Genomic DNA, 144,179 nt, shown 5'->3' with positions numbered 1-144,179 from the left:
TTTTGTCCACCCCCTGTATGTATAAGTATGACCAGCGATCCTAAGATCTGTGCACTGGGAATCATCTATGAGAATGACAGACTCCATTATAATTTAACGGTTCCATCGGTCAACATTTGAATGCATTGTAAGTTTATAATGGAAGCCAAGATAACAATGTGAACAGAGCCAAAACCTAAATGTGAAAAATCATAGAAGGCGGCCATACTTACTGATATACTGATACAGAATACAAGGACAGGTATAGACACTACATACCTCAGCTTGCAGGTTCCTATATGGAGGAGCATTACACAGGTGCAATATACTGATGAACCACCCGTCACACACCGAACACATATACGAGGGAGCGGCTGCTTAGCATTATACTTGCACACAGATAGGGCATACAAAGGGTGTCAAGTCCCACTGATATGTGATACCATGCAGGCTTACAACCTATTAATGACCCCACATACGATTCAGCCCGTTGGGTTGCCCTGCACCTCAAAAGTGAGTCACACTGGACCGACAACCCTGTCTCCCCCAGCAATAGACTGCTTGCTGCAAAAATAGGGAAACATACAAGGTATTGATTAATATTTTGGCCAAAATATGCTAACTCAGAATCCACGTCCAGCATCCTCGTTCTCTTGCGAGTCCCTACACTAATATTTCAAACAGATCACTGAAAAAGGACATATCAATTCAGAAATCCCAGAGGCAGCCATATTGTACTTATTGAGCAAGATTCTCCTCCATATAGCAGTTTGGCTATCTGCATGCTGAGGGACGTTGTGCCTATACCTGCCCTTGTATTTTGTATCAGCAAATCAGTAAGTATGGCTGCCCTCTGGGATTTTTGCATTGTAACATAGTATGTAAGGCCGAATGAAGACATTGTCCATCTAGTCCAGCCTGTCTATCCTACTGTGTTGATCCAGAGGAAGGCAAAAAACCCCAAGGCCAGAAGCCAATTAGCCCTTTTGGGGGAAAAATTCCTTCCCGACTCCCTAATGGCAATCAGACTGTTCCCTGGATCAACCCCTAATAGTTCCTACCTTCCTATATACCAGGATTGACACTTAAAGGGGTTGTCCCGCGGCAGCAAGTGGGTCTATACACTTCTGTATGGCCATATTAATGCACTTTGTAATATACATTGTGCATTAATTATGAGCCATACAGAAGTTATAAAAAGTTTTATACTTACCTGCTCCGTTGCTGGCGTCCTCGTCTCCATGGTTTCGGACTAATTTTCGGCCTCCGATGGCCAAATTAGCTGCGCTTGCGCAGTCCGGGTCTTCTGCTTTCTTCAATGGAGCCTCTCGTGCAGGATGCCGTCTCCGTGTAGCTCCGCCCCGTCACGTGCCGATTCCAGCCAATCAGGAGGCTGGAATCGGCAATGGACCGCACAGAAGAGCTGCGGTCCACGGAGGAAGAGGATCCCGGCGGCCATCTTCACCGGTAAGTATAGAAGTCACCGGAGCGCGGGGATTAAGGTAAGCGCTCCGGTAAGCTTTCTTTAGGTCCCTGCATCGGGGTTGTCTCGCGCCGAACGGGGGGGGGGTTGAAAAAAAAAAAAACCCGTTTCGGCGCGGGACAACCCCTTTAACCTAATATTTATATCCTGTAATATCCTTCTCCAGAAAGACATCAAGTCCCCTTTTAAACTCCTCTATGGATTTTGCCATCACCACTTCCTCCGGTAGAGAGTTCCACAGTCTAACTGCTCTTACAGTAAAGAACCCCTTTCTGTGTTGGTGATGAAACCTACTTTCCTCTAATCGTAGCGGATGTCCTCTTGTTACCGCCGTGGTCCTGGGTGTAAACAGATCGCAGGAGAGATCCTTGTATCGTCCCCTCATGTACTTATACATGGTTATTTGATCGCCTCTTAACCTTCTTTTTTCAGGAGTAAATAGTCCCAATTTGGATAGCCTCTCTGGGTTTTCCAGTCCCGTCATTCCATGTATTAGTTTAGTTGCCCTTCTTTGAATCCCCTCAAGCACTGTGACATCTTTCCTGAGCAGCGGTGTCCAGAACTGTACGCAGTATTCCATGTGAGGCCTGACAAGTGCCTTATATAATGGAAGGATAATGTTCTCGTCCTTCGCCCCTATACCTCTTTTAATGCACCCCAAGACTTTATTTGCCTTTGCAGCAGCTAACTGGCATTGGTTACTCCAGTTTAGTCTATTATCCACTAATACCCCCAGATCCTTTTCCATATCACTTTTCCCTAATGGTATCCCAGTAAGTGAATATTTGTGACATCCGTTTCTCCTGCCCATGTGCATAACCTTACATTTTTCAACATTGAACTTCATTTGCCATTTTTCTGCCCAAGCCCCCGGTTTATCTAGGTCCGTTTGTAGCCGCACATTGTCCTCTGTTGCATTAATTATATTGTATAATTTTGTGTCATCTGCAAATATTGATATTTTGCTGTGCAGCCCCTCTATCAGGTCATTGATAAATATGTTGAACAGAGTGGGGCCTAATACTGAACCCTGTGGCACCCCGCTAGCGACTGTGGTCCAATCAGAGTACGAACCATTTATTACCACCCTCTGCTTTCTATCGTTGAGCCAATTTTTTACCCACTTACACACGTTTTCGCCCAGTCCGAGCTGTCTCATTTTGTATATTAGCCTATTATGTGGCACGGTGTCAAAGGCTTTAGAGAAGTCCAGATATACAAGATCAATAGATTCTCCCTGGTCCAGCTTAGAGCTTACTTCATCGTAGAAACTGATCAGATTTGTCTGACATGAGCGACCCTTCATGAATCCATGCTGGTGAGGAGTTATTCCCTTAATTTCCTTGAGGTACTCATCAATGGCGTCTCTCAGAATCCCCTCGAAAATTTTTCCCGTTACTGAAGTGAGACTTACTGGCCTGTAGTTACCAGGCTCACTTTTGCTCCCTTTTTTGTAAATTGGAACCACGTTGGCAATGCGCCAATCCAATGGTACTACTCCGGTCTTGATAGTGTCTAGAAATATTAGGTATAGCGGCCTAGCTATCTCGTCACTTAGTTCCTTTAGTATCCTTGGGTGTAATCCATCTGGGCCCCGCGATTTATCAACTTTAGTTTTCTTTAGACGCTTCCGCACCTCCTCCTGCGTTAGGTATGAGATATTTTGTCCTTTTTCTGTGATTTCTTTCAAACCTAAATTTCGGCCACTTTAGAATGTGCAGCAAGTGTTGCAAGTTGTTAACTTTTCCACAGTTTTGTCAATGCACACTTATGTATAACATAATAGTTATATAATGCCAGTATATTTACCAGTAAATCGGTAAGTATGGCCGGTCTCTTTTTGCATTGATATGTCCTTTATCTGGGATTTGTTTCAAACCTAAATATAGAGTACTTTATAATGTGCAGCACGTATTGCAACTTGTTAACTTTTCAACTTTTGTACAGTTTTATCAACGCACAATTTCCATTATGCACTTATATATAATGGCAGCAGATTTAACAGTAAATCGGTAAGTATGGCCGCTCTCTATGATTTTTGCATTGATATGTCCTTTTCCTGTGATTTGTTTCAAACCTTAATATCAACCACTTTAGAATGTGCAGCACGTGTTGCAACTTGTTAACTTTTCAACGGTTCCACAGTTTTGTCAATGCACAATTTCCATTGTGCACTTATGTATAACATATTAGTTATATAATGACAACATATTTCTGTCACCTAAAATACACCAGTGTTATATAATGATTCATGGTCGGTGGGGTCTCTGTTACAGATTTTGGCATTGGGGCCCAAGACACCTCTGGGTGCACCACTTCTTCTATGGCACGCCATTACTATGCTGGAGAACATGATCGTCCATCCGTGTTTCCAGTGACCCCCCTTTCATAGAACATGTTTATGAGTACAGGGTGTTACAGAGTTGAGAGTACAATTCTTTCCTTACAGACCCCGAGGTTAATTTTCTGAATGAAAGGTACAAGAAGGATTTGACAAAGGGTCATTGCTAATGAAAGCCTTGCTGAGTACAGAACATCGTGCCGAGTACCTGGGAGATTCTAGGGACGAGCGGAGGAGGAAACTTCTCGTCACCCGGAACCTGACGGGAATGCAGGTTTGTATTTAAATCGAGCCCATGATATTATTAGAGGGGTTTTTGCATAGTTGATGATATGATCCAAGTCTGGAAAATGCCTGCGGAAATGTCAGCCGGGACTATTTCATGGCGCTGGCTTTACATTCCAAATTACCATTATTATTTACTTAGCATTTCATGATTCACTAGTATCGAAAAATGCAGGCAGCAAACATGCCACCAGAAGACATAACGTATAGTCTTACTTCACAAATAACATAGAATTACATCAATGATTTGTGCCAAAAATTGGCAATATCTTCAATTAGTCTGGCGCAATTTATGACTGCCTTTAGCCACACCCCTTATTCTGCAAAACTGTATTGGATAATAAGGCATACAGTATAAGATGAACGCCATGGGGCAAATTTACTAGGTTCGACGCACCGAAGGCCCCGGTCTGCACAAAATTGCGCATGGAAATGCGTTATTTCGTGAGGTTAAATGATGCCACCTAGGCCTAATCGGTCAGCTGACCTACTAACTGAGTCAGCTGTGAAGTAGGCTGGCATGCGAGTTTACAGGGTTACATGATGCCACTTGGGCTTATAGGTCAGCTGACCCACTAAGTGGGCTGGCCCAACTACTCAAACATGGCGCTTCTGGGACCGCGCCGATGTGAGCTGTCCCGGTAGTACAATAAAGTACAGTAACATGTGCACAATAGCCCATGATCGTGCGCCCTGAATAGCGCATATATGCCTCACAATAGTAAGTGTATATGCGCTTACACCCATGTTTGGCCGCCCTAATGGTAAGTCCACACCTCACCTTTGCTCCACTGAAATGGGTGAAATCCATGGGGAAAGTCCAAAATAGAAATTGACATTTGCGGATTGCAATATCCACACCAGATGTAAACTTCTGGGTGGAAAAAGTTTGCAGCACGTGGATGGTCTCATCTACTCGCCTGAACATCATCTAAACCCTCAAAGTTTGGTGGGATGACCATCTAATGTGTGTGGGGTCTCACTACTCTCCCCTGATGGCAGATGTGTTGGGGGAAAGAAGGATCAGACATGTACAGTACTTGGAACATGCCTGATCTAGAACATCAGATGAACCGAGCGTCTATGTATAGTGGGGGGGGGGAGAAATCTAGCGTGTATGGCCATCTAAGGCTGGGCTCACACAGGGCAGAAATTACGTGGAAACTTCACGGAGTGTCCACAGCGGGACCACACGGAAATTCCACAGGATTTCCGCAGCTTAAAGTCCCAAGACATTTGGCGCTGGTTTTGAAAGCGGCTTATTCGGCTGTGGCCTTCTCTCCCCATAGAGAGCCTATAGCGTAAACGGCGATACAATTGACATCCCACGGCTTTTAACCCTGTGTGGCATGTCTGTTTGAGCATGGCTTGGCAGCAACGGACAGTCCACGGCGTGTGGACGAGATTTTTTGCCAATCTCATCCATTTTGCTGCTTAGTCTCAGGCTTAAGATTGCAAGCGGAAATTCCGTGCGGAAAATCTGCACTGAAATTCTGCGTCAATTCCACCCCATGTGAACCCAGCCTAAAAAGGCTGACCACCTGTTTGTCCATCTCATGGCCAGGGCAGAGTTGTAGCCACTAAAAGTACACAATGAAGATTTCTCTTCAATGACAGCAAGCAGAGGTCTAGAAAAGCAGGTGAAATAGACATAGAAAGTATATTGGAAAGTTGTTCAACTTTTTGTTACATAATAACTAAGTTTAATGTTGTGAACCTGTAAGAGCATCCGTGTATGACAGAACAGAGAGTCCCGTCCCAGAACAGTCTGTCCCCACTGTATGCATTATATAAGCACGTCGCTTCATTCTCTGCACTGCTTGTGGACGTGCACGTATATATGTATCCATCCATAGTACATGGGTCCTGCTGAGTGATGGGCGTCTACCGGCAGCTGCTGCTCAGGAAGGGCAGACCGGGGCTCAGGGAGACAGATCTCGGACAGATGGAGTTTCCTGTATTGTAGTGGGAGACGCCAGTCTTGGCCGAGGAGGAGGTGGGGGGGCAGACTGTATATAGAGATACTCCTGTATATGTCACCTTTAGTATTGTATGTTCCAAAATACGGAAAGCCTTGCAATAATGCGCTAATGGGAGGTCAGCGGGGGCAGCCGGCTCATTGTAAGAAGACGATCCTACAAGACTCTCACTTATCCTAGGATGGGAAGCCCAGGGGGGGCCGGACGCCCCTATGGAGGGAAGGTCACTTATTACAAGAATACTGGCATCCTCAGGAAGGAGCTGTACTCATTAATACAAGCAGGGCTCTCCAGGCACACGGGGGGCTCTGACCGAGGGGGCCATTCTGCAACTTCACGCAATATCCAGTGCAGTAAGAATGTTATGATCTTATGTGATATATTGTATTTTGGGTCATTTAGGGCAGGCTCACATGAGCGTAATTTAATAGCGTATTACACGTGCGATATACATGCGCCTAATACACGGTGAATGGAGCCAGTCAAGTACGATGTTTATCATTGATCCCTTCACACTTGTGTATATATACTGCGTCTAATACTTGCGTAACAAAGAACACAGCATGTTCTATCTGAGGGCTCCTTCACACGACCGTATGCGTTTATACGTTTGCCCGTACGCACCGTATATTCGCATGAATTCATTTTTGACACGATCGACTCCTGATCTTAATTGGCGTATTTAAAGCCATTCACACGGGATGCTACTGCATGTATGTAACAAAAACCACACTGAAGGGTTGCAAGCAAAGATCGCACTATAATGTTCAGAATGACTAACAATGCCTTATTAGGGCGAACTGTCTTCTTTTCTCAGTGTTGTGCGCAGGTAACTACCCCCCCATCCCTTTTTACCTGCTGCCATAGAAGTCTATGGAAGCTTGCTGCATAACATGGCGAAAGATAGGGCAAAACCTATGCTTTCACACGCCGTATAGGGCAGTGCGAGGCGATGTGAGGTGCATACAAGTGCAAGGCCATCAGAAGTTTACCCATTGAAACAATGGGAAACACCCCACGATCCTCTACTTCCCTGAAGTGAGGCAAGGAGGCTTTCACACAGAAACGCTTTGCAGTCGCAGGGAAAGGCATGCTGGACCAGGTTTTTACTTGCGTTCTCCTTTTTTTTTTTCCATTCCTTTTTTATTGGTTTTTACAATTTTAATAGAGTGTCAACGCCGCTCCCATTTTTCTTGTAAGTTCAGAGGTCTTCTGATGAAGGAGGGACACCAAGCCCACCCCGTACCGGAGCACGTGGTAAATATTTGGGTGCTTTGGAATAAGAGAAAGCACGTCATGTTCTCATTTTTTCCCCTGTATTTCTAGGAAGCAATGTCATCCTCTGATGAAGATGATGGTCCGCAGGCCCAGTTTTTCCCCTGAGGGTTTAAACAGATGGGCATGATTTCCTTCCATTATGCGGCCATGATAATCAAGACCGCATAATGGGACAAAACAAAACCATTGATTTGAATGATCTCGTTTTCGCTAACGGATTGTCGCCTGTTAATACTACATGCGGCAAAGATAGGGCAGGATCTATCTTCTCCTTTTTTTTCCTTCAAACTCACACGCACTAGCACAGAGTTGGAAAAGTCCAAGAAAAAAAAAGAAAGACCCCGGTTGAAGTGCAACCACACTCCATAGCACCAAGCATAGTTGTGCTCACACGTATTTGTTTAAGCCCAGAGTCAAAGTCAGATAGAAGAAGAAAGGGAAAAAAAGCGCCAGAGAAAAAAAAGTGATGGGTCCCTCTTTTTTTTTAAAAAAAGGAGGAAAAAGGATGGTTTTGGTATAAAACACCATAATATCTCACCTCAATGTGGACCTAGTTCTGTATTGAAGAAAATATCCTCTCTTCACAAGAGGAGAGCCGCTGGAAATAGCTCAGGGATCCATCAAGGGAACCCCCATATGAAAGGCAAAGAGATTTTTCATTAAGTAAAAATTCTTTCCTGCGCTCACAGAACCTTTTAATAGCACAATGTGAATATTCCTTCAAAAGAAGGAGACTTACTTTGGAGGAGGGGGCTATGATTTCCAATATTCCCCCTCCTGATTCCCACAGGTCTTAATGACTGCCAAAGATGAATCTTCCAGTCCAGAGTTTTCTCCTTTTAAATTTATTAAAATTCAGCCAGACGGTGGTGTAACACGTCAACCCAATAGTGGTATGACAAATCTACCAAACGATCAGATACCAACGCGTTTCGGTACACTCTGTACCCTTATCAAGTTATACAAACAATAAAACATAAACAATTTATATAGAGAAGTTTTACCTTCCACACCTTGATGTTGATGATTCCAAATCCCCTTGAGGGGGGTGGTGGGTCATCGGCACATTTTCATCGTCATGCGCTGCGACTCTGATAAGCCTGACGTCCGACGTCATCCCGTTTGGATGCACGTCACTCCGTCGTGTAATCCTCACACAACAGAACCAAAGGCACAACGGACGCCTTGCTGATGATGGATGAGCAGATAAAGTATTACATTCTTCCAAAATTCTGACTCCGTGGATGGAGGAGCAACTGATGCCTAAACAGATGCTGGAGTGCTATATGACATTCATCAGCTGTCAGGATTTGAACCCAAGAGCTCCTGTACTCCACATGGTAGCTCTACCTGCTGAGCTATCCAGCCCTTTGTATAGCTCCCCTGCATGACTTTGTCCTTGTTTCCTGCTCCTGATCCAGTCTCCTGTTTGGCTTCATCCTGTTCTCCCAGATTGGACGTCCTATAAAAGCTGGCCCGTCCTCTTCCTCAAGCTCCACCACTGACCTGCTTCTCTGTACTGCAACTGATACTACCCGTTTACCGACCTCTGGCTTTCCCTGACTACACTACCTGCCTGCTCCTCTTGTACTGCGAACCGATACTATCCATGTACTGACCTCTGGCTTGACCTGACCACGCTGTGCCTGCATTAGTTACAATACTAAGGCTCCAAACCGGACTGTTACATCAACACAATACCATCAATTCTGCACAGACCCCATCCCAAAGCTACCCACCTTCCCAATCCCAGACACCTTTCCCAGTGCAGCCACCCCCTGTATTCACAAACTCCATCCTATCAGCAGTCGCCACCCATCCCAGGAAAGCAGACAGGAGCCATCATATTCCCAAACACCTTCTCAGTTGCCGCAACAAACCTTTTCCCAGTCTAACTTCACACCAGCACCATACAATCCTCCTCACATACCTCAAGGCAAATCAAATCTACCGATCCGCTCTCAGTCTACCACTCAGTCCTTCACCTCCTCTACTCCTCCTGTCCCTCTTCATGTCTTTCCTCCTACATGTTTCAAAATACCTACTCCTTCAATGGCCCCCCTAGTCATTCACAACCTCTACTCCTTCTGATGTCTTTCCTCCCCCTACATCTTTCGAACACCTACATCTATATCCCTCGCCCCTTTCCACTCCACCCCATCTTTCACCTATGTTGACGGAAAAATTCAAAAGTCATGGCTCCTGGAATGCGACGATGAAAAAAAAAGAGAAATGATTGGCCATTAATGCGTTAATAGGCTTCGTCAATAAAGGGTTAAATACAATGTGATATTCTGTTTCTCTTTGAATATTCTAGTTATTATTAAGTGCTTTTGTCGTTAGTACAAAAAGTTTTCAAAAAATAGAGCATACTGATCTCTGCTTAGTCCCCCCTGAAGTACAACTCTTGGTCCCAGTGTCGGCTTCTGAATAGACGTCCCAGCGGAAGGCATCGGGACCGTGTGAGCCGCTTAGCTGCACTTCAGGGGTCCAAACACAGGACAGTATGCTCCAATTTTTCAGTTTACAGCGGTTTGGAAAGTTTCCACAATAATAACACCCCTTTAATTTTGCTTGGCCTTTTGAGCAGATCTGGCAGCTGCTCAGGCAACCTGGAGAGCAGTTTTTTGGGCTGTTACCCAGGTCGCCTATACAGCTGTGCCAGATGTGCGTGGATAGTCAAGCAGAATGTAGGCGCGCACTATTGCTTTCCTCTGAAAGAAAGGGGAAAAAACATAATGTGCACATTTTAGAAATATTTAAGTACCATTCACCCATAAAATAAAGGATTGAGCTCTAGTTTATAAATTGAAACATAAATAATAATTTTTAGTTAAACCTGAAAACACTACAGAAAAATTTCTATTGGTACCTAAATAGAGCTGAACAACTACTATTTTATTCAAGAAATAACAGCAGTGAACTTCAATTAACTAAAGCAGGTATATAAATCTTGTTATTTGCATAGCACCAACTTATTCTGCAGCGCTTTCAGGTAATTTATTTATTACCCCCCACCAAGCTGGGTATTTATTTTACCGAACACAGAAGCATAGAAGACTGAGTCAATCTTCAGCTGGCTACCTGAACCATGTGGGGACTGAACTCGCAGGTCATGATTGAGAGCTTAGGACTGCATTTCTGCTGCCATAACACTCTGAGCCTCCTGCACAGGTACTGGTACTGTGCATGGCAAAGTATATTAAGTACTGGTACTGTGTATGGCAAAAAAAAAGTTACAATGCAGAAATGTTCAAATCGTGCCATCCTGCCAATCCACCCAACCTGCATTGGACAAGAAAAATTCTCCAAAATTGTCTCTCATGTGCATTACAGCTATGGTAGACCTTGGACCAGATTGGTCAATGCTACTCCAAGTCCTTAACTTGACTATGAATTGCCAGTGGCTCCATGGAATGAATAAAATCGAGTAGGACAATGCAAACCTTTACAACATCATCAACCGCATCCAGTTTCTGCTGGATTGGCCTTGAAAAAAAGTCTGCCGTTTTCCCCTCAGTATTCCAAAAGCACACTTGTCTAGCCATCTCGCTCGTGTGAGATGATAATTGAAAACTCTTTTAATTCAGGTCCCGATTGGAATATGGCTTCAGCAAGTTCCCACACATCTGGAATGCCTCATCGCAAACCAAAACCAAAGGCATTGGAGGTCCATGTGTTCCAGGACATAGGCAAGATGCTGGCACTCCAAAATCTCCGAAGTAGAGTCTCCGTCCCATTGCGGAGTGCTGGAATGCTCTGCAGTCATTTGAGCAGCCATACGTCCCAATGCCCACACCCACAAATCGGTACTGGACATTTGCAATTGCCATTAGAATGACGGAAAAGTATTTTGTGTGATTGTAGAATTCCGATCCACTTCTGGCAGGTTTCTGGATTCGGATGTTCTTGTCATCCAATACACTTTGGAAATTGCACAACTTCCAAAAATTTGTCTGCAATCTGGTTCCACTACTCAGTTGGAGAATGTGGAATAAATTCTTCCCACTGCAAACCCCACAAAGCCTGGCAGGTATCCCGCACAGTATATGAGATAGTTGACTTGTCCAGCCTGATTTGGTAGTGCAGTCAGCTGAAGCTTTCTCCACTTGCCAGAAACCTACATTGAAAAACATAAATAAATCCCCTATAACTATATTGTTAAATAAACAAAAATAGGTGTAAAAATACAAAAAAACATTAAATGTAAAATTAAACTACCCCATTCAGAGCAATAAAAAGATTACACCGGGGAACAATTTTGAACAACTTTTTTCTTGACCTCAGTTTTTGGCATTTCCTAGCCCGTCATTTGAAAAAATAAAAGCCGGTGTGTTGGATGGCCCACAAATTCAGCAACTCCTCAAAGATGAACATTTCATCAGGACAATGTCAGAACTCCAAAAGAACGCCTGGTTATCAATTAAAGATATTGTCAAGGACTTTCTTAGAAATAAGCGAGCAAAGAATTACTTCAAAATTGTCCAAAAACTCATGTACGGCTGTGGACATGAGGCCTTAGAACCAGTTCTTGGCCATGTTCACTAAATGCCTAGCACTTGCCAGCGTCACTCCGAGAGATTTTGGCACACACTTCTTCCACATAGGCTCGGCTACCGCAGCCTGCAGGACAGGTCTGTTAAAAGCTGGAGCTATGTGACGTCAGACGCCAGGAGCAGTGGCACGAGACGGAGGCACGAGCGGGGGGCTGAAGGGGACAGCGGAGCAGCTCAGCAGCCGATACCGGCGCCGAAGCAGGTGCGGGGGCAGCAAGGAGAGACCGGAGCGCAGTAGCCGGCGCCAAGAGGCCACCAGGAGTCCAGCGCCAGCAGCAGCGGAGGGGACCAGAACGGAGCAGCTGAGACAGGAGGGCAGAGTGAGCGGCCGCCGGGACGTCACCAGGAGGAGCGGAGGAGTGGAGGAGCTGATAAGTATCTTCTGTGTGTGTGTGTGAGCTAAGTGTGTGTTTTCTGTGTATCTGGTTAGTTGTGTCTTCTGTGTGTGTGTGTGTGTGTCTGGGGGTCTAAGTGTTTGTGAGGGGAAAAAAAAAATAAATTTGTGACCAGTTGCACATAAGTGTCAGCGGGTAAGAGGTTGCGCGAGTGCGGCAGCGTGTGAGTGGTTGCACAGAGGCAGCACCGTGTGAGCGGTTGCAGCAGCGTGTGAGCAGTTGAGCGGTTGCAGCAGCGTGTGAGGGGTTGCAGCAGCGGGTGAGCGATTGCAGCAGCAAGTCAGCGGTTGCAGCAGCGGGTCAGCGGCTGCAGCAGCGGGTCAGCGGTTGAGCGGTTGCTGCAGCGTGTGAGCGGAGTGTGAACAAGTCTATCTTCACTACTTCCACAAGTAAATTGTAGATCCCCATTAGGATGAGCTCCATGTCTGGCAATGTCATCCAGTGTGCTACTTGTGCAATGTATGCGGTCCTTGATCAGCCGATCGAGGGTGCATACTGTTGCGCAAGATGCGTGCACGTCGAACATTTAGAAGCCCAAATTCTGGATCTAAATCAGCAACTGGCAACACTGAGAGCCATTGACAACATGGAAAGGAGTTTGGTGCTCACTGAGCAGACACTCGCTGGGGTAGAGGCGGGGGCGGACGGTAGTACGGAAATGCAGGGGGAGCAGGCAGTCAGCTGGGTGTCAGATAGAAGGAGGCGTAGAGGGAATAGATCCAGGGAGGTTGGTCCTGAACTGGCACAACCCAACATGTCTGCAATGTTGGCAGATGAGGGCGATGCCATTACAGAGCCAGCACCGCTGCAGCACGAGAAGCCCTCTGAACGCCAGGGGGATGACTGCTCCAGTGAGACGGGGACGGGGAGTGCAGGGCAGGCTAGACAGGTTCTAGTGGTGGGGGACTCAATTATTAGGGGGACAGAGAGGGCAATCTGCCATAAAGACCGGGATCGTCGAACGGTGTGTTGTCTGCCTGGAGCTCGAGTTCGACACATCGCGGATCGGATTGACAGATTACTGGGAGGGGCTGGTGAGGATCCAGCGGTCATGGTGCACGTTGGCACCAATGAACAAGTTAGAGGTCAATGGAGGGCCCTCAAAAATGATTTCAGGGACTTAGGGTCCAAGCTCAGGGCAAGGACCTCCAGGGTAGTTTTCTCGGAAATACTACCTGTACCTAAAGCCACGCTAGAAAGGCAGCAGGATCTTAGGGAGGTAAACAAGTGGCTCCGGAGTTGGTGTAAGAAGGAGGGATTTGGGTTCCTGGAGAACTGGGCTGACTTTGCTGTCGGCTACAGGCTCTACCGTAGGGACGGGCTGCATCTTAATGGGGAAAGTGCAGCTGTGCTGGGGGATAAGATGGCTAGAAGGCTGGAGGAGTGTTTAAACTAGGGACTGGGGGGGAGGGTAAAATGAGAAATAGTGGGGTAGCCAGTGTAACTAGTGATCTGGGTCCAAGCAAAGGGAATGGGGGTCGAACAGGGGGTGGGGTTAGTACAGTTAGAACTGACAGATCAGCCATAAGTACGAATAGCAACAAAACGAATTTAAAAAACAAAAAAAATGATATAAATTGTATGACCACGAATGCAAGAAGTCTGACCGGTAAAGTGGGTGAGCTTGAAGCGAGAATGACTGATGAAAACTATGATATAGTCGGAATTACGGAAACATGGCTTGATGATAAGTGCGATTGGGCGGTGAATTTGCAGGGGTACAATCTCTTCAGAAGAGACCGAAGGAACCAGAAAGGGGGAGGGGTATGTCTGTACGTCAAATCGAACTTGAAGCTGAGGCTACGGGAGGATATAGGGGTAGGAGACGAACAGGTGGAATCTCTGTGGGTAGAAATACAGGGAGGAAAAAATAACAAAATCTTGATAGGGGTCTTCTATAGACCACCAAAAGCAACAGAAGAAACTGAAAACTTACTACTAAGGCAGATAGAAGAGGTGTCAAAGCGCAACGAAGTAATTATCATGGGGGACTTTAATTATCCAGATATAACATGGGAGAAGGAAACCTGCAAATCTCACAGGGGGGATAAGTTCTTGAGAGTAATTAAAGACAATTACCTGAACCAACTTGTGCAGGAACCAACAAGAGGGAGGGCCATTCTGGACCTAGTACTAACCAACAAACCGGAACGTATAAAGGGGGTGCAGGTTGAGGGGCACTTGGGGAACAGTGACCACAATATAATCAACTTCCAGCTGTCAATCAATAGGAAGCCTTACCAAGGAGCGACAAAGAAACTAAACTTTAGTAAAGCAAAATTTGATCAGCTCAGAATTACTATCGGTAACATTAATTGGGACAACATCCTCAAAAATAGCAGTACAGAGGACAAATGGGAAAAGTTTAAAAGGATCCTAATCACCTCAGGTGAGCAGTTCATTCCCTTTAAAAATAAAAGAAACTCAACTAAAAGGAAACCAATGTGGCTCGACAAGACGGTACGAGGGGCAATAAACGAAAAGAAGAAAGCGTTCAAACTACTAAAGCAACAAGGCAGCGAAGAAGCGCTAAAACCATACAGGGAAAAAAACAAAATATGCAAAGATAAGATCAAAACTGTCAAGGAGGAGGCGAAAAGACTGATCGCCAAAGAGAGCAAAAACAACCCGAAGCTATTTTTCAACTATATCAACAGCAAAAGGATTTGCAGGGAGAGCGCTGGCCCTTTAAAAAACAATGCAGGAGAAATCATTGATGATGACGAAGGGAAAGCAAATCTACTAAACAGTTTCTTCTCAGGTGTATTCACAAACGAAAAGGAAATGCCACACGAGATACAGGGGAATAAAACGAACCCCTCACAAAATATCTCATACCTAACGCAGGAGGAGGTGCGGAAGCGTCTAAAGAAAACTAAAATTGATAAATCGCCGGGCCCAGATGGATTACACCCAAGGATACTAAGGGAACTAAGTGACGAGATAGCTAGGCCGCTATACCTAATATTTCTGGACACTATCAAGACCAGTGTAGTACCATTGGATTGGAGCATTGCCAACGTGGTTCCAATTTACAAAAAAGGGAGCAAAAGTGAGCCTGGTAACTACAGGCCAGTAAGTCTCACTTCAGTAACGGGAAAAATTTTCGAGGGCATTCTGAGAGACGCCATCGATGAGTACCTTAAGGAGAATAAGAGAATAACTCCTAACCAGCATGGATTCATGAAGGGTCGCTCATGTCAGACAAATCTGATCAGTTTCTACGATGAAGTAAGCTCTAGGCTGGACCAGGGAGAATCTATTGATCTTGTATATCTGGACTTCTCTAAAGCCTTTGACACCGTGCCACATAATAGGCTAATATACAAAATGAGGCAGCTCGGACTGGGCGAAAACGTGTGTAAGTGGGTAAAAAATTGGCTCAACGATAGAAAGCAGAGGGTGGTAATAAATGGTTCATACTCTGATTGGACCACAGTACCGCTAGCGGGGTGCCACAGGGTTCAGTATTAGGCCCCACTCTGTTCAACATATTTATCAATGACCTGATAGAGGGACTGCACAGCAAAATATCAATATTTGCAGATGACACAAAATTATACAATATAATTAATGGAATGGAGGACAATGTGTGGCTACAAATGGACCTAGATAAGCTGGGGGCTTGGGCAGGAAAATGGCAAATGAAGTTCAATGTTGAAAAATGTAAGACTATGCACATGGGCAGGAGGAACGGATGTCACAAATATTCACTTAATGGGGTACCGCTGGGGAAAAGTGATATGGAAAAGGATCTGGGGGTATTAGTGGATAATAGACTAAACTGGAGTAACCAATGCCAGTCAGCTGCTGCAAAGGCAAATAAAGTCTTAGGGTGCATTAAAAGAGGTATAGGGGCGAAGGACGAGAACATTATCCTTCCATTATATAAGGCACTTGTCAGGCCTCACATGGAATACTGCGTACAATTCTGGTCACCGGTGCTCAGGAAAGATGTCACAGTGCTTGAGGGGGTTCAAAGAAGGGCAACTAAACTAATACATGGAATGACGGGACTGGAATACCCAGAGAGGCTATCCAAATTGGGACTATTTACTCTTGAAAAAAGAAGGTTAAGAGGCGACCAAATAACCATGTATAAGTACATGAGGGGACAATACAAGGATCTCTCCCAGGATCTGTTTACACCCAGGACTGTGACGGTAACAAGAGGACATCCGCTACGATTAGAGGAAAGCAGGTTTCATCACCAACATAGAAGGGGATTCTTTACTGTAAGAGCAGTGAGACTGTGGAACTCTCTACCGGAGGAAGTGGTGATGGCAAAATCTATAGAGGAGTTTAAAAGGGGACTTGATGTCTTTCTGGAGAAGAAGGATATTACAGGATATAAATCTTAGGTTAAGTGTCAATCCGGGTATATAGAAAGGTAGGAACTATTAGGGGTTGATCCAGGGAACAATCTGATTGCCATTAGGGAGTCGGGAAGGAATTTTTTCCCCAAAAGGGCTAATTGGCTTCTGCTCTTGGGGTTTTTTGCCTTCCTCTGGATCAACACAGTAGGATAGACAGGCTGGACTAGATGGACATTGTCTTCATTCAGCCTTACATACTATGTTATATGCGCATTGGTCACTGGCGTTCTGCAGGATATATTCAGCCCTATTTGTTATGAGTTGGTTGTGTTCTTTTTAGTCTACTTGATGGTTTTCTTTGCCTTATAGGTCCTGCCAGGCCAGCTCTGTGGTTCATTCTTACATGTTTTAGGCAGCTGGAATGCAGACTGGGATGCCGCACCCTGGGTTTTGAGAATATCAATGTTTTTTGGAGGGGCATTCGGGGCCTGAGGTGGGGTCAAGTACTGCTGGAGGTTGTTGAAATTAACCGTGGAGTCACCTTAAAGTGTTTTCCAGCACTTCTCAGGATAGGTCTTCATAATAAGATCAGTGGAATCTGCAACTCATGATCCACGGTAATCAGTTGCCAAAGAGGCTATAGCCCTCGAAAGAGCTCCACTGTCGGCTCACTGTATACTAGGCACAGTGCCGTACATTGTATAGTGGATGTGCTTGGTATCACAATTCAGTCCCATTCACTTGAAGCTCTCAGGCCATGTGACTGATGAAAGTGATGTGTCAGGACTCAAACCCAGGAGCATCTGTACTCCAGGAGGCAGCTGTGCCTGCTGAGCTATCCAGCCTTTTGTATAGCTCCCCTTGACCTTGTCTGTGTTTCCTGCTCCTGATCCAGTTTCCTAATTAGCTCCACCCTGTTCTGCAAGATTGGACCTCCTATAAAAGACTGACCAGTCCCCTTCCTGGTACTCACCCAATCAGTTAGCTGATTGGCAGGGGTCACTAGCTGCGGACCCCCACCAATCAGATAATGATGATTTTTCCTAAGGATAGGTCATTAATACTCTAGTCACAGAAAACACCCTTTAAGATTGCTGTGCTCACCCGATCGGTACTAGCCCATTTGTGTTGTAATCGGGCAAGGTTGGGGCTCCAGAGCTCCTGCCCCAGCTGTAATTCTTAGGCATAGCACAAAGAACTGAACCTACGGACTCTTGCACTAAAATAGCAATTCCATCCACTTCCATAGAGTTGAGCTGCAATACCACCCACAACCGCTAGACAGGTGGGGTGCTGTTTTTGGAGGAAATCAGCTATGTTTTTCTAATCTCGTACACCCCTTTAATACAATATGAAGGAATCTTGGACTTACTTGTACCAAGAAAGTTTTACCCTTTAATGTGGACAGAATATTCTACTCAGATGCATCCAGTATCTTGAGTGTTGGACATCATTTTCTGTATTTCTGTGTCCTTCTACTTTCTCTTCCGATCACATTACGCATTACATACCAGAGAGTAGAAGAATTAATGTGATGGAATTTTACTATTACCGATAAATAGAATTTACCCACATGAAGGACCCCATCTAGCACGTATCCCAATGCAGTGATGGCTTTCAAGTCCCATCATTACACTCAATTCCCTGCACTGTCTTTCCTAGAATTTCACCCCCTTTCAGGACTTTGTATCTGTTCCAGTCACGTAGTTCGTGTCCTATTCCTACTCTTCCAGGATCTTTGCTGTCCTGACTTGGAAGGAAATAATATGGTAATGATAGACTCGGAGGGGCTACATCTGACACAAGTAGTCTGGTTTGAGCAGGCCTGGCAATCAGAGGCAATGCTGGCAATATATCAGTGCAGAACACATTATCTATTACGTGTTACATATAAACAGTTTCCTAGACATAATAATACAATATTGGCAGGAGGACAAACTTTCAACCCGTTAGGCTGCCTGTCCATGGGCGCGGCCGATACCGCCGCCCAGGAGCAGGAGCCGGCAGACGGATCTCCGCTGTCAGCCTATCTGACAGATAGGCTCACCGCGGAGAATCGCGGCAAATTGCAGCATGCAATTGCTGTTCGTGAGCTGAGAATCGCAATGATTCTCCACTCATGGACAGGGGGGAAGCGATTGCTATGGAGAGCGTTTACTGCATTCCCCTCGGCCGGATTATCGCCGCGGGGAACGCAATTTAAACCCGCCCGTGGACAGGCAGCCTTATTTGGGGTTGCAGGATCCCTTAATGTAACACTAGTGCTGAGAGAACAGAAGTGCACAGGGATGCCCCTCCTACAGAGGTATTAAGTATTAAAGGGATATTACTGCACTTTTATATTGATGACATATCTTTGGATAGTTCATCCATCTCAGATCAGTAGGGGGTCACATGTTTAGCCCCTTAAAGGACCCGGCCTATTTTGGCCATAAGGGTGCGAAATTTTGGGGGGATTTTCATCTCCACTTTTCAAAAGCCATAGCTTTTAAAAAATTTTCTTCATTGGCTTTATTGTTTTTTTTTTTGTTTTTTTTTGAACAATCTCTTTTATTCGTTTTCAATTCAAAAGAGAAAAACAACCCATCTTTTGGTAGGCATGAAAAAATGATGCCAGCAAGTCACGCAGGACTCCAAGAAAGTTGAATAAGCTAACAGCTAACATGGTACACGGCTACATGAAAAAGGCCAATAGTAGCAAGACCAAATGTAAGCGTTTTACTAGTTCATAATGTAGACCTGGTGGGTATACGACCTTGTATGATGTGTTATGGCAGAGGATGTATCCAGAAGCATATTAAAGATCCGATGTAGTGAGGATGTGTAACAAAGAAGAAAACAAAAAGATTAGCCACACTAAAGAAAACATTGACGAGATGACAATTTGTGAAATTGAGACAGTAAAGCCCCATTGACACTGAAGCATGATCGCTCACAATCGCTCAAAAAACAGTTTGAGGCTGCGTTCACACGAACGTATATCGGCTTGGTTTTCACGCCGAGCCGATATACGTTGTCCTCGGGTGCAGGGGGGGAGGATAGAAGAGCCAGGGCCAGGAACTGAGGCTCCCGCCCCCTCTCTGCCTCCTCTCCGCCCCTCTGCACTATTTGCAATGGGGAGAGGCGGGACGGGGCGGGGCTAATTCCCGGACTTTAGCCCCGCCCCCGTTCCGCCTCCTCTCATTGCAAATAGTGCAGAGGGGCGGAGAGGAGGCAGAGAGGGGGGCGGGAGCTCAGTTCCTGCACTTGGCTCTTCCATCCTCCCCCCCCTGCACACGAGAACAACGTATATCGGCTCGGCGTGAAAACCGAGCCGATATACGTTTGTTGTGACTTCACCCTGAGTGACAGTTTTGAGCGATCATTTTTGCAAAAACTCTTAAGTAGTTAATTAGCTACTAAAGAGTTAAATGAAGGCGTTCTCTGAGCTTTCAGCTGGTATCCCGCTGAGAAGTCCGAGTGGGATACCAGCTGAAAGTATGCTATCCGCGTCGCCCGCTTAGAAAATCAGCATGCGGCGTTGATAAGAGTCATCGTGATTTCTAGCTTGCTAAAAACCAGCAATGAACGAATAGTGCACGATGGCAGCGCGTTAGGACGCAACGGTTATCGCTCAAAAGATGGCTTTTAGGCGAATTTTGAGCAATAATCGTTGTGTCTAAATGGGCCTTAAGGCATCTATGAGGTAGACAGGGTTAGATTTAGAAAAAACCTGAGATCAAAATACAAGTCGTAGATTGTTATTGTGGAACATATGAATAATAGATCCATAGATTCCAGGTAGTAAGGAAATTCTTCCTGGTCCCCGTCCCTTTATCTCTCCAAAATAGGGGGATGATAAGTATAGCAGCTGACAAAAGTATTCTGGGGAGGGGCTTCATTGTTTTTTGAGTGTCAGATTGTAGTTTTTATTGGTACCACTTATGGGTGTACAGTGATCCCTCGCTTTATCGCGGTTCAATGATTGCAGCTTCAGTGCATCGCGGAATTTAGATAAACCATATAAAATTCTGTTTTTGCAGAGTTTTTCGCTATATCATGGAATTTGGCGATACATATAGGAAATACAGTAGCCACTAGCGCTTGCCAACGTGAGATTGTACACAGCATACTATTGGCTGATGGAATGTGCTCTGTATCCTGGGCGCTGATTGGCTCACTGATCGTAGCATCGGTCTGTTTGTTCACTTTGCGATTGTTTGGCAGTTCATCCGACAGATTAAATTGTGTAAATATAATGCTGCTACTTTGCGGATTTTCACATATCGCGGGGGTCTCCGGAATGTAACCCCCGCGACAGACGAGGGATCACTGTATAGAAAGTATTATAAAACGTTTATACATTTTTTTTGGAGGTCAGGGAGAGAAAACACATCAATTCTGCCATAGTTTTTTTTTACAGCATTAGGGCTTATTCACATAAGCGTATATAGGCCAGGTTTACACGCCCCGGCCGATATACGCTGCCCCTCTGATGCATTGGTTTACAATGCATCAGTGCACAGGAGCGTATCTCTGCAGCGTAAAAGCACTCTTGTCGGCAGCAACGGCAGCAGCATTGACTCCTATGGGAGCCAATGACAGCTGCAGGAGAAGGGAGGTGTGAGGGAGTTTAGCAGGGTGACTGCTAAACTCCATCCCCTTTCTGTTCTCCGCCCCTTGCTGCTGTTTGCAATGGGAGGGACAGGGGGCAGAGACATTGCAAACAGCAGCAAGGGCCAGAGAGGGGTAGAAGCTCAGCACACTAGCTCCTGACCCATCCCACCTCCTCCCCTTGCAGACAGCCGACGAGGGGGAAGGAAGGAGTGTCTCCCCCGCCTTATGGCGTATACTCCACCCCATGCATCACACAGTAGTGTATATCGGTCACCCGTTTTCACGTGTGTGAATAACCCCGTAATCATGCAGCACAAATTACATGATATATATTTATTTTCTTTGCGGGCTGGTACAATACCAAAATTATTACTTTTTCTTAAGTTTTTGCACAATAAAACCCGTTTTCTGGAAATTTACGTTGTTTCATTTAAAGTCCCATGACTGTTTTATTTTTTTTTGGACATAGCTCCGTGAGGGCTTATTTTGTGCCTGACGAGCTGTAATTTTATGTACTTTTATTGCATTTTTTTGGAAGGCAAAATAAACAAAATAAGCATTTTGCCTCCGTTATTTAGTTCTTTTCTTAACAGTTTTTGCCATGCAGGATAAATAATGTGTTCGATTTATTGTACAGGTCGTTATGGATGCAATAATACCAAATATGGGGCTTTTTTAAATAAGTTTTTTTAAATACAAACAGAAGAGTGGGCAAATTTTTCCTATTTTTTAAGCTTTTTTTTTTTAAAGTTTCTATAGGACTCCGTCCTTTAGTCCTCTTAGACTGGTGACGGAGCCATCGAAGATTTGTAGCTGGTTTCTGGCCATATTGATTCCAGAGATGGCGGCAAACTGAACTAGACCCAGCTACTAGAGATGAGCAAACGTACTCGGTAAGGCCGATTTCGCAATCGAGCACCGCGATTTTCGAGTACTTCACTACTCGGGTGAAAAGTACTCTGGGGCGCTGTGTGGCGGGGGGTAGCAGCGCGGAACAGGTGGGAGCTCTCTCTCTCTCCCTCAACCCCCCGCTCACCCACAGCGCCCCCGAGTACTTTTCACCCGAGTAGTGAAGTACTCGAAAATCGCGATGCTCGATTGCGAAATCGGCCTTACCGAGTACGTTCGCTCATCTCTACCAGCTACACAAAGACCACAGAGGCCACGCAGGTAGATGACAAATCCCGGAGGGGATTGCTTGCACATGAACTGTTTTTTTTTCCAACAAACAAACTCTAAATGCAGTCTTTGACCCTGATAATACAGGATAGAAGTAGTCAGATGGGGAATGGAGGAACAAGTCTTTCACTTATATGTATTAACCTTTTTGAGTCTAGTCTTACTGGTAAGGACTAAGTCACTTTTCAGTGATTTTTACTTGAGAGCTTTCACTGGGAGGGCCAATAGTCAGAGGATAACTGCTCTTGCACTCATGAAGCATCTCAGATGAAACTCCTGTCACCACACCTGTCAGCAGCTCCCCTCTGTTCTTCAGTTCTTGGCCCCTCTTAAAGGCACAGTACCAACATAGGATAACATTAACAGGATCATTATAAGATTGTTAGGCTCTGTTCACAGCTACATTTGCCAGTACTGTTGGGGTTTTTGGTGGTCTTTCTAGGATCTTTGATGGAAAGAAAAATGCTGTCTGCCGCACCATCACCATTATTCCATCAAAAATATTAGAAAAGAAGACCTAAAAGGAACCCATTATTGACTTACTGAGATATATACAGGTGACATAAGAAGTTGGAGTTTTGTATGTTTGGCCCCAAATGATTTGGAGACCTTGTCTCTTGGCTAAAACTGTTACAAATACTCTTTAGAGCCATTAATATGGCAATGCCATGTATATGAACCGGGTGTGGATTAGGCACATTGTGCTTCGCAGCATGGTGGCTCTCTATGGCAGTGTATTCTCCCAGGAAGCTCACAGAAGTGTATATAATCTCTCTGCTAAAATTAGGGAATTCAAGCCAGATGACAGGATCTTGTTACTGGTCCCTGGTGTTGAGAGCAAGTTCTTGGCTTAATGGCAGGGACTTTTTGAAGTTCTGGAATAAGTTGGGGGATGTGAAATTACAGAGTACATCAGCTAGGCAAAAGAAAACAGATGCAAATCGTCCAAGAGGGAGTCGTTAACATTTTTTTTCTCCTTCAGTTCCTGAAATGGAGTTCGATAAGTTGACAATTGCTGATTCCTTGTCCAGTTTCCTAAAGCAGGAGAGAAAAAAAGTTTTTGCAGCACAATAAGGACATATTTTCTAGTTTGCCAGGTTGCACTAATGCTATGGAACATGATTTACTGAGCTGTCATGTTTATAGTTTTTTTGTATTGCGTTCCATACTGTGAAACTGTTTTTGTGGTCTGGCTCTTTAAGTGGGAATGAGAACAATGGAGGAGGGCAGAGAGTGATTTTTGGCACGGGAAAGAGTGGAAGAAAGTAGAGATGAGTTGTATCATTAGGGAGTAACTCCTGGGAGCAACACTGTGGTGCGTAAGCCAGAGACAAACTGGTCCTCTGGACCACGGTTAATCGAGAAAGAAACAAACAGACATTGCAGAGAAACCGGGTTGCCTGGGGACACATACATGCCGACTACTTTGTTCTCACCCTGCAACGGCTCCCGAGCACATGGACAAGGAAAAGCCTGAGATTGCTGTGTTACAAACCGTGCCTGTTTATTTCTTGATATTAAACCGTCAAAGTTGGTTAACACCATGACACCCTCGTCTTTCTATGAGTCCTACCCCAGGACTCTCTGATGCACCCCATCCTGACTCCCAAGGTTAAGTCAGCCTTGTTCCTGACTCAAAGGGTGAGAGCTAGGCTTGGTCTTTGCTTTCTCTAATGTTAACATTACTGTAATACTTTAACACCTCCTTTTTAAGAGCGCAGAGGCCAAGTGTACTGGAAGTGTTTGGTTCTAGGTGCGCAATCTCTGACCAGAAACCGGAAAGAGTGGTTCTTCCTCGGGACTGAGCGAGGTAACGCTCAAGAGGAGGTGTCCAGCTGACTGGGCCACAAGCTACAAAGTTGTGTAGACAGCCTGTCTTGATAGCACCAGATTTTTCTACAGAATTTCTCATACATGTTTCAGGAATTTAATGGAGGAGAGCATCCAATTATGTACCTAAGCAGAAATGTCAACTGGTATGAAGAAAAACTACTCTATATGTAGAATGAGTAAGTCTGGCAGTAAAGTGGGTGCTGGAGTCCCTGAGATATTACCTGCTAGGCAGAAAGTTCAGGCTGAACTCAGGCCATGCTCAATTGAAGTGAATGAGTCGGAAGAAGTGAAATAATGCTAGGGTAACAGGTCAGTTCCCGGTGTTGTAGGACTTTGACTTTATCGTGGAACATAGGCCAGGTAAATTACATGTAAATGCTGATTGCCTGTTAAGGGTCCACTGTTTGGCTGAAAATACCAGACCCGCGATTTTGAGTTCCTTGTGTTAAAGCCTGACCTGAAGGACATTTAGTTTCTGATTTAGTGACTGAAGCCTATGACAGAGTTCAACAATCAGTCGCTGAGCTCTCTCATTGGCTGTAGCAGCCTATGATGTCCCATACACAGGCTGCTGCAGCCTGTAAACATTACATTAGCGAGGAGATGTGGAGCCGCCGCAGGGGGACTTGCATGGAGAGCTCTGTATGAGTTGTTTGTTATTTTACAGCATAGGAAACATGATTTTACAAGAAAGATTTAAGTCAGACAATCCATTTAAGAAAAGTCTACATTGGTTGGTGTCTGTGAACTGGGACGGCCACAGAAGGCTAGAACAAAGAAGGCTTTTGATGCTATTCCAGACTATATGTTCTTGGGGAACAGCCTTCATATCCTGCTTGACTGAAAAGATCTAACACGAAAACAAACTTTCGACTATAGCCTAAGGGAAGCATGAATGCGACAGCAATTCCAAATGCCCAGTGTTTCCCAATGCCACACAAATTACATTGTAATTGAATTCTTTTTTGTTCACAGACAGATATGTGGTAATGTCTGGATGCCTGACTGCTTCCCTTACAGAAAACTAAGGATCGTAGACCTGAAGTCCGACTTCTAGGAGTTATGTAAGAATCATGTTGCAACAAAGGCAGGATACGGTTGTCGCTTTTCCATGATTGCGGACCCGGTAACCCTTAAAGGGGTTGTCCCGCGATAGCAAGTGGTGTTAAGTACTTCTGTATGGCCATATTAATGCACTTTGTAATATACATCATGCATTAAATATTGGCCATACAGAAGTTATACACTTACCCTCTCTGGTGCTGGTGTCCCCGTCTCCATGGCGCCGACCAAAGCTGCCTTCTCCCTGGATAAGACGCGCTTGCGCTGTCTGCCCTCTTCTGTCCGGCTCCAGCGTGCTCGCGCCGCAGAGGTCTTCTGCGCATGCCAGAGCGGCCCCTTCAGCGCAAGAGCGTCTAATCCAGGGAGAAGGCAGCTTTGGTCGGCGCCATGGAGACAGGGACGCCAGCACCGGAGGGGGTAAGTGTATAACTTCTGTATGGCCTATATTTAATGCACGATGTATATTACAAAGTGCATTAATATGGCCATACAGAAGTGCTGAACCCCACTTGCTATCGCGGGACAACCCCTTTAAGTTTCAGTGATATAGTAAGAAATTCTATATATGGAAGAAAATAAATCTTCTTCCTACCTGTTATACAGGGGTTAATATAAGAGAAATTGGGGCTATATCTTGAGGGCTCCCAATTAATTATAGGCATTAGTCTACTCCACTGGGTAGGTGCAGACATTACAGTCAATGGACTTTATTTTTGTCATATGGACCTTTCAGCAAAATAATGCCCATGTCATATGAATCAAAGTAGTATCCGATCAGTGATGACTGCATGTGACAAGAACACCAGACAGAACCTGATAGGATATAATAAGAGACATAACCAGGATTTGAATCAGAACTGGAGCTGCAGTAGAGTAGCCAAAATATGTAACTAGGCATCCAGAATTAGTAGGCAACGAACTAAGAACCACAGTAAAAGATGGAGGAGCAGGTTCTTTAATTCAACCACAAGGAACAAAGAAAGGCAAAAAGTATATAAAACGTATGGTCAAAGTAGTGCACCAGTGTCAGAATCAGCGGATGTGGACCTGCAGTGCCATACGCAGGTTTGACTTTAGACCAAATGTAGTGGTGACACCTAAAGAATCCCAGTCTTCAGCCTTTCACTACACCAGTCAGGATCAGGGTTTCCCTGCGGGGTCCTCAGGCTGTTACATTAGAAATAGTCACAGTTATGTGGCTGCTGACAAAACTACAAATGCCAGGGCACACAGAGTAGATTCAGCATAGTACAAACTGGCCATGAGTCGGGGCAGATAGGAGAATGGTCAATAAAGCAAGCAGAGGTCAGGAGTGGAGAATGCAGAGTAGTCAGAATTACAACGTCAGCTGGACAAAAAGACCAAAATCATAGGCACCTTCCTAAGGGGGAAGAAGCTTAGTATAACCCGAGGTGCTCTGGGACTGGAGGAGCACAGATATACAGAACACTCTGGTCCCTCAAGACTAAGGGTGTATGCCCTTCGGGGAGCAGAGAGAGACTCATAAAAGACTGGAACACAGTGCCTGCCACTTACAAGACGAGAGTGCACACCACCACCCACAGAGGGGACAGGTGAGGAAAGATCTCAATAGTGTCCGTCACTCATAAAAAACAGAATACTAGAGAATCCTCAGATGGGCCCTGGATGTGGCACAATATTGGCTCCAAAGATCCAGGAGTAGACAACAATATTTGCATCCGATCTTGGACCAATCACTTGTAACTAGGGTCTATTTTTCATGGAAGGATTCACAGATAACCTATTAGATCTTAATGATGACTAGGAAGGAATAAAGCCTATTCTCAAATACATACCCCAGACTCTAGAAAACGGTGGATAATTCCTTTGATTTTTAACAAAACCTTTAAAGGAGTTTTCCAATTTATTACTTCTTTTATATATTTTGGAACCCCAAACCCAAAATTATAGAAAAGTAATATACTTACCACTTACCATGGTGCTGGATTGTCAGTTGGGTGCTCCGGCGCCATGGCATCTGACCAGAAGGCCTGGCAACGCTCCATAAACCTATCAAATGGGCTTCAAAAACAGAAGCTCTTAGCCCGGTTTATGGGATGTTACTGATGATGTGCATCATGTCCGGCCTCCCATTCACTGCATCAATTATATGCAATCATTTACAAACCAGTGTTCAATATTGAAATATTTCTTTGCATACAATGTTTCTCAACAGATTTTGTCAGCATACTTTTTGGAGAGAATATAATTTTCGTGGGGGGGGGGGGGGGGGCACATACTTTTTAAGAAGTGAGTTGTTGCCAATATTCCTTGCCTTGTATATATAGAGGATATGTCCTGTGTGTATAATTATAACAAGGATTACAATGTAATAAGTGGACGTGCACATCTTCTGTAGAGGAGGAGGGTGGTCCTTGACTCTATTTCCTCTGGTGGTTCCAAGGAACCTCAGTCTGACACTATAAGCCCTTTGATCCTCTTGTAGGGGCCTGACTCTTCATGAAGGTTGAGTTCCCAGAAACCAACAAGTAATAACTAAACAAGCAAACTAATGAAAAAAAAACAAGAACTTAAGTTTTTCTCATCTCCGTTGTCTGTAACGATGTTATGGTCTCATAAACAAGTCAGTAAAGCTCTGTCAATAGAGAGAGGGTTTCATTACAAATAAACGGCATAATCCGGTAAGTATTCCACATGGGACATAGGGGCGAAGCAGTTACTGAAACCAGATGAAGGGAAACCCTACGTAAATGCAGATAGTTTCACTTTGATATTCTGGGTCTTATCATATTTGCTGACCCTCCGGTATTGTTCCCAGAGGAGTAGGCGAGTCGTCTTCTAAGTAGATAACTAGTTAAGAAGTCTTCTTCAAATCTGGTGGAGAGAAGTCAGCAGTGGGAGACGGTGACTTGTGGGCAGCCGCTTGTTGGCTATTCACAGGTCATTCATGCAGAGATTAGAGACATTGGAGAAAAGTATTTTTAAACTGGCCGGCTAACACTATTTTGGGGGAACTCAGGGTGGCATTATTAATTGGGGCACAGTGGTTGGCAGTGATTATGTGGCCACTATAGCTGATTCTGCTATCTTAGTAGTTAAAATGAGTTTACAGGAATTAAAAAAAATATGTAATGAAATAGAAAAATAAGCCATACTCATCTCCTCAAATGGAGACTGTTCCTGCACATGAGTACTGGTACTCGCTGCAGTGGTCATGTGCCGTTCACGGTATACGGTATACATGATGTCTCAACCAATCGCAGGCTTCAGTGGTCACATGCTGTTCATGGCGGCATCACCACTGAAAGGCACATGACCACCACAGCTTTTTTCTGAGATTGGAGAGGTGGGTACCAGTGTCGGGGGAGGGGGGGGGGTTAAGACGGTGAATATAACTTATTTTTCTATTTTATTGCATTCCCAGCCATTATATATTTGTTTGTCCAGAACCCCCCCCCCCCCCCCCCCCCCCCCGAGAGATGTTATACAAGTTGTAGTTCCTTTGTAAAATCTGTTCCCCATGTACTAACATAACAAATAGGCATATACTCACCTCTCCCACGCCACGAGTCCAGGTCTCCCTTCTGATGTCACATTTACAGGCTGCCCCAGCCTGTGAACGGGATATCAAAGATGCTGCAGCCAATGATGCAGCTCAGTGATCCTCGCCCCTTTGCCCATCAATGGCAGTTATTGGGCCATGGCAGATGCCCATTTTACTTAGCAGCAATAGGGAAAATTCGGAGCCAGTAATGGACCTGGGATTGGGAAGGCAAGTGGTCATGTGACCATAGATAAGGGTTTGAAATGGGGCATATGCAGTTGTCTTTGCCAGACTATCTTCTCCAGAAGATTTGGAAGTTGCCACCACCCAAAGTCCCTTCTTTTCTTCATACTTGATTAGTATTTTGTGCGTAAAGCATGTTTTATAAGCCTGTTATTTTTGTAGTTATCTCTCTGGGAAATATCTAACCTTGACACAGTCATAGTGAATTATTCTGCACAACATGCAGTCTAGGGAAACCAGGCACAGCCTAAAGCTATGAGCCATTACAGCACTAAAAAGACATACCCCATTAATACTTTCTGGGAAGCCACAAACATCACCGCATTTCATGATCACTTCCACATGGTGACATTCACTCTATAGACCGGCCATAGTGAACCGCTATGATGCACACAGATGCAATGAAAATTATCATTATTTCCTCTATAAAAAAACCTTTTATGGGAATGGGACATTTTCTCGCTCAACTATTATTAGCACAAACACCTAAAAGTTGACCAATATCCGGGAATGACGTGGGAAGAAAGTATCCATCATTATCGCTTGGGATGGAAATAGCTGCAGGTTACACAAAGTATATAAACTACAACTGTGAGAAATGAGGTTAATAGACGGAAGTCTAAACGATGGACATGTATATACAACGAGTCCGGAGGGGACGTGAAGCGCCATTCATAATCCAGGATCATCCAAACTCTGTGAAATGTCACCTCCTTTGTATCATTCTTAGTATATAAGACTGTAGACTGAAAGAAGTGACATTATAAATATGGCCGAGTGATATACTATTACATTATTGTATGTTATACGATGAACATAATAAAATCTTTAAAAAATGCCGAATTAGGCGGGCTTCACACGGACGTACTTGCGTGCAGAAAAAAGAGAACCCATTAATTTCAATGGGTTTGTTCATATTTCTGTATTTTATGTACGCATTTTGTTCACACACACACAAAAAAAAGAACAAAAAAAGCTCTATTTTTCTGCATATTTGCGCACTAAAGGTCCCTATAGAAGTCAATGTGGGCACACAATACGCAAGGGGATACATGAAACACTGAGTAAGGGCTTATTCAGACCGGCGCATATTAGTCGGGTATTCACGCCCAGCCGATATACGCTGCCCCTCTCTGCAAGGCGAGGAGGCAGGCCTGGCTGGAAGCTACTGCACTGAGCCCCCGCCCCCTCTCCACCCCTCACCACTATTTGCAGTGGGAGGGGCGTAACTTAGCTCTGCCGCCATGCCGCCCGTCCCATTGCAAACAGTGGAGAGGAGCGGAGAGGGGGCGGGGCTTCAGTGCAGTAGAGAGGCAGCGTATATCGGCCAGGCGTGAAAACCTGACCGATATACGCCGGTCTGAATAAGCACTAATGCCTCTGAAAAAGAACACATCTGGAACTCATTACAGCTAATTAGCCACTTCAATTGGTGCGTCTTTGTTTGCCGCATGCAACTGAACAGGCCTTGCGGGCGCAAAAATTACAGTAAGATATGCCGATGCGCCTGCAAAATATCATCGCTCATTCCGCAAAAGTGCAGCGCTCAAGCATGCACAAATACGCTATTGCTCATGTGAAGTAGGGCTTACTCGAAGGGGCCCAAGCAAAAAAATTGAGACTAATGACGAAAAATCAGCTTCTGAAACTGCCGTCAATCACTGGATAAAGTTGTGAGCAGTTATACTTCTGACCACTGAGAAATATAATATTACATGGTGGTGTATGGGCGTCCATGTAATGTATGAACGGAGTCTACCAAAGGAGGAAACACTGATACTAAACAACTCTCCACTATGGCTGGCTCACTATGGGGGTCCTGAACCTTGAACCCTCCCCTATGACATCCATATAAATTCTTGTACATGTACATTAACATATGAAATGCATTTGACCAGATCCGGGTCCATCTCACCATACTACTTGCATGCTCTGCCTCTATAGTAAGTCCATGCTTGTATCCACTTATGCCTCTACTATGACACTACTGAGTTAATGATACACAACTACTATGTGATTTCGACCGTGTTAAAATCCTTCTTTATGGCCTTACACCCAATGATTTTCTCTTTGTGCTGGCTTAGCTGAAATTATAAGGACTCATACTGCAAGTACCGTCATTGTAATGAAACAACATGTTCTGCTTTTTATTAGAATATGTAAAAAGTCTGTCCCCCGGAGCTCCGTTTATCCTTTGTTAGAAATGTACCAGTGAGACACTGTGGGAGCCGTCCTGGAACATTCTCTGCACTGGGCCCCAGGCTACAATCCAAATGCTCCTACTTTACAAACTCTGCGGAAAACATCTCAACAGTCTCTTTATCATCTTCTGTTTTCACTCTGCTATCCGGCATCTGAAGTATGTTGTATTAATCACGGGCATAACTATATGGGATGCAGAGCTTGTGGATGTACCCTTACTCCAGAGATTAAAGGGACCCAAATATCTAGTTGGGGGCCCTATTACATATTTGGCAATAGAGCCTAGAAGCTTCAAGTTACACCTCTCTTATGCAGTGGCCGGAAGCTGTGGTGTGAATGTATGTGACTGACTGTTGTGGATGAGTCCTGTGTGTGTGTCCCTTTAACTGCGTGAGTGACGTGGTTGGAAGACTTGGGTAGTTGAGGGGCGTAGAGTAACGGGTCTCCTGCCACTACAAAAAGAAGAAAAGCAATTTAAGAAGCCTGAGAACCAAGTAGAAAACTTGAGTGAATGCTGTTAATGAGTCAGGAGTGCATACCACATGGACGGTCTATCAAATAACTGAGACTGAAGACTGGAGTTTGGAGGGAAGAGTGTATTCTAGAAAGCCTGTAATATTGAAGGTGTGGCAGAAAACTGAATATCTGTAAAGAAGATTTGTTATGTTCGCACTACTTGTTGGAGAATCCAAGCTGAAAAGTTGGGAGTAAAGTACAACTGTACATCTCCGTTTGAGTTCCTGAAAAACTTATTATTAGACTGTAGACTCTTTATTTCATGCCGTGTGAATAGTGGCCTAAAAGAGGTGCTGGCATCACGTGATATTCAGATTCTTCAATACTATGTTTACGTACTGCAAGCAACTGGGCTAAGCCAAGCTGGGGTTGCCGATGGGAGGGATCGCGGAGCCACCCGTGACATTTCACCTGGTTTCCTCGTGGTCGCCCCTGTCACAGCGGGCCTCCTGCTCGGGTCACCGCACTTATAGTATGGTTGAACATAACATACTAGAATTGCTTCAAAAATTGCGCCAGATTGCAGAGAATTGTGCCAAAATTTTGGTGCAATTTTTGACGTAAACCAAGTCAACTAATAGGTGGTCTAAACTTAGACTAGAGAGTCTTAAAAGTCAACAGATTTCACATTGAGGGATACATCTGGTGCATTTTAAGACTGCTTATTATTAATTTGCACTTTTAGACAGTATTAGTAAACAAGCCCCAATGTGTGTCCAAGTCAGGCCGGGGTAACCGGATTCTGCATGCGGGAGGCCTGCAGTGGATTCTGGCTGTGAGCGCGGCCGGCGACCTTGTGTACCTTCTTTTCCTGTATCGCGGATAACCGTGTCGGCTTGCCGTCGGTCATGCGCTATACATTTTTTTTAAATTAAAAGGCTTGCATTTGTTGTGCAATCGCTTAGTGATAGCGTGAGTACCCACGGGCCAAATGCAATGTTAATTGCGTATGGGCTGCGGGTCAGACGACCTGCATTGACTTCAACGGAGTCCATCCGTGTGGAGTCCGCAGCAAAATAGAGCATGCTGCGATTTTTCCTCTACTCGTGGAATACTCAATTTGTATCCACGATGTAAGTGAAGAAGAGAATTTACATGCTTTCGATGGCCGGGTTTTGCTGCAGATCTTCCGCACAGACGCCGATTGCAGACTCCGCAATTGGGGGAGGACCGTCACCTTCTACCGATGCTGGTGAGAGGCGATATACAAGACAGTGTGGAGGAGGACCGTCACCTTCTACTGATGCTGGTGAGAGGCGATATACAAGACAGTGTGGAGGAGGACCGTCACCTTCTACCAATCCTGGTGAGAGGCGATATACAAGACAGTGTGGGGGAGGACCATCACCTTCTACCGATGCTGGTGAGAGGCGATATACAAGACAGTGTGGAGGAGGACCGTCACCTTCTACTGATGCTGGTGAGAGGCGATATACAAGACAGTGTGAAGGAGGACTGTCACCTTCTACCGATCCTGGTGAGAGGCGATATACAAGACAGTGTGGAGGAGGACCGTCACCTTCCACTGATCCTGGTGAGAGGCGATATACAAGACAGTGTGGAGGAGGACCGTCACCTTCTACTGATCCTGGTGAGAGGTGATATACAAGACAGTGTGGAGGAGGACCGTCACCTTCTACTGATCCTGGTGAGAGGTGATATACAAGACAGTGTGGAGGAGGACCGTCACCTTCTACTGATCCTGGTGAGAGGCGATATACAAGACAGTGTGAAGGAGGACCGTCACCTTCTACCGATCCTGGTGAGAGGCGATATACAAGACAGTGTGGAGGAGGACCGTCACCTTCTACCGATCCTGGTGAGAGGCGATATACAAGACAGTGTGCAGGAGGATTGTCACCTTCGACCGCTCCTAGTGAGAGGCACACCAACTCTCCCCTACTGTTTTACAAAAGTTGATATTGGTCTGGTAAAGTTATATTGGTCAGATGTCTGCGTTGTGTTTTCTTCTGTTATAGGAAGTTGTCACAGCGGCGGCGGGATCCATGCCAGTTATGCAAAGACCCGAAGACCCACAAGTCCACTGTCTGCAATTGTTGGCATTTTCAGATGGGTGATGTTCTGAGTTCACTTATGTCTCGTGATGGAGCAGAAGGCCTTCATTGGTAATGGTATGGCACTATGCTGTTGTAAAATTCAATAAAAGCTGTGGCCAATCCCACCTTGGCCTGTGCCTTTTGTTATGGCAGCACGGATTATGTGTTATGTTATATTTAAGGTGGGAGTTCGACAGGAGTAGCTCAAAGGTATTAAGCTATATCACATGCCGTCGTGGATGATCCTTGAGACAGTTTTCAATCTAATTACAAATTATACTTTCTAAACCTGTAGACCTTAATTTACCTATTAGGCATCTATAAGGCTCTTCAGTCAAATGTCTTTCTGAAATCTCATAACACTGTATCCATTGCCAATTTCTTTGTGCAGGCTTCTAGTTACCTCTTTATAAAAACAAATCAAGTTAGTTTGACAACTTCTGTTCTTTAACTTCAATGCTTATATAAAGCAAGTCGACCTTCACGTTGTATTAAAATGCTTACAAGGAATGGAAAATGTCTCTTTCCAGCAGGTATAGAGCCACAAACTCATGACTTGTTGACCCATGCTAGAATGAAAACTAGAGCTTAAAAGGCAATAAATGGATTAAGGCCAAATATTCCCTTCTGTGGCAATAGCCAATGGAGTCAAAGTCCAAGGATGATGCAATGGGAAATGACCTAGAGTTGATCGCATCACATCCTGTGGTTGTGTAGGATTAGAAAAATATGGCTGCTTTCCTCCAAAAACAGCAGCATACCTGTTTATGGTCTATGTCTGATATTGCAGATCATTCAATTAATTATCTTAACTTTCCAAGAAGTCAACATAAAGTATAATAGCTTGATATGTGGCAGATCACAATATGAGTGGTCCTTGTCCTTTCTATCACTCATCAGTAGTCCACCACACAGCATGGAGCTCTTGGCCTACAGTTGCCCCATACATGGCCTTCATTGTGCTTGTAGGTATGTACAGAAAAATATCTTGCACTCCATAAAAGCAAATGTAAGAATGCAAACAATGTCCTTGAGGAATACAAAGAAAAGTGCCAATTTAATATACAACATGGACTATAAAATATTGATAATTTAATGGTCACAGTATATGGTACTTTGTCTTTGGATAACTGATATAAATGCAGGTAAAAGTTCATCCATAAAGCTGAACACTTGCTCCTCAAGGAACACGCAGGAGACTTAAGACCATGGTGCAACCAATGAATCCCGGTCTTCTAGGCAGTAAAGGTGAAGATCTAATCAAAGTTCAACCCAAACTAGTTTTCCAGTGTGGGCAGAATTATCCTTTAATTTCACCCTCCGGGCCTGGACAAACAAAGATGGCTGAACCGCTTCTCTGATTACCTGATGCACGCTGTGTATTGGTATACAATAGTAGTCTAAGACACTACATGCTGCTCGGACTGGTCAGCACTGCTCATGGGGGCAGCACTGGCTAAGCAAAGCAGGTGTAGTGTCTTAAGACTAATGATGTATACCAAAGCACAATGTGCATCAGGCAGTCAGAGAAGCCGGTGTGGCCATCTTTGTTTGTCCAGGCCCGAAAGGTCACTTTAATGTTGCTAGATATACTATATATACACATATAGTGTGAGATATGGTGCTATCTGGTAAAAACAGATCCACCATTGATTGTGAGCCCCTTTGAAAGAAGAGAATCATGGAAGAGAATGACATCAATGGTCCCCTGGAGTACCGTGCCTGAGCACTCCCTCCTTGCTGGTATCACGGACACTCTTCAAGAAGATCATAGCTTGTGACCCACCAGTACCCCTCTCCTGCTGGTCTTGCCCTTGTTTCTCCTCCTGGTTCTTCTTCATCCTGGCCCGGACACTGGCTGCATTGACATATTTAGAGACTATGCGGATATGGAGGGAGCGGATCTGTGTGAGTGCAGAGATGCACTGATTGAAAGTTGACAGGAGAGTTGGATCCTCAGATCTGACTATGTACTCAGACAAGCTGGGCGCTCCTTTAACCCATTTAATAAAATTACTGTGAGCCGGAGGCATGTAACTACGCATCGCCAGAAGAAAGTTAGCTGCAGGAGAATAAAAAGAACATAGGACATTTAGAAAGGTTTCTGCCACTTTTTCCAGGTGCTTCTAAAATATATATGTAATGATAAAAATGCAAAAAACAGAATATAGAATAAATTTTAAAATAAAAACATGTTTAAGTGGGTTAAACTTTATGATGTCCCTTACAGTACACTGATGTCCCTCCCAAGACAGCTCAGTAGTGTTTCTGCACATGTATTGTATGTAAATGATTTGTCATGCTGTGTACATAATGATTTTAGATTGCAGATTATTTGGACAGTTGGGCTCAGCAGCACCGAGCAGTGTTGCTGTAGTTGGCTGCAGAAATTATACTGCATGGAGGTCAGTGTTTGTCCAGGAAGAACCTGATCCTGAGCTGGAGATGTGCATGATGCCAGTGCACCGCTCAACCATGCTGTTGGGAGGAGCAGTTAGGAGGAGATAAAATGTAGAGGTTTGGTTCCAATATGGGGAGTGCAGATGGTCTACATGTGGTACCCCGTGGAACAGGGGCTTGACCTAGAGTTGGGCCTGAAGCCCATTCATCTGGAAGACTGTAAGCCTATGTAGGCTTGGTCATTGGTAGTAGACTGGAGTCTGGTGCGACATGCAAAATTGGAGAGTTATCGGTGGGCTGGAGGCCAGAAAGTATAACATACGGCCTAAAGAGACAATGCATGGAAGTTCACCTAGTTAACTTGGCGAGTCTCTGGAGGGGGGAGGTTCGGCTGCTTCACTGAGCGAGGCATGAAAGGATGTCACTGGAGTGGAAAGTGAGCTAACACAGCTGGGTCACACAGGGCAGAATTTCCGTGCGGAATGTCCGCGCCGCAATTCTGCCCGCGGCTCATAATCCCAGGATTAGCCAGCAAATCTCGTCCACACGCTGCGGCCAAGCCGCACAAAAACTGACATGCATCGCGGAATTGAATTCCGCAGCATTAAAATTATTTTCCGCAGCGGCCTCTCTCCTCTCTCCTCTCTATGGGGAGAGAAAGCTGCAGCGGAATGTCGCCACAAAACAGCTCCAAAACCCGCGGCTAAAGGCCATGGGTTTTGAGGCTGTGCTTTTCCAGCGGAATTCTCACGTTTTTTTGGTGCTGCCATTCCGCGGGAATTCCGCTGACATTTCGTGCTGTGTGACCTCAGCCTAATATATCAGCTTGATAGTCTGGGGCAAGGAAAAGGGCAAGAGAAGAGGGTTGTTCAGGCTGCTACAAAACTGGTAAAGGCGTAGAGTGTATTATCAGCCTAGGTGTGGTTAGCTCTGGAAGAGTAAGCTTGGGTTGCAGAAAAGGCAGCAATCCCAGGGGTTGGAGGGGAGAGGGGACATTTTTAATCATAGAAGCTGGCTTGATAGGCACAAGTCGGGAACTGTAGCGGGGAATACCTGGAAGCTTGAGGTGTGGTGAGGTACAGCGGACTAAATTAAATTATTAGTGGATCTGCTGTTACAGAGTGGGTAGTACAGTCTAAGAAGGTTTATGGGAAGTAACATAGTCCTGGGGGCGAGTCCTTGCAAAGCTAACAGGGACTTAGCATGTGACACACTTATGAATGAAAATTTGCCTTGCAATACCAAGCCAGGACACTGCAGTGAGAATAGAGCTGTCTGCTTCCTGGAAAAAATTGTCTCAGTGGATTAACGCAGTGGCCTGACAAACAGCTGATTAACAAGGGTCTCGAGCAACGGACCCCCGGCAATCTATTGTTGTTACTTATCCTGAGGATAGTCTATTAATAGTTTACAAATTGACAACTTCTTTAATTTTTATGCTCTGTTAGGGTGGATTCAGACGACCGTATATCGGCTCGGTTTTCACGCCGAGCCGATATACGGTGTCCTTGTCTGCAGGGGGGAGGATGGAAGAGCCAGGAGCAGGAACTTAGCTCCCGCCCCCTCTCTGCCCCTTGCCACTATTTACAATAGGAGGGGGCAAGATGGGGCGGAGCTAAGTCTCAGTGCTTAGCTCCACCCCGTCTCGCCCCTCGCATTGCAAATAGTGGCGAAGGGCGGGGAAGGGGCGGGACCTCAGTTCCTGCTCCTAGCTCTTCCATCCTCCCCCCCTGCAGACAAGGACACCGTATATCGGCTCGGCTTGAAAACCGAGCCGATATACGGTCGTCTGAATCCACCCTTAAGCTGTATTCTGCAATGTTAAGCATCAGCACTAACTTGTGTGACTTAAGTATTATGATTTTGTGCCACTTTCAAGTATTACAAACATCAAGTTTTCTGCACATTGTATGTGAAGGAAAGTAAAGTTAAATTGTTTTAACTGAATTTGATCGGCCATTGACTTCTCTTAAAGAGGAACCACTTGAGAAACTCAACATTACATGTGTAAGAAAACAGTGCTGTCCCCGGACTTACCACTTTGAGGTTTGTGCTGAATTCCCAACAGTTCATCCAAAACATGGTACACCGAGCTTTGAGCAGCACTCCCCCCTGAGAAATAGAGGGGTTTGTCTGATACACCTTCATATAGTAGACCTTCTGGCATGTTTGGGTTATCCTTCCAGCTGCATGTTAAAAGTAAAATATTAAATCCATACCTTATCATCCAATATCATGAATTCCGTATAAAATAAATGTATACAATATTACGAAAGGATACAATAGATTGGAATGTCTGTGTTACTTTCTCCCCCAGAGACACATGCTGTATGTCAGCCATAGCCAATCATGTCAGCAGAGTTCTCCTGTTACTATTTAGTTGAGACTATGAATGAACTGGAGCTACCAGATGACTGGGCAAGAAGAGGTTGGGAGGCAAATCCTGTCCCAGCTGGTGGAGTAAACTGTGTAGGAAGTATGGCTTCAACTGCAAGGTCTAAGTACTGTTACATGGCTATAGGCAGTGCTACTATTCCCTATTCAATGCTCCCTATAGCTGGTCATGTACTGAAGAAGTTATAAAGTCATATGAAATGTTATAGGATGCAATAGTCTTTTGCATTTTGCTTTAAAAGTGATGAACCGGTCATATGCCACAGACAGTGCTTAGGCTGCAGCAGTGGTGTCTAGGAAAGAGGTTTTAGCCTTGACAGGAAGGTGGGAGGTGGTGTGCAGCAGTATATGTGGCGAGGCAGTTCAGTTAGAGCCTAGATTAGGGATTCCCAATGGTGGTACCACTGGTGTGCTGAGGCTCACAGGCTGGTAATGACTCAGCCTGGGTTTCCCAGGCAGCTCCCGCCGGGATATGCTCCGACCCCTGTGTAATGGCCGATGCTCGTAATTACGGGCGCAGCTCTCATTGAAATCAGTGGGGCCCCAGTCTGCAATTACAAGCACAGTTCCTAGTTGATTTCGATGAGAGCTGCACTTGCAATTACAAGTGCTGGCCACTCCACAGGGGTCAGAGCAGTGTATCCCAGCGGGCGCTGCTTGGAAAACTCTTTTAGGCTGGGTCCACATAGGGGGGTTTGCCACCAAATTTCCGTGCTGACCCTCCGTACGGAAAATCCGTGTCATTTATGGTAGCAGCAAAGTGGATGAGACTTTTAATATTCTGCCCACAAGCTGTGGAAAAAATCTGCACAAAACCCACGTGGAAATTGACCTGGTGTGTGGAATTTAATTCAGCAGAATATCATTTGTATCGCCTTTTCCGCTGCAGAATTCACCTCTTCTCAATGAGGGGGTGAATACCACACAAAAATATCCCAAGGCTAAAAAAAATGTTGAAGAACACTGGCCTAGATACTGGAGCAGACAGAGTGTAGTACCAAAACCACAGTAGGGCAGATTGCATGGCACCAGTGCAAACATCTTCTTAAGATCACGGCCAACAGCTGAGCCAGTAACAAAATGGGTAAGCTACCAGAGTCTATGGTCGTGAACCAAGTCAGAGCATGGCAGCATCAGAGTTGCTGAACACATCAGACAATCGATACCTACAGATAATATGGCACTTGGAGAGGAAGACCACAGGGAGAGGGGAAGGAGACAAACTCCCTGAGGGGCATTGTGAACTTTGAGTTATAGCATTTGGAACTGTTACCTTGTGGTCGATTGCAGCTATCTTTTAGAGACTGCTAAAAGCATGGAGACTGTCCACATTAGTCCCAGCATTCCTCTTGTTACTATTGTTAGCACTGTTTCTAAGACAAAACAGCTGTGTGAGCATACTGTTCTTGTAACGGTTAAAGTAGATTTGCCATCTTCAGTAAAGCAGCAGATATCTGCATAGTTGGTTCTACACTGTTTGTCACTGTCCATTTCCACCTTATAAATCTTCTATGTAAATGTTTGATAGTATGTTTGATAGTATGTTTGATAGTATGTTTGATAGTATGTTTGATAGTATGTTTGATAGTATGATTGATAGTATGTTTGATAGTATGTTTCTACTAACCTGTTGAGTCAAATTGCATTCCAATGTAAATGTGCTGTATATTGATTTTTTTTTGCAAGTAATCCTGTGTATATGTTTGCAATGTTAATGATTGGTGCTAGATGCCTCTGTAGCACCATAACCTATAAATAAAGGCTGTAAGCCAAAAGGGAGTTAAGTATGGTGGCGGAGGCAACAGGGCAAGCAGTGATCTCCTGTGCTCAAGACTTCATTCACACGAGCGTTTTATTGCGGCAATTTTTTCGCGATAAAGCACTGATCGAAAATTGCGACCATCTGATGTATTGGATACCAATGCACTTGTTCAGATGGATGATTTTCCGTTATGTAAAATCGGCTTGTACCCTGGCCAGAAAAGATAGGTCTGGACCTATGGGAGCCTATGAGAGCCGCCGGAAAAGTGAGGTGGGAGGGACTTCAACAGCGTCTTTGCTAAACTCCCTCCACCTTCCCCTCCACTCTCTGCCCCCTAGCCAGCTGCTGGCAAAGGGAGGGGGCGAGGTGGGAGATTAGCACACTAGCTCCAGCCCCCTCTCTTTGCCAATAGCCAGCAAAGGGCGGAGAGGGGGAGGGAAGGGGAAGGGAGTTAAGTAAAGCTAAACTCTCTCTCCCCGCCCGATGGTATCCCATGCTTTGGCATATACACGCCGCAGCCAGGCCATATGAACGGGCGACAAAATGGGAGATGCAGCTGTAGCTTGGTCACAGCTGCCTCTCATTCATGCAGTTTTCAGCCACGCTGCAGCTGTGACCGGGCAGCCGAAAATCACAGCACCCGTGCAAAGGAGCCCGTAGAGTGAGAGAAACTAGGTCTGAGGTGTCACGGCTATGTATGCGGATCCGCTGTGCCTCAAAACTGATTTGACTTGGGGCCTGATACAGGGGCAGCACCTGGGGTTCGCTACTTTTCATCCTTCTACCCCACTGATTGGGATCTGGTCCTTGCTACGGGCTTCCCTAGACCCTTATGCTAGAAATGGTCTCAGTTAAGAGGCAGCCGTTACACTTGGTACTGCATTACAGAAAACCTGACCGAGGGCACAGACAGAACATAGTCATAGAACGAAGCCAGGCCCAGGACAGGTGGAATACTTTGGCAATAAAGTTCAGAGTAAGGCCTTAGTCAGACGGCGTTTTTTCGCGCGATTTGCGGATCGCATGGCGGATGCGCATCCGCAAATCGCGTGACCGGTGCCCGAAAATCGCCCGAAAATCTGCTCCTAGCCGCGTTTCATTAGAAACGGGCCGGAGCTGTCCAGCGCATTGCATTCAATGGAGCCAGCAATACAGCCCGCTCCATTGAAAGCAATGCGCTGCGGGCGAGTGTGGGATGAATTGTCGGGAAGGGCTTAAATATATAAGCCCTTCCCTGCAATTTATCCAGAAAAGTGTTAAAATAAAAAATATATATATACTTACCTGCTCCCGGCAGCCGGAGTCCCGCGCGGCCGGCCTGCAGTGGGTGTGAAGGGGGTGTGAGTCAGACCTGCCCCCTGATCGGCTCGCTGAACTCCGGCTGCCGGGAGGCATATTAACACTAATCGCTTCAGTTATGCACGCTGCCGATTCCAGCCAATGAGGTGGCAGGAAACGGCACCACGTGACTACACAGCGTGCACGCGCATTGTCTTCAGCAGCCATGCACTACACAGTACAGTTAAGCAGACGTGCACTACACACTACACTTAAGCAACACGGGGTTAGGTTTAGGGTTACAGTTTAGGGTTAGGTTTAGGGTTAGGTTTAGGGTTAGGTGTAGGGTTAGTTTGAGCGTTTAGGGTTAGGTTTAGGGTTAGTGTTTAGGGTTAGGTTTAGGGTTAGGGTTTAGGGTTAGGTTTAGCTAGCCCTAACCCTAAACCTAACCCTAACCCTAACCCCGTGTTGCTTAAGTGTAGTGTGTAGTGCACGTCTGCTTAACTGTACTGTGTAATGCACGGCTGCTGAAGGCAATGCGCGTGCACGCTGTGTAGTCACGTGGTGCCGATTCCAGCCACCTCATTGGCTGGAATCGGCAGCGTGCATAACTGAAGCGATTAGTGTTAATATGCTGCCGGGAGCAGGTGAGTATATATATATATTTTTTATTTTAACACATTTCTGGATGAATTGCAGGGAAGGGCTTATATATTTAAGCCCTTCCTGACAATTCATCCCGCGCACGCCGGCAGCCCATTGCTTTCAATGGAGTCGGCTGTATTGCCGCTCCATTGAATTCAATGGGCAAACATCGTTCTTCTCTGTTACAGCTGTGGCAGAGAAGAATGATTTGTCTTCTATATGTTCTCAATGGGGTCGGCGCTGCTGCCGCCGGCCCCATTGAGCGCATATAGAGAAGAGAACAGGAATCGCAGATCGCAGATAGGTGCGATCTGCGATTTCTGTTCTATAATTTATCGGACGAGCGCATAAAAAGCGCTCATGTGTCCGATACCATTGCAAAGCAATGGTTTTATAAAATCGCCGGACGCATGCGCAAATCGCGGCAAAAAACACCCGTCTGACTAAGGCCTAAGGGTGACTACCCACTACAGTTCTTTTTCACTGCGAAATTTGCAGTGCTTTTTTCTCCAAGGGTCTATGGGACTTGTTAATGTTAAAATCGCATTGCGCAAAATCGCGTTTTTCCCTCTAAATTGCGATTTTGCCGCGATGCAGTTTTAACATTAGAAAGCCCCATAGACACCTGGGGAAAAAAACGCTGCAAATTCACAAACACTAGTGGGTAGTCACCCTGAGGGTCAAGCAGCAGGCAAGTAAAAGTGTTGTCAAGTAACGAGCCGAGGTCAAGATTGGAGAGGTTAGGAGAGCTGAGGGGTTTAGACATGGATCACATACCAGAAGATGAGACAGAAAAATACTTGCACCATTACATAGTATAGAGACTGATTGCTCAGTCACATGGTAATGGGTGGAGTAGCCCTGGATCTGTTAGGATCGTTTGGGGACTGGAAAACTGGGTGCATGTGTGGGCCCTTTAAGAGGTAGAGCAGGCACATGTGTGCACACTCTTTGGGGACCAGGAAACTGACAGGGGATGCAGTGTCTGTCACAGACAACATGGGGGCCACGGCACTGGCCACACCTGACAGCAGTAGGATGTAGGTGATGCCGCCGGTCATAGGATGTGGGGTGGGGTTCCCAAAAAAGAACAGGAGAGACTTCTGCGAGTGACGTGGCAGCTGAGAGATGTCATATTCGTGAACTGAAAGCAGTAACCACTAGTTCAGCCCTGTGAGAATACTGACAGATGATGAATAGAGATGAGCGAGCGTACTTGTTTAGGGCGATTTCGCAATCGAGCAGCGCTTTTTTCGAGTAACTGACTACTCGGACGAAAAGATTCGGGGGGCGCAGTAGAAATAGCAAAAGTTGAACTATGTGCTGTGTTTTAAGTTGAAGTTGATAGTAGTATTCTGTCCCAAATGAAGTTCAAGTCGCAAATGTCAGCCATCTTGAGTGTAACTTGACTATTAGGCCTCATCAAAAACTGTACAAACGTTCTGCAACCGTTATATCGCTCTTCTGTTCAAGAGACGGTGTCCACCAGTATGAGTAACCATTAAGCATTATAATCATTACGCTTGTGTATCATTTAAAGGGACAGTAAAAAAAAAAAATTTAAAACACAATATTGTGGGGGGGGGGGGGGGGCGGAGCTACCTGATGCGGGAGTAAGTCGCCTTTGAGACGCGCTCCGGCGACCGCGGCTTCCTCAAGGCTTCACAGGCAGATCCAGCGGCACAGAAAGACACCATGGGGCGCAGGAGACCCCAGAGCACCTCGGGGCGAGCCCCGGAACATAACTCAGGCAGTTTGGAGCCGTTCCTGAGACCGCAAGCAGAGGCGGCCGGCGCACGAGGAAAAATCAAGATGGCGCCGGCGGGGGTCCGGCGCGTCCCAGCAGCAGCAGCGGGCAGAGGGAGAGAGCCGCAGAGACGGACGACCCGGAGGACAGCACAAGCGGCCAGTCCAGGGACCTCAGACCCACAAACTGCTCACAGTCTCCAGGAGGATCGCAAAGCAGGTCAGACAAAAATCACCCTGACACAGCAACACCACAGGCCGGGTCACAGCACTCCCCACCAGGCACACAAACAGCAGCGGGGGAGGGGCGGCCCATAAAAGACACAGAAGAACCAGCAGCATCTCAAGACCCCTGCAGCCCCCCAGGCTCCCCCTATTCACCACCCCCAGGGGCAAACATAAGGGGCCCACGCCAGTACCCTCCAACAGACCCACACCGCGAAGAGGAGCAATGGGATTGGCGCGCACACCTGCGTGCACTCCCCACCAAAAGAGATCTGGACGAATCTCTATATAAGCTAGAACAATCCCACAAAAGAGACATTACAGGTCTGCAAAAAGATATACTACATGTAGGCCAACGCCTAGGGGAAGTGGAAGAAATACAGGAAAAGCTAATAGACACTGTCGACTCGCACAGAAAGGTCATCCAAGCACAGTCGGCCCAAATTGCAGAGTTGTTTCTTCACGTAGACGACCTTGAAAACCGCCATAGGCGGAACAATTTGCGCATAAGAGGCCTAGACGAAAGGGTCGAACAAAACCAACTCGCCACCTGGGCACAAAAATTCTTCAACGACTTGCTGAAACGCCCACCAGAAGACCTTATAGAGATAGACAGAATTCACCGCACCCTGGGCCCGCGCTCCGCAGACCCCGCAAGGCCGCGAGATGTAGTGTGCAGAGTGCACTTCTTTCAGGAGAAAGAGCAGATAATGAGATGCGCTAGAGAAGCCGGAAACCTATGCTACAAAGGGTCCCCCATTCTCATCTTACAGGATCTTTCCCGCCGTACACTTCAACAAAGAAGAGCACTAAAACCACTACTGACGGCGCTGAAAGACAAAGATATTCTATATCAGTGGGGCTACCCCTTCCAACTGCAGGCACGCAAAGGGAACAAAAGAGCAACCTTCAGGTCCCTGGGGGATCTGCCCAACTTCCTGCACACATTCGAACTTCCGATGATTGACTTACCGGACTGGTCCAGAAGCGTGGGGACGCTGGCACCCGCTGTGGGCTCCCCATGGCAAAGAGCCGGCGACAAAACCAAACGCTGACGATCCAGACCCTCTCTCCTGATATGCCGACCAAATGTCATGAGACTAACGCAAACGCAAGCAGATGTTCCCGCTTGCCCACCCGCTCCAGAGATCCGCTGAGACATCACTAACGCACCCGAGAGTGGTGCTACTAAGCTATAGCCTTAAAATGTTATGCTGTTTAACTGTTTTATTTGTTCTAGCCGCGGCCGTAACGGGGCGCAGCTCCGGTGCCAGGTTTCGTTCGTTCCCCAGCAGAGGGTGCAGCCCGGGCGCTGCCACGTAAGGTGTTTTCCTTAAACTGCACTGAGGAAAGTTTGATGGGGACTCACCCCATATATGTTATCTTTCTCCTGTCTGTTTCTGTGCTGTCCTTTCACCCCCTCTTCCCACCCTTCCCACTTGCGCCTCCCCCCCCCCACACCCCAAGATTGGTCACCTAGCACCCCAAAACACGCTCACTCAATTACCAAAGAAATGGCCAACATAACAGTCTGCACCTACAACGTTAAAGGCCTGAACACCCCAGGGAAAAGAAGTCAAGTCCTGTATCACTTACACAAGAAAAGAATAATGGTAGCCATGCTGCAGGAGACCCACTTTAAAGCTGACAACATTCCACGCTTTTCCTCTAAATTCTACACCACGTGGGTCCACAGCCCGCACCCAACAAAAAAGGCAAGGGGGGTCTCGGTGGCACTACATAAGTCCTTCCAACATGTAATGATCGATCAACTGGTCGACCCACAGGGCCGCTATATCTTCTTAAAACTAGAGGTCATGAATTCAATAATCTCATTTGCTAACATCTATTTTCCCAATCAGGACCAGGTCTCCTTCGGGCGGTCAACTCTGAGAAAACTGGCTGACTTCGCCGATGGCTCTGACGTGATCCTGGGTGGCGACCTCAATCTGGTAATGGACCCGGGAGTAGACTCGTCGGTCGGTAAGTCCCCCATCTCCCACACAGCACGTCGTACATTCAAAAAAGAACTAGATAGGCTGAGGCTGGTGGACCTGTGGAGGATTTTGCACCCCGGGGTCAGGGACTATAGCTTCCACTCGGCGGTGCATAACAGCTACAGCCGAATAGACCATCTTTTTATATCCCACAGACTGCTGGACCATAGCCCCTCGTGCTCCATAGGCCCCTTCCTATGGTCAGACCACGCCCCTATCTATGGGGGTCTCTCTAGAATGGGAGGACCTCCCAAAACATTTCAGTGGAAACTCAATGACAACTTGCTTAACGACGCTGTCTGTGCCGGAGACATCAAAAAAACAATAGAGACGTTCGCGGAGACACACAGGGAAGACCACACAGGCCCCCCCATTAAATGGGAGGCCCTGAAGTGCGTCCTACGAGGCGTCTTTATCTCCCATGGATCCCGCTTAAAAAAAGACAGGTCAGCAAAATTGAAAAGACTCTTAGAAGAATTACAGACAAAAGAGAGACTAAACAAAGGTAGACCCACAGAGAACACGAAAGTGGAAATTTCCACAATACGTCAACAAATCCTCTCGATACTTGATCAAAAGACACTAGGATTTAGAGACAGGATGCGCAGATGTGCGTTCGAGTATGGAGACAAATGTGGGAAATGGCTTTCAAAGACTCTACACCCTAAGGCCCCCCTAACCTATATCCCAAAAATACAAAAGCGACAGGGAGGAATAGCCCACTCAACCACCGAAATTCTCGAGACCTTTCGCGAATATTACAGCAGCCTATATAACATAGAGAGAGACTCCGCTCAGACCCCGAGGGACAGTGAAGTCGAGGAATACCTAGATAGCCACGCTCCTGGACCTGTAGATCCAGAAGCGTCCGCGGAAATGGAGGAGGACTTCTCTCCCACAGAGGTCTCAGCCCTCATTAAAGAACTAAAAGTAGGCAAGAGCCCGGGCCCGGACGGACTGACCCCAAAATTCTATAAACTATTCAAAAACGAATTAGCCCCGTTGCTGACCAACTCCTTCAACGCAATAAACAGAGGCTGCCCCTTCCCGACTCAGGCCCTGCAGGCACACCTGGTCGTAATACCCAAACCAGGGAAAGACGCTACGGAGTGTGGTAATTACAGACCTATCTCACTCCTAAACGTAGACGTTAAACTCTTCGCTAAGTCAATCGCCACCCGACTTCAGCCATACATCCCGAAACTAATACATAGAGACCAGGTGGGGTTTGTCCCGGGAAGAGAGGGGAGGGACAATATAATAAAAACCATGTCACTGATCTCACGGGCCCGACAAGAGAGGTCCCCATTGGGACTCATGGCGGTCGATGCCGAAAAGGCCTTCGACAGGGTCGGATGGAGGTTCTTAGAGGGCACATTGAGGAAAGTGGGACTGGGGCCCCGCATGAGGGAGTGGATAATGGCGTTATACGGGAACCCCTCGGCGAGGATCAGAATCAACGGCGCCCTCTCAGATAGTATCCTCATACGAAATGGAACGCGACAGGGCTGCCCGCTGTCCCCTTTTTTATACATATTGACGATGGAGTCCCTGGCTAACTCCATAAGAAAAAACGATGCCATAAGAGGGGTAAAACTAGGACAGAGGGAGCTTAAACTCTCTTTATTCGCGGACGATCTCCTGCTATATCTATCGTGCCCGAGAATAGGGATTCCGGTCCTACTGCAAGAATTTGACAAATTTAGTGCGATTAGTAACTTCAAAATTAACCTGCAAAAAACCGAAATGCTAAATATCTCCCTCCCAAGAGAGGAAGCACACTCCCTACAGGAACTTTTCCCACTCAAATGGCAATCGAAATCCCTCAAATACTTGGGAATACAACTGCCAGAAGACCCCGCAAACGTGTACGACCTAAACTTTAAACCCTTCTTAACAAATTTAGAGAGAGACCTGGGGAAATGGAGTCCCCTCTTCCTATCCTGGGCGGGAAGGGTGAACGCAGTCAAAATGGATGTCCTACCAAGGTTCCTTTACATATGCCAAGCATTCCCCATAAAACTGCACAGACCCTATTTTAAGCATATCCGCTCCCTGATAACAAAATTCATCTGGCGAGGCCGTAGTCCCAGACTAAAATACAGAACCCTAACAAGAGACAAACCCAAGGGAGGCCTGGGCCTCCCAGACTTTTCACTGTATTATAAAGCTAACATAGCGAATTGCGTGCTAAACCTGCTCAGGAACCGGAGCTCCAAGCTCTGGGTCGAACTGGAATACGACCTAGATGCCAAGCAGACTCAGGGAATATTCTGGGTCCCGCAGACCTTGACCAGGCGCCTTCCAGCAGTGTCCCCACTGCTGAACCAGCTAACAAGAGCCTGGTCGGGCTTTGCAAGGAATACAGAACTGATCTCAGTTCCAGGCCCCCTCACACCTCTACTAGCTAACCCCCAATTTGAGGCCTTCCTACACCGAAAAACCCTAGCGACCACGTCAATAAACCCCGCGCCACGACTGAGAGACGTGATGACAGGAGACAAATTGAAACCACTGACGGAACTATTTGAGGGACGCATCGTTCCCCCAGGGACGTGGCTGGAATACTTCCAGCTAAGGAGCGCAATAGATACCCTGAGTCCCGAGCCCCGGGGAGCAGAAGACCCCACTGACTTTGAGAAACTGTGCATGTCCACAGCCCCCATCAGCCACCCAATTTCAGTGCTTTACAAGATGATGCTGGACAGGGAGATGGGGGACGGTCCCCCAGACTTCGCCCGCGCGTGGGAAGAGGAATTGCAAAGGCAGTTGCAGCCGACTGAATGGGTCAAAGCTTTTGCTCTGACACACAAGGGGTCGGTATACTCCAGACTCCAAGAACTAAATTTTAAAATAATCTCTCGCTGGTACAGAACCCCAGCCAGGCTGCACAAAATGCTCCCACAACTCAGCCCAGCGTGCTGGAGATGCCCAAACTCTATCGGAGACATGTCCCACATTTGGTGGAACTGCCCGCCGATAGCTTCCTTGTGGAAAGACGTGGTTAGTCTTTACAACAAATTGAGTGGCGAAGACGTGCAACCCAATCTTGAGATGGGGGTACTGTCTATACTCCCGGGCTCCATATCCAGAGCAAAGAAAAGCCTCTTGCGCTTTTTTGTACAAGCGGTCAGACAGATTATACCGAGGTTCTGGCGGTCCGATGCCGCTCCCTCCAGGACACATTGGGTTGAAGCCATCGATGAACTAGCCAGATATGAGGAGATGAGAGCAAGCGAATTAATGAAAATAGAAGCTTATTTCGCGCTCTGGCGCCCCTGGCTGGAGTTTAGATCCACCACTGAGGCCACAGAGTGGGTAACCCGAGGCTCGCTACCTCCCCAAACCCCCAGAGGGCTCGCCCCTTCTCTCACTTGATCCCTAGAACGGGGAGCCACCTGGCCGACACTAGAGAAAGAGGGTCTGTTGCACCAAGCGAAGAAACAGGGAGGCCAGCACACCGAGACCCCCCAACGCCAACAAACCCAAACAACAAGATAGCCAAACAAGAAAGGTATGGTGACCCGCCCTACCCCCCCCTCCACCCCCCCCCTATCCTTCTCCTCTCTCTCTTTCTCTCTGACCGTTGTCCCCCCTTCCTTGAAGTCCATGTTGTTGTTGTACCAGAACATAAGCTTGAATTTAGAAAATTATTGTTATTTTAAAACTAAGGACAAATCGACTTACCTCGCCTGACAGGTGAGAGAGGGGCGATTTAAGCAAAAGTTCCTATTTCAAAATGCACTGAAATTGATGTGTAATGATTGCATATGCCCTGTTCATACTAAAATACTATATGTCCTAATAAAAACTTATTGAACCAAAAACACAATATTGTGCATTGTAATCTTTTTTTTTTTTCAATTTCTGGAAAAGCCCCTTTAAATTAGACATATAAGCAAATAAGTGGATTGGCAGTGTGGTTAAGTGGTTTGGCAGCAGAAGAACCATGATACTCCCCACCTCAGTCTGCATGATTACTCCAACTGTTGTAGCAATACAGTGGAAAACTAGGTGCATGTGGAAAACCACCTTTAGGCCTCATGTCCACGGGGAAAATAAGATCCGCTGCAGATTCTCCATGTAGAATCTGCAGCGGGTCCCTCCTGCCCCGCGGACATGAGCGCCGAAAATAAGAATTTAAAAGCATTTACCTATCCGGCGCGGGCGGGGAAGGTCAGCTGTTCCTCACGGCCGGATCTTCTTTTTCGGCCGGCGGATGAATTCCTCACGCCGGCGGCACGTCGCCGGCACGTCGTCGACGTGCCGCGCGCATGCGCCGGGCACATCCGCCGAGCCGAAGCAAGGAAGATGCGGCCGTGAGGAAGAGGAGACCTTCCCGGTCCGCTACGGATGGTAAATACTTTAAATTCCTATTTTAGGTCTCTCGCGGATCCGGACGGCTTCCATAGGCTTCAATAGAAGCCCGCGGGAGCCGTCCCCGCGGGAGACCCGCACGAAAATGGAGCATGGTCCAGATTTTTCCATGCTCCATTTTTTTTAAAATCCCTTTTATTGATGATCCGCGGGTATTTATCTACCCGCGGGTGGTCAATGCATCCCTATGGGATGCGGATCCGCATGCGGGAGATCCGCTGCGGATCTTAAATCATATTTTGCCCGTGGACATGAGCCCTAAGGGCGCATTCAGACGACCGATATACGGCGTCTCTCTCTGCAGGGGGAGGAGGCTGAAAGAGCCAGGAGCAGTGCTCTGAGCTCCCGCCCCCTCTCTGCCTCCTCTCCGTCCCTCTGCAGTATTTATTTGCAATGACAGGAGGCGGGGGCGTGGCTAAGTTCCGTGAATTAGCTCTGCCCCCATCCCGCCTCTCCTCATTGAAAATAGTGCAGGGGGGTGGAGAGGAGGCAGAGAGGGGGCGGGAGCTCAAAGCACTGCTCCTGGCTCTTCCAGCCTCCTACCCCTGCAGAGAGGGGCGACGTATATCGGCCGGCGTGAATACCCAGCCAATATACGGTCGTCTGAATGTGCCCTTAATGCAATATTTCATAGTAAATTCCTTTAAATGCTGTATGCTACTAACTGGCCTGTGTCTGTTTTCATCCTTCCCAGTCTGCAAACATGTTGAACTCTGAGAATAAACTCATCATTGTGCAAAATCTTACTATTTTCTTATCTAGCTAGTATCTATGGTCTGACTTCTAGGAAAAAAAAATACTCCAAACTAAAAAGTGGAAAAAACAAACAAACAACTGGTCGAAAAATCACAGCGTGGACTCCAATGGGGCCTGATATTTATTTTTGGCCTTCTACATACCAAGAGTTTCTTCTGAGGTTACATTTATTTTTACGTCCCTTGGGAATATTTAGGAAGTGTCTAAAAATAATAACATTTTCTGGGGAGCTTGAGAATTGGAGGAGGTAGCTAAAATTAAATTTTACGAAAAAAGTTGGAAATTTAACCAGTTAAGGACCAGCCATTTTTTTTTGTTTTCTCGTTTCCTTTGTTCAAGAGCCATAATGTTTTAATTTTTCTATCAACTTATGAGGACTTCGGCTTTTGGGGAATAAGTTGTATTCTTTTAATGGTATGCAGCATATGATGTACTGAGAAATGTATAAACATTTTTAAAGGGTACAGAAATGGATACACAATAGAACCACTGTTTTTGCTTTGTTTTTATGCTGTTCGGGATACATTGCAATAACAATCACTTTATTCTGTGGGTCAGTAGGATTACAGCAATACCAATTCATGTTCTACAGCTTTAGTGTGGATTCAGACGACTGTATATCAGCTTCGTTTTCACGCCGAGCCGATATACGGTGTCCTTGTCTGCAGGGGGGGAGGATGGAAGAGCCAGGAGCAGGAACTTAGCTCCGCCCCCATCTCGTCCCCTCCTATTGCAAATAGTGGCAAGGGGCGGAGAGGGGGAGGGAGTTCAGTTCCTGCTCCTGGCTCTTCCTTCTTCCCCCACCCCTGCAGACAAGGACACCGTATATCAGCTCGGCGTGAAAACCGAGCCGATATACGGTCGTCTCAATACACCCTTAAAAAAAGTAAAAGAAAACTCCTTTGTGTTACCAAATTCTCACACCGATAACTTTTTTTTATCTTTCCATGCATCAGCGCGTGTTTTATTTGCAGGGTGAACTATAGCTTTTATTGGTACCTTTTTAATGATTTTTTAGTCAGTTTTTTGTGTAAAATGTGGTGCCCAAAAAACTGATTCTAGCATTGTGATTTTTTTCATGACATTTACCATGTGGGATACATAACGCAATGTTTCAGACTTTTGTCAACCCAACGGTACATAGTATACTCACTTTTCTCTTTATATTTCAAAATATGAAAAATGGGAAAAGGTTTTTTTTTTCCAAAATGTAATATTTTTTTACTCTTTATTTAAAGGGGTTGTCCCATCTCAGAAAGTTATCTCATATCCACATGACAGGGGATTACTTGCTGATCTGTGGGAGTTCAACCATTGGGATGCCAACAGATCCAGATATATCACCCACAGTGTACCCTGAAATGTTGACAATTTTCATTTCAGTGGGAACTGCCAGAGGCAGCGGAGTTTAAGCGCTCAGCAATCTCCAGGGGTCCCATTCACTTCCTCTGGATTGCTAGGGGTCCCAGCAGTCAGACCCCCACTGATCAGCGAGTTATCCCCCCCGGTGTATTATATGTGGTTGGAATAAATTGGATTGCATGAAAGATTGTAAGGTCAGAAGTCAATGACTCAAGAAAAGTCGAGGTTCCATAAAAGTCCTGGAGTTTTGAATATAAATTCTTAAGCTTTGTGCTCTCTAGTTAAATATCCCATAAAATCTAATTACATTAGGAAAAAGACTGAATCACACCACACATAAATCTCACATTACGGTGGAGACAATTCCTGGGTACGAGAAAGCATATTGTAAAACCTAACCGCAGTGACTATTACAGATAATTACCATTAAATGAATTAGTGTGGTGGGATTATGGCCTCCAAGCCGTATAGGGAAGGCTTGGAGACCACAATCTTAAAGGCCCATTTACACGCAAAGATAATTGTTCAAAAGATAGGTTTTGAGCTATTATTTTGCATAAACTGCTAATAAACACTAATGTCCATTTGCAGCTTGTCACCTTCATTTGCATGTAAATGAGCCTCCAGGACCTGTATACAGAGAACCGCAGATGGTCTGTTCTCTGCATTCAGCTCCTTTGTTCTGCCACAGGCTTTCTGCTGAATACAATGTAATCAACACTCCAATGGAGAATACAACACCATGGACAGCAAACACAGCATGCGGTCTGTGTTATCTCCTCTCCAGCTGAAAGATGGATTTTATGCTTACTTAAAAATCATTGTTTAGCCGAAGAGTGAAAGATGGGAGCATTTACACACAACGATTATCGCTCAAACAATGGCTTTTGAGCGAATTTTGAGCGATAATTGTTGCATATAAATGGGCCTTTAGACTGCAGGATGGTTAAAGGGTAAAATTATGTCCCCCTCTCTTGACTGGTTATTTGTTGTATATAATGTGTTGTTTCAATTGCATGTATGCCATGATTAAAAGCGGTCGCACTGGAAACACGTTGGCTTTGGAGTAACTGATGCCCGTCAAGGCTGTTTTAAGGATCTTGCAATAAAGTTAATATCTACCAAGCTGGTGGTGGATTTCACAAGATCATCATGCAAGAGCTGACCTATAATCACTAGTTATATGGAATGATTTGTCAATGAGGAATTGCACTGGAAAATCCCACATTTTACCAGGAAGTCGAGAAATTCCATTTATAGTACTAGAGGGAAGACTAGATAGAGTTCAATACTCAGGATGGGGAATAGTTGAGATTCTAAGAAACAATGGATGGAATTCTTGCATATTTTCACAGCTAAAAACTATGTTTAAAAAAGATAAGAGGAGAACTCGAAAACAGGAAAAGAAACAGAAAGAAAAGATGAAATCTGCCATTCAAAGATTTCCTCCCATAGAGCTTGTTCACACCTCTCTATGGCCTCCTTCCAGGAATTCCATCTGAATTTCTGTTTAAAATCCAAACAATGGCACTGCTGGATGGCACTTCATTTGGCTATTAATTAAAATTGGTGAAATGGAGACCATTAGGTCTCCATTTGGGTTTCCATTAGTTTCCAGTATTTTATACCGGGAAGAATAGTGCAGTTCTTTCTGGCACAAAATGTCAGAATTAGAGATGAGCGAGTATACTCGCTAAAGGCAATTGCTCGAGCGAGCATTACCCTTAGCGAGTACCTGCCTGCTCGAGACTGCAGGTTCGGGTGCCGGCGCAGGGGAGCAGTGAGTAGCGGCAGTCAGCAGGAGGGAGCGGGGGGGGGAGAGAGGAAGAGAGAAATCTCCCCTCCGTTCCGCTCCGCTCTCCCCCGCAGCTCCCTGCCCGCCGCCGGCACCCGAACCTTTGGTCTCGAGTGGGCAGGTACTTGCTAAAGGCAATGCTCGCTCGAGCAATTGCCTTTAGCGAGTATACTCGCTCATCTCTAGTCAGAATCAATGGGAACCTGCTAATACAAAGATCCTTTGGTCTCCAATTCAGCAGTTCTCATTAATAGCCTGGATTGGCATACCTAGATGCAACCTTTTTTGAGAATTTAAACAGAAACCCCAATGGGACCCTGGATGGAGGCCATAGCGAGGTATGAACACACATTTTTTTCTGTTTTCAGTTTAATAAACTGTATCCTCCAATAATATTAGTTTAAAAACCCTTGTATAATATATGTCCACATTTGTCGTAGCTTTGATATCTAAAAAGCTATTACAATATTCCTATTAGCACAATCATTTGCTTTATCTGCTCAGTGTTGTCATAGATGGAACAGTCAAAATCAATATTTCTAATTAGGACTACACAAGATACCTTATATACCGGCGTATAAGACGACTTTTGAACCCCGAAAAATCTGCTCTGAAGTCGGGGGTCGTCTTATACGCTGGTAATACAAAAAAAAGAAAGTGTCAAAAATAAAAAATCATTACTCGCTCCCTCCTGGTCCCCGGCAGAGCATTGCTTTCTGGACGCAGGGCTTGAAATCCCTGCCTCCAGAAAGCTAATACTGTGATTGGCTAACACACGCTGTCAGCCAATCACAGCCATTCAATGACATCATCGAATGACTGTGATTGGCTGAAGGCGCACGTGTGTTAGCCAATCACAGCCATTCAATGATGTCATTGAATGGCTGTGATTGGCTGAAGGCACGTGTGTTTTAGCCAATCACAGCCATTCAATGATGTCATTGAATAGCTGTGATTGGCTGACGGCCCTGCGTCCAGAAAGCAATGCTCTGCTGGGGACCAGGAGTAATGATTTTTTTTTTTTGCTCCACTGTATTCCTGGCGTATAAGGTGACAATTGGGGGGGTCGTCTTATCGCCCCATCGCCTTATACGCCGGAATATACGGTAGGTATTGCCATTTATTCCTAGTGTCTAAGACAGGGAACATAAGGCCTCATGTCCACTAGCAAAATTGAATTGCGGATTCCGCGGGTGAAATCCACATTCATTTTTGCCCATAGGGAATCATTGGCCATCCACGGTCAATTAAATTGAATTTTGCATCCGCGGATGGCATTTTAATTGATTTGCGTTTTTTACGCGCAGGGGAAAAAAACGCAGCATGCTCCATTTTACCGCGCAGATCGGCCCCATTGCTATGTATAGGTGCGGATATCCTCATGCAAAAAAAAATACAGTTTAAAGCAAATCCGCGCAAAATCTGATGCGGAAATCTGCAGAAGATTCTGCACGGATTGTATTTTTCTAGTGGACATGAGGCCTAGGGCCCTTTCAAAGAAGGGGTCTGGAAAGGGGCAATTTGCCACTCTAATGGCCCACTTAGACACAATGAGAATTGCTCAAAAATCGCTCAAAACGAGTGACCAGCTGTTATCAGTGGAGCAGGCTGTTATGCACTGATATGATTCTCTCTGCTAGTTTCTCGCTGTGAATTCATAGCGGGGACACTGGCAGTCAGAGCAGAGAAGAATACAGATGTTTGCTTATGCAAAACAGTTGTATTGTTCTATTAGAGGCCACAGCTGTGTCCTGCTCCGGTTGCATATTCTATAGTAGCTACTAGAAAGTATGCAAATATGATTATTCAAAACTGTCACTCAAACTATCGTTTTGAGCTATTATCTTTATGTGTAAATGGGGTCTTAGCCTTCAGCCTTTAGTTGGCGCTCATGTGCATAATTTGCCCTCAGCATCCATAAAACCTGGGGCCACCAGATTTAGAAAGGAACCTTCCCCACCTATCTTCCATAGGTTTACTTGATTCGTTTAAGAATTTGTTTGAAATCCAACCAGTGTAGATGTTCACAGAGTATTGTTTCAGGCATTTGTTCACTACTGTCCTATTTATCACTGTGCAACCGTTGGAAGACTTCACCATGCTCGAAGGTTTGCTTCCTTCTGGTCAAGAGTCACCTTATAAACCAACTACATGCTTATTTTGGGTGCCGTGACTTTGCATAGATTGCTCGTATCTGTGTTCTGATTTCTTCATCGGGTTGACATTGTTTTACATACAACCAATATTCGACTTACCCGGCGAGGAATGTGCGGATTGTGTTATAATACACATCAGAGTCCACGTACCCTAAAAGAGATCGAATCGTAAACATAAGTGTAAACAAAGCCGAGTGGACAATTGCCATGGACGGGTATTAGTGGCAAGACTCTATATTCTGATCAAAGAATGTGAATCTTTCATTCATACAACCGTACAATGTATTAACCTCCGATAGGTCTTTTTTTATGATTGGAGATTCTTCCCTTGTGAGTTTCCACTTCGACAAAAAAGACAATCTCGGACCACATAAAATACAACTAAACATAGCTGCAAGTACAAGGACACTCAATGCATTCTGGTTACTGTCACTATAAGAGGCATAATAATCTTGGTGGTTTCAATACACACAAAGTGGCACATTTTCTATAATGTTGCAAACAAACTATTGGATACAATAGTACAATTGTAAAACTATCTGTCAGGTCTCCATTTGTCTCACAGAGACCACACTCAGACTATATTACTTCACATAGTCTCGTGCAAATCTCTCAATACCCGCCATGTGTCTCATGTCAATCTCTGTCCGACAGGGAGTGGAGCTTATATCAGCTGAGCAACTATTACTAGTAAGAGGGGAGTGGGGTACCGCTCTCCTCGCTTACACCAGCGGTACTGTGGCTCCATTTAACTTCAGGTCGGATTCCATGGGGAAACGGAGGGAGGGAGGTCTCTTGATAGGCACTCAGTTCACCCCTCTTAAATGATTGTGTACATAAAGGGTTCATATTTTTTAACTGGATACGGAGGAATGATATAAGTACACCTACTTACTGACCATACATGAGCTGCAGAGCTGCACTCATCTTGGTTATGGATTGCTCCAAGTCTTGTAATGTTGGGAGAAGTGTCTGCCTGTCATCTTCTTTTATGGCTCTCACGGTCCTAATGATAGCCTGCGCATAAGGTAAAATACAAAATATCATTGAACCATACCTTTATAAAGTCTGTTAGTCTGATTTGTATATAAAAGGTGTTCTCCTTACATCTATATGTAGCCCCTCTGGTGAACACTCTCCTGTTGCTGCAGCTTGTACATTAGATCCTAGGGTCCGTTTAGATCTGGCGGTTTCTCGTGTGAACGAGCAGCATCAGCGTTCACTCATGCATACATTATTGGCTCTCTCAAACAAGAAATCATTTAAGGCCCATTTAGACATAACGATTATCGCTCAAAATTTGCTCAAAAGCCATCTTTTAAGCGATAATCGTTGTGTGTAACTGCACTTACATCATGCAGTTTTTGTTATGCTGTCGCTTATCGTCGTCTTTCAGTGTGCTTTATCAGGGATTCACAGCGGGATACAGCTGATACTATTGTTTCAGCGGTCCAGCTCTGTTCTCCATAACCGGCACGGAGCGCTTGGCTGTATAACAGACGGGCGCTCCGTGCAGAAAACATCTGGATGCAGAAGACAAGTAGGGACACCCCGCTTGTCTTCTGTATCCTCCGCTCTGAGCGCTCGGCTATATGATAGTCGAGCACTCGGACTGGGGAACAGCTGGATGCAGAAGACAAGCGGGGACGCCTCCCTTGTCTTCTGCATCTTCCGCTGGCAGCACAAGGTGATCGCTCAACTTGAGCGATCATCTTGTGCTGTAAATGACACAACAATTATCGCTCAAAAGTCGCTTGAGTGACATCTTTTGAGCGATAATCGTGTTTAAATGGGTCTTTGTCATTCACAATCAATGTATAAGTGAATGAGAACGACTGAACGATCAGTATAAAAACCGAATGATTAACGAACGAGGCATTGATGATTTTTATGCCTGCAGAAAATGAACAAGGAATGAATAATGGACGATTTATCATTCACCATTCGATTGTTAGCTACCTTTACACTGAACGATTATCTTTCATTTTCGCTCGTTTGAACGATTCGTTCTATATAAAAGGACCTTTATATATATTATGATCACTGTATCCATACTTACTACTTTCTTTAATCTGCGTTAACTGAACCCAAAAGTACTTTACTGCAGTTTTTGACAAATCTAAACCCAAAACAAGTTGGATTTGCAAAATTGCAACAATGTAGACAGTTTGACTCTTCCAAGATTCAACTAGCTGTGAAAATCAGTGATAGTGTCAGTCATGACAGAGTTGTGTTACATGGTGCAGTCTCAGGTTTAGGCTGGATTCACATGACCGTAATTGCACATTTATGTGTGCCACGTTTTACCACATCGGTCATTGTGCGTTTGCGTGCAATAGCTTTTTTTATGTTACCTTTCTGTTTATATAACTGCTCTTTTACGTTACTTTTGGCACACGCAAATCAGGTGCTTTTGCGTGCACAAAAAAATATACAATTCTGCTCTCAGCCATTGAAATGGCCAATCAGTTTCCTGACTTCAAAATGTTCTGGATCTACACTGCATTACTTGGCTGTCCATTGCACATCATATCAGTGCATGTAGTTCCACCCTCGCAATATTTTGGGTTTCTCAGTGATGCTGGTGGAACTACTATAGTAGTATGAGCAGTCCTGTAGGCATCAGTAAATACAATGACACATAGTGCCGACTCATGTATAATACAAACTGTGGTTTTCTCCTGTCGCACTGTGTAAGTGTATAACAGATGACAAACGCCAATATCTCTCTGTAGGCTGAGAAAACACACAACACAAATAAATAGTATCCAGGCAGCCTATACTTCATACACGTCATTCCAAGTTTTCCCAAGGTCTGTTTATTGAGCGTATTGCAGAATCCAACGATCCTCTCTCCTTATAGTCGTGTGTACTTACTCTAACCGCGGGAATCGCTGCCAACTCCACAAGCAGTGTGACCAGTACAAAGCCCTGCAGACTATCACCTCCTGGGAAAGACACAATGGTGGACAGGTTCCTATGGACAGGAGAGATAAGGTCAGCAGAGTGGCTTGGACTGTCCCTGTTTGCCTGCTTATCTCCCAAGAGCCCAGAGACCTATGACAGCTGCTGCTCCTGTAACAACCACCAACCTAATACTGTCCATGTAACTCCTGCAACTGGAATGATTGATGCATGTTTAGAAATTCACCCGATCTCAAGAACAAGAGATCAGATCAATCGGTGCCCCGTCATGTCCCTTTCAGGGCAAAGGACAGAGTTTATCATGAGAAATTATGTGCTGCCATCCAGCCTGGCAGATAGAGCCGAAGTTGATGTATAGTTAGTGGCCAGACGACCAGGGTTGATTCATGTACCGGTTTAATATACAGTGTGAAGTGTTGTGAACTGTAGCTGTGGCGGAATAAAACTGGCAGATGCCAGAGTGTGTTTCTGAGAGTGATGCCAACCATCTTGAGTGGAGAAGATGCCGCTCCTGAGTCGTGACCAACCTGCTATTGTCACACAAGCTATAGATGAGTCCAATTCATACTAACTCCTATATGAATGAGTGGCATGTACAGTAAGTAACAGTCTCCGCAGCAGCATAGCCTGAGATCAGCACTTGGGATGGAATATTTGGTTTGAGAACTAATTGTGCCTTTTTTATATTTGTGCCCTTTGTATAGCAAATCATTGAGCCCACATAATTGCAGTGTCCTGCAGAGGCATTCATTCCACATAACTTATACCTTATCATTAACATTACCCAAGTCCGAACACAGCAACCCCACATTAACTTCAAAGAGATTTCTAGAAGTAATGGAGTTTCACTTACTCTATTGTCAGAGGCCTGAGCAAGAATCCCCCGGGGCAGAGAAAGGAAGGAAACAAACAATTAGTACACAGAGAAGTTGCCAAAGGGTATCCCAGCCCACTAAGTGTTTTCCATCTGCCCAAAATGTATTGTGTAAGATGTAACAATAGAGTATATGTGATCTATTCATAGAACAAAGGCAAACATAGCAATAGAAATTTTTATTGCAATTAACCCCTTCCGTGAAGGTAAGGTCCTGGTCCTGATCCCATAATGGCACTAAAACAGAGCTTCACTTACCCTGTAGGATCCTTTCGTTTCCAGTTTGCCAAAACTAAGTCTGCATGGACAATGATGAGTGGCAGCCCGAGGACCTGGGACACCTGGTGATATGGCACAGCCAGGTTACGAGGCAGCACCTGCATGATATAGAAGGGGGATGTCTGTAGATTAAAAGCTCTAAGGGTATGATCACATATTGCGGAGTAAATCCGCGCCAAAATCCATATGTAAATTTTGGAACAGATTTTCACCATGGAATTCCCTCACTTATTGCAATGAATGAACTCCACTATGAAAATCCACGGCATTCCCACAACAAATAGAGCATGCTGCCATTGGAAAATCCACAGCAGGACTATATTCTGCAGCAGATTTTCTTGGCTCTACATGAATGGGTTTTGTTAAATTCCCATTCACTTATACTGTAGATTCGGCTCACATTCTGTAGCCATAATCCCACGGCAATTCTGCTGGGTTTTAGACTCTGACGCAGAATCTGCGCCAACACAGTCACATTTTTCTAGAGTTTGTAAAATCACATCACTCTCTAGTCTACTGTTCTAATTTCCCTGTACTGCTGATATAGCCGAGCAGCTTTTGACAATAACTATTACCTGAAAATAAGATCCTGTCTTATATTAATTTTTGCCCCCAAAGAGGTGCTAGGTCATATTTTAGGGGGTGTCATTATACTTACCTAGCAGGCTCGGTCCAGGTCCATCCTGCTGCTCTCTGACACACTGAGCCACGGCACTGAATGGCCAATTCATAAATCCTGCCTCTCCATAACGCGATGGCTGTGATTGGCTAAGCAGCGGTTGAAGAACCAATCAATGCAGCGCTCAATAAACCAATCACAGCCAATCGCTTCCTGGAGGTGGGATATATGAATCCCATGACCAGAAAGTGATCTTCTGTGGGCGGCCGAGGACTGTATGAAGCACGTCGGAGCTCCAGATAGCAGCAGGAGGGACCTGGACCGAGCCTGCTAGGTAATTTATACCTTTTTTTAATGTATTGCAGCTAGGACTTATTTTTGGGGTAGGGCTAATATTTCAAGCCCCTGGAAAATCCTGAAAAAATCTGGGTAGGGCTTACTTTCAGGGAAACACGGTATATACGCTCATTTGCGAAGTTATGTAGGGGCTATTCCAGAATGGTGCACATGACTTTTATATAACTGTGTAATTATAATGTAAGCACGCTGCAGAGTAAAGTTATATAGCTATAATCCTGTACTAAAGCATAAATTATAACCCTGTACTACCTTTGCTTATTCATTCTAGATATATAGAAAGTGCCTCTAGCTAATCATTGTCTAAAAGCTTCTCCCCAGAAACTACAAGAAAGTAGATAAGTGTTATCCTTCATCCTGGAGGTGATTTGACTGTGACTAATATTCTTAAGAACGCCTCTACTACTGTTAAACTACTTTAATTACTGTGATAACTCAGGCTACTATTGTATACCTGAATTACCAATAGTAAAGTTGACCCATGACAGCCACATGGCCTCTCCAACCAACTTCCCTTTGTGCTGGCCACATTTTTAGCTTTTTTTGACATTCAGCTTGGACAACCGTGCATGTATTTCTCATTTATATATTTTCCATAGATTTGTAGATAAGCTGCTGTCAGATAGCCCTAGTTCGGTTTATCCCAAACAGAAGCAAAAATATAGGCTAAAATCTAGCAAGCCTAACCCATGCTTTTTTTCAATTTGATATAAAAAAGGGAGTGGATCCCTTCACAGATCTAGACAAACTAAAATATAACTTTTATTTATAACTCCATAAGATTAAGACATCGGCTAACAAACAAACAAAGAACATAAAAACTCAGGGACAGATTTCATGTAAGTCGGGGTTGGTCAAGAATGTAGACTCAATGGACAAATGACCTAACCCTAATTATGATATAGACAAACTTCTTAATTAAGAAGAGCTAGCAACTAAAATAAAATGCGCTAAATATAAGAGCTAATTCAAGCATAAATAGTAAAGTTGCTGCCTCAAACAAAGTTCTATCCCTAATATAGCATCAGAGTGCTGTGACACCGAACCAAAAGAAATCAAAGAAAATAAAAAAACCTCTGACTCTGATGGTGAGTCAAGGCATATTTAGCGCATCTTATCTTAGTTGCTAGCTCTTCTGGATTACATACAGTAACTACCAGAATCTATCAATTATTATTATCCCTGATATCAGTGCAATACAATATCAGAAGGATACCAATATTCCTTATGCATTGCACCAAGAGAGTGCTCCAAACGCTTTAGATACCTTACCACTAAGGTGACAGGGGCATCTCATTCATTCTGCCCAGATCCTATTTGAGGCAATAACTACTTGCCCCTAATGAATTACTGGCAATTTAGCTTCTTTTTGCCCATACACATCTCGGGCAATAATATCTAGCTCCTGATGAACTACTGGTACTCACAGTAGGGAAACGCGTTGAGCTGTAAATTTTTGTCGGAGCTGAAAAAATCTTTGTTCTATCTCTTCACCCTTTATGCCAGTGCATCTTTGACAAATAACGCCTGCCTATTTACCATCCAGCGTGGATTGGATATTTAGGTCGTTGCAGAAATTTATTTCTAACATTCTGGGCTATTAGATGTTACTATAGACCAAGTTAGAATATTGTCCTCACTGGATCATAATCAGGGTTAGGTCATTTGTCCATTGAGTCTACACTCTTGACCAACCCTGACTTACATGAAATCTGTCCCTGAGTTTTTATGTTCTTTGTTTGTTTGTTAGCCCATGTCTTAATCTTATGGAGTTATAAATAAAAGTTATATTTTAGCTTGTCTAGATCTGTGAAGGGCTTCAATTTCTATTACATAGACACACTTCTGCCCCTGTGATTTTCTGATCCCATCAAAATGGTCTAAGATACCATGACCTATATCTGTGACCGATCTATAAATTCTGTCCTCTGACATCACAAACCTGGCCCTCTCCTAGATCTCCTTATACCTCACTGACCAAACATTTAGTGTGTCCTCCCCGTACACCACATACTTCCCTAACCCTCTCTCTGTTGGTGTCCCTCAAGGTTTTGTCCTAGGGCCCCTACTCTTCTCAGTCTACACCTCTGGCCTAGGATAGCTTACAGAATCTCATGGCTCTCAATACCACCTTGACGTCACTCCTTTATTTAAACCGCCCTTGCCACCTCCTGCTCAAAAACATCTCTTGGACATGATTTATCCTCAACCCTGAGTACAAAAAAATTTCAAGTGCATGTCCTCATCTTCTCCCGTTTAAAATACTGCAACATCCTTCTCTGTGGCCTCCCATCCAATGCTCTTGCACTTCTCAACTCCATCAAATATATCCTCAACTCTGCTGCCCCGTCAATCCAACTTTCCCCACATCACTCTCCTGCCCCTCCCCTCTGCCATTCCCTTCACTTACTACCCATCGATCAAAGGATCCAATTCAGAATATTATCAATGACATACAAGGCCGTCTACAACCTGTCCCCTCCATAGATCTCTGACCTAATAGCCCTATATCTCCCCACACATAATTTCCGGTCATTGCAAGAAGTCTAATCTGTTCCTCACATAACCTCCAGAATTTCTCTCGAGAACTCACTACTCCAAGACATCAGACTCTCCACCATCTTGGAAGTCTACTAAAAGAACGTGAATACCCTCCTCTTTAGAAAAGCCTGCAACCTACAGTAACCCCTGCTGCCAACACAACAGAGGCACGTACTACCCCACCTACTGTCTCCTTCCCTTGTAGACCATAAATCCTCATGGGAGGGTCATCTCTCACTCTGTATCAAATGGTTTGTCGTTTAATAGACTTTATTGTACATATTATTGGATATGTAAAGGCCCTTTTACATGGAACAATTATTGTTAAAAAAAATTGTTCAAACGAGTAAAAGCGAATGATAATTGTTCAGTCTAAACGCAGTCAATGTCATTCATTTTATGCAGGCATAAAAATAATTGTTGGCTCGTTAACTAATCTTCAGTTTAAATAACGATCATTCAGTCCCTATCAGTCACTTATACAGCGAACATGGTAACATAACGGAACGGAAGCAAACTGGCAGCATTCCATTTTCTTATTTTATAAACCTATTGAAATTAATAAGGGCAAAAAAGGAAACATTTAATTCTGTTTTTCTGCTCCAAAAATGGAAGAGAGAAATTAAATTGTGACTGAAAGCCCTAAGGCAGAGAATGAAAAAGTATCCTTATGCGGTTGATTTTACATTTTTGTGTCACAAAAGTTATCAGCATCATCTATTTAGTGCAGGGGTGTCAAACTCATTTTCACGGAGGGCCACATCAGCCTGATGGTTGTCTTCAAAGGGCTGACTATAATTGGAAGGCTACCTATCCACGGGCGATTGTTCATTGCGTTACCCAGGGCGATAATCTGGCCGCGGTTAACACAGTGAAAGCTTTCCATAGCTTTGCTATGGAAAGCGCAGCCGCGGTGTCCACGAGTGGAGAATCATAGTGATCCGCTCGCAGAATCTAAATCGCGGCATGCTGTGATTTGCCGCCGTGAGCCTTTCTGTCAGATAGCCTCACCGCAGAGAACTGACAGCTCAGTGACCCCCACAAAGGCCTCCACAGTAATAGTGACCCCCACAGTGGCCTTAGCAGTAATAGTGACCCCCACAGAGGCCTCAGCAGTAATAGTGACCCCCACAGAGGCCTCAGCAGTAATAGTGACCCCCACAGAGACCTCCGCAGTAATAGTGACCCCCACAGAGACCTCCGCAGTAATAGTGACCCCCACAACATCCCCAGTAGTTAGAGATGAGCGAGTATACTCACTAAAGGCAATTGCTCGAGCGAGCATTGCCTTTAGCGAGTACCTGCCCGCTCGAGACAGAAGGTTCGGGTGCCGGCGCGGGGGAGCGGTGAGTAGCGGCAGTCAGCAGGAGGGAGCGGGGGGGAAGAGAGGGAGAGAGAGATCTCCCCTCCATTCCTCCCTGCTCTCCCCTGCAGCTCCCTGCCCGCCGCCGGCACCCGAACCTTCAGTCTCGAGCGGGCAGGTACTCGCTCATCTCTACCAGTAGTAATACTGACCCCCACAGCTGCCTCAGCAGAAATGGAGACCCCCCCACAGAGGCATCTGCAGTAATAGTGACCCTCACAGCAGCCTAAGTAGTAATAGAGATCCCCACAGCGGCCTCAGCAGTAATAGTGACCGCCACAGCGGCCTCAGCAGTAATAGTGACCCCCACAGTGGCCTCAGCAGTAATAGTGACCCCCACAGAGGCATCAGCAGTAATAGTAACCCCACAGCGGACTCAGCAGAAATAGTGACCCCCACAGAGGCATCAGCACTAACAGTGACCCTCACAGCAGCCCCAGTAGTAATGCTATTACTACTGGGGCCGATATAAGGGTCACTATTACTAATAGTATCCCCTATATCAGTAGTAATAGAGCCCCCTGAAATCCATATACTTACCCCCTCCTCCTCCTTGTGGAAATGCCACTGCTCCTCTGCTCACTGTTACTGGCACCGATTGCAGGTGCACACTGTGACGTCAGTATGCACATCCGGACGCCTCCTCGCTTCTGCTCTCTTGGAACCAGGGGAGGGGGTAGGAGGATCCCGGGGGCACACTGATGTTACAGTGTGCGCCTGAGATCTGCGCCGCTGCAGGTGAGCCGCGGCCCCCCAGCTGGTATTCACTGCTGTGGTGAGCGGCCGCCGGCATGCAATGCCAGCCCATGCTCGCGGGCCACGTTGAACAAGGGGGCAGGCCGGATTTGGCCTGTGGGCCTTGTGTTTGACACGTGATTTAGCGGTATAGAAAATTACAGCAAGTACCCTGGACAGCAAGAGTAACAAACAGAAGTCCTAAATTGTGTAACACCCGTTAAATCACTGGAGGGCAAGATGGTCAGACTAAGACTCACGGATTTTGGCCATGTAATGCGAGCAGAGTCGCTAGAAAAACCTATAATGTTTGGACAGATCAGTGACAAAAGAAGACCCAGCGGCCAAAGAACACGATGGCTGATACTGTCAGAGCTGATACTGGCATGGATATCACACAACTGACAGAAGTGGTGCAAAACCGAAAAACATGGAGGGAGCTCGCCTTTAGGGTTGCTGAGGGTCGTGAATGACTAAACGGCCAACAACAACAAAAAGTCCTCATAAAAATTCAATAGGACTTAATTGTTTGGATTCCTGCGATCCAGCGAGAATCTGAATGATATCCTTCAGTGTACATGCAGGCACCGACTGAACTGCACGCAGAAAACATGACGTACGGATCGTGCCGTGTAAACAGGCAGTCATTGACTTATGAGTGACTGCCTGCTTACTGCGAATGGTGGCAGACCACCACGATCCCCGGCCCGCTCGCTCTCCATTCACTAAGCGATGCTCGTTCCGTACAAGCACTGGAACAATTATAACGGGAATGACCCATCGGGCATCTGTTGCCCGACAAATCATCCCATGTGAACCGACTCTTAGGACTCTGTATCAGGCCTTGTATGGGGAGACCCTGTGGTGGTACTGAATGGGGTCACTCTTGGGGGTGACACTGTACTGTAGAACGACATACCATGGCTGAGACCATATGGAATGACACTGTTGGGGGTACTAGATTGGGGCACTGTATAAAGACATATTGTGCCTGGCACACTCTGAGTGGCACAGCATGCAGGGCATTCTCTGGCTACAGACCATCATTTTAAAATACAGGGTGGCCATGAAAAAGTAGGCCGGCACCACACTTTTATAAAAGTGGTGAAAAAAAAATGTCTTTGTTGCCCATAGCAACCCAGTGCAGCTTTCATTTTACCTCAGAGCTGAGCTGTGACTGTTACCCATGGCAACCAATCACATTACATCTTTCATTTCTTATACTGCTGAGGTAAAATGAAAGCTGTGCTGTGATTGGTTGCTATGGGCAACACAGATTTTCTTTTAGGCAGCTTTCATAACAGTGTGGTGGCAGCCTACATTTCCATGGCCACCCTGCAAGTGATTCATGTTAGCCAACCATTCACATAAAGCTCTCTCGCTCTCACCAGTTGCTGCAGCAGCAGAGGTGTATAGAAATGATTTACGATTGGAGTTCTTTTCCAGGAGGCTCGTACATTTATATGGTTGTGTTAATCCTCGGCAATCTCTAATGTTCATATAATTTACAGAAGGGAGTACCCTATCCCATATCTAGTAATGACATCTATTCTTTGTAACATGACTGCCCCCTAGTGGCTAGAAATGGCAGAAACTGTCCTGAATAAGAGGTTCAGATTTGAATATGCTGGAACCGCTGCTGTAAAAGAAAAAATAATTTGATATCATGCAGTCATTTTAGTCACAGAAAGTGGTGGCAACCAATATGGCCGTCATTACAACGGACAACTCCAGGTCTTTAACCCCTTCCCGCCCCATGACGTAAGGGTACGTCATGGCAGGCTGGTACTTCCTGCAAAATAACGTACCCTTACGTCATCGGGATAGCGCGAGATCATGACTGATCTTGCGCTATCCCGCAACTGGCCTCCCGCTGCAACAGTGGGGGGCATCGGAGATGCGACCCCCGCTGTTAACCCCTTCCCTGCCGTAATCTAAGTAGATCGCGGCAGGGAAAGACTTCACAGAGGGAGCGCGCTCCCTCTGTGTCTCCAGCCTGCTCTCGCGCTGCTTCTGATGGCTGACGCTTAGTCAACTACAGCCAGCGCTCAATGAACCAATCACAGCCATTCATCGAGTGCTAGCTCTGATTGGATAAGCATAAGCCAATCAAAGCAAGCGCTTCCAGGAGGCGGAGATTTTTCAATCCCTGGCCAGAAGAGAAGAAGAAGACCAGTTCGAAGGACAGGAGGAAGCTGCAGCGGAGCCACGGGCAGCACTTCTAGGTGATGTATACTTTTTTTTTTTTTAATTTCTGCAGCTACAGCTTATTTTCAGGGTAGGGCTTATATTTCAAGTCCGCCCCCCCCTTCACATTCCCCCACCAAAAATCGTCGCATGTGGTGCTTCAAAGTCCCACAACTTTGTAGCACCACATGTGACTTTGTAGCGTTACAAAGCCGCAGCGATATCGCACGGACTAGTAATGTGATATCGCTGCAATTTTCTCGCGGCGCTGCTGTGTCGCCCTTGTGAATGAGGCCATACAGACGCAATTTGCTATGTTTTGTAGCCCATGTTTCTCTATGGAGCCTCCCTGTTTATCGCATCGTATAGCACGAACGATTTTCATGCTATGTGATGCAATTTTAATATTAGAAAGTCCTATTAACCTTCTCGCTACAAAATCGCAGGTAGCAGCGACACAATGCTACACTAAAAAGCATCACTGACGCTACAAAATCACATGTACATACTAGCGATATCGCAGCTATTTTGTAGCAGTGATATTGCTGTCGCCCATGTAGATGCCACCTAAACGTGATGCAAGTACAGATGGAAAACCTTCTTCTGCAGTCCGTGCGCCGTCACACAGTGTATGCAGGTTCGTTAATGGACAAGGGACCCCAGTGTATATTGTATATGTTGTTCCTAAGAGGAGATGACATATCAGCCTCCGGGCCGCTATAGGCGAGCGCTCCTCTCACCTTCAGTCCCCCAGTCTCTCCGTTTTGCCACATATAACCCATGACTATATGGCTGAGGATCAACCGGGCTAAGCGGAGCTGTCTGTGCCCCTTCAGGTGTTGTATGTCCAGCTCCGGCATCTAGAGGGAAGAAAAGAGAAAATCCCAGTCTGTATGATACATGCTGCAATAACTGAATCATCCAACAGGGTACATAGTTATCAAGGACCGGAAGATGTAATATCCTGCTAATTACATGTGCCCATTATGTACTATTATTTATATGTCTAAATGATGTACTACTACTTATCATGTCATGTACTACTACTTATATGTCTGAGTAATGGCCTACTGTTTATGTAATGTACTATTACTTATCTGTCTATGTAATATACTACCTACTCATATGTCCATGTCATGTACTACTACTTATACAACACCAATTCCCAAAAAGTTGGGATGTTGCATACAATGTAAAGAAAAAAGAATGCAATGGTTTGGAATCCCATATAACCATATTTTATTCCCAATAGAACAGATCAGTAGTGAAAGTAAGACATTTTTCCATTTTATGAAAAAAAAAATAACTCATTTAGAAATTGATGGCAGCAACAAATCTCACAAAAGTTGGTCCAGGTTGTGTCTACCATTGTGTAGCATCCCCTCTTCTTCTAACAGCATTCTGTAAAAATCTTGGAGATGAGGCGAACAATTACTGGAGTTTTGGGAGAGGACCGTCGTCCCGTTCTTGTCTGATGTAGGATTCTAGCCGCTCAGCAGTCCTCGGTCTTCTCTGATGGATTCTACGCTTCATAATGCGCCAAATGTTTTCAGTTGGTGAAAGGTCCGGCCTGCAGGCGGCCGGTTCAGCACCCGGACTCGTCTGTGCAGCCATGCTGTTGTGATAGATGCAGTATGTGGTTTAGCATTATACTGCTGAAGGCCTTCCCTGAAACAGACGTTGTCAGGATGGGAGCACGCGTTGTTCTAAAACCTCCATATACTGCTCCGCATTAACCCTTTCCAATCCACTGTCGGGGCTGCCCCGACATCATCATTTTCCTCTATAGCTCCGATGTCGGGGCAGACCCGACATGCTGTTTCCTCCCACGCTCTGCTGACAGAGGCCACCCGACACACTTATGTGAATAAGTGAGATGCAAAGAGCACTGAACAGCGCTGGATTCTTCATTTACTGAAAGCCAGATGTTCCTTCTCCTCTGCCCTGTATTCTCCGACAATACAGGAGGGGAGAAAGAACATGAGTGCAGTCAGTAAATGAAGAGCCCAGCACTTATCAGTGCTGATAGTGAATGCCGGAATGTGCTTCCCTCCCCCTCTCTGCTGCCGGAGAACACCCGACACTTTTATGTGAATAATTGAGCTGGAAAGAGCAGTGGACAGCGCTCCATTCTGCATTTACTGAATGCCCCCCTGTTTCCAGCTCACTTAGACATAAAAGTGTGTCGGGTGTTCTCCGGCAGCAGAGAGGGGGAGGGAAGCACATTCGGGCATTCACTATCAGCACTGATAAGCGCTGGGCTCTTCATTTACTGACTGCACTCATGTTCTTTCTCCCCTCCTGTATTGTCGGAGAATACAGGGCAGCAGGGCAGAGGAGAAGGAACATCTGGCTTTCAGTAAATGAAGAATCCAGCACTGATCAGTGCTCTTTGCAGCTCGCTTATTCACATAATAGTGGGCAAAAGAAATGAGAAAGTGGGAAGGAGAGAAACCACGTTTTAGGGCACCTGCACATGAGCGAAAATTCCACGGCGGGATTTCCTGCGGAATTTCCGCCCCCGGAAGCTGCCATAGGATTGCGTTAACAAACAATCCTAGGCAGACGGCCGCGATTTGGCCGCGCGGCAAACAAATCGCGGCATGCTTTTTTTCTGTGCGGGGCTCGCAGAGCCCGGCATAGAAACGTCACTCACCGGCCGCCGGCCCCGATCTGTGCATGCGCCGGCTGCCTAGCAGCTGGCACGGGAGAGGTGAGTGCCCGCGTTGCTCTCTGCAGACACTCGGGTTGGGTCCCGCTGCGAGAATTCTCGCAGCCGGATCCGACCCGGCCGTCTGCAGGCGGCCTTACTGTGAAACATGTACTAGGAAGCCTGGACTTCATCCTGCAATTTGTTTCAAAAAGTATCACGTGCTAAAAAAATAAGTCAAAATAAATAAAAACCTTTTAATTTATCTAAAAGTGCTAATAAAATCATTAGGTAATTTATTTGTGTGGTTTTCTATGTTGTTCCAAGTAATCCACCAACCTCTTTCCCGCACAAAATAAATTGGAGCTGGGAAAAATGAGCGTGGCAAAAAAATTGGATTGGAAAGGGTTAATAAGACGTGTAGGCTGGCCATGCCATAGGCAGTAATGTAAGCCCAAACCATCACAGATGCAGGCTTTTGAACTGTTCACTAACAACAACATGGATGGTTCCCAGGAGCGTAACTATAGAGGGTGCAGGGAATGCAGTTGCACCCGGGCCCAGGAGCTTTAGGGGGTCCATAAGGCCTCTCTTCTCCATATAGGTAGCCCAGTACTATTAATAAAACATTATAATTAGGGCCCCTGGTACACATTTTGCATTTGGGCCCTGGAGCTTTAATTTACGCCTCTGATGGTTCCTATGTCCCTAAAAAGAATTTCAAATTCTGCTTCCTCCGACTACAGAACAGTTTTCCATTTTGCCTCAGTCCATTTTAAATGGCCCAGAGAAGATGCTGGCGTGTTGATATGTCTTCTTCTTTGCATGATACAGCTGTAACTTGTATTGGTAGATTGCATGGCAAACTGTGTGCAAAGACAATGATTTCTGGAAGTATTCCTGAGCCCTTGCAGTGATTTGCATTACAGAATCATGCCTGTTTTTACTGCAGTGACGCCTGAGGGCCTGTAGATCTCAAGCATCCAATACTGACTGTCAGCTTTGTCCACATTTATTTCTCCAGATGATATTATGTACTGTAGAGGGTGGGAAATTCAAATTTTTTTTTTCTACAGTTTTACGTTGAACATTTTTTCTGAAATTCTGAAAAGTTGTGTCTAAAAATTGTGGAGCAGATTGATGAACCTCTGACCATGTGTATTTTGAGAGACTCTGCCTCTCTATCATGCTCCTTTTATACACAGTTATGTAACTTGGTAGAAAATTGACCCTGCAGCTCTTTTTCATTATTACTTCTTTTCCGGGCTTTTGTTAGCCCTGTCCCAACTTTTGTGAGATGTGTTGCTGCCATCAATTTCTTAATGAATTAATTTATTTAATGAAATGGAAAAATGTCTCAATTTCATCTTCTGATATGTTTTATTGGGAATACAATATGGTTATATGAGATTTCCAAACCATTTCATTCTTTCTTTTCTTTACTTGTTATATAGCATCCCAACTTTTTTGCAATTGAGGTTCCACGTCATGTACTACTACTTTTATATGCCTGTAATATAAGTAGTAGTATATTACAAGGACCTATAAGTGCTAGTACATGACATGGACATATAGGCCCCCTGCACACGGCGGAAATTCAGCAGTGGGTTTTCCAGCAGAGTTTCTGCCCGTGCCCGCTGCCACAGGATTGCATTGGATAATGCAATCCTGTGCAGACAGACGCGATTTGACCGTGTGAAAACCTGCATGGTAAACAAATCGCGGCATGTCCTATTACTGTGCGAGCCTCGCATAGGCCCGCACAGAAATGTTACTGGTGACGCGCCGGCTCTGTGCTGCGCATGTGTCGGCTTGGCGGCAGCCGGCACATAGCAGAGCAGAGGAGACGACGGAGCAGGTGAGCCGCGGTGGTCACTGCAAGGGCACGGCTCGCATCCCGCGGCGAGAATTCTCGCAGCGGGATCCAACCCGGCCGTCTGCAGGGGGCAATAAGTAGTACTACATGTCTGTATCATTTAATAATACTTATATGTCCCTGTAATGTACTATTACTTATTTCCCTGTAATATAGTACTGACTTATAGGTACATGTAATGCACTACTACTTATACCGTTATTAACATTTTAATGATGGATGTGAGTTTGTAATATGCTCCTGCCCTCTGGTGGTGAAAGTTAGTACTGAACCTTGATATTTGCTGTCTGACTTCAGAACCTCTACATAAACGTTACAGTCTGTTCAGTAGCCCCAACTGTTTACAGTCAGCTGCAGCCACCCATATTATTGGATTGCAGATAGGAGAGAATCATCAAACCTATTATAAGAATGCTGCCAGATTGGCGAAATTAGCCCACTTTACACACCGCAAGAAGTGGTAAATTCCACACCACAATCCACAGCCTCCGTGCAGATCTTGATGCAGAATTGAAAATGTCTTAAATCTGCCATCAATTCCGCATCAAAATCCGCAAGTAGACGTGTGGGTTTTGTAGCAGAATTCTGCAGCGGCAGATTTGGCACGTATTGCGAGCTAATTCCACCCATGTCATAGCACCCTTAGGGAAAAGTGCAGCAGCAAGGAAGCAGGTTTTTTGGTGTAACTTCTTTTAGAACTTGATTAGTTGCTGTGAGCACCTGCTCCCCTCTTCTCTTAAAGTACAATATTTTAATAAATATTGTTAATAAGTGTGTATGATTCAATTTTCTTGGGTTTTCTATGATCTAAACAATGCAAAAAAATGCACATCACACCCAAATCTTGCAAAGTCACACTCACCTTGGTGACCTCATTGCGCAGTTTCTTTTTTTCAATCAATTCGGCTAAATTACCAGCTATGTCCATCCAGGGTTTGTAGTATTCAGGAAGTTTAACCTACATTACAAAAGAGAAATATATGCATCTGTCTATGGGAAGCACAACCTGTGGCCTGCAAAGTCGTTCTGCGTATGCTGTGAACATCATGACACAGACGTGCTGGCAGAAACTGAAGGCGTAAAGCGTAGCACTTGTAGCATTGACACAGTAAGTGTAAGGCCCAATGTCCAAGGGCGGGTTCGATTTACGGAATCCACGCGGGAGATCCGCAAATCAAGCTGCCCAAAAAGATCCATGGGCATCTGCAAATAGATTAAAGCATGCAGATTTGATTTGCAGACCTTTTGGTTCGGAAAACAAATCGCAGCATGCTCCATTTTTCTGTGGATCCCACATGGACGGCTTCCATTGAAGTCAATGGAAGCCGTCCGATCGGCGGCACACCCGCAGCTGACACTGTGGACGTGCTGCAGATCCATGGGAAAGCAGGAGATTGAAAAATAAAACTGTACTGTGCATGTTCGACGGCGAGCCGTGAGGACCATGTGTAGTACAGCGAACCCGAAAGTGGAGGGATCCGTGCAGACGCTGCTGCCAAGGAAATCCTGGTAAGCAGGGCTCGCTAGCCGTGGCACTGTGGGACTCCGTGCACGGAATCCACGAGTGCCATGGACATGGCCTAAGCTTGCTGGTTACAGAGTTTAAGTAAGGAACAAAGCTTGCCAGTTACAGTAATGGCACAAGACTTTGCTTTTATAGACCCAACTCTAGTTCTGACAAAATAATATTTATGGCTCTCATACTCCAAACATACTAAGCATATTGACACTACTGTGTCTTTCAACTTGCCTACCACCAAACACAGAGCCACATGGGAGCACCTTCAGCTTCCTTGTGGTGAAGATGAAGGAGAAGGAGAGATATCCCGCATCGACTGCATTTTGGATGTGAGTGGAGTGAGCCCAAGTCCAATGTGAGTAGGGTGAGCTCAAGAGAGAGCCTTTGTAAGTAATCACTTTTTCTGGCAAAACCCAGTGCAGAGGTACTAATTCAAAGCCACAAGTTTTTCCTACGCAGCCGTCCAAAGTTAGGGTCACCATGTAAAAGTATGCTCCTAAGTCACCCCCACGTGTCTCCAGTGCGGCGTGCAAATCCTAACAGTAAATAATTAATAGCAGAGTATCTGTGGAGTGACCCCTGCCCCCTTCTTCCTCCGGAGTGTTCCCAGTCCAGGAGCGGTACCTGATAGATAACGCAGACTGTAGGACTGGTTTCATCCTGATTATCCTCCCTGACCTTTGGCCTTCCTTTCTTACCTGTACTGTGAAGAATTGTACCTGAATTGCTGTGTAATAAATGACTTGCCAAAGCTATTTCAAGTAAAGTTCATACTGGGCCCTAACCATTCCCGGGGACCCGAGGTACTAGAAATCAGTGTCTGTGTTTATTCCCACCATGTAGCATACCGGTGTGTGGGAATGGTGGCGTCACCCGTGGCAACTACTACCCCCATCATCCTTTTTATTGGCATTCCCTATCCTAGGGGTGTCGACGGTGGCCTGCAATCCTGCTCTGGCCTTGGCTACGTGTCATCCCTCTGCGAAAGGGAGTCTGGTAACTGCCGTCGTGACATGACAACAATTCACCCTCCCAGCTCCCCACGTTGGTCAAGCGTCCGGGACGTTGCAACTGATCATACATTGAAACACAACAGGCAGTTAACTGTAAGGCCGCCTGCACACGAACGGATTTGCATTGCGGAATCCAGAGTGGGCGTCGATTCTTCCTGAAACCAACTGTGGTTGCTGCGAGTGGAGGAAAAAAATTGCAGCATGCTCTATTTTCGTGCGGTGTCCGCACGGACAGCTTCCGTTAAAGTCAATGGATGCTGTCTGACCCGTGGCCCGTCCATATTTGAAATTGTAGACAGGTTGCGGAACCCGCATTATCGCCTAGCAACAGCGCGGGAAAAATAAATATTTTTTCAAAATTAAAAAAAACTTTTACTTTGCATGTCTGACGGCCGTTCGCCGCAACCATCCGCAGTACAGATGAATAGAGAAAAAAAAGACAGGTACACATGGATGCCAGCCGGGCACAGGGAACCAGTCGTGTGCAGGTGGCCTTAACCATGCAGATACTGCAGAGTCTAACAAAAAAAAATAGTGGTGTAACTCCACACAGCTCCACTGTATTTACAGTTATTGGAGCAGTGTGGGCTCCACAAACAGGGGAAAGTGCGCCAAAACGTTTTTTTTTTTAATGTCCCTGTAGAGGACTTGAACCATAAAAGCTCTGATTGCTATGATAATACATTATAGCTCCCAATAGTGATCACAGGCCATGGTAGGCCTGGACACAAGTAAAGCGTCCACTTGCTATGACAACCCATTGGCCCTCCGCGGTAGGCCATTGACATTCCCTCTGTGAACCATTTACATACCACGGTGTACATTGATTGCGTCGTGTAAAGAGTTAAAAGCATAGATCGGTATTCTCACCGATCCCCGCTGTTACTGCGGAAGGTCCGGCTATTATTCAGAGTTGGCACCCACTGCGGGATGACATGGGCTTACTTCTGAGTACGCTCCATCCACAGGATGTAAGTTTATGTCCTTTTAGTTTAACTACCACTATGCCAGAACAAAAACTTATGTCCTGTGTCCTTAAGGGGTTCATAGAATGGTAGAGTTAAAAGGGACCTCCAGGGTCATCGGGTCCAACCCCCTGCTCAGTGCAGGATCACTAAATTATCCCGGACAGATATCTGTTCAGCCTCTGAACACTTCCATTGAAGGAGAACTCACCACCTCCCTGTAGTAACCTGTTCCACTCATCGATCACCCTCACCGTCAGAAAGTTTTTTCTAATATCTAATCTGTGTCTCCTCCCTTTCAGTTTCATCCCCTTTCTTCTAGTCTTTCCTTGTACAAATGAGTATAGGGCTGATCCCTCTGCACTGTGACAGCCCTTCAGATATTTGTAGACCGCTATTAAGTCTCCTCTCAGCCTTCTTTTCTGCAAGCTAAACATTCCCAGATCCTTTAACCGTTCCTCATAGGACATGATTTGCAGACCGCTCACCATCTTGGTCACTCTTCTCTGAACTTGCTCCAGTTTGTCGATGTCTTTTTTAAAGTGGGGTGCCCAGAACTGGACACAGTATTCCAGATGAGGTCTGACTAAGGCTGCCTGTCCAACGGCAATAGTCAAAGCGTTATCTGTGGCGATAAATTGTCCGCATATCATGCTATGAAAAGCTTTCCATAGGCTAACTATAGCTTTATTTGCTCTTTTGTGTGATTTTTGATATTACACATGGGTATATTATATCAATGGTGTGCAAGTTTTTTTATAATATTCAATGCTGTTTGGTAATATTATATAGGATGGAATTAGTGACAGAATTATTTATAACTATTTACACTTCCATTTATAAGATTTAATATATGTTTTTTGGAATAAAAATCTAAACATGTATTATTAATTAGGTTTTTTTCTATATTTTCATGTATGTATACTGTGAGACGGTGACCGGCAAGGTGCTGGAGGGCAGGTATATCTCGCCTAGGATGCTCTCCTATGCTGCTTTGGGGAGCGCTTGGGCAGATACGTGCCACCGAGCAGCCTGGGCCCGAAACAGGTTTGTTTTTTTTTCAACAGCCCCCCCATTTCGGCACGAGACAAACCCGATGCAGGGACTTAAAAAAAAAACGCACAGCGCTTACCTGAATCCCCGCGCTCCGGTGACTTCTTACTTACCTGCTGAAGATGGCCGCCGGGATCTTCTCCCTCGGTGGACCGCAGGGCTTCTGTGCGGTCCATTGCCGATTCCAGCCTCCTGATTGGCTGGAATCGGCACGTGATGGGGCGGAGCTACAAGGAGCCGCTCTCCGGCACGAGCGGCCCCATTCAGGAAAGAAGAAGACCCGGACTGCACAAGCGCGTCTAATCTAGCGATTAGACGCTGAAAATTAGACGGCACCATGGAGACGAGGACGCCAGCAACGGAACAGGTAAGTGAATAACTTCTGATAACTTCTGTATGGCTCATAATTAATGCACAATGTACATTACAAAGTGCATTAATATGGCCATACAGAAGTGTATAGACCCACTTGCTGCCGCGGGACAACCCCTTTAAGCTACTAACACGTTGTGGTGGAAGTCCAGTATTCCTATATTATGGATCGGTGGGCTTTGGCAGTAGACAGTTGTCAATTGAACATTCTGTATACATATTTCTATCTTGCTACAAATATAATGTCTTGCTACAAGTTATGCAATAGGTACTTCCGCTTATATGAAATATCTGTTTTATAAAACTCTGCTGACAAAGATTGAATTTAGCAATTTAGCCCGTAACCAACATGTATAAATATATTTGACTGTCCAGCTGCATGCACTAATACGGAACTAGGAATCAGACATGGACAACCGCAGAAATTTCCCCAGCGACTTTACTGGAAACGTATGCAAATAACATGGGAGGTTTGTGCAATTTATAGTTCATGATGTAACATCCAATCATATCGAAGGAACCCCACGTGGCTCCAAGACAACCCACTCATTTCATCCTGACCCTGATGGCCAATCACAGATGACCGGAGGATGGAAGAATTGCAAGATGCTTATCCAATAATTAAACAATACGTTGTATGCATGTAATTTTTGACCTGCCCAGATGGGCGGATTTGTTAAACTCTTAAAATAGGCTACACGCCGATCATTAAAGTTAGAATTGAGGAAGCTATGCATGCTGAACATCCTGTCAGTGTGGGAACTTCTTATGCGCATTATCAATTCAGAATTAATATGGAGGGCTGTAAACATTCCAAATTGAGTAAGGCGTGGTTCCGCAAAGGAAGGTTCCTCGTCAGCTGGTGGCCCGTACGGGGAGTGATCGATAGGTTCCATAGAATTCGGACAGAAGACACGGACATATGCGACCTTGGACTTGGTGGGCCCAAAATATCATCAGAACACGGTGAGATAAATTAATTATCTATACCTGTGTGGCTAAGTTCAGGCTCGCCTATGTGCCGTGCCAGGCCGAATTATTTGGATCCGCACGACGACAGGTACTTCTTTAAGTCTCGATCACTCGATAAGAACCTGTCATAAGATATAAAGGAATGTTTACATGCCTGTCGTTTTGAGAGTACTGGTCGGTTGGCAAGGTCAGTGAATTGCTTTAAGGGAGAGGAAGTCCCCGCAGGGGCCCCCTGCTCGGTTCAGGTTTGGAGTGTAAAACCTTAGAGTCAGGGGGACCTGACAGGGTAGTTTGACTAGGAGGTCTTGCTCGGGTCAGGTTTGGTGTCTAAAACCTTAGAGTCAGGAAACGGTCAAACGTCTGGACAGGCACCTCTGCTCCGGTAAAGTCTGGTAAAAGATCTAGGACAGGGGGGCTACCAGACAGTATCCCGAGGGGCAGTTTAGACTAAGCCAGCCGTACTGGTGCTCCGTCTAATTGTCTGTCTATTTGTGTGTGTCCACAAATATTTGTTTATTGTTTAAATGTCCACGAGTAGATCCCTCCGTCTGAGGGTAGATTGATAAACTGTGTAGCGACAGAAATGCTAGAGACTCTAGGGCGGGGCATACTGTGTCCGGCGTCTGAGGAGACTTCTATAATCATAAATCTGGCAGCCATGATTGAAATTGAAAGGCAGCAAACAATGTACCAAGGTTAATTCTTACACCCTCCAGGAAAGTGTGGAAGGGGTGGAGAGTCAAGTTATCATTGATTAATCAAGCAATCTTTCTGTGTGTCCTACCTATATAAAGTTAGTGTGCTCGTTTGTTGTGTAGAGCTAATCCTGCTGAGTTGTTATATAGGAATAGTTTGTTTGTTGGTCATATAGAATTAGTATCAGTAACTGTAGGAAGGGATTGTTAGCAATGAGAATGCATTGGCTGGGTTATAGCCAAGATAATGCACCGTACACAGCGGCGCGCTGTGGGTTTGGACTTTATAGGTTAGGTTGCGTTATTGGATCCCTTCTAGTAAAAGACAGACTACTAAACTATATTGCTTTCGAATTGTTAAACGTTAATAATAGCATAGAAGCATAGGCTTGTGCCCGTAAGTGTGTTTGGAGAAAGGAAAAAAAGAGCTGCTAACTACATTTAAAAAGAGGAAGTGGAACTCTTAATAGAAGCGGAGCAATTCCTGTGCTGTAATAAATAACTACTGTTGGATGTTAAAACTACTGCGGATGGCTTGTTATGTAACCTAATCCTTCAGACAAATACATCCGTCATACAAATGTAAAAAGTTGTATGCCACGCACATCCTGAGGGGGCTCTTAAGAATACAGACTGCGTAGCCCACCAAATCCCAATACACCGTGCCCACAAGAAAATACGTCTATGTTTGCCAAGTCCCCAATAGGTGTTTAGTCCCCAATTCAATTGTAACCACCGCTGTGACAGAAGTTACAACATAATATATGTGATTTATGCATTAGACGTTAGAATTTCTCTAAGTGTCAGAAAAGAGGAAGTGAAGGTGGGCTGCAATGGCGTCTGTATTAATATACAAAGACACCAGCTTAGTGAATAGAGAGAATTGCAGTACATTACCAATCAGATGGAGATGCCCGGCATCTAATACTGCATCTGCCCGGTCGCCGGAAGTCTGACAAAAATTGTTGTAAAAGTGAAAATTAGCCACGTACTCCCGTTATCTCCCTTATAATCCTGTCGCTGGGCTGTCACATGAGTAAGAGACCTAAAAAGAGGAAGTTACTTGCCCGGTAGTCCCAGCACAAGTAACGTATATTCACAGACAATATAGAATAAATAAACTACAGGGAGAAAGAGAGACGGTAGAGAAGCCAAGGAATAGGAAACAAGCAGGTAACGATAAGGCCAGGTATCCACAGGAGGAACGGGGCAGATTGACCCGTAATTTGTAAAATGTAAATTGTGTGATGCATAAGACTTTATCTTTATTGAGTTGTGATGTGTACCCAAGGACTGCCAAACATTGAATGAGGGAATAAGGAAGTAAGTGATTAGCCACACTCAGAGGGGTGGAGCTTGATGATGCAAGAACACGTCTCTAATCCAAGGAGGGGGTAAGAATCATAGATAGCCAGAAGGAAAAGTTTTGTTTTTTCTCGTGTCCCAAACTCAGCTTTCCACGGATCCTGACAAATTATGGGACACCTACAAGACAGGCATAGGGAAATTGAATGTATCGACCATGATAATATATACGAGACCCGGATACACACCCCTGGGTCAAGCAGTATCCCCCTAGATGGGAAAAAAAAAAAAAAAAAAAAGGGTGAAGGGTCAGCCACACATGTTAGGTGCTGTGTGCTGATGCTTTGGAAAAAACTGCCAACCGGCCACAATTTCACTGTTAATTTCTCTTGCAGAAGGCTGTAAGGCCTGGAGGCCTCCAAAGACTAACCAAGTTCTGCAGGCCATACCTGTACTTACACCCGTTGCCAAATTCCGCACCTTTCTGGGCCTTGTTTCATACTGCCGCCTATATGACAGTATTGACACAAAAGCACGAAGGACAACCACAGCCATGAGGGTGGATCCAGTGACTTGAGGAGCTCCCTCATCTGCTTTTGCGGTGGCAGCAGTACAGGCAATGGTTGACAAATCTTCTAAGTTGGTATTGGACTACCCCCTAGTGGTCCACACCCCAAATGACACCCAGAACATACTCATGCAAGTGCAACCCAAGCACTTATCTCTGGCCTATTAGATCCGACTACAATGTGCTCTTTCCTATGCCTCCCCCAATATTGCTCTGGGCTTCCCAATGTTGTAATACCTTGAATCCGGCCACTCTTCTTTTAATCAGGTATTCAGGTTCAAACGGGGGAGGGGAGGCATAGGTGATCTGAGTATGGCAGATCAGCTATTTTTTTAAATAGCATTATTGTAGTGATGTACACACTGTTAATGATGCATATTTTGAGTTTTCTTTTGTAGATGGTATCAGGGTGAGGATTGATGATTCCGAACCAGATATGCAGAGGTTACACAACAAGATGTCCTAAACGCAGAAGCTCTGCCTCCGCATGTCTCAGGGCAAGAAGCGGAACCGGAGGCCCTCACTGGGGCGTGTGGAGTGGTAGAAGGTAGGTCGGCAACTTTTTACACTGACTCCTGGAATGCATTTGGCATAGCTCATGATTATGGCCCAATATGGAAGGCCAGACAGCTTGTTATCTCAGTAGGACAGCCAATTAAGAATGGTGCAGCGGTGCAGGGTCTCATGGAAACCCTACTACTACTACCTGGCAATGGAGAATCCACACCGATTTCTACAACGGAGAAGCGAGAGATGACACCCTCGCCGACAACACAGCAAAGGCAGCGGCCCTCAAGCCGTGGAAGAAAGAAGAATAGATACTGACAGCATGAGTCAGTGATAAGACTTTGGACTTTGATAAAACCTTTGGACTTTGATAAGACTTTGGACTTTGATATGTCAAGGACTTTACAGTTACAAGTCAACGAGGAAAGAAAGCAGATGGGCTAAAATACGGGAGCGACAGCACAGGACGGCGTATGGCGAACAATCAACAGAACTTGCCTACAGAGGTCCCTGTTCCCCATGATGGCCCAGCTGGTATACAGAATCAAAAGCAGCGATGACGGCGGCACTGAACAAGAATGGGTGACACCTGGGTTCTCTGTAGCTGCTGCATCATTTGTCCAGTTAGCATGATCTTTGCCATATGCGAGTCCGGACAGAAGTAAGGTGGCCATATAACACTTGCCTTGACCACTCTACCCATTTCAGAGATTGCCAATTTGACCACATTCAGCTCACACCTGTTGGGGAGTATGAACATGTGCTTGTTGTTGCTCGAGTCTTTTTCAGGTTGGAGGCCCACCCGGATACTAAGGTAAATGAGCAGATAACCACACAGAAATTCATGAATGAGGTAATCTGCAGATATGGGGTACCAGAAGTAATTGAGTCAAACAAAGGTACACACTTCACAGGTGAAATAATGCAACACATCATGTCTGTTTTGGGGTATATTCCAGGCTTTTCACACACCCTACCATCCACGGAGTAGGGGGAAAGTAGATACGAAAGGCAATAGAGAAAATGGGTAAATTTTGAATTGAGTGTCTTTCATTACTTTTTCTTTTTCTTAGGAGGATACATGCCACAGAAGCTGAATTTGGGGAATGATTTTCTTGTTAATTTTGTCATAGGCCTCTCCAAGGAATTGTTAGTAATGCATTCTGCAGTCTCTGCTTTTCCCCAGGTCCTACAGATGAGTGTCACAATCTAAAACCAGGTGACAGGGTCTATGTGGAAAAGTTTAAGAGAGAAACCCTGTTTGAATGTCCCTACCAGATGTTGCTCACCACCCCAACTGCAGTCAAGCTCAAAGGAAAGCCCACTTGGACCCACATGTTGGCGTTGGAAAAAACTAATGATCCTGCATATCCTTTACATGCTATAATGTGGTACACTGAGGGTGAGAATCTAACACTGCATCGTGCTAAGAGAGACGTTGACGCTCCAGGTGGTAACTTTGACCCACATATATACATAGATGTAATAGGAGTGCCAAGGGGGGAGCGAGATTAATTTAATTCTAGAGATCAGGTTAAAGCAGGTTTTGATTCCTCATTTGCTTTTGTCACTGTTAATAATAATGTAGATTGGATGAATTATATCTCTTACAATCAGCAGAGGTTTGCAAACTACACCAGAGATGCTTTGCAAGGGTTAGCTAACCAGTTAGGGCCCACTGCATCCATGGCGTTCCAAAATAGAGTGGCCGTGGATATGATTTTCGCAGGAAGAGGTGGGGTATGTAATTTCCTGTACGTGTATTCTCCCTTTAATGTGACCAATGTTTCCCTTGTTTGAAAAAGATGAAGAGCCAGTTCCGATAATGCCAACCAGGTACGTTACCAGAAGAATGGAGAAATGTACCAGTACTGCACTGCGCCTGCCTCAGTCTCATAAGATGGACTGTCAGTGGACTTCCCATTTGCCTAGGGAAAGTGCAGAAGACCTTAAGTTCCGGCGAGGGCACACCCTGTGGGGTGTTAACTCGTACAGATAGAGGGTATGGATGCCCGGAAATAAGCCCAGGGAATCCATGGCCTCCTTCTGAGGTGAGGTAGGGATCCCTCCCCTTTTAGGAGTAGGGACTTACGGGCAGTGGGAAAACCCTGACGCAAGGGTGAGGCGACGTTCACCATTAGGACTATCTCCAGGAGGGACATTGGTGTGGGTGAAGATTAAGGAGTCCCACGCCGTGCGTGCCTGTGCACGCTATTAGTATTGTAACATTATGCTAGAGCGAGAAGAGAGGCTCCTGGTGATAGTTTTGATCTACACGTATACATTGACATCATAGGATAGCCAAGGGGGGTACCTGACAAGTTTTAAAAATTAGAGACCAAGTTAAAACTAGATTCGAGTCCATTTTTCCGATCATTAGGGTAAATAAATGTTGACTGGATTAATTATGTTTATTATAATTAACAGCGGTTTATAAATTATACTAGAGACGCCTTATAGGGACTAGTCGACCAGTAGAACCTACCTCGACTACGACTTTTCAAAATAGAATGGCACTAGGTACGATTTTAGCCAAAAAAGGGAGTGTCTGTAAGATGATAGGGGAGACTTGTACCTACATTCCAGACAAAACGTGACCCACAGGTAAAAACGCAGTTGCCATTAAGAAGCTGACCGCACTAACTAAAAAGAGCTAACCTTAGTCTGTTTTCCTCAGTTAGGTACCTAACAGGAGAAGGGAAAAATATAGGAAAATAAGCTTTGGAACATTGTGTATTTAGAACACTGTGATAGGGTTTTGCTAAGATTTTGCTTTATTTTATCTGCAGTGCACTCTGCTTATGTCCACGCAACATGCCGGTGTTACAACGCCCCTGGTCCTGTTACCTTGCCGCCTCTGGAAAAGGGAAGTGGGAATAATCACCTTGTAGCTCTTTCCTTCCAGACTAATATATATGATAATGCACTTACTAATGAGACAGGGGTTCAGTCATATTGATCAGTAATTAGATAGTCCTGATTTTGCACTCTTGTTGATGAATCGAGGTAACGTCAAGAAGGCGGGGTTCTATACAAGTTATGCAGTGTTTACCTGAGATAGTAAAAGTCGCACCTCTCCTAACCTGATTATATTTGTCACCTTTATAGGAATCATTCTAATTTCTGTTTGTCGTTGCATACAGTGTATTCCGACCCTGATGACTGCCTGGTCCACCTGTCCCACTACGATGTCCAACAAAAAGCCCACTGTCAGCGCAACCGTCGTCATCATGGATCCAGAATGTGATGATGTCGAACCATCCTATACCCCCATGGCAGTAGTAGGCCTAGTCGTCTACAACGCAATGCGAGTCTAGGGTCAGCGGTGGGGGATTGGGGTGGGACGGAGCAGGGCGAGTTTAGTGAAACAGATAGTTTCAAGGAGGGTCTGTGGTGGAAGTCCAGTATTCCTATATTATGGATCGGTGGGCTTTGGCAGTAGACAGTTGTCAATTGAACATTCTGTATACATATTTCTATCTTGCTACAAATATAATGTCTTGCTACAAGTTATGCAATAGGTACTTCCGCTTATATGAAATATCTGTTTTATAAAACTCTGCTGACAAAGATTGAATTTAGCAATTTAGCCCGTAACCAACATGTATAAATATATTTGACTGTCCAGCTGCATGCACTAATACGGAACTAGGAATCAGACATGGACAACCGCAGAAATTTCCCCAGCGACTTTACTGGAAACGTATGCAAATAACATGGGAGGTTTGTGCAATTTATAGTTCATGATGTAACATCCAATCATATCGAAGGAACCCCACGTGGCTCCAAGACAACCCACTCATTTCATCCTGACCCTGATGGCCAATCACAGATGACCGGAGGATGGAAGAATTGCAAGATGCTTATCCAATAATTAAACAATACGTTGTATGCATGTAATTTTTGACCTGCCCAGATGGGCGGATTTGTTAAACTCTTAAAATAGGCTACACGCCGATCATTAAAGTTAGAATTGAGGAAGCTATGCATGCTGAACATCCTGTCAGTGTGGGAACTTCTTATGCGCATTATCAATTCAGAATTAATATGGAGGGCTGTAAACATTCCAAATTGAGTAAGGCGTGGTTCCGCAAAGGAAGGTTCCTCGTCAACGTTGTAGCAAGTAGGTGGCTCCAAGCCGCATAATCCGGGCCGGCTTTTCCTGGAGTGACCAAAGTGAAGGGGGGGATGGTCACTCCCACGTACCAGGTGGGGCTGGTACCAGGCCTTATAAAGCCTGGGCCTACAGGGCCTAGAGGAGAGCTGAGACCTTTGCTGGTCTGAGAGTCCTGACTGGCTGGCTGTGTGCAGGAGCTATTTGGTTACCAGTGTGTAGACAGGGACGCTACATGTTTAGTAAGTGCACGGACGAGCAGGATTTACGTTATGTTTGCCTGATGTTAAGGCCTGTATTTTGCTTTTGTTTGCTTGGAAATAAACCCAGGCAAAGCCTGGACTAAAGACTTTATCCTATGTGTCACTGTCTCTGACTGCTTATGCCCAGGTTGCTACCGATCCTAAATGCTAATCCCTCACATATGGTGTTTGGATGCGGGCAGCGGTCTTAAAGAGACATACACCAATTAATGGACATTTTGCTGCAGCAGCTGGTGAACCGTTGCTAAGGGCAACCGCCCAAGAGAGATTGACTGGAGAGTGCTGTAACCCCCATGTCCTGGGTGAAAGCTGCAACGGCACAGCCATCAGATACTGCCAAGATGGAGGAACTGATAAAGCAGCTGGTACAAATGAACGTGCAGCAACAGCAAGCGTTGGCCCAGCAGCAACAAGTGGCGGTGACCCAGCAAAAGATCCATGAGGAGGCCATGAGAGCTCAGGCCGAGACTAATGCTCTCCTGGCGCAAAGTGTGCAGAGGTCGTCTGGTTCGCTCCCCACCACCCGTACCGCGGTACAGACGGCCTTACAAAAGATGACAGCCACCGATGACATCGAGGCCTATCTTGCGGTCTTTGAGAGAGTGGCCGAGAGGGAGAAGTTACCGGAGCCTCAGTGGGCTGAGGTAGTAGCGCCTTTCCTGACGGGAGAACCCCAAAAGGCCTACTTTGACCTCGGTGAGCAGGATGCCAAGGACTATAACAAGCTCAAAGGTGAGCTCCTGGCACGCTTGGGCGTGGACACCCATGTGCGGGCCCAACGCGTACACGCCTGGACTTTCATGGACGACCTACCAGCTCGCTCCCAGATGTACGACCTGTTCCACCTGGTGAGAAAGTGGCTGCAGCCGGAGGAGTTGTCCCCGGCAGAGATCGTACAGAAAGTGGTTCTGGATAGGTTTATACGCTCGTTGCCCCCCGCAATCCAGTGCTGGGTGGGACAAGAAGGTCCCCAGGACGTGGACCAACTCGTGAGCCTCGTCGAGAGGTATAAAGCCACGGAGGACTTACTGCAAGCCGTGCCTCCTGGACGTTCCAACCCCGGGAACAGCAAGTCGGCTGGAGCCCCTGGTAAGACTGTTCCATATATAAGGGGTGTCAAAAGTGTCCCAAGGGGAGGCGGCTCAGAGGGGGATCGTTTGGGGCAGAGGAGGAGCCCCAAATGGACATTCGGGTCCCTGGTAGAACCCCAAGGAGACCGGGCCTCCATACGATGTTGGCGCTGTCATGAGCCCGGGCATCTTGCTGCCAACTGTCCACTTACCGTGGAACCAATGGACTGTGACTCTGCCCGGCGGAGGTCGATGTTCGCACGGCCAGTGTGTTCTGCAGAGACTGCGTCAGAGACTGATCGACCATTATGTCACCTAAAGGTGAATGACTTTGCGGTGACAGCTCTACTGGACTCAGGGAGCTTGGTTACGCTGGTGCACTCCAGCCTGGTCGATCCCACAGCCTTCACCAGCCGTCGCATGAGGGTTGTTTGTGTGCATGGGGACACCAAGGAGTATCCTATTGCCCTTGTACGACTTAATACTCCGTGTGGACTTGCCACCCATGAGGTGGGCGTCGTAAAATCCTTAATGCACACCGTGATCCTCGGGAGAGACTTTCCCCTATTTTGGGACTTGTGGCGACACCGAGGGTCGTCTGCAAATAAGGTTCATGATAATGCAAATGTGTATGATGTGTGTCCAGAACCGTTTGATCCTGAGGGTACGGTTCCAGCAGTAGGGGTGACCCAAGAGAATGGGGATAACTTTCCCTTAACAGTACTAGTGGGTGAGACGGAGGTACAGGACGAAGTGGTTGCTATGCCTGACTTAGAGGTCTCAGTTGCCAAGTTCGGAACTGAGCAGCTCCGAGACCCCACCTTAGAAAAAGCTAGGGAAAATGTTAAAGTAATAAATGGGGAGCCTCAATTCCCAGGGGCTGATACTGTGTTTCCACACCTTGCAGTCAACCAAGAATTGTTGTATCAGGTTGACAAGGGCCGTGGGGAGGTTGTGGAACAGCTGGTGGTACCTCAGTCCTATCGTAGGATGGTCTTAGACCTGGCGCACAAGCATGTGCTGGGAGGTCATCCCGGGAGCGAAAAGACTAAGGAACGCATCCTTCAGCGGTTTTTCTGGCCTGGGGTACATGGTGATGTAAAACGGTACTGTGAGTCGTGCCCGGAGTGTCAAATAACAGCTCCTATGCCCCATTACCGGAACCCCTTAGTGCCCTTGCCCATCATAGAGGTGCCGTTCGAGCGGATCGCTATGGACCTAGTTGGGCCCTTGGTAAAGTCTGCCCGGGGTTACCAACATATATTGGTGGTTGTAAACTACACCACTCGTTACCCCGAAGCCGTTCCTTTACGCAATACGTCATCCAAGGGTATTGCAAAGGAACTACTTCACATGTTCTCCCGCACGGGCATACCAAAAGAGATCCTGACGGACCAAGGAACCCCCTTTATGTCAAAGGTCATGAAGGAATTGTGTAAGCTGCTGAATATTAAGCACTTACGGACGTCTGTGTACCACCCACAGACGGATGGCCTGGTTGAGAGATTTAATAAGACCCTAAAAAGCATGCTAAAAAAGGTAGTCAATAAGGATGGGAAGGACTGTGACTGTCTGCTGCCATATTTAATGTTCTCAATCCGTGAAGTCCCACAATCCTCCACTGGGTTCTCTCCCTTTGAATTAGTTTATGGTAGACATCCCCGAGGGCTCCTTGATGTAGCTAAGGAGACCTGGGAGCACGAGTCCACCCCCTACAGGAGTGTTATTGAACACATCTCCCTCATGCAAGATCGAATTGCGGCGGTCATGCCCATTGTTAGAGAACATTTACAGCAGGCTCAAGAAGCCCAAAGTCGGGTATATAACCGGTCCGCCAAGGTGAGAACCTTGAACCCTGGGGATCGGGTACTAGTGTTGGTGCCCACCCTAGAAAGTAAATTCCTAGCAAAATGGCAAGGGCCCTATGAAATAATTGAGAAAGTCGGAGAGGTAAATTATAAGGTATACCAGCCAGGTAGGCGGAAACCAGAACAGTTATACCATGTAAACCTAATTAAGCCATGGAAGGACAGAGAAGCCCTGACTGCAGTGAGCACCGACCATGGTGGGGTCCCAGAGGTGTGTGTATCAGGGTCCCTGTCCAAATCCCAACAACAAGAGTCGAGGGAATTTATACAACGTAACTCAGATTTGTTCTCTGATATACCAGGGCGTACTGGTGTCATAAAACACAACATTATAACTGAACCAGGGGTAAAGGTTCAGTTGAAACCATACAGGGTTCCAGAAGCCCGCAGACGAGCCATCTCAGAGGAGGTCAAGAAAATGCTAGACCTCGGAGTAATTGATGAGTCGAAAAGCGAATGGTCCAGCCCTATCGTGCTGATACCAAAACCTGATGGCTCTCTGCGCTTCTGTAACGACTTTCGGAAGCTAAATGACGTGTCAAAATTTGACGCATACCCAATGCCGAGAGTGGATGAGTTAATTGAGAGACTGGGTCATGCCAGGTACTTTTCCACTCTCGACCTTACTAAAGGCTACTGGCAGGTTCCCCTTACAGAGAGCGCGAAAGAAAAGACTTCATTTGCCACACCAGAAGGGTTGTTTCAGTACATCTGCCTACCCTTCGGTTTGCATGGAGCCCCAGCAACCTTCCAAAGATTGATGGATATCATACTCAAACCCCATTGTCAATATGCGTCAGCATATTTAGATGATATCATCATCTTTAGCGAAGACTGGGACAGCCATCTACCCAAGGTACAGGCAGTACTGAACTCCCTTAGAAAAGCAGGGCTCACAGCAAACCCAAAGAAGTGCGCCCTGGGTCTTGAAGAAGCCCGATACCTGGGGTATATAATAGGTAGGGGTATTATAAAACCCCAGGTCAATAAAGTTGAAGCCGTTCAGAACTGGCCACAACCCACAACTAAAAAGCAGGTGAGAGCCTTTTTAGGCATTGTAGGGTACTATAGGCGGTTCGTGCAAAACTTTGCGAGCATAGCAGCGCCCCTAACAGACTTGACCAAGAACAGTAGGTCAGTCATGGTCAAGTGGAACCCTGACGCAGAAAAGGCGTTCCAAGAGTTAAAACGGGCCCTCTGTAAACGTCCAGTGTTAGTCACACCCAATTTTAAAAGAGAATTTATTGTCCAAACAGACGCGTCTGATGTGGGACTGGGAGCAGTTCTGTCCCAGGAAGTAGAAGGAGAGGAACATCCCGTAATTTATCTGAGCAGGAAGCTCACGCCACCGGAAAAAAATTACAGTATTGTTGAACGGGAGTGCCTAGCCATCAAGTGGGCCCTGGAATCCCTAAAATACTACCTGCTAGGTCGGCACTTCAGGCTGATCACAGACCACTCCCCCTTAACCTGGATGTCACAGGCAAAAGAAAGAAATGCCAGAGTCACTAGGTGGTTCCTGACACTTCAAAATTTCAGTTTCTCTGTTGAACACAGGGCAGGAAAGCTACAGGGCAATGCTGATGCCTTGTCAAGGACGCATTGCATGGCGGCTAAAGGTGTCCGACCCCACAGGCTCGAACAGAGGGGGAGGGTATGTGAGACGGTGACCGGCAAGGTGCTGGAGGGCAGGTATATCTCGCCTAGGATGCTCTCCTATGCTGCTTTGGGGAGCGCTTGGGCAGATACGTGCCACCGAGCAGCCTGGGCTCGGTGGAGGAAGCCGGCAGTATAGTGTTAGTAGCATTAAGCTACTACCACATTGTAGCAAGTAGGTGGCTCCAAGCCGCATAATCCGGGCCGGCTTTTCCTGGAGTGACCAAAGTGAAGGGGGGGATGGTCACTCCCACGTACCAGGTGGGGCTGGTACCAGGCCTTATAAAGCCTGGGCCTACAGGGCCAGGAGGAGAGCTGAGACCTTTGCAGGTCTGAGAGTCCTGGCTGGCTGTGTGCAGGAGCCATTTGTTTACCAGTATGTAGACAGGGACGCTCCATGTATAGTAAGTGCTCAGACGAGCAGGATTTACGTTATGTTTGCCTGATGTTAAGGCCTGTATTTTGCTTTTGTTTGCTTGGAAATAAACCCAGGCAAAGCCTGGACTAAAGACTTTATCCCATGTGTCACTGTCTCTGACTGCTTATGCCCAGGTTGCTACCGATCCTAAACGCTAATCCCTCACAATACATATTTCCTATGGTTCATTATATATTTATATATTTGTATATGTCATAATGAAAATAGATTTGTATTTTTTATGTAACACCAGTATATAGTAGAATAGAACATTGTTTCATATCATGCATTAATTTATTAGTTCTTTAATTTGTTACTATATTTGAAAATTTCCTTAGATCTATACATTTAATTAATTATTAATAAGCCATATCCGTAGAATATAATATATATTATTAATATATGATGTGATTAGAGATGAGCGAGCTTTCTCGGTTCGGGTGTTTTTGAACTCGAGCACTGCTTTTTACTCACTACTCGGACAAAAAGATTCGGGGGGCGCCGGGGGTGAGTGGGGGGTTGCAGAGGGGAGGGGGGGGAGCTGCCCCCTGTTCCCCACTGCTACCCCCGCTCCACCACGCCGCTCCCACCCCCCGAATCTTTTCGTCCGAGTGGTGAGTTACTCGGAAGAAGCGGTGCTCGAGTTCAAAAATAACCAAACCGAGTACACTCGCTCATCTCTAGATGTGATACTTTTTCTATGAGGAAGGAATAAGCACACAACTAGTTAAATGATTAAAGGATTAATGGAACATTTGTTTTTAATTAGTTGTTAACATTTAAATGAACAGGAGATGACGTTGATGCTAGAGGTGAACAAGATTCGACTGAATCGAAACACATCCTTCTTTGTTTCATGAGCACTATTCTTTAATAAAGCAGTCATAATATATACTCGTGGTACGTCCATTTTCCTCAAAATAACTCTGCTGTAAGTCAAGTGTAACCACTCGGACCGAGTGGCAGAATGTGAGTATATATCTGCATCTTACAACAGGATCTATAGGAGTATCTGCCAGCGACAAGGAGGTGAGATACTTCTCTTTGAAATTTGATATCAATTAGATAGGCTCATCATGGTGACCTTGTAGGGCTCCCCCCTCCTCCCCACGGTGGAATATCGCTAGCGATATTCTGTCCCTCCTGTGGTCTGGCAGCCTAAGGAAGAGTAGAGGGGGATAATTACCTCATGTGATCTAGACTCTATGCTTTAGGGTTAAATAAGGTTCCTGTTCCGCTGCATCACATCATGGAGTGGGTTTCTTCCTTAAACGCTACGCAGCATGGCTGGGGTCTTGGAAGACCATGCGATCATGCGTTTCCATAAAGGTTCCCGATTATTATTCACTCCCTGCCTGCAATGACCGCTGCATGCTCTTCATTTACCAATCTGATTCGGCGAGTTGCGCGCCTATTGCCATTAATCCCCTAGCCCCAGGAATGCTCAGAGACTGTTTTACCTCATCATCCGCCTGCCGGTACCCCTCCCTCCTACACTTAGAAAACAAGTTGGAGAGATGGATACAATATAGATGTAATCAAGCAAAGGAATAGCAACGGTCTGGCAAAGACCAGCAGAGCTAGTCACAATACTCAAGAATTACTATGTGCTTTGAAGAAGGCTAAGGGATTGTGTCCCATCTGGGGTGTGTGCCCAATTTCCATCTAAAGGCTAATACATGGCATATTTTCTAGACTTTACGGATTCTGAGTTTCTATAAAGACCAAAAGCAATGGGATGAAATTGAAAAAGAGGAGACACAGATTAGATATAAGACAGCGAGGGTGACCAATGAGTGGAACAGGTAGCCACGGGAGGTGTTGAGTTCTCCTTCAATGGAAGTCTTCAAACAAAATCTGGACAGATATCTGTTTGGGATGATTTAGTGAATCCTGCACTGAGCAGGGGGTTGGACCCAATGACCCTGGAGGTCCCTTCCAACTCTACCATTCTATGATTCTATAAAGTGGGATACGTCACAGGCCTCAGTCAGGGCTATATGTTGGGAGCTTTTGTTGGCATATACCTCATATTGAGATAATGGCTTCTGTTTGAACAGGGCCCAAGTTTTATTGGAACCTTTGAAGAAATACAATCTGGAATGTAGCTTGCAGACCAGAAAACATTAGTGCACACCAGATCGATCTATCTATTATTTCTGTACATGAAGCTTTTTTGAAGCGAATATCCAAAATTGCACTGAAAAATGGTCTACCAGAGGAATGGTCCGTTCAAAGAGCAGCTCGATATACAGTTACAATCAAAATTATTCAACTCCCTTGCAAATTAACTGGTCAACAAATTTTTACAAAAGTCATGTTACTGAAATAAAATGAGTCATTTCTTATCACTTTTTATGCGCCCAACACGAATATGACGGTCAAAATGCAACACTGGCTCTATTTCTTTTGTAATCTGCAATAATTGTCTACATCACAAAATGCATGCTACTACTAATAGGCCTATGGTTAATACCTGTAAGAAATCAAGTCCTAGACTATGTCTTAAATGTCTTTGGCTGTCTCCTGTCCAGCTGTTCGGGAGCATCTCTGTGGAGTGTCCAGCAATAGTCGGCCAACATGGTAGTGGACCATTTTCCCTGGTATCTGTGTTCCATTGTTGCAATATCTTGATTAATACGTTCGCCATGTTCATCACTAACCACAGTTGTCTGAAAAGAAATCCAGATGGGAATGAAGGAAGTGGATCTTTAGAGACATATTGCAGCCAAGTTTCTGATTCTGCATCAGCATGTCTTGTACTAGTTCCTTGTAGTTTTCTGCCCTAACATTCCCGGGAAAGTTTGTAGACGCTAGGTGAAAAGCATTCCATGCTTGTTTCGCATCACCCAGCAGCAAGTTGTTGAACCGATCATCTATGAAGAGCTCTCGAAATTGAGGACCCACAAACTCCCTCTTTAATCTTTGCCTCGAGGGAACTTTTCATGAATCGGAAAGCTGGTGAAGTCTGGTCCATGGCTTTCACGAAGTTCTTCATCAAAACTTGTTTGATGTGAAGGGGTGGTAGCAGGATTTTGTGATCCTTGACCAGAGTTGGGTGTTGGATATTCTTCTCTCCAACTGCTACATTTTGTCTGTGAGTCCATTCTTTCTGCAAGTAGTGCAATTCCCTTGCTCAGCTATCCCATCCACATAGGAAACACATGTATTTAGTTTTGTATATCCCATGGAACTGGTCTCAATGCAGACGGAATGTTGGGGCAGAGTGTTCTCAACTTCTTGTGCTTCTTTATCCCACTGGAAAGAGGAGAAACCAAGCAGAAGTAACAGTCATTTGTGTGGTTGCTTGGCTCTCTCCACACCATGGGGACTGCAAACGGCATTGATGGTCTTTTGACATTCAACCACTATGAAAGCTGTGTTGCACATGTAGCACAGCATATATGTGGGGTCCAAGGCTTGTCTTGGTCGCCAATCTTGCATCCGAAGTAAAGATGATATGCCTTGTTCACTTGAGAAGGGATACTTTTCTTCTGGTTGGCAAATGTCACTTCCCCACAAATATAGAAAAAATTGTCCATGGTATTAACACATTTTCGAGTCATTAGTGTTCTGTATTGTAACTAAATGGATAAAATAATAAGTTTTAATAATAAGTAGCTTAAACTGTATCCCACGAAGACTGAAATATTTTAAATGCTCAAGCTTTCCAACTGGGCTTTATATAGTGCACTAGTGATTAGGTATTGATACGTACGCTGGTACTGTGGGAGTTAACATGGTGTACTGGTTATGTTGGGGTTAGGTGTGAGGTAATGGGCTCAGAGGCAGTGACTGATCACATGATGGTGACATCACAGGTCCTGTAAGCACACGGCTGCTGTCTGGCCCAAACTGTAAGTGTAAGGATGTTGTTACAGTCCTACTGGATAAAGTTACACGGTGAAACACAGAAAATGAACTATATGAAATATCTTCAAAACGAGAGCCAATTAAATTTTTCATGGTCATATTCGTGTTCAGCACTCCGAGATCCTACAGATTAGGACCTTTTTAAGTCAGTAACAATTTCAGTGTTCATCAGTGATTTTGCCAAATTTATCTGCCAAACTTTCAGCTGTTTGGAAAAAAAAAATCAAGAACAATTTAAAGGAAGTCTATCACAAACTCCACAGAGCTTTGAATGGGCACAATTTTTTGAACTTTGGGCAAGGAGTGAGCCAGATCGCAGGCAGATGTGGATCGCCCATCGAACAGTCTACCACTAATTTGCATACAGTGCGCAACACAAATAAAAAAGTATCTGGAAAATGAAGCTGCAATGAATAAACAATAAAGCTAACCATAGGCTCCTCATACCATAGGATATTTACCAATGTATTCAGTTTATACCCCAAAGAGTATGTGACAGACTTCCTTTAAATAAGTCAACACAACTAATATAACTAGCGGTTCCTCCAAATTCAACACAAAATGCCATTTTTTATGACTCATGGGCAACAGTTCAGCTTAGGCCCTCACCGCCGACATGGACTCCTCACCCTGCAGGCCCCCATTGACCGTTAGATAAACTCTCTGCTCCTCTGCCCTGGCGTGCCAGAAAACAAGTCCCATGTCAGTAAGGCTGGATTCACATGGGCAAGTGCAATATCAACTCGCATGTGTAGAGGATCGGAAGTGTTTCTCATTCATTTCAATGGAAAACCTCTTCATTGCTCTTGCATGCACATTGTACGCCATGCGAGAGCCATGCAATGTATTTAACTTCCCATTGGCAATGCCTTCCGAGGAACGCGAAACAAACAGCATCGTTGTGAGGGAAAGCATCGCTCATGTGTATGACTGTATTCAAATGAATAGAGCTCATATTTGCGTGAGTTTTGCACATCTCGCAACACCCAAAACTCGCGCAAGATTCACGCTCGGGTGAAAGTAGCCTAGTGGGAATAGCGTATATTTTTGCCTCCACCACCATCAGTTCTCTAATACCACAAAGGTATCCTGCCACATACTGGACACGTGTAGTAACTGTAATATACACTGTTCACATAATGGTTCCTTATGCAGTTGAAATAGTACCCTGCGCTGTTCCCATCCAACTTTTTTGCACAGTGAACGAGGGTGGTTGGCGCGCATGTATTTGTGCACCAAAGGCCCCATAGGAACATGCAGCCACTGGTCAGAATGCCATAAACTTTGCAGTTACTTGCAGAGAAGGCAGGGCAGACATTTTTGAGACTGTTTAGGATCATCTCATTTTGGAAGATCAACTGAGTTGAGATGGAGATCAATTTAATAAATCAGAGGTTTGCACTCCTAGGGAACCAGAGGATGACCCCCGAACCACCTCCTTCTAGGAACAACCTCTACCATCTCACGTGACGGGCCAAGTCTGCGCAACCGCAACCAAGGCAAACAAACATCTTCGTCGTCAGAAGACATCTCCAACCTCAGCTCCTCTCTCCCAAACCCAGAATGTACCAGAAGCCCCGCAGGATGGCATCACGCGGCACATGTGGACTATTTATGGGTGATTACAGGAGGCGGGGTTACTGATGACAGCATGATGTGGTGCTTGCGTGTTTTTATGCGCGCACAAATGCGCAGCTATTGTGAACGAAAAAGAAAAAGATAAATATACGCTGTTACGCACGCAAAAAAAAAAATTCACTACGCAAATACGTTGCACAGGAACGGACATATTTGCGCTTACTCTTGTCTGCAGGAGACCTTAGTTCTTTTTTCCACTGAATTGCGCAGCGTATTGTGCATTTCTTTGTGCACACATTTGCACCCCCCTCCTCCCTCTGTAAATGCGCACAAAAGTTGAGTATGTTGCATTTTTTTCCCGCTGTGCAAAAACAGGAAATGACAATTAACCCATTGAAATCAATGGGTTCTATTCTGTGCGCAAATACGCCCGTGTGAAGGAGCCCTTACAGTGTATCAAGAAAAAGCACAACAACAAAAAGTTCATCCCCGGCCTGGTCTACAGGCTGATAGCTCATAGTCTCTGCACACATTGCACCTGCCCCCAACCTGTAGCGCAGTTTTGACAAAAGTTCACCAACATACACATTAGAACTTCATTCCCCCAAAAGAGGGGCTCCTCTGTGCCACATCAGAAGGCTCTGGTAGTTAAAAAGACACATGGCAGACAAGAAGCCCAGTTACTAAGTACATACCGTAGCTGCAGAATATGGCGGTGCTATAAAGAGAGTAGGCTATAATAAATGAATCACAGATAGGTATATAAGTGCGTCCATCTCACCAGGGGGTCTTGGAGTATGAATCCATATTCCTCAGAGACGTAACAATCTTCCAGTTTTATTTCCTCCATTTAGGTGTCTTTTGCGCTGAACACCTTTACACAAAGTTCTCCCGTTTAGTTGTAATTTTCACGGCCCCCACTTGTTCTCTTAAGAGAAGTTTGCTCCCTGATGACTCTGTAGGGCAGAGTCTGAAACCAATGAACCACCCCTGACCTAAAAGGCACTTGGACACTGCTGAGTTGCTCAAATTGTGCAAACAGATGACAAGGACACCAAAGATATAGAGAAAGGAGGCCAATACAGGAAAGTGATAAACAAAGTGACAAACTGATGATGATCTACTATATACACCAGTGTTTCCCAAACTCCAGTAGCCCTCTACCTGATTTCAAGACAAACATTATGACAGCTGCAAAAAATGGCCAAATTCAAATCAAAATTGACAATGAGGTCATAGAATGCTTGCGAGACTTCATCTTCCTTGGCTCAAAAATTGACGAGGCTGAAGAATCTATGCCAGAGATAAAACATAGGTAAGCATGGGGGGCGAAGAGCGATGCTAAACATGGACAAAATCTGGAAAAGTAAGGATATCGGCAGCACAGCTAAATGCAGGATAGTGCAAACCATGTTAGAGCCATGTATGGATGTGAGAGCTGGACTATGAAAAAAGCTGATAGGAGGATTGATGCGTTGGAGCTGTGGTGCTGGCGAAAGCTGCTGCGTATGCCCTGGACGGTGAGAGTAACAAACAGAGAAGTCCTGAATCGTATAAGGCCTTATATGTCACTGGAGGCTAAGATGACCGGACTCAAGAATCAATTGCAGTCAACCTTGGGGTAATAAATCAGTTACAGGGGATAGTTATGTGTACCTGTATAGTAGAAAGAGAGATGATGGATGGATATTATATTTAGGGACTCTATTGAGACCCGGGGTTATACCACTGGATTGGCGTATTGCTAATGTGCTTCCAATATACAAAATGAGTTCAAGAAGGGAGCCTGGTAAGTACAGGCTGGTAAGTCTCACTTCAAGAATTTGAAAAATATTCAAGGGGTTTCTGAGAGATGCCATCCTGGAATACCTCGAGGAAAACAATGGCATAACTCCTCATCAGCATGGGTTCATGAGGGGTCGATCATGTCAGACTGTTATGGATTAGTGTGGACTCACTGGACTCACCATCCAAACCTGGCTAATAGACCAGACCTGGTATGGCTGGCAGCTGACCCCAGAGGTCAGAGGTACAAAAGCAGGGACTAAGTTGGGTAAGTTGTCCTTAGCTAAGCTGGAAGATGGGGAGGCCCATGCCTACAAGCCGGGGCGATTGTCCTGATAAGAACATCCCTGAGCTGAAACCTTGGGGCTGACTATCCCTGACAGGACACAGGGATGATTAAGTGAACACAAGACACACAGAACACTGAAAAGAACTGACGTACCAAGGAGATGGGAATGGTGCAAATTACTGGGAGCAAATGGACAAACGCACACAGGCAGAAGCAAAAAGCAAAAAGCATACAGGACAAACATACTGATACAGATACACAGTCAGAACAATCAGGGACTGGCGACCTAGATATGCTGAGTGTATAGAACAAACACACATCAATTCTGAGGCAAGGGTGGGGTGTCTCCAGCTACCATAAATAGGCTGGCAATTGCCACTTAAGGGTTAACTAGTGCATTGCTGGAAGAAAATAGAAACAAAGTGTATATTCATATGGAAGGAGCAGAGCAATGTCGGCGTCTGCCCAGGATAGCAAGAGGGCAGTAGACACAGGTAGCAGACCTAACATCGACCAATTTAACCAGCTTCTACAATGAAGTAAGTTCTAGGCTGGACCCGGGAGATCTCGTATATCTGGACTTTTCTAAAGCATTTGACACCGTGCCGCATAATAGGTTGATATATAAAATGAGACAGCTTGGACTGGGCGAAAATGTGTGTATCTGGGTAAAGCAACTAGCATCTCCCAAACCCTCCTACCTATCGTACGTACAGGAACCTTCAGGCCGTTCACACCCAAAACTTTGCTGAGTCCCGACAGTCTTCTCTGTCCCCTATCTCTCTACTGCCCCAACCTTCAACCCCACTCTTAAACATGCCCTGGATGAAGCAGCACCCCCCATGAACCATGCCATCGAAAGCAGACCGTGGCAACCATGGCTCCCGCCTCAAACGTGCTTCATCCGGCGGTGCTCTAGGTGTGTTGAACGGCTGTTGAGAAAGTCTCAAGTCCGCAGACTTTCTCCATTTCAAATTCATGCTTAGAACCTACAACCTCGCCCTCCACCATGCAAAACAAGTCTACTTCACCTCTCTCATCTCCTCACTATCTCACAACTCTAAATGACTCTTTGACACTTCACTCCCTTTTCAGCCCAAAATTGCACCCTCTAGTGACGGATTTCACTGCTCAAGAGTTGGCTGCTTACTTCAAAAAGAAAATCGACGACATCCAGACGGAAATAACCTCCCAATCCCAGACTAGCCCTGACCCTAGTTTTGTCAGTACTGCATCTAGCTCCTGTTCACTCTCTGTACTTAGACCAAGGACAGAGGAAGAAATCTCCAGATTGCTTTCCTCTGCTCGCCCCACAAGCTGCGCTAGCGACCCTCTCCCCCCTCACACCTCCTCTTCGCGGTGGTTATCTCCCATCTCACCACTATATTCAATCTCTCTCTGACCTCTGGCATCTTCCCCTCCTCATTCAAACATGCTATCATATCCCCACTGCTAAAGAAATTGACTCTTGACTCAACTCAGACTGCTAACTACTGACCTATCTCAAATCTCCCCTTCATCTCCAAACTATTAGAACGTCTGGTTTACTCCCACCTTACAAGCGATCTCTCAGAAAACTCTCTTCTTGACCCCCTACAGTCTGGCTTCTGCCCTCTACACTCAACAGAAACTACCCTGACTAAAGTGTCCTCCTGAAGGCTAAATCGAGGAGCGACTACTACCTAATGATCCTCCTCGATCTCTCCGCAGTGTTTGACACTATTGACCACAAACTCCTCCTTAGTATGCTTCGCTCCATTGGACTAAAGGAAAGTGCCCTCTCCTGGTTTGCAAGAATCCGCCCTTTTCTCACCGTGGACACGCTAAAAACGCTCACTGTTGCCCTCATCCACTCTCGGCTCGACAATTGCAACTCGCTGCTAATTGGCCTTCCAGCGCCAGACTCTCCCGTCTCCAATTGATCCTGAATGATGCGGCAGCCAGGCTCATCTTCCTGGCCAGCCGCTACTCGAACGCTTCTGCCCTGTGCCAGACACTGTACTGGCTGCCTGTCAAATACAGAATCCAAAGAAAACTCACTACCTTTATTCATAAAGCTCTCCATAGCAAGTACTCCTTTAATTTGAACCCCTCATTCCCGCCTCCAAGACTTCTCCAGAGCAGCACCAGTCCTCTGGAACGCGCTACCCAAATCTATCCGGGCAATCACTGACACACAAAACTTCAAGTGTGCTCTAAAAACGCACCTCTTCAGGGAGGCACACCATATCTCCTAAACCAAAAGCCTCTGTACTCTGCCTGATAACATGCTCCCTGTCCTACTGACTGCAATCCCTGCTAGCCACCATCAACCGCTCCCTGCAATCATACAAATTCAGCCACCACACGGCCTGACCATTGTCTATGTGTACAGCGTCCCACACTCTCCCCCCCACCATACCTTGCACATCACCAGCCCCTTTACCTTCTGTATCACCCCATTATCTGTAGTATGTAAGCTCGTTGAAGCAGGACCCTCACCCCATTGTTTCCATCAATTGATTACTTCATGTAACCATGATTTCGTTTTTATTCCCCCTGACTTGTAAGCGCTGCGGAATATGTTGGTGCTATATAAATAAAGATTATTATTATTATTACTATTAAAGAACTGGCTCAGAGATAGAAAGCAGAGGGTGGTAATAATTGGTTCATACTCTGATTGGGCCATCTTTGCTAGTGGGGTGCCACAGGGTTCAGTATTAGGCCCCATTCTGTTCAATATATTTATCAATGACCTGATAGATGGGCTGCACAGCAAAATATAAATATTTGCAGATGATACAAAATTATACAAGATAATTAATACAACAGAGGACAATGTGCGGCTACAAAAGGACCTGGATAAGCTGGGGGCTTGGGTAGAAAAATGGCAAATGAAGTTCAATATTGATAAATGTAAGACTATGCACATGGGCAGGAGAAACGGATGTCACCAATATACACTGAATGGGGTATAGCTTGGGAAAAGTGATATGGAAAAAGACCTGGGGGTACTAGTGGATTGTAGACTAAACTGGAGTAACCAATGCCAGTCAGCTGCTGCAAAAGCTAATAAAGTCTTGGGGTGCATTAAAAGAAGCATAGGGGCGAGGGACAAGAACATTATTCTTCCACTATATAAGGCACTTGTCAGGCCTCACATGGAATACTGTGTACAGTTCTGGACACCGGTGCTCAGGAAAGTGCTTGAGGGGGTTCAAAGAAGGGCAACTAAACTAATAAACGGAAGGAGGGGACTGGAATACCCAGTAAGGCTATCAAAATTAGGATTATTCACCCTGGAAAAAAGATGGCTAAGGGGTGATCAAATAACTCTGTATAAATACTTTTGGGGACGATACAAGGATCTCTTCCCTGATCTGTTTATACCCAGGACTGCGACGGTAACAAGAGGGCATCCTCTATGTCTAGAAGAAAGCAGGTTTCATCACCAACACAGAAGGGGGTTCTTTACTGTAAGAGCAGTGAGACTGTGGAACTCTCTGCCTGAGAATGTGGCGATGGCAAAATCAATAGAGAAATTTAAGAGGGGATTAGATGTCTTTCTAGAGCGCTATGATATTACTGGATATAGACAATAAATAACCAGAGGAGTTGTTGATCCGGGTCTTGGAGTCAGGTAGGAAATTTCAATTGTTTATCCAGGGATTATTCTGACTGCTATTATGGAGTTGTGGGAAGTAAATATTTTTCCCAAATGGACTAAATTGGCTTTTCACTCGTTGAGGGTTTTTTGCCTTCCTCTGGATCAACAAGAGGGGGTGGAAACAGGCTGAACTAGATTGACATTCCCTTCCTTCGTTCATTCCATACTATGTTATTAGAATCATGTTGTGGTATAACTGCCCAGACACTTTGCCAACAAATGACACACAATATTACAATATTACAATATCTTTTCATCTGTGCTGTCTCCATCTGTTCACTGCGTATTACGCATGCAGTTTTTGCATATGTAATGCGCTGTACTAATCTCCCAGACATGCCTATGTTGCAGCCTACACAAGGCACGCAAAACATGTGTGTGAAAAAAAATGCAGCATATTCTATATGGATTGGTGGCACACAGCAAATACTTTTGTCATTGTGTACTTGCTGCATGCTTGTGTGTGACCTGCAGCTAATTGCAGGTATGTGAGCCCGGCCTGTATCTCACCCTCACTCTCAGTAGCTGCTGGTCCATTTCCCCTCATTGCCATGACAGGAAAGATTCACAAGGAGTGAATTACAGTCCTCTGTAATAGTAGCTCTCTATATTTCTTTGCTCTCTCCTTCTGATCTCCTCCACCATCCCCCACACTGTCTTAAAGCCCACTGTAATAGCAGCTTCCTCTACTCTCTGTCCCTCCTGATCTCCTCCACCATCCTTTAGCACTGTCATACAGAACTCTCTAATAGGAGTTTTCTCTACTCTCTGTCCGCCTAATCTCCTCCACCATCCCCCTGAACTGTTATACAGCCCTCTGTAATAGTAGCTTTCTCTACTCTCTGTCCTCCTAATCTCCTCCACCATCCCCCTGCACTGTTATACAGTCCTCTGTAATAGTAGCTTTCTCTACTCTCTGTCCTCCTGATCTCCTCCACCATCCCCCTGCACTGTTATACAGCCCTCTGTAATAGTAGCTTTCTCTGCTCTCTGTCCTGATATTCTCCACCATCCCCAGCACTGTCATGCAGCCCTCTGTAATAGTAGATTTCTCTACTCTCTGTCCTCCTAATCTCCTCCACCACCACCCTGCACTGTTATACAGCCCTCTGTAATAGTAGCTTTCTCTGCACTCTGTACTCCTGATCTCCTCCACCATCCTCCAGCTCCATCATGCAGTCCTCTGTAAGATTAGCATTCTCTATCCTATGTCCTGATCTCTTCTACCATCCTCTTCACTGTCATACAGCCCTCTGTAATAGTAGCTTTCTTTACTTTCTCTCCTCCTGATCTCCTCTACCACCCCCGCACTGTCATACAGCTCCCTGTAATAGTAACTTTCTCTACTCTCTTTCTTCCTGATCCCTCCCATCATCCTTGCACTATCATACAGTCTTCTGCATTAGTAACTTTTTCTGCTCTCTGTCCCTCCTGATCTCCCCCATCATCCCCCACACTGTCATAAAGCCCTCTGTAACAGCCCTCTCGTCCAGATCTCCTCCACCATCCCCCACATTGTCAAACAGCTCTCTGTAATAGTAGCTTTCTCTGCTCTCTGCCCTCCTGATCTCCTCCACCATCCCCTAGCACTGTCATACAGCCCTCTCTAATAGTAGCTTTCTCTACTCTCTGTCCTCCTAATCTCCTCCACCATCCCCCTGCACTGTTATACAGCCCTTTGTAATAGTAGCTTTCTCTGCTCTCTGTCCTGATAATCTCCACCATCCCCACATCCCCAGCACAATCATGCAGCCCTCTGTAATAGTAGCTTTCTCTACTCTCTGTCCTCCTAATCTCCTCCACCATCCCCCTGCACTGTTATACAGCCCTATGTAATAGTAGCTTTCTCTGCACTCTGTACTCCTGATCTCCTCCACCATCCTCCAGCTCCATCATGCAGTCCTCTGTAAGATTAGCATTCTCTATCCTATGTCCTGATCTCTTCTACCATCCTCTTCACTGTCATACAGCCCTCTGTAATAGTAGCTTTCTCTGCTCTCTGTCCTGATATTCTCCACCATCCCCAGCACTGTCATGCAGCCCTCTGTAATAGTAGATTTCTCTACTCTCTGTCCTCCTAATCTCCTCCACCACCACCCTGCACTGTTATACAGCCCTCTGTAATAGTAGCTTTCTCTGCACTCTGTACTCCTGATCTCCTCCACCATCCTCCAGCTCCATCATGCAGTCCTCTGTAAGATTAGCATTCTCTATCCTATGTCCTGATCTCTTCTACCATCCTCTTCACTGTCATACAGCCCTCTGTAATAGTAGCTTTCTTTACTTTCTCTCCTCCTGATCTCCTCTACCACCCCCGCACTGTCATACAGCTCCCTGTAATAGTAACTTTCTCTACTCTCTTTCTTCCTGATCCCTCCCATCATCCTTGCACTATCATACAGTCTTCTGCATTAGTAACTTTTTCTGCTCTCTGTCCCTCCTGATCTCCCCCATCATCCCCCACACTGTCATAAAGCCCTCTGTAACAGCCCTCTCGTCCAGATCTCCTCCACCATCCCCCACATTGTCAAACAGCTCTCTGTAATAGTAGCTTTCTCTGCTCTCTGCCCTCCTGATCTCCTCCACCATCCCCTAGCACTGTCATACAGCCCTCTCTAATAGTAGCTTTCTCTACTCTCTGTCCTCCTAATCTCCTCCACCATCCCCCTGCACTGTTATACAGCCCTTTGTAATAGTAGCTTTCTCTGCTCTCTGTCCTGATAATCTCCACCATCCCCACATCCCCAGCACAATCATGCAGCCCTCTGTAATAGTAGCTTTCTCTACTCTCTGTCCTCCTAATCTCCTCCACCATCCCCCTGCACTGTTATACAGCCCTATGTAATAGTAGCTTTCTCTGCACTCTGTACTCCTGATCTCCTCCACCATCCTCCAGCTCCATCATGCAGTCCTCTGTAAGATTAGCATTCTCTATCCTATGTCCTGATCTCTTCTACCATCCTCTTCACTGTCATACAGCCCTCTGTAATAGTAGCTTTCTCTACTTTCTCTCTTCCTGATCTCCTCTACCACCCCCGCACTGTCATACAGCTCCCTGTAATAGTAGCTTTCTCTACTCTCTTTCTTCCTGATCCCTCCCATCATCCTTGCACTCTCATACAGTCTTCTGTAGTAGTAGCTTTATCTGCTCTCTGTCCCTCCTGATCTCCCCCATCATCCCCCACACTGTCATAAAGCCCTCTGTAACAGCCCTCTCTTCCAGATATCCTCCACCATCCCCCACATTGTCAAACAGCTCTCTGTAATAGTAGCTTTCTCTGCTCTCTGCCCTCCTGATCTCCTCCACCATCCTCTAGCACTGTCATACAGCCCTCTCTAATAGTAGCTTTCTCTACTCTCTGTCCTCCTGATCTCCTCCACCATCCCCAGCACTGTCATTCAGCCCTCTGTAATAGTAGCTTTCTCTACTCTCTGTCCTCCTAATCTCCTCCACCATCCCCCTGTGCTGTTATACAGCCCTTTGTAATAGTAGCTTTCTCTGCTCTCTGTCCTGATAATCTCCACCATCCCCAGCACAATCATGCAGCCCTCTGTAATAGTAGCTTTCTCTACTCTCTGTCCTCCTAATCTCCTCCACCATCCCCCTGCACTGTTATACAGCCCTATGTAATAGTAGCTTTCTCTGCACTCTGTACTCCTGATCTCCTCCACCATCCTCCAGCTCCATCATGCAGTCCTCCGTAAGATTAGCATTCTCTATCCTATGTCCTGATCTCTTCTACCATCCTCTTCACTGTCATACAGCCCTCTGTAATAGTAGCTTTCTCTACTTTCTCTCCTCCTGATCTCCTCTACCACCCCCGCACTGTCATACAGCTCCCTGTAATAGTAGCTTTCTCTACTCTCTTTCTTCCTGATCCCTCCCATCATCCTTGCACTCTCATACAGTCTTCTGTAGTAGTAGCTTTATCTGCTCTCTGTCCCTCCTGATCTCCCCCATCATCCCCCACACTGTCATAAAGCCCTCTGTAACAGCCCTCTCTTCCAGATATCCTCCACCATCCCCCACATTGTCAAACAGCTCTCTGTAATAGTAGCTTTCTCTGCTCTCTGCCCTCCTGATCTCCTCCACCATCCTCTAGCACTGTCATACAGCCCTCTCTAATAGTAGCTTTCTCTACTCTCTGTCCTCCTGATCTCCTCCACCATCCCCAGCACTGTCATGCAGCCCTCTGTAATAGTAGCTTTCTCTACTCTCTGTCCTCCTAATCTCCTCCACCATCCCCCTGCACTGTTATACAGCCCTCTGTAATAGTAGCTTTCTCTGCTCTCTGTCCTGATATTCTCCACCATCCCCAGCACAATCATGCAGCCCTCTGTAATAGTAGCTTTCTCTACTCTCTGTCCTCCTAATCTCCTCCACCAGCAATTAGCACTGTAATACAGCCCTCTCTAATAGTAGCTTTCTCTACTCTCTGTCTTCCTGATCTCCTCCACCATCCCCAGCACTGTCATGCAGCCCTCTGTAATAGTAGCTTTCTCTACTCTCTGTCCTCCTAATCTCCTCCACCATCCCTCTGCACTGTTATACAGCCCTCTGTAATTGTAGCTTTCTCTGCACTCTGTACTCCTGATCTCCTCTACCATCCTCCAGCGCCATTAAGCAGTCCTCTGTAAGATTAGTATTCTCTATTCTCTATCCTGATCTCTTCTACCATCCTCTGCACTGTCATACAGCCCTCTGTAATAGTAGCTTTCTCTACTTTCTCTCCTCCTGATCTCCTCTACCACCCCCACACTGTCATACAGCTCCCTGTAATAGTAGCTTTCTCTACTCTCTTTCTTCCTGATCCCTCCCATCATCCTTGCACTCTCATACAGTCTTCTGTAGTAGTAGCTTTATCTGCTCTCTGTCCCTCCTGATCTCCCCCATCATCCCCCACACTGTCATAAAGCCCTCTGTAACAGCCCTCTCTTCCAGATCTCCTCCACCATCCCCCACATTGTCAAACAGCTCTCTGTAATAGTAGCTTTCTCTGCTCTCTGCCCTCCTGATCTCCTCCACCATCCTCTAGCACTGTCATGCAGCCCTCTGTAATACTAGATTTCTCTACTCTCTGTCCTCCTAATCTCCTTCACCATCCCCCTGCACTGTTATACAGCCCTCTGTAATAGTAGCTTTCTCTGCTCTCTGTCCTGATATTCTCCACCATCCCCAGCACAATCATGCAGCCCTCTGTAATAGTAGCTTTCTCTACTCTCTGTCCTCCTAATCTCCTCCACCACCCCCTGCACTGTTATACAGCCCTATGTAATAGTAGCTTTCTCTGCACTCTGTACTCCTGATCTCCGCCACCATCCTCCAGCTCCATCATGCAGTCCTCTGTAAGATTAGCATTCTCTATCCTATGTCCTGATCTCTTCTACCATCCTCTTCACTGTCATACAGCCCTCTGTAATAGTAGCTTTCTCTACTTTCTCTCCTCCTGATCTCCTCTACCACCCCCGCACTGTCATACAGCTCCCTGTAATAGTAGCTTTCTCTACTCTCTTTCTTCCTGATCCCTCCCATCATCCTTGCACTATCATACAGTCTTCTGCAGTAGTAGCTTTATCTGCTCTCTGTCCCTCCTGATCTGCCCCATCATCCCCCACACTGTCATAAAGCCCTCTCTAACAGCCCTCTCTTCCAGATCTCCTCCACTATCCCCCACATTGTCAAACAGCTCTCTGTAATAGTAGCTTTCTCTGTTCTCTGCCCTCCTGATCTCCTCCACCATCCTCTAGCACTGTCATACAGCCCTCTCTAATAGTAGCTTTCTCTACTCTCTGTCCTCCTGATCTCCTCCACCATCCCCAGCACTGTCATGCAGCCCTCTGTAATAGTAGCTTTCTCTACTCTCTGTCCTCCTGATCTCCCCCACCATCCTCTAGCACTGTCATACAGCCCTCTCTAATAGTAGCTTTCTCTACTCTCTGTCCTCCTGATCTCCTCCACCATCCCCAGCACTGTCATGCAGCCCTCTGTAATAGTAGCTTTCTCTACTCTCTGTCCTCCTAATCTCCTCCACCATCCCACTGCACTGTTATACAGCCCTCTGTAATAGTAGCTTTCTCTGCACTCTGTACTCCTGATCTCCTCTACCATCCTCCAGCGCCATTAAGCAGTCCTCTGTAAGATTAGTATTCTCTATTCTCTATCCTGATCTCTTCTACCATCCTCTGCACTGTCATACAGCCCTCTGTAATAGTAGCTTTCTCTACTTTCTCTCCTCCTGATCTCCTCTACCACCCCCGCACTGCCATACAGCTCCCTGTAATAGTAGCTTTCTCTACTCTCTTTCTTCCTGATCCCTCCCATCATCCTTGCACTCTCATACAGTCTTCTGTAGTAGTAGCTTTATCTGCTCTCTGTACCTCCTGATCTCCCCCATCATCCCCCACACTGTCATAAAGCCCTCTGTAACAGCCCTCTCTTCCAGATCTCCTCCACCATCCTCCACATTGTCAAACAGCTCTCTGTAATAGTAGCTTTCTCTGCTCTCTGCCCTCCTGATCTCCTCCACCATCCTCTAGCACTGTCATACAGCCCTCTCTAATAGTAGCTTTCTCTACTCTATGTCCTCCTGATCTCCTTCACCATCCCCAGCACTGTCATGCAGCCCTCTGTAATAGTAGCTTTCTCTACTCTCTGTCCTCCTAATCTCCTCCACCATCCCCCTGCACTGTTATACAGCCCTCTGTAATAGTAGCTTTCTCTGCTCTCTGTCCTGATATTCTTCACCATCCCCAGCACAATCATGCAGCCCTCTGTAATAGTAGCTTTCTCTACTCTCTGTCCTCCTAATCTCCTCCACCACCCCCCTGCACTGTTATGCAGCCCTATGTAATAGTAGCTTTTTCTGCACTCTGTACTCCTGATCTCCTCCTTGAAAAGCAATACAAGCATAGAAATCAAACAATCAGAAAGTTTTAATGAAAACGAATTACAAAACAGTCTTAATTTCCAAAAATACGTTGATTGAAAGGGAAAATAAAGAGTGCACAGGTGTACATAGCCTGAAGTTATCTACAGTAGAAGGTCCATGAGTGGTGGACAGGTTAATGGTGGCAGACCTCTTGCTATGGCTGCTCCTCTCCTGATGGCTGTGGCAAGTACTGCACCATCCTTCTGCCTTCTGCCTCTACCTTTAGGGCTCATGTCCACGGGGAAAATAAGAATTAAAATCCGCAGCTGATTTTAACTCTTCTCCCGCGCGCGGATCCGCACCCCATAGGGATGCATTGACCACCCGTGGGTAGATAAATACCCGCGGATCGTCAATAAAAGGGATTTTAAAAAAAATGGAGCATGAAAAAATCTGGACAATGCTCCATTTTCATGCGGGGCTCCCGCGGGCTTCTATTGAAGTCTATGGAAGCCGTCCGGATCCGCGGGACACAAAAATCATATTTTACTTACACGCTCCGGTTCTTCTCTTCGGCGCCGCGCCATCTTCTCTCAGTCGCGGCCGGATCATTTTGCTTCCGCCCGGCGCATGCGCGGGGCACGTCACCGACGTCATCATGCACATCCGCCGAGCCGAAGAAAGAAGATCCGGCCGCGACGAGAGAAGATGACGCCGCCGCGAAGAGAAGAAACGGAGGTAAGTTTATTCTCATTTATGTCCGCGGGGCAGGAGGGACCCGCTGCAGATTCTACATGTAGAATCCGTAGCGGGCCCGATTTTCCCCGTGGACATGAGGCCTTAGGGCACACACATAACCTTGGCCCACCTCGCAAAGAGCCAGCTTGTGCACCCAGCTTTTCGTCCCAGCCTATCCCAGCCATTATCAGGTTATTTAAAGGGGTTGTCCCGCGGCAGCAAGTGGGTCTATACACTTCTGTATGGCCATATTAATGCACTTTGTAATGTACATTGTGCATTAAATATGAGCCATACAGAAGTTATCAAAAGTTTTTCACTTACCTGCTCCGTTGCTGGCGTCCTCGTCTCCATGGTTGCCGTCTAATTTTCGCCGTCTAATGGCCAAATTAGACGCGCTTGCGCAGTCCGGGTCTACTTATCTTCTCAATGGGGCTCCGTGTTGCTCCGTGTAGCTCCGCCCCGTCACGTGCCGATTCCAGCCAATCAGGAGGCTGGAATCGGCAATGGACCGCACAGAAGCCCTGCGGTCCACGGAGGGAGAAGATGCCGGCGGCCATCTTCACCGGGTAAGTAAGAAGTCACCAGAGCGCGGGGATTCAGGTAAGCGCTGTCCGGTGTTCTTTTTTAACCCCTGCATCGGGGTTGTCTCGCGCCGAACAGGGGGGGGGGGGTTGAAAAAAAAACAAAACCCGTTTCGGCGCGGGACAACCCCTTTAAGGCATCTTTCACTGGAAGGTGCCTGAGTAATAGGTTCCTAGTGTTCCAGTGAAGGGGCTTCTGTATCTTCTTGCTTCCAGGTTTTGACCCTATCCCTAAATGACCAGCTCTCCTGTAATCTGCCCATCCCGACCTCAACCTGTTTATTGACTACATTGTGCCTGAACATTGGCTACCTTGACCATTTGTCTGATTTACTGTATTACATGTGGAAAGTCAAGATGCTTTGAATTTAAATGCTCTCTAATAAAGATACTTTCATTCACTAATCATGGAGCTAGACAATTCTTTTTTCCTATGTCATTTACTTTAATGCATGAACTCTACCTGTCCTGACCTCGGCCTGTTATACTGACTATGTCCTTGTCTGTTCCATTGATATTACACCTTGATGCCTTTTGACCTGTCCAGGTGAGCAGACACCTTACTAAGAATACTCCTGGAGATACAGACTGGGGTTCCCTGAAGTGAAGACCAGATCCCTCCAAAAAAGGGTTAGAGGGTGAAAATCATGGGATCTCTTAGAGCAGCCCTCAGTAGTAGCCCAAAACCAAATCAGTCAGTGGCAGAGTGGGAACATGCCTGTTGCATTACACTCCATGGAATGATAAGTCCTGAGACCCTGACATCAAATCTGACCTTCAGAGCCAGAATGTGAGAATCAACAGGCTTTACAGCAATAGAGAAATTGTACATACTGATAACTTGTCTTTGAAGTCAGCCGTATGGGAGGGAGCTGTCATCCTGGAGAGTCCTTCAAAAGGTCTTCTTTCTTAACTGATAAGCTTGTTTCTTCTACTACAAGATACAAAGCAAAAAAAGAAAAGTGTAAGGGCTGGAATCCAGTCTCAGTATAGCCCAGCTCACATGGCCGTAAGCGTAAAATGCCACGGGGCTCCCGCAGCGTTTTACAGCTGGGTTATGTACAGAGCCATGTAATACACAGTAAACATACGGTTGTGTGAGTCTGGCCTAAGGCTAACTTCAAATGGGCAAGCGCAATATGGGGCTGAGAATCCTGACCCCATATCGCGCTCCCAGGAATGTGAGGCGTCTTCATGGGAAAACAGCCTTGCTGTCACAGACGCGGCAGAGGTTCGCAGAGTTTCTACCAATTAAAAACAACGGGGCTCCGATGCCATATCACACAGTTAGATAGAACATGTTGTGATTTGTCTCCTGCATAGAATTGTATCACGGTGCCATTTGGGGAAAACATTGCTCAGGTGTATGACGCCATTCAAATGAATGGGATTCAGATTTGTGCATCTCAAAACACACAAATATCGTGCAATTTAATCGCCCATGTGAAGCTGGCCCAAGGGGGATTTCACACACTGTGTTTTTAAGAAAAGCTGCACTTTTGTGGCCAAAGCCAGAAGTGGGTCCAACAGGAAGGAGAAGTCCTTACTTTATATCTTCCATTTAATCCACTTCAGAGTTCCGTTAAAATGCACCAAAAAATGGCAAAAAAAATGCAGCTTCTTAAATAAACCGCCCTAAAACTTTTTTGTTCATAAATGAGATTGAGCTGCAATACCAGACAGAGCCCCTAGACATGAATGGCGCTGTTTCTGGAGACATTTACTAATCTCATAGAAGCTCACTACGAAACATCTTGTCCACATGCCCTATTAATGACAGTGATACCTTGGGTTAAGAGTGCCTCAGCTTACATGCTTTTTGACTTGAGAGCAGGCTCTCTCCCGAATTTTTGCTCTGATTTAACTTACAAGCCTTGCTCTCAATGGGGCTGCTGCTGGTGGCCCCATTGAAAGCAATGGCCTGCCAGCAGCCCCTGCAGTGCTTTTTGGGGAAGGGCTTTAAATTTAAGCCCTTCCCTGAAAATCATCCCTGCTGTAGTAAAAAATATACACTAACCTGTCTGCTGCTTCCAGGGCTCAGGCGTGTCTAGCCACCGCTTGTTCTCCCTGCATTTTTAATCCCTGCCTGCTGAAAAGCTTCAGAGCAGTGCAGAAGGGAGAACAAGCGGCGGCTAGACACGGCTGAGCCCCGGCAGTGGCAGACAGGTGAGTATATATTTTATTTATTTTTTTACTACAGCTAGGTATGATTTTCAGGGAAGGGATTATATTTAAGGCCCTTCCCCGAAAATCATTGTGGGGGTGCCGGCGTCCTATTGCTTTCAATGGGGCAACGCCATCCCCATTGAAATCAGTGGGAGAGCTTTGCGATCCAGAACCGATTAATGGCTTTTCCATTCATTTCACTGGGGAAATTGATTTGACTTACGGTTGCTTTGGGTTAAGAGCTCTATCACAGAACGAATTAAACTCCTAACCCAAGGCACCACTGTATTATTATTCTCAACTGCACCACATTCCTCCTGCAGCAAATACAGAGAGAAGTAAACCTGGAACATAACTATCACAAAGGATGACACTTCCTCGGTATCACTGCTCTGTCAATCAAATATGGTTCCCACAATAAGTGACTGTGTGGTTTAGCCAATCATAAGCATTTCCTATTGGTAACAGTTTTGTGATCATACTTAAAGGAAAATTCCACCTCTGGAGAACATTTTTACATTTCATGGTATAAATCTACAGTCATGAGAAAAACTAAGTACATTATCTTTGAATACTATGGTTTTAAAGATCAGGACCAAATAAACATCTAGTCCTTATACGATCTTAAAATTTGACAAATACAACCTCAGGAGAACAACAGCACATTAAAAATAACACCATGTCATTACATATTTAGCAAAAACTAGACCAAAATGTAGAAACAGTAGATGAAAAATTAAGTACACCCTTAGGCTGGATTCACACGAACGTATATCGGCTCGGTTTTCATGCCGAGCCGATATACGTTGTCCTCATCTGCAGGGGGGGGGGGAGAATGGAAGAGCCAGGAGCAGTGCTCTGAGCTCCCGCCCCCTCTCTGCCTCCTCTCCGCCCCTCTGCACTATTTGCAATGGGGAGAGGCGGGATGGGGGCGGGGCTAATTTGCTACACTTAGCCCCGCCCCTGTCCCACCTTCTTTCATTGCAAATAGTGCAGAGGGGCGGAGAGGAGGCAGAGAGGGGGCGGGAGCTCAGTTCCTGCTCCTGGCTCTTCCATCCCCCCCCCCCTGCAGATGAGGACGACGTATATCGGCTCGGCGTGAAAACCGAGCCAATATACGTTCCTGTGAATCCAGCCTTACCATAGGTATTAAGAGGGTAGGTAGCAGCCAGGTGCTGCTAATAAAATACGCTTGATTAACTGATCATCATCAAGTGTGACCACCTCTATAAAAGCAGAAGTTTGCTGGTATGGAGCATTCAGGTATGTGTTAACACCGGAAAAACATCAGCAATGATCTTAAGGACTGCCAAACCTAATGCTTTACTTATCTTCTGCTGATGTAGATTTATCCTTGTTAAAAGCTAAATGTCCAATTTTACTGATTTCCTGTTACTAGAGATGACCCACGGAGTCTAAATATGTGAAGTTTTGTTATAAGGGCAATTATGCATTATTTATGTATGAGCCCACATACTGCTGTGCCAATTCTATAGCTGATGTGGCCATCCAGTTAGGGCGACACTGGATCTATTCTTCTATTTTCTGCACCATGTGGATAGGAGCAGGTAAGGACACCGGCAATGATATGAGCCTAGACTGGATTTGATTTTGCTCGTTAAACTCGTGATAACATTTTCTGCTGTGTCAGTTGTTCACTTGGCCTGGACTATGATCACTGCTGCATTATGTCCTGCATATTGTATGTTTAACCCTATGCATCCATGATTGAAGACTCCTGCATCACCCTCCTTAAGGCTAATTTATCACTAGATATGTGGCAGCTATATATTCATCAGGGGCACATATGGAAATCACGTGGTCCCATAGCAAAAATCAGACTTGTCCCCCCTACCTGCAGCAACCTGATGCCCTTTAAAGGTTTAGAGGCTTTGCAGACTATTACCATCCATTTGCTCTAACTACTCTTAAGCTGTGTCGCTCCTCACAGCCCTAAACTGGGAAAAAGCAAATAGACGTCATTGGCTTGCTTCCTCCATTCAGGACCTTGTCATTTTAGTTTCTGCTTCCCCTGTGTTTGGTCCTCCATTACCCAGATCCAAAAGGGTGCTTCTTCCTGGAGATCAAAAAATTCAGCATCTAAAGAGTTGTTGTTTTGCTGAAAAACTCTGCATGCAGTTACATCTCAGGCAGATAAACAAATGATTAGAGTTGTCTTGTGGTTAGATGAATGGTCTTGCACCTGAGAGCCTCCGCAACATTGTCACACTTCTGTGGCTGCCTGGTCACCAGAATTATCACCAATAGGGATTATTCATCTTGCACTTCTGCTCTGACGTGGTTCTTTTTCTGACCTGTTGTGTCTCAACCAGTCTTCTTATGAGGACTATTGACTTCTTTCATGATTATGGTACTAGTGCATCAGTGTGACTTTTGCCAATCCATGACATTTCTGGGGAAAGTGACCTAGGGATCCTCATGCAGCAACCTCTATACCTCTTGTGAGGGTGAAAGGGGTTGTCTCATTTTTAGTTGTTTTACTGTAGCTCCATACATTGAGCAGGGTGAGTTCCAATAGCTTGCAGTACCAACCAGAGCCACTGAGTAATGTATGGAACTGTCTGCTTCCACACGGGCAATCCCCCCCCCCCCCCCCACAATGCAACAGTGCTACAAATTGCATGCATGTGAAGCCCATGCTTTCCTATGGGTTTTTCCACTTGAGCACAGTAGCCTGCGACATTGCAAAAATACAAAATTGCGGCATGCTCTATACGGCCGCAATTTGTGATATTTTGTAGCCCATGCTTCCTTTGTGTTGCATCACATTGCACAAAAACATGGTTTTCCTGTGGTGTGATGCAACTTTGACAGTAGAAAATCCTACTGTTAAAGCCCAAAAATAAGCCCTAGCTGCAAGAAAAAAAACCCAAAAAACATCACCTAAGAAGCACTGTCAGCTCAGCCACTTCTTCTCCCCAGTTCCCGGCAGTTGTCTTCAAGCATCTCTTCTGGTCAGGGATTGGAAAATCCCCACCTCCAGAAAGCACTGTCTCTGATTGGTTCTCGAGTGCCACGGTGCAGCGAATCAGAGCCAGCGCTCGATGAACCAATCACAGCCATTCATTGAATCATTGAATGGCTGGGATTGGTTCATTAAGCGCTGGCCCTGATTGGTTCTCGAGTGCCACGGTGCAGCCAATCAGCGGCAGAGCTTCCTGGAGGCGAGGATTTTTAAAGTCACGGCCAGGAAGCTATGCCGGAGAACTTTCAGCAACTGCTGGGGAGCTTCAGGGGAGACGAGCAGGGAGATGACAGCACTGGAGAGGTGATGTATATTCTTAGATTTCATAGCTGCAGCGCTCTGTTCTTCATACCCCGTCTGTGTTCACAGAGCGGAATACACCTGAAACAATAGTATCAGCTGTATCCAGCCGTGTGCATTGGGCCTTAGTCTTCCTACAGACGGTTAAGCGTGATTTTGGGTCGTGAAACTTGTTCCGATATTACACTTATCAATATGCAATTTACATGTGGATTTGAGGCATTTTTCTTAAAGGGTAGGTAAAGTAGCGATCCTCGCATTGCACTTGCGTGCACATCACATGATGTGCGATATGTTTTCCTGTCCATTGAGAAAAATGGGCGATTCATTCTGAGGGAATGCCCAAATATAGGACAGGCACCTCGATGGGGGAAAACAAAATTGCTCATGTATATGACCCTAGTCAAAAGAAGAGGGTTCATATTCATACGAGACTTGTGTGTATTGCAACGCACAAATCTTGTGCGATTTTCACGGCTGTGTGAAAGCGGAATTAGTGCTCTTTCACACGAGTGTCATCAAAAAATTTGCATCAAAAAGAAGCCATGGTTTTCTGTGGGTTCTTTCAGATGAACGATTTTTTGACACGCCAAATTCGTGCATCAAAAGATATATCTATATATATATATACGCACAATAGGCGCCTTTTCTTTTTTACACTGAGATTTCTCTCCATCAAAGATAGGAGGGGGAGCGGCGTACTCACGGCTGCTATTCGTTCATCTGATTTAACTCACATAGCCGCACTGTTTTAGCGATTCAGGCCGTCCAACATCCAGTCCCTAAAGCTGCTTTTAGACTGAACGATTATCATTCAAAAAAAAAAAAAATCAAACAAGCGAAAGTGAATGATAATCCTTCGGTCTAAACGCGAGCCAATGACAAACAATGACCCTTCACCTTTCATTCGTTGTTCCCTTTATGCAGGCATAAAAATCGTTGTTGGCTCATTTACTTACCGTTCAGTTTAAACAGTGCTAATTCAGTTCTTCTCGTTTGCTTAGACAGCGCATTTGAAAGACTAAACAATTCTCGTTTGAATTAATTAATGATGTATCTGCCTGTCTAAACAGACTGCGCGAGAGCCAACGAGTTAGCTGTGGTGTTGCTCATTCGTTCGCTTATTCAAACGATATTTGGCTTGTTTAAAAGAAACCTTAGGGTGAATGCACACGGGCGGAGAGATTTCCTGCAGAATTTCCGCTTGTGCACGCTGCCATAAGATTGCATTGGTTTATGCTATCCTGTGCAGACAGCCACGATTTGACTGCGTGGTAAACAAATTGCGGCATGTCCTATTTCTGCGAGGCTCGCACAGAAATGTCATGGCTGACGCGCCAGCTCTGCGCATGTGTGGCTGTGCACCATCTGGCACATCGCAGAGCAGAGAGAAGACACCAGAGGAGGCGAGCTGCGGGGCACGGGTCGCATCCTGCCACGAGAATTCTCGCAGTGGGATCGGACTTGGACATCTGCATTTACCCTTACTGAGTGACAGTTGGAATATTATTTGCAGTTTAGGGCTGTGTGTTAGAGAAAGGCACGATTCTGTTTGAGTAGGTCCTTCGGGTATCTGCAGGACTTGGAACTGAAGTTCTTGTCGTTCTCGGTGGCCATCATGGCAGCATATAAACTGTTGCATCTTCTTTGACCCCCAAAAAGACCCTGGATCTATGGATTTTAATACCGATCTCCCCTTTGGTTTTAGTAGGGAGTGTTATTTTGTGCCACCTTCTGCTGTCACATGTACGGACTATTTCCAAATGTTTTATGGAGCGTGTTGTTAGGTTGCATGGGGCCCCAGAGAACAAGGTGTCTGATCACAGTACTGTTTGTGTCAAGGTTTTACAGAACATTCTGTGCCAGGATAAACATAAACGGATCTTTTTAAAATCTCATCTACTTCCCATCCGGTGACCGGCTGCCACATGAAAACCCAACTCTTTACAATGTTATATATCTGATCACCAAGCAGACTGGGTTACCCATCTTCTGTAAGTGAAGTAGCAGACATAATTCACTGGGGAACATAATTTTTGGTTACTGAGATGATAGAATGTTTTTTGGGGTATTTTGGGGTCATAGATTCTAAAAACCACATTAGTTTTTGTCCATCAGGTCTGCTTATCAAGATATGACATATATCCATATAAATGTAGACCTGAACACATATTGTATTATACATGTAGTGACAGCCATTCAAAAGCTGAAGGTAAGCTAAATCGCAAGAAGCCTAAACCACGAGTAAAACAACTGAGATGAAACTACATTTCTATGATTTCTGGCGATGAGATGTTCCTGGACATTTGCGCTGGATGTTCCAGCAGAAGTCCGCCATCATATGTGTATCCCATCGTCTGCAGTATTGTTCTTCCACGGTCACCAATAGTTCGCTATCATATGCGTATCCCATCATCCGCAGTGCTGTCCTTCCATGGTCACCAGTAGTCCGCCATCATATGCGTATCCCATCGTCCGCAGGAGACAGGTAACATCCACAACCGTCCAAAGTCTGGAGGAAAATACTCTCCTTGCACTGATCTTCATCACTATCTCCCTTTTAAGCCGTAACACTTTCTTTCAACGCCCAGCCCCAACACACTCCATCCACATCAGCCCCTCCCTCCTCTCCTCGCCCATGCACTTTTCAACTTCCTTAGACGCCTCCAACCCCCCCCATACCGCCAACACACACTTCAGCCACCCACAAAAAGCCCCTAGCCATGCACTCACTCTCACTACTCCTAGCTGCAGGGGACATATCCCCCAACCCAGGCCCACCCCATATTGCTCTCTACCAAAATGCCCCCCCCCCCCCTCATTCAAATGTGCCCTGTGGAACTCTCAATCCGCATGCAACAAACTCCCAACTATCCATGACATCTTCACTACCAAACACTTTCCCCTGCTCGCCCTCACCGAAACCTGGATACAGCAGTCCAATTCTACCTCTCCCGCTGCATTGTCCTATGATGGCTTGCAGTTCCCCCACATCACCAGATCGGACGACAGGCGCAGCAGAGTAGGCATCATCCTCTTGCCTAACTGTACCTTTCAGGTCATTCCCTCAGCTCCCTCACTTACCTTCCAGTCCTTCGAAGTCCACACCCTGCGACACTTCCGTCCACTGCCCCTGCGTGTCGCAGTCCTTTACCAGCTCCCCCACTTCCTATCCTGTGAAATCCCAACCCTCATCCTTGGTGATTTCAACATCCCTACTAACGACCCCAGCTCCTTATCTGCCTCCTGGTTTTAATGCTTACCTCCTCTCTCAGTTTATCACTAACCTCTGACTCCCCCACTCACAGAAATGGCAACAGTCTCGGTTTAGTTTTCCTCCATCTCTGCTCTGCCTCTCACTTTACTAACTCCCCCCTTCCACTCTCAGATCACAACCTTTTCTCTTTCTCCATCAGGCACACTAGCATCTCCCCTGACCCTCCTATCTATCGCACCTCTAGAAACCTCCACTCCGTCCGCACCAAATAGTTTGCCGAGACCATTCAGTCCTCCCTGTCCCCTATGTCTCTCCTCCCCTGCCGTAACCTGGCAACCAAACACTACCACACCACCCTCAGCCGTGCCCTGGATGAAGCAGCACCACTCGAGACCCGTGCCGTCAACCGCAGACCACAGCAACCTTGGCTCACGTCCCAAACACGCTACATCCGGCGGTGCTCTAGGTGTGCCGAGCGGCTGTGGAGAAAATCAAAGCTGCCCGCAGACTTCCTCCACTTCAAATTCATGTTTAAAACTTATAACCTAGCCCTTCACCTCGCCAAACAAGTTTATTTCACCTCCCTTGTCTCCTCACTATCCCACAACCCCAAACGACTCTTCGAGACCTTCCACGCCCTCCTCCGCCCCAAAGAACAGGCCCCTGCGACAGACCTGACTGCTGGAGAACTAGCTGCCTATTTTAAAGAAGAAAATTCGACAACATCCAAAAAGAAATCTCTGAAAACTGCGCGGCTAGCCCTGATCCCAGTCTCCTCAGCATTGCATCCAGCACTTACTCACTTTCTACATTAGAACCAACAACAGAGGAAGAAGTCTCCTTTTCGCTGCCCGTCCCACCACCTGCGCTAGCGACCCTCTCCCCAGCTCTCATTACTCACCACACCACAATCTGCAACCTCTCCCTAACCTCTGGCACTTTCCCCTCCTCATTTAAACACTCCATCATATCCCCTCTGCTTAAAAAACCAACCCTGGACCCGACTGATGCTGCCAACCACCGACCCGTCTCAAACCTCCCCTTCATCTCCAAATTACTAGAACGCCTGATCTACTCCCGCCTTACTCGCTTTCTCTCTAACAACTCACTCCTCAACCCCCTCCAGTCTGGTTCTGCTCTCTACACTCGACCGAAACTGTCCTCACAAAAGTATCAAATGACCTGATGACGGCAAAGTCGAGAGGTGACTACTCCCTACTAGAGATAAGCGAACCTACTCGGCCATGCCCCTTTTTCGCCCGAGCGCCGCGATTTTCGAGTACTTCCATACTCGGGCGAAAAGATTCGGGGGGTGCCGTGGGTGAGTGGGGGGTTGCAGCGGGGAGTGGGGGGGGGGGGGGGGGGAGAGGGAGTGAGAGAGAGGGCTCCCCCCTGTTCCACTGTTGACCATGACCTTTTTCTCACTATACTCCGCTCTATTGGTCTAAAGGACACTGCTCTCTCTTGGTTCTCCTCTTACCTCTCTGACCGCCCTTTCAGTGTCTCCTTTGCTGGTTCTATCTCCTCGCCACTTCTTCTCGCTGTTGGGGTCCCCCAGGGCTCGGTCCTTGGTCCCCTTCTCTTCTCTATCTATACTGCCCCAATTGGACAAACTATCCACAAATTTGGCCTCCAATACCATCTCTACGCTGATGACACCCAACTATACACCTCCTCTTGTGAGATCTCTGGACCATTCCTCCAAAATATCACCGACTGTCTGTCTGCTGTCTCTAACACTATGTCCTCCCTTTTTCTCAAACTTAAACTCTCTAAAACGGACCTCCTAGTCTTTCCACCTTCCAACCGACCTCCCCTCAACATCTCCATTCCAGTGTCTGGCACTATTATAACCCCCAGACAGCATGCCCGCTGCCTTGGGGGTCACACTGGTCTCTGACCTCTCCATTACCCCCCACATCCATTCTCTGGTCCAAACATGCCACATGCACCTCAGAAATATTGCTAAAATACGTCCGTTCCTAACCACGGATACGCTAAAGATACTCGTGGTCGCCCTCATCCACTCCCAACTTGGCTACTGCAACTCGCTACTCATTGGCCTCCCCCGCACTAGACTCGACCCACTCCAATCCATACTAAACGCAGCAGCTAGGCTCATTTTTCTATTCAGCCGTTACTGAGACGCCTCTGCACTATGCCAGTCCCTGCATTGGCTGCCCATCCACTGCAGAACTAAATTTAAACTCCTCAACCTCACCCACAAAGCTCTGCATGGCGCTGTGCCACCATACATCGCCTCCCTCCTGTCAGTACACCACCCAGCCCGCTCACTCAATCAGCTAACACACTCAGACTAAACACCCCTGTAATACGAACCTCACATGCTCGCCTCCAGGACTTCACTAGAGCAGCACCCATCCTCTGGAACGCTCTACCCCAAGGCATCCGGACAATTCCCGATGCACGAAATTTCAGACGTGCCTTAAAAACGCATCTCTTCAGGGAAGCATACCAAATCCCCTAACCAAATCCCCCGCCCCTCCCTATGGCTCCCCACACCTTTCACCCTGCCTATCGCATACAACCTCTACCCCTGCAGCACCTTACCGCCCCACCCCATTTGCCTTCTAATAACTTATTTCCACATGAAATCCCCTATTGCCTCTGTTCCCCATTCCTCGCTCCTCCGCACCCCCCCCCCTGCACCTCCTGTACCACCCCTATCCCATTAGTTTCAAACTAAATGTACCTCACATTGTAATTGTTGTATTGTTTTGCATTTATCCCATGCCTGAAAGCGCTGCGGAATAAGTTGGCGCTATACAAATAAAGATTATTTTATAACAGAAATCAATCATAACATCAGGATGATCTCAAAAACTAGACATCCTAGAACCAAATGGGTGGTATTTTCAGAATCAACGGCACAAAAATACCTAGAATAAGATCTAAGATTCCAGACACCATGACATTTTTTTGTTCTCTAGTATGGTTATTGGATTATCATTTTCAAGAATCTAATAAGATCCCTCCTTTTTCTGAAATGTTGTTTTTCATCTGTTTTGTTCTTCACTGCCCATAGATATTCATACTCTCAAAAGCAGAAACTTTGACAACCAAGTGTAGTTTGGTCACATGACAGCAGCAAACTATCCATTGATAAATAGACGTTAACTGCTGATAGAAGGTGGTCCGCTGTTCCCTCATTTTAACTTGGTGCTAAGTTTTGGTTGTCTGCCATAAACACTAAACTTAGAATTCCCTCTGCTATCCTTGGACCTAAAAAGATAAGTCCACATGAGCTTATCGGAACTGTTAAGCCTTCTTCCTTCCATTTACAACTTCCCCATCTTTCAACACTGAGCAATTATCATTCAGAATCTCACTGAATCATGGGAATCTGAATGCCAATTCAGTTGATTTTTATGCCAGCACAATCGGAACAACCACCAGCCTGTGTAAACAGGCAGTCATCTATTTACTGTGAATGGAGGTGGGGGGGACAGACCGATAGCCAGCGCGCTCCACTTCTATTTACTGAGTGATGATGTAAAAGAACAGGAGTGATTATTACTGAGACAGCTATTAGGCGCTTTTGCGCCAGTTATCCCATGTAAAAGGGCCCTTACAAAGTCACATTGGGATCCAGTGCTACAGCCCCGTAATTCTACTGGTCTTTATTGATATCAGAAGTCAGGTGACCAATGCATGCCAGAGGCCGCAGTATCATCCACCATTCTCCTGGCATCAGCACTCACATCGTGGGTGCCATGATGCTAGGAGTTTGGATCATTGACGCTGCAGCCTCTGATTGGCAGGCATTGATCACCTGACTTCCGCTGTCAGCAGAGATGTGGAGTCGTGGGGCTGCAGAGCTGATTTGCCGGGGCAGAGTACTGGTAAGTACCATTTGTTTCATTGTTTGCAGTCAATTGGCTCCAATTTTAAAATGTGTCTTTGGAACCAAACACATGCTTTAAAGGGATTGTACCAAGAATAAAGAATAGGGGACTACTTTCAGATCTGTGGGGATCTGACCATGGGGACATCCACCAGTCCCAAGCATGGGGGTCCCAAAGGTCTCGGCCTGAATGCAGAAGCAGTTGGAATAGGAGATCAATACATTTTGTTGGAGTAACCAGATGAGGCTGGCCATGCGTGTTGTACTGAAGCTGCAGAACCTACGGATAGCAATCTAAATAGGGATTTATGGGGACAGCGTAACAGTTCCCAGACAGCAGCCATTAGTCCATAATTGTCCAGAGGTTTATCGAGAAGGCGGCCCATTTGGCCGGCTTTATATCTACTGATAATTTTCTTTTACATGAAAAAAAGTGACCCTTTAGCCTTCCAGCTAGTGTGCTCTGGAAACACCAGAGCAAAGCGCTATCTAAGACTCTAATCAAGTGAGCAAATATGGATTGGAACAGCCGTATCACAGTCTGAATGGCAAAGACTAAACAGACCTTTCAACCTCATAAAATGTTATACTAAAGGGGGGGGGGGGGGAAATCCCATTGTACTCTACAGGAGGATTAAAAAAAAAAAACTAAAAATTGTAAACTGCAAAGAACAGGATACAAACTTATGCCAAAAAGTGATGCGGAGCTCCAGGAAGTAAGGATATCCATGATCAGATCCTAATAAAAGGAGTGCTTCTACACCAAGTGTCAGATTTTCTTACCCGAGGTACATTATGCAGCGCCTGTAAACCCCACAAACCCATGCCACAATATACTTACATGTACATAATCTTCTAATGATTCCATTGGCACGTTGGCTGATTGAATTCTTGGACTTACACTATACATTCAACAGATGCCACTTAGGCTGCCATTAAGGGGGGGGATTATATGTGTGTGTGTATATATTGCTGTTTCTTAAACCAGGCTCACATGACCATGTCGTTACGGCGTGGAATATGCTGTACCAAATCTCCCATGTTGCTGATCACATGCATTGCACGAAATACATGTTCAAAAAAAAACAAAACCGCAGAATACGCTATCTTGGCATGTATTACACGCGCATGCACGCCAAGAAAGAACATGGCGATGGGTGTCCTGCAGTATGTATGCAGTGTCATTGCATACTTTCTACATGTGTCTCCTGCAGACAGCACACCGCGAATTAGCGCCTTAGTCCAGGCAAGGAGTAGCATTAAATATAAAAGGAATATAAAAATGTAATGTGTTGTAAGGAATGTTCACGAACTACAAGAAAAAAAAAAAAAAAAAGCTTTTTTTCCCTCTTAAAGGGGTTGTCCGAGTTATAGATTATAGGTAAACCCCTGTCTGCATGCAAAAATTCAGACCAGACTACTGCCGGCAGGTTGGGTCATGTGCATAAGGTACACAACCAGATTTTACCATTTATAAAATAACATGCAATAGATTAGAAAAAGCCCTCCTCATTGAGGGAACTACCCGTTTTTACAATAAGGTCCAGATGGTAACAGGTCTACTTTAATTTTAGTTTCATTAGTTAGAGTTAAATGTATAGCTAAATACTGTGTTTGGTCTTCCTTATGTTGTGGCTATTTGTTTTTACATAAATGCTTTCCTGGGGGCGGCCATATTGAAGATACACACCTCCTACTGCAACTTCCTGTATAGCAAGTACAGCAGGGTGTGCCCTTTGTGGCTACTGCAATTCATAGCAATCATATGACAGATCAACCTGATAGATTTCTAGTCCCCAAGAAGAGGTGGCGTACAGCCCCCTATCCCAAGAGACCAGAAGAGGTCCTTTTACCCAGGAGAAGCTGTTGGGCAAACGATGCCCGACAGCTCATCCAGTGAGGCTTGCTTCTGTGCTGTTACATAGAGGTGAGTATCGCTGGCATCGCTCACAGCGGGCCAGGGAGCAGTGTTCCCCCACACGGCTCCGTTAGCAGTAAGCAAACAGCCGTTCAGAAGTGAACAAATGCCGTTTACACTGAATGGCGTTTACACGCACAGATGATCGCTCAAAACTTGACAGAAACTGACAGTTTTGAGCGATCATTTTGCATAGGTACCAACGGGCTACATCAGCCCATTAATAGCCAACTGGCTTCGTTTGCATGTATTTAGAGAACAGTGGGTGGTCTGTTCTCTAAATACATCGCTAATGTTCTGCAGCAGGACAGCAGCTGAAAAAATGTTATCAGCGCTGCCCGCGGAGGACTCAGCGTGCAGTCCCTCTTATCAGGGACGACTGATTTTAAGCTGAGCTGAAGTCAGCGATGGACGAAAAGTGCACGATGGGCACACATTTACAAGCAACGATTATCGCTCAAAAGATGGCTTTTGAGCGAATATCATTGTGTGTAAAAGGGCCTTTAGTTTCGTTTTCTGCATGCAGAGACTGAAGACTGAACAATTCTTGCTCAGTCTCTGCATGCATTTACATGGGATGACTATCGTTCAGATTCCTGTGTTGGAGTGAGGGGATTTGAATGATGCTGAACAATAATTATCCAGTGTAAGAGGGCCAAAAGTGACGGGGGGCGGGGGATCTTCACACAAATCTTTACCTGTTTGCATAGCGAATAGTGCTACTATCTTACCTTATCTCCAGGAGTACAAAAAAAGAGCGGTTACCATACCCACCCTCTAAAGACAAGGAAAGGATTCATAGCTTCATGTGCCTAATGCTCCATTTAGATGGGACGAATGTCAGGCAAATCATGCCCAACACTCGTCCCCGCACCTGAATAAACGATGGACGATCAGCTGATCGCTCAGTGTAAATAGCAGCCATTCAGTATTGAACCGCCGCTATGTTAAGTCAATTGAGAGGGGAGCGAGAGGAGAGAAATCTCCTGCAGCCTTAAGTGCACACAATCCATCCATTAGTGAAGGAATGCAGTTTGTCAATTATATAAAAAGAATGCATCTGTCAATTATGTGTACGGTAAAGGCCATTTTACACGCAACAATTATTATTCAGTTAAACGTTGGAACGTGCTAAACTGCATGGTAATCATTCAGTGTAAATACAACCAACAAACTACAGTGTGTTCAGTTATTGTTTGTTGTTCATTTTATGCAAATAAGGGAGATGGAACAATACCTCTGCAGTATTCTATTGGAAGGCAGCATTCCTGCAAATCAATTTTAGACTATTTATACAAGCCTTGTAACCATGACTAGGAATATAGCGCCCCAATTCCCTGCATACACCTAGAATTAAAAGGGGTTTTCTCACTAGATACATTTATCACTTATCCACAAGATAGGTGATCGTTGGGGTCCGACTCATGAAAACGTTACACTCCGAGTCACCAAATGACTGGAGTGGCAGTTCGCATGTGTGACCACCGCTCTATTCTATATACAGTTTTTTATTTTTTGTCCAATTGAGTTGAGTTTGTGAAAAGGAATGTATTTTACATTGATACCATTGTGGGGTATATGTGAATTTTGGACTGCTTTTATTGTGCTTTTTATAAGGTGGACGGATGAAAAATAGTGATTCTGACATTTTTTCAATTAATGTTTTTATGCCATTCACCATGCAAGATAAATTAAATATTTCCCATGTCCACGTTGTTACAAATGTGACAATACCCACTATGTGTATTTTAAAAAGAAAAATTTGACTTCTATTTAAATTTAAAGAGTTTTTGTGCGGAAAATGTGCATAATATATCATTTTTTTAAGGGTGTTATCAGGGGGTCATAATATGATTTAAAAGATCGTTCAGCTTGCAGTATTAAGATAAAAGATTACATACTTACCCGCCGCTGCAGTCTCATAGATCCCCAATAGTTTTCACTACTGCATGCAGGTAGCCAGCAAGGAGGTCCCCAACAAGAGGAACATGTGAACGATGCAGCCCATCATCGGTGAATAGCTTCGGCGCTCACATGACCCAGTGTTGGGTCGTCATCACTCCCCTCCCGGAAGTGAAGCTCAGCAGGGAATGGAGAGCTTATGAAAACAGCATTGGCGGCGAAGAGCAAAAGGTTTTATAGAATATTATGTCCCTGAACAACCCCTTTAACATATTTTTTTTCTCCAGTTAAACTTTTACTTTTTTTTTACCTCTACTTTCTAGTCTAGGAAAACTGCAATTGTTTCACTAGCACATTACACTGCATTACTTAGGTAATGCAATGTACTGTGCCTATGACTGCAGCAGGGTATAGTAGATGCCAAGACTCTTGTCATGCCTCCGGCTGCCATGGAACCCATTGGCACCTCACAAATCCCATCACGGCATATCCTCGGTCATGATCATCACTATTGATTATGGCATGTAAGGGGTTCAACGGCCAGGATTGAAGGTTTCTCCAAGAGCCCAGATGTCAGCAGACAACGAACCCTCAACTCTTCCCAGCACGTGCCTCTACATAAAGGCGTGTGCGCAGGTTTATAGCGAGCGCCATAAAAAGACATATTGCTGGTCATTAAGGCGTTGAATGTTACCTTCCCCATACTTGGGTGTGTGGAGTATGTCAGTGTGAAATAATCGCTGCATCGCCGGTCACCTTCATGAAGCATTGAAAATATTTAATGCTGCTAGAAAATTAACATTATACAGTATTATCCTCTTTTATCAAACAGTCAGATAGAGTTTTTCTGGCATTTGTTTTTTTAGGAAAAAAAAAAAAATCAAATAAATTAAATTATATACAAATTTTCTATTACTAAAATAACATCTGAATGAGGAAAGCTGGCGGTCACTGCAGAAATGTTGCTGAAAGGGTTACCTAAAGCTCTGCCGTATAAAAGGAAAGAATAAGACTATTTGGAGTAGAAATGTACAGTCCCAAATACCTAGAAAGGAAACTTCTGCAAACTTTAGCACCAAAATGGATTAGAAGCCGTTAATTCTGCAGAGAGAAGGACTTCAACTAATTAAATGCTTAATGGTGTCAAACGGCCCAGCAGGGCCAGAATCACTAGTTGGGGCCATTCTCTACCAGGCAATAACCAGAGGCAAGATGAGCCAAATTCACAGCAGCCATAACCTTGATAGCTCGGAGAATCTCGCTTCTCTCAATGTTCAGTCCATGAGTACAAACAGCTCTTTTACAGGGCATTTATGGCAAGTCACGGGGTTGAGAACGCGGGGTCTGGGAGTTTGGCAGACGCTCTGTAGAATTTATCGTAGGTCCATGACGGTGGCGGCCTGCTGACAGATTGTAGTGTGGTTGCTGGCCTAAAGGGGAAGGAGAGGAGAAAGGGGTCATACTGATGGCAAACCAAGATAAAGACACAATGACAAAGCACAAGGAAGAGCGGAAACAGAGATACAACTAGCAAAGTAGACTGTAATGACAAATATCAGGCAACGGAGTAAAGCTGCCATACACAAGACTAAAGAAGGCCAAACTCGACAACTTCGTCAGGAGAGGCTAACCATCTAACATGTATGAAATGCTCAGACAATATTTGTCTGGCAGATATTAGGGAACAAAAAAAAAGGGTTTGGGCATTAAACTTGGTGCGAGTACAAGACTTTAACTGGACTTGTGTTGCTATTGCCCTTCGGGTGAGTGGGGATAGTCCGCCAATCGGCAGTTTGGGTCAATTGGATGTCAAGTTAGAGCCAGAGAAGCAAGATTTTATTTTAATGCTACTGTTTGAAGTGGCTGATGTCTGTAAGGCCGCCTGTCCACGGACACTGCGGTATCCTGCGGCAGATCTCTGCCGCCCGGGAACAGGAGCCGGCAGATGGATCTCCGCTGTCAGCCTATCTGACAGATAGGCTGACCGCGGAGAATCGTGGCAATTGGCAGCATGCTGCGAATTGCCGGCCGCGAGCGGAGAATCACAAGGATTCTCCACTCATGGACAGGGGGCCGGCGCTTTCCATAGCAACTCGCCCGTGGACAGGAGAGTTAAAGCTGTACCAAGTTGAAGAAAAATTAACGTCACCCGGTTTGAAGATCTGTGTATAAGCTGCTTTAATTGAAGGTGTGTCTTGGGCGATCTCAAGATAATTTCCCTACAATCGGTACCATTTATTGGGTGCAACTTTTATTATTTTTTTTTGGAGAGCAGGAAGAAATACACATAAATTCTGACTTTAACAGCAATAATCATGCAGCATAATTATGACAGACGGTAATTTGGATCGCTTATATTGCGTTTATTTTTATGTTTGAGGGGGTTAAATGAACAAAAAAAAAACATTTTGGCTTTTTTTTTTTTTCTTTGTTGTGTTTGACATGCAGGATAAAAAGTGGGTAAAAAAAAACAAAAACAAAAAAACTTATTTTAAATTTTTTATTTTCCTGTAGGGGACTTGAACCTGCGATGCTATGACTACACTGATAATACATTGCAATGCATTATCACTAACAGTTATCGCAGGCCACTGTCTGGTGTCCAGTTGCCATGGCAAACCATCGGCACTCTGCAATTACACAGCAGAGTGCGATGACATCATAGAGGGAGGGATTAAGAGCAGGGATCTGTGTTATCACTGATCCCTGCTGTAGCAGTGGGAAGTTGGCTGTCAGTCACATTCAGCTCCCACTGTAGTTGGCATGGACCAAGCTTCTGAGCCTGAGCCGTACATGGGACATAAATGTACATCTAGTTGTTGGAACTGCTTCCCAGCCAGGCGTACATTTACATCCAAGGGAGGGGGGGGGGGGGGGGTTATAGATTTTTAATCAAAACAAATACAGCCATATACAAAGTTAATCTGGATCTTTCCCCACTAGTGTGTATACTCGGTTACGTGAGTGATCTGCCAATACAGGAGCAAGACAAATAGCCGTGGCGAGGTTACTATGTGGCAAAGAAAATGATTGGCTGGATGAAGCGCCCCCTACAGTGGGAGAATTTAAAACTAAAGTTAATGGTCTTTTACACCGAGAAAAAGGGATTTATCTCAAAAGAAACGCTGGACACAAATGCCAAGATATGGGGAAATCACTGGGTACACCTGGAGTGGCAAACCGGAGACTAATTGTTAACAACTAGATTATAGCAATGTCCCAGCCTAGGAATGGGAGTTGGGGATCTGCTATGGGTGGTAGTGGAGGTGCAAGCTTAATAATATGGTAAATATGGGTGACTTGCTATACTTATGTACTTGATGGAACGCTACAGGCCAAATACCCTTGTTCAATGGAAGAAGGGATCACACTACAAAATACCCAGGAAATAGATTTTTTTTTCCATCAAAGGACACTGTGTATAGACTGGAATCATTTTCATTTATTAGGTTGGATGAATATGGTGTGACATGCTGATTTAACGAGAGAGAGACAGACAGACACAGAGGAAAGGGGGTTAGAAATGCATCTCCAATACTCCTAGCCGTTATCAATTGGGTGGGACAGTTCTAGTGCCCCCACCCAGTGGATGAATTAAACACCATCATATTCTTGGCCTTCATGCACATTAGTAACATACTCGGGTTATGCAGTAGTCTCATTATTACGCTTACACAGAACAGGGGAGGGTCTCTGCAGTGAGGGTGGAAACCCTTCTCTCGACAGTCACCAATTTCTTTCATGCCGTAGTCCGTCAGACGAAAAATTCCTGTTCTGGAAAAAATAAATAAACCAACAAATTAATGTTAGCAGAATCCTAACCATATTGATGTTCCATTCAGGATTTAGCAATATGACCAATCTGTGCATATAATGTTCAGCATATGCTCTGTCTCTATGTCTCTTGTACTCAATATGGGGTTTTTGCTATTTGGTTCCTATTATAAGGATCAATAGACCAACAGAATTCCAAATCAAGCAATTCCCTAATAGAGTAGCTCTAAAACCTCTGAAATGGACTTATAGCGGTGATGTAGCTATAGGGCTGATAGTTATAAACAGAGCCATGGAGAACCAGAGGTCACCCAACACCACACTGACTGGGAATATTACCCCAAAACTCCAGACCGTACCCACAGTATGGTAGTATGCAGATCCTTCTCCCCTGCTGTGCTGCATTGGTAGTTAGGGAGGGGGAGTAGATATGATGCACATTGCCTGTGCCACATCTACAATGCCCATTGGGTGACCTCAGTTGGAGCTCTCTTTTCACTGTACCACCAGGGCCCATAAGCCTTTAGATACGCCCCTAAGCTATAGTTCATCCTGTGTACAACTATTTTTGACTTTCTTGCACATACAAGCACCTATTTGTCTCAAGAGGATATGTATTGAACTACAAAAGGTACTTACTCCTGGAATTTTGGGGAGCAGACAATGGCGATGGATTCTGGGAGCATCATCTGGTACGAGCAGTGAGTATGTAAATCAACGCTAGACAGAAAGGCAGTCTGAGTGGGATGCGTCTGTAGGAAGTAAAAGAATGCATCAATTCCATGACACTCATCACCATCTTGCTCCTTACACTTGTCTTCCTCTACACTATAAGATATCATCAGGTATTATTGGTAGCGAATGTTGCTTAAAGGGCTATTCCCATCTAAAGGCTTACCCCACCACTTCTTCCCCCTGAAATGTGGCCGTGTTTATAGAAATAGCCGAGCAGCCTGTGCTACACCGCACTCCCATAGAAGTGAACAGGGGCAATGGAAATCGAGAGATAAACTGTTCCTATAACCTGTGAAGAGAGAGTTAACAGAATAGTCTGTTGTGCTGCGCTGCCCCGTAACCTTCCTTCACTTCTATGGGAGCCACAGCACAGGTTCCCCCTATGTTTCTGTGAAGTCCAGCAACCTTTTGAGGCCTGGATGCGGTGGCCAGTGGGGCACGAGCGGTGCGACAGGGTAAGGCCTTGAGATGGGAATACTCCTTTAAGCCTAAAGCAAACACACCAGACTGTATAACTGAAAATGTCACAAGTGGTGCCAACCTGGTGGACTCATAGGGTCCGTATGAACAGTAATCACTTATGGTGGGTATGATGCAAGGCATGGGGGTGAAATCCACAGGAAGTCAGCAGCAGAATCCATGATGGATGTGTATGTGTGAACATATCCTGACTGCCGAGACAGAGGAGCCAATGGCAAACTGCTGGTTAAAATGTAAAATGACAGATCCTTGTTTGATCCGATGGCACTTTCAGCGCAGTAACAACGCAGGCAAAGCTAGCCGATGATGTCACCACTTTCACTTTCCCTCCCGGTGACATAAAAACATGGTAAAACATTGTATACAGCGTTCTACTGCATTTTTGACAGCATTGAGAGCGCTCCCCATTGATTTTTACCATTTAGAAACGTTTAAATGGTGAAACTAGAAGAGACTGCGCTCGAAATTGGGGCGTTAGAAACATCACGTCCGAACGCTAGTCTAAGAAGGTGCACTAAAATTAATGGAGAAGTTTTACAGCGGCATTCAAAGCGCTGTAGTAAACGCTGTAAAAAAAAAAAAAAAAAAAAAAAAAAAGGGGTGTGCGAGAGAGTAGCCCAAGTCAGCATTCATGCGACCATATGCAAGCTGTGCCCATGATTCTTGGCCACAACTTGCATTGCACAGAACACGGACAGATGCTTGTGTGCTGTCTGGCCCCTGTGTGCTGTGGACTTTTCATGTCCGCTTCTTGTCCGTAATATGAATGCTGTGATTTTTTTTTTTTTTGTATATAACCTAATTGGCTATAATAGATCTGTGTGAAATCCATAGACAGCACACACCCCCTTTTTATCTAACCCTACCCACTTTTAGAAAAGTGTCAGAAGCCGGCGTAAAATGGCCATAGTTAAAAATTTGGAGTGCAGCATAATTTGCGACTTTTATATGTCAGAAATCTGGTGTGCGAGACGTAACAAATCTACCCTACTGTTCATACATACATGTATCCAGCCCAGCGTGATAAGTCCGTGCTGGTCCTGGATCACGAACAGATCCTCCTCATTCTCAGTGTTACAGTAATCCGGTCCACCACACTGTTTGGGCACAATGACGTGGGTGATGGTAAACTCATCCTGCATCTAAGAGGTGGCAAAATAGAGAAGAATTAGTGGGGGAAATTATGCTGAAGTACAAACAATGACAGCATGCGGTTACCAAATGTGTGTGAGAGTGAGAGAGTGAGAGAGAGAGAGAGAGCCCTCACTGACTGACTCGCCACTAATTCTCTAACTTCCCGATGTCGTACAAACATGAAATTTGGCAAGAGCATTCTTTAGGTCCTAAATAGGAAAAGTAAAAGGGTCACAACTCGATTGTTCAATGCTAAAGGCAAAAGTAAGTGCACCCCTATGTAATGTAACTTCCCGATGTTGTACAAGCATTCTTTAGGTCTTAAAGGGGTTGTCCCGCGCCGAAACGGGTTTTTTTTTTTTTCAACCCCCCCCCCCCCGTTCGGCGCGAGACAACCCCGATGCAGGGACGTACAGAAAGCTTACCGGAGCGCTTACCTTAATCCCCGCGCTCCGGTGACTTCTATACTTACCTGTGAAGATGGCCGCCGGAATCCTCTTCTTCCGTGGACCGCAGCTCTTCTGTGCGGTCCATTGCCGATTCCAGCCTCCTGATTGGCTGGAATCGGCACGTGACGGGGCGGAGCTACACGGAGCCGGCATCCTGCACGAAAGGCTCCATAGAAGAAAGCAGAAGACCCGGACTGCGCAAGCGCGGCTAATTTGGCCATCGGAGGGCGAAAATTAGTCGGCACCATGGAGACGAGGACGCCAGCAACGGAGCAGGTAAGTAAAAAACTTTTTATAACTTCTGTGTGGCTCATAATTAATGCACAATGTACATTACAAAGTGCATTAATATGGCCATACAGAAGTGTATAGACCCACTTGCTGCCGCGGGACAACCCCTTTAAGTGAGGATAGTGGGAGGGGTGACACATCATTAAGAGGGATATCGGTACATGCAGCCTGAGGAGAATCTGACGCCCTTCTATGTGTATACATATTTTCTTCATCTCTTCCTCTAAAAGTAACATTGATTTCATAAACTTTCCTGTGCAAACAACACACAACCACCTGTATTAAATTAACTCTGGCGAAGACGGGTATATCAGCTAGTTTATATCATATACTGTATGTACCGGAATCACTTACCAGCTTCCCACACAAGATCCCGCAGGTCTCCACGCCTCTCTGTGTGTTAGCCTCTGCAAGTTTCAGAAACTTCACACACACTTCCTGAGGAATCCTAACATGGCGAAGTCCATCTGTGGACACAACTAAAAGTAATCCAGATAAGAAAATGTCAGACATTGCACAGTTATCAGCTGCAACCACAGATCTGAAAGCATTTTATATCGAAAACAGTAGTTTTCAATGAGAACTCCAGCAGCATTTACTTACAGCCTTCATGATGGTCTGTGGATGTTGGCTTTAGAGTCCTATCAACCACAGGAGGTCGCGGAAGTACGACGTCATTACCGGGTGGAATAAGAGGGGGCTCATTGACGCCTGGAATGAGAGGTCCCTCTGGTGTCTGCGTGTTGGACTTGTCAGTAGAGAACTGGTGGAGGATCCGTAGCCGCTCATTCTCCAGTTCTTTCTTACGGATCATATCTTCAAAGACCTGGAACTGTTCCTGCTGCTCTTTCTGCTGCTTCATGACCGCTACACGCTGCTTCTCCGCTTCAAGTTGCTGCAACACAGCCAGACGGCGCGTGCATTCTTCTTCCTCGCATCGCTACATTAGCAGAAGCAAATAATGTCACTCATCAATCATATAGCCCCGTGCCTCATAGATGACTTCTTCAGCACTCACTTACCCTTCTGTCCAGGTACTCCGCATACTCTTTACTGTAACGCTTGTGCAGTTCCTTCTTTAACTCTTCAGCTTTTGGGAAGGCCACTTCTTTCAGTTTCTACAAAAAGGACAAAAAGGAGTTCCTTCATACAAGACCTCATAGACTGGTCTCACACCACTGGATTTAAATTGTGGATTCATCGTTTGCCGTTCTCCCGAACGATCTGCGGTAATACACAGGCATTAAGAAGCATGCATTTTTTTTTATTTTCCTTCACACTTGCGGGCACAAATTGCGTATTCCACGAGCGGAAGTAAAAATCGCAGCATCCTCTATTTTACGGTGGAATCCATGACCATAGAGCCAACTGTGCTCTATGGTCACAGATATAGCTGCAGCCCATAGGGCTGCGATTACCCTCATCAATGCTAAGCGACAGCACAGGAAATACAAAAAAAAGTTGTGCTGCACATGACTGACCGCCTGCGTGCCTCATATGCAATACAATTATGCAACGTACACAAAGTCACCGGCCGGGCTCACAGCCGGAATCCACTGCAGGCCTCCCGCATGCAGAATCCAACCCGGTCATGTGAGCCCAGCCTTACAGGATCTGTGCTGGCATTTCAGCACTCTCACCTTCAATGTATCCTTCTTCTCCGGGACACTGGCGGTTTTATAATCTCGATGCTTAGGAAGCTTTTCAATAAAAAGCCTGGAGGAAAAACAAGCATAAGGAAGAATTACTTAAAATGCGTCATTTTAACCCCTTAACCCTGTGATATACTTGTACATCCTCCAATTGACTCACCATCGGCACCCAGTAATGTGATCCCAGGGTGCCGATGATTGCCTGGTAGCTCTGGGCCTTCGACAGCCACCATTGCCTCTGTTTGCAGTGATGTTGTGAGCGACTAAACAGGACTACTAGAGTAGAACGGGGTTGTCTTCTGTGTTTAATCCAGGTTCAGTTTGGGCAATGACGATAGCCGTGTTCGTGTCTGGGGATCTCGGGGTGAGCGCCTCAGTCCTGTCTTTGCTGTGGAGCGGCACACTGCCCCCTGCTGGTGTGATAGTCCGAGGTGCCATCGCATACGACAGTCAGCCAATATTAATGGGGACTATCAGCCTATATTGTCACCTATACAAATCACCAATACGCAGGTAGGTCTAGTGCAACAGTGCCATACAGCGATCTATAGAATATACATCAAAAATATCACCCTATGACTATGGATGATCCGAAATGCACAGCGGTGTGGACTCCATCTCTTAATCTTCCTGAAGCACACGCGTTGGGATGTTATTGATATTTATTTCTACTACAGCACTGTGCAAAGGTTTTAGACAGGTGTGGAAAAAAATGCTACAAAGTAAGAATGGTCAATTATGAATGAACAAAAGAACATTCTAAATGCTGATCCATATTTGGTGTGACCGTCCTTTGACTTTGTAACAGCATCAGTTCTTCTAGGTACACTTGCACACAATTTTTGAAGGAACTCAGCAGGAAGGTGGTTCCGTCCAAAAACAGAGTACCTGGGCGGAAACCAAATGGACCCCATTATAGTCAGTGGGGTCTGTTCGGCGCTGTTTGGTTCCATCCTGAGACGGAGGTGTTTGCTGTCGGGGAATTCCCTTTCCTGCTCCCCGAACGGAGAAGAAAAGCAGACCCCCCTACACCCAAATGTGAAACCACCCTTTGTCTTTCTACTAGATGATTATTATGGCCCATCAACAATACAGATAGGGAAAACGTATAATATAATGAAGTAAGGCCGGTTCACATCTGCATTAGAAACTACGGCTGGAGATCCAGCTAAAAATACTGGAAGGAAAAGTTCGGCCTGCAGTACTTTCATCCCAAATGATTGCCTTACGATACATAATATAGTGTGAATATAGCCCCATAGGGCACAGACCTGGAAGAGCGGATGGGCTAGGGTGGGGTGAACGGTAACAAGTCAGGTGAGGGTATAAAGACCCAATACTTACGTGATATACTTGTTGTACAAGATAAAGGCATTTTCCGTGTTCCCCTCTCCTGCGTACACGTTCGCCATACGGATCAGCTCCACACCAGACCGATAATAGCGTTTAGGAGGTATATCGTCATTCACTTCCACAGACGTCCCCTTCAGTACTAGGGCTCGGATCCTCTCCTCCGGGGGCAGACTGGGATCGTTGTGCTCCGGCATGGTGCTGTGTGGCAGAAACACCTGGAAGGAAGATTACACAATGTTATACCTGAAGGGGATCGGAATAATATTAGTGGGGTCTAGGAGCGGTCATGGAAAGAGGGGGATCCGGCTGTGTGTGCGGGACCAGACCTCTCCCGCTGCGATGAAACCCGGTAAGTCTAATGCAACCCTTATCAACTTTCTGTAAAGCAAAATGACTATGTGCAGCCAAGCCATACAGGGCCGTCCAGTCATAGGAGCAGGTGCCGGGTGGCATTACAATCTATGGGAGGTACAGATAATAGTTAGTCGCTGGGGATACCCAGCAGGTCTGCATTTAGAACTGCTGACAAGTCTGCACAGAAGTAAGTAAACCCGGGGTCTCCAGTAGAGATAGATCACTAACAGAACAGCGCGGCACATTGTACTATTTTGTCCAATGGTGCAGGAGAGACTCCATTCTAATCAATGCGGGTCTGACCGGCACCATCTAGTTTGAGGAGTCCATTCACCACAGGGTTCCCCGGCCAGAGTAGAAAAGTGGGATCCCTGAAGCGGATGTGAACAGAGCCGTATCCACACACCTGGTTCTCTTCTCCACTATACAGAACACACATGATCGCCGCCGATCAGGCGCCACCTCCATGTAGTCCTCTCATCTCTGCAGCCAGATGTGAGATTTGATTGATCACTTCTATCAGGACTCACGTGTGACTTTCCAGAATAGTCCCCTATTCCTGGCCACTGGCTGACCAAGAGCAGCACTCGGGCCAACGTGCCACCCTGATCCATTACGTCCTTCATGGAAACAATGCTGTGTGTTTGCAGACCAGTCGTATACAACGCTCCGCGGCTTGTCACCCTCCGTATGTCCCACGCGTTCATATGATCCAGGATGTGACCAGTTCAGCACAAAGACCAAGTGTGTAGACCAATCCTACCAGCCTGGGGCATTCATGGTCCTGCGGATATAAGTAGTGGGCGCCCCACTCTGGGGACACTTCTATTACACAATTCCAGTATGAAGACCCATCTGATACAATGTTATTAGCCGGCGAGTCCTGGAATATGGGGGAATTACTTACACTGGGATGGCTACAGCACGCCCTACCAGATCTACTTGGGATCTCCCTCTACAAGCCAGCGCAGAGAGCCAATACGTAAGGGCACCACCCGTATACTACATGGGTGGCAGCCATTTAAATGGGCGCCTAGTATCATGGGAACTTGCAGTGGCCCCCACCAGGAAACCAATGCACTTTTTTGGCGGTTGTTTTTTTTTTTATTGAGTTCTGAAAGTTTTGCGACTACTAAAAAATAAAAATTAAACCGTGGCATTGTCAGGTGCCCTAAGTCCAATAGTAAGATGGCCGACCTCCCTGCACTGTAGCTCATTAATAAGATGTGCCTGTGCCATAAGAGAGGTTGTCCATGGATACATCCCCTACCAGGCCGGCGTCACACGGGTGTATTTGCGCACACAGAACCCGCTGACTTTAATGGTTTGTTCACATTTTCCTGCTCACCAAAAGTCTCCATAGAAGTCAATGGAGATGTAAATGTACGCAAAATGGAGATGCGTGAAACACTGCTAAATTGCGCAGGAACACGAACACATCTGGAAATCATTAGACTAGTTAGCCACTTCAATCAGTGTGTATTTTCTTGCCATGCGCAAATCTGCATGCCTTGTACATGGAAAAAGTAGGGTAAAATACGCAAAAAGCATTGTTCATTCCGCAAATACGCTGCACTCAGGCGCGCAAATATGCATCCGCTCGTGTGACGCCGGCCGCAGGCAGACATTTTGATTTATCATTTTGGAATGCAGCGAGTAAATAAAGTGACAACTAATCATTTCTACCAAGAAACAATTCCCCCCCTAGTGACAGGACAGCGGGCCATCTGCTGCCCACCAGGATGCCCACCATGCACCGCTGCATACATCTGATGGTTGAGGTGGGACTGCTGCGTCTCCTACAACATGACGGCAGCAGCGATGCGGCTTCATCTACTACAACACGGCTGCCTTTCTACTCTTTGCGTGTTAAGCCATTCCCTGTAGGGGTAGATGGCGGTGCCAGCAGTCCGACCCCCACCCATCAGACATCGATGGCATATCTGATTTGTTGTTGTAAGTCACACCGGTTCTGAGATAGATAGAACTCGTAAGCAATTTTCCGCTTGGACCGATTCTTCTTCAAGAGTCGCCCGTTATTTTCTATGGTAGTGTAAAAAAAGAACTCCTTGCACTCGCGCATCCTGCGAGCACCAGCCATTTTACTAATTAAATCACATGCAATTATTTTCATATGCGTGAAAGACTGATGTAAAGCGCAAAAATTATCACACAGGGAAAAAGAAAAAAAAAAACACCACCTGAAAAATAATCAAATTTTCACTGCTGTAAATTGCACCCCCCCCCATACACACACACACACAACCACACAACCACACAACCACACACGCGTGAATGCAGGGGGCTCTTGTCCACCACCGTGCCTTCACTGCGTGTTATGCGTGTGATCTGCAGTGAATGGAGTCAGTGGGCTTTCACATGTGTGTGTAGACCCTGCATGTAGATACACACAAGAAATGGATGGCAGCAGGCTGTATATCTCTGCGTACCACGCAGCGTGAGCCCTATACACTTGGGCTGCGGGTGAAACGCCGGCTGTGTATGGGCGGGGATTCCATTCGCAACCCTGCTTCTAAAAAAAAGTCGCACCGCACATGTCCGCATGATATGTAGTCCATTGCCGTCAAAACGCGGCCCGTGTGTACGTTTACAAACTGGGTAAGACGCTGCGGGGAGACCACAGCGCTGTACACATACGCCCGCAGACATGGGCGCTCCTTCACACGGGCGGATTTGTCATCCGCATTTTGTGAGCCAAAACCAGGAGCGGGTCCAAAATCCGGAAGCCGTGCGAACCTCCCCCCACGGTTTGCCTCCACGCTCAGCTCCGGGTTTTGGCTCACAAAATACTGATGAAGAATCCATCCGTGTGAGGGAGCGCCGGGCCGGATTCACACCAGCGTACATAACACTGAGAGTAGAGCCGCTGCCTCCAATGGGTTCATACACAGGTGCTTACACACTTTGGTCGTGCAAAAAAACCCACGCAGCATGCTTCAATTTCCTGCGCATCTGAACGGGGAAAGAGAACATTTTGAACATAGTCACGTGAATTCGGCCTCGGGGTGCAGTAACATGGCCGGATACGTATTTTGGTCTGTGACAATGCAGCGTGTTTACTGGCCAAAACACGCCGTTACCTTGTGCGCGTCTGCAATCAGTAGCTTGTGTTTTTTTACCGCGAGAAAGTCGTGACAAAAATCGTGTTTTTGTTCCTGCGATTTCTTTTTTGGCATCAGCAATGTTTTTTTTTTCCTTTTAGAACAATCTCGCCTTGGCATTACTACCGCCTACGATAAAAAGGCGCAATTTTATTTTTATCCGCCAAAGTCAATAGAACTTTTTAATGTTAGTTGCATTGCGATAAAAAGGAGGCTGAATAGGGAAACAGAGATATATATATATATAGCAGATCGCGGAAAGATAGAGCATGTCGCAGTTTAATGTTCCCTCAACAGCGCATCAGTGAAAATGTCGCAGACGGGAAGGAAATCATTGTAAACCATTGGTTTCATAACCTTCTTTTTTTACTATTACATCACGTGAAAAATCAAGCGATCTTCTCGCCTGTGTGAAACCACTCTAAATCCCATTGATTTTGGGCATAAATCCGCCGGTTTTCTCCTTATTTACGCACGCCCCTTGCTTTAACGGATTATTACGGTGGGTAATACGCGACAAGATGGCGCGCTGCGGGTTTATCCCCAGCCAAATGTCGCCTGAGAAATACTTGGCTGTGAATAAACCCCGAGGCTGGTAGTTCCACGCGGGCAATAAAATCACGCCATGCGAGAGCGAATGAAAACGCTGAATTATGAATGATCTCCTTCACATTTGCGAGGAGCCCTAAGAAGTCAATGGGCTGTACTGCCTGCGTATTACACGCATACGTAACACGCAGCGCCCTCCCCCTCGTGTGGTCGGACACGGTGAAAAGCCCCTTTCCACGGTACAACCATCAGCCAAGGACAACACTGCGGCCAACGTGAGACCCCATAGAGGCAGCCGTGACCTCAAAGTCACACAAGGGCAGGCAATGGGGTTTCTTCTGTCCCTCCCCCACCTTGACGGGAACCTTTGGCGGATACGCCAAACATATTTCTGGGTCACATTTACCTGACATGCCAAAGAGTGTCTGTTTGGCATCCACTAGGCACATATATATTCTTCCTCTATACAGGAAACCACAGCCGGAGCTTTTCTACACAGAAGCATCACAAAAACATTTTTTAAAAACTGCATTTAGTGGTCACCTAGCAACGACATAGAAAAGGGGCCACAGAACAGGTTGCCCCTAGCAACCAATTAGATCCCTACTCTCATTTATATATGAAAGACCAGGAAATGAAAGGAGTGATCCGATTGGTTGCCCCATGAACCAATCAGACCGCCGCTCTCCGCTATACAGTACAGACTAGGAAACGAAAGACGTGATCTGATTGGTTGCTAGGGGCAACTGTTCGCCGCGCGCCTGCACTAATCCTTTCCGTGGGCCGAAGCTGAGGCCGTGGCCGCTTATTATCACACCCTGTCTCTGTATGTGCACCCTACACACTGCCCGCTATCCCCCCGCACACCACCGCCCTCATATAACGCCGTCCTGACGTATCACCGTCCTCAGAAGGGCGACTGCTCACCCGGGTGTCACTTTCAACGCCGCTCAGCTGCTGCCCGCATTCTTCCGGGTCACATGACCTGAAGACGCCTCACTGCCTTTTTTTTATCACATGGCCGGCAGCAGGCGACACCGTAGACTGAAAGCGTCCTCCATTTTTGAGAAGGGCAGGACTATGACTTGTTCCCATGGTTACAGGGTCACCCCCCTGGTCATGTGATCGTCACAGATTTATTGCCGGTATGATGTGCAGTGATGTAAATTACATAGGTGCGAATGCCACCTACTGGTCAAAATCGTGTACTGCACACTGTACAGGGGCGCTTATGTACAAAACTAGGGCAAAATCAAAAACTGCAAGGCAGCCGGGCTCATATATAAAACGCATCGCTATCAATGCATGTGCACGCACAGTTTGGGTGCGTATTTAGTGAATACATGCAGCTTTTACACACGAGCAAAAAAAAAAAAGGAACACAGGAAGACCTTAGAGCGCCGTCACACGGCGTATTTTACATACTCCCCGTCCCCTCCACTGCTACCTATGTTAAAAACGTCGGAAAACCCATTTAAGAGCTCTTTCACCTGGGCGATTTTGCACGCACTTTGCACAAACCGCTGACAATAGAACTCGTTGATTTCAATGGCATCCCTCACATTGAGTGTTGTGCGCGCATTTCCATTAGGCGAAAAAATATGCGGCATGCCCTATTTTTGTGCGCATTAGCGCACCAAAGGAATCTATGGGGGTGCGCACGAAATTACGCACGTAACACTGCGATTTTGAGGTGTAAACTGATAACACCAGGGCCTAGTAGGCTGCTCAGCCGGTTTAATAAAGGCGAGCGTGTATCCCGTGTCGATGTGAACGGGCCAGGCAGCGCAAAAAAGTATAGCAGAATGCGCGGATACGCTCGTGAAAGCACGTGATAGGGCTCTATTCACAACGCAATCACGTCTTGCTCTCGCAGGCGCATGTACTGCAAGAAATCATCCAATAGATGATTTCGGCCCGTGAATACAGACGAAAATAAGGCATGCTGCGGTTTTCTTTGTGTGTGCAACATCGGTCCACGTAAAAACTCACGTTTGAATGCAGCACTTTACCTCAATGAGCCGTGTGCTGTCTGTGCTCAGTCAGTAAAAATACGCACGGTGCGCAGACAGAAAATACGCCCGTGTGAACGGACCCACGACGGCGAATGCGATACGGATGAATAAAAAAACAGACACATTTTTTGTGTGATTTTCATGCATTTTTCATGTGTTTTTGCTTTTTTTAACGCACACACGTGTCATCCAAAAGCAATCTGGTTTTCACATGCGTGAGAAAAAACGGAAGTGAATACGTGCGTGAAAAAAAAACTTGCATGCCATACGAGTGCAATCGTTTTTTTAACTCACCCATTGACTAGAATGGCGATTCTAATCTGAGAATGGGACTAAGATTCTTTTTACTCAGAGCTCGCGTCCGAGTTAAAAAAAACGCTCCGTGAATAGACCCATCGGGATCAGTGCGTCACGATATTACTGTGTGAGTTCAGTCCAATTAACAATCAGACCATACTCACGTGCAAAAAATCCTATGTGAATAAGCCCTAATTTGCGTAGGAATATCACGTTAGAAACACGCTCGTGAGAACAAAATCACTGAAATCAATGGCTTTGCTTCGGCACATTTTGTGGGCGTGATTCTTATGCTCGCAAAGTGGTCGTCTGTTATGCCCTAAGGGTGCCTGTATAAGGAACAGCCGAATAGTCGCAGAATTGAGTGAATGTTAGGGTGCTCGCCGGTTTCCTGCTCCATTCGGGGAGTAGAAAAGGGGAATTCCTACAGCCGGACGTCTCGTCTTATGACGGAACCAAACACTGACCATAAAGGGGTCCTCTCGCTTTCTGCTCAGCTGCCCGGCTTTTTAGCTTCTTCCGTTATTTTGTGCCGCCCAGAGGTTGCAGCGCAGATGTGAAACCGCCCGAACAACAGTTTTTCTGTGTGAGCACGGCCTCCAACAGGATGACTAATGATATTCGTTCACTAGTCACTTTGTTTCAGCCCACCTAAAAATAGTCGCTGGTTAATTATCGTCTGGTGTAAACAGGTTATCAGTGTCTTCCACTGTCTAGTCTATAAAGCTTTCAAGGTGATGGGCGCTTCCACGGCTGTATATGGGTCAGGAAG

The 144,179-nt window shown here is 45.8% G+C and overlaps 2 protein-coding genes across 4 annotated transcripts; both read right to left on the bottom strand.

The window, feature by feature from the left end:
* Positions 1-35,443: 35,443 nt before the first annotated feature.
* IDO2 (indoleamine 2,3-dioxygenase 2) lies at positions 35,444-97,819 on the bottom strand. The gene is made up of 10 exons (XM_066590018.1): positions 97,716-97,819; positions 73,988-74,083; positions 69,340-69,459; positions 60,777-60,895; positions 60,498-60,512; positions 59,597-59,696; positions 57,619-57,736; positions 56,819-56,870; positions 38,264-38,412; positions 35,444-35,888 (listed from the first exon to the last, which is right to left on the bottom strand). The coding sequence occupies exons 1-10, from the start codon at positions 97,782-97,784 to the stop codon at positions 35,524-35,526; spliced, it is 1,203 nt and encodes a 400-aa protein (XP_066446115.1). The 5' UTR covers positions 97,785-97,819; the 3' UTR covers positions 35,444-35,523.
* A 30,135-nt stretch (positions 97,820-127,954) lies between these two features.
* On the bottom strand, positions 127,955-142,160 carry STAMBP (STAM binding protein). 3 transcript variants are annotated; one of them, XM_066593172.1, is made up of 10 exons: positions 142,023-142,160; positions 137,062-137,285; positions 135,706-135,781; positions 135,088-135,183; positions 134,669-135,005; positions 134,420-134,544; positions 133,196-133,333; positions 131,616-131,728; positions 130,877-130,976; positions 127,955-128,632 (listed from the first exon to the last, which is right to left on the bottom strand). In XM_066593172.1, exons 2-10 carry the CDS (start codon positions 137,262-137,264, stop codon positions 128,576-128,578), a joined length of 1,245 nt encoding a protein of 414 aa, XP_066449269.1. In that variant the 5' UTR covers positions 137,265-137,285; positions 142,023-142,160; the 3' UTR covers positions 127,955-128,575. The 3 variants fall into 3 exon arrangements, with proteins under 3 accessions (XP_066449269.1, XP_066449270.1, XP_066449271.1); XM_066593173.1 differs by lacking the exon at positions 142,023-142,160 and having other exon boundaries at positions 137,062-138,491; XM_066593174.1 differs by lacking the exons at positions 137,062-137,285; positions 142,023-142,160 and adding an exon at positions 135,845-135,876.
* Positions 142,161-144,179: the final 2,019 nt, after the last annotated feature.

This window comes from Eleutherodactylus coqui, chromosome 2 (genome assembly GCF_035609145.1).
Source record: "Eleutherodactylus coqui strain aEleCoq1 chromosome 2, aEleCoq1.hap1, whole genome shotgun sequence".
Classification (NCBI taxonomy): domain Eukaryota; kingdom Metazoa; phylum Chordata; class Amphibia; order Anura; family Eleutherodactylidae; genus Eleutherodactylus; species Eleutherodactylus coqui.
Note: the sequence above shows the minus strand (reverse complement) of the source record. Positions and strands in the feature narration are given on the sequence as shown.

Excerpts from the sequence above, each read along its gene's own strand:
- IDO2 (XM_066590018.1), bottom strand. The coding sequence starts at position 97,784 with ATGGAGGAAATAAAACTGGAAGATTGTTACGTCTCTGAGGAATATGGA. Across the intron at positions 69,460-73,987 it reads TGCGCAATGAGGTCACCAAG|ATGCCGGAGCTGGACATACA; the intron begins GTGAGTGTGACT and ends TCTTCCCTCTAG. Across the intron at positions 60,896-69,339 it reads GAGAGACTGGGGGACTGAAG|GTGCTGCCTCGTAACCTGGC; the intron begins GTGAGAGGAGCG and ends TATATCATGCAG.
- STAMBP (XM_066593172.1), bottom strand. The coding sequence starts at position 137,264 with ATGCCGGAGCACAACGATCCCAGTCTGCCCCCGGAGGAGAGGATCCGA. Across the intron at positions 135,782-137,061 it reads TTGTACAACAAGTATATCAC|GCTTTTTATTGAAAAGCTTC; the intron begins GTAAGTATTGGG and ends TTTTTCCTCCAG. Across the intron at positions 128,633-130,876 it reads GAGACCCTCCCCTGTTCTGT|GCCAGCAACCACACTACAAT; the intron begins GTAAGCGTAATA and ends CTTCCCCTTTAG.